At 37.1% G+C, this 144,179-nt stretch overlaps 5 protein-coding genes across 8 annotated transcripts; 3 read left to right on the top strand and 2 right to left on the bottom strand.

Moving 5' to 3' along the window:
* Nucleotides 1-9,602: 9,602 nt before the first annotated feature.
* Nucleotides 9,603-34,699, top strand: LOC129264188 (kinesin-like protein KIF26B). Of its 2 annotated transcripts, XM_064102759.1 has the most exons (11): nucleotides 9,603-9,802; nucleotides 12,785-12,878; nucleotides 14,700-14,897; nucleotides 15,464-15,628; nucleotides 16,295-16,532; nucleotides 19,607-19,769; nucleotides 21,283-25,066; nucleotides 25,642-25,835; nucleotides 27,333-27,491; nucleotides 28,150-28,270; nucleotides 30,408-34,699. In XM_064102759.1, exons 1-11 carry the CDS (start codon nucleotides 9,608-9,610, stop codon nucleotides 30,581-30,583), a joined length of 5,487 nt encoding a protein of 1,828 aa, XP_063958829.1. In that variant the 5' UTR covers nucleotides 9,603-9,607; the 3' UTR covers nucleotides 30,584-34,699. The 2 variants fall into 2 exon arrangements, with proteins under 2 accessions (XP_063958829.1, XP_054758021.2); XM_054902046.2 differs by lacking the exons at nucleotides 27,333-27,491; nucleotides 28,150-28,270.
* A 7,675-nt stretch (nucleotides 34,700-42,374) lies between these two features.
* On the bottom strand, nucleotides 42,375-53,926 carry LOC129264376 (cilia- and flagella-associated protein 61-like). The gene is made up of 10 exons (XM_064101517.1): nucleotides 53,907-53,926; nucleotides 52,531-52,612; nucleotides 52,111-52,285; nucleotides 50,966-51,316; nucleotides 50,273-50,402; nucleotides 49,137-49,377; nucleotides 48,238-48,336; nucleotides 47,684-47,878; nucleotides 46,653-46,712; nucleotides 42,375-44,319 (listed from the first exon to the last, which is right to left on the bottom strand). The coding sequence occupies exons 1-10, from the start codon at nucleotides 53,924-53,926 to the stop codon at nucleotides 44,179-44,181; spliced, it is 1,494 nt and encodes a 497-aa protein (XP_063957587.1). The 3' UTR covers nucleotides 42,375-44,178.
* Nucleotides 53,927-58,949: 5,023 nt separating this feature from the next.
* On the top strand, nucleotides 58,950-63,451 carry LOC129264189 (insulin-like growth factor-binding protein complex acid labile subunit). The gene has a single exon (XM_054902047.2). The coding sequence runs from the start codon at nucleotides 60,629-60,631 to the stop codon at nucleotides 63,449-63,451; it is 2,823 nt and encodes a 940-aa protein (XP_054758022.2). The 5' UTR covers nucleotides 58,950-60,628.
* Nucleotides 63,452-70,450: 6,999 nt separating this feature from the next.
* Nucleotides 70,451-93,504, bottom strand: LOC129264377 (cilia- and flagella-associated protein 61-like). Of its 2 annotated transcripts, none has more exons than XM_064102756.1 (18): nucleotides 93,408-93,504; nucleotides 92,214-92,379; nucleotides 91,331-91,481; nucleotides 90,637-90,713; nucleotides 88,875-89,069; nucleotides 88,133-88,265; nucleotides 85,880-86,027; nucleotides 84,790-84,885; nucleotides 84,167-84,373; nucleotides 83,452-83,512; nucleotides 82,711-82,771; nucleotides 81,584-81,756; nucleotides 80,883-80,991; nucleotides 79,839-80,036; nucleotides 78,577-78,852; nucleotides 76,294-76,422; nucleotides 74,142-74,269; nucleotides 70,451-73,419 (listed from the first exon to the last, which is right to left on the bottom strand). In XM_064102756.1, exons 2-18 carry the CDS (start codon nucleotides 92,357-92,359, stop codon nucleotides 73,191-73,193), a joined length of 2,517 nt encoding a protein of 838 aa, XP_063958826.1. In that variant the 5' UTR covers nucleotides 92,360-92,379; nucleotides 93,408-93,504; the 3' UTR covers nucleotides 70,451-73,190. The 2 variants fall into 2 exon arrangements, with proteins under 2 accessions (XP_063958826.1, XP_063958827.1); XM_064102757.1 differs by having other exon boundaries at nucleotides 92,214-92,371.
* A 170-nt stretch (nucleotides 93,505-93,674) lies between these two features.
* On the top strand, nucleotides 93,675-125,464 carry LOC129264378 (crooked neck-like protein 1). Of its 2 annotated transcripts, XR_010294232.1 has the most exons (15): nucleotides 93,688-93,852; nucleotides 102,310-102,399; nucleotides 103,540-103,694; nucleotides 104,463-104,546; nucleotides 105,193-105,434; nucleotides 106,311-106,486; nucleotides 106,797-106,958; nucleotides 108,544-108,744; nucleotides 109,432-109,572; nucleotides 110,923-111,069; nucleotides 112,468-112,662; nucleotides 113,137-113,292; nucleotides 114,964-115,056; nucleotides 116,326-118,844; nucleotides 124,963-125,464. XR_010294232.1 is itself a non-coding variant. In XM_064102758.1 (14 exons), the coding sequence occupies exons 1-14, from the start codon at nucleotides 93,811-93,813 to the stop codon at nucleotides 116,455-116,457; spliced, it is 2,016 nt and encodes a 671-aa protein (XP_063958828.1). In that variant the 5' UTR covers nucleotides 93,675-93,810; the 3' UTR covers nucleotides 116,458-120,048. The 2 variants fall into 2 exon arrangements, 1 of the variants encoding a protein (XP_063958828.1); XM_064102758.1 differs by lacking the exon at nucleotides 124,963-125,464 and having other exon boundaries at nucleotides 93,675-93,852; nucleotides 116,326-120,048.
* Nucleotides 125,465-144,179: the final 18,715 nt, after the last annotated feature.

The following is a 144,179-nucleotide window of genomic DNA, read 5'->3' as shown; positions in this document are numbered from 1 at the left end:
CACATCTGATTGGCTGAGAACAAACTTGTCGGTGAGAACTACTGACAAAACTTTCATGAAAACGTTCCCCTTTCCCCATCTCAATATGGTTCATGTAAGAAACTTTGAATACATTCCCAACTGGGTTCCTTTCTTCTGCAGGAGAGATGGCATTGACCTTATGATTCAAATCATCTGAGAGGGTTTTCTACTATCCAACCTGAAACATAAGAATATTTCAAGAGTGCTTTTGCATGTCCCACTATAACCCAAGCACAAGCGAGCTCTCTATCTTTTCTCTCTCTCTACACACGATGAAATCACAGATGGTTTTCACTGGCTACAGAACGGTGTGGTAATTCACACCGGGATACAAGCACCTCTGAAAATTCAATATTGATCACTTGGTGCTACCAGAATTATCCACTCCCGTTCTTGATTTGCTTTGTAGTAATATAAGAGATCCATGCCTTGAGAAACCTTGGAGTAACTGATTATCAGGAAATTTACTGCTGTGGTCCAATTGGCCTACATGTTAATTCATATATCTATATCTTTATAGATATATGATATGTATTAGATATATGTAGTGTGTGATATATTTATTTATTCATTCATGTGGGGCCTATGTATTTATTTCATTTTTATATCAAGTCATTGATGAGAGATAAAGAATGAATTGTTCAGTTGGTTAGTCGAACAACATGTGTCAAGATTATCAAGATGTCAACACATATACCTTTATGTTACCTATAAGATACCTATACCTATCTTCGGGGCTGTACTTTCCAGTTTATGAACTTTGATAGCATTGATAGAAGCTACCCTCTCAAGTTGCAAAGACTGCTTTTCAGATTTAAAATCCTATATTAAAAAAATAGGGTTGCCTTGAATAGAATCCAGAAGAATGAAGCAGAAAAAGTCCCGAAATGGTCAGAATGCATCAATTGGTTCATGTCCTTAGTCATCTGCAGTTCATGAAATCAATTTTAAGCTGTTCTTTCTGTCATTATTTGCTCAAATCATCAATGGCAATTCAATTTTGTTAGGTAGGAGAGCATGAAGCAAACTGCCTTCCAGTATTGCGTTGCCTTGGGCCATCCCCGCTGACAATGGCCGGGAGAAGAAAAGGACGGATCCATTTTCAAAGTGTGTTTTGGGATTCATTCTTAGATCCCCCCATCCCATCGCCATCCCTAGATTCACCCTCTTTCTCCTTACTTCACCTTCATCCATTTTTCTTATCTTTGCCAATCTTCCTCTTCCTTCTTGATTTGCTCTTGAAGCCCACCTTACTGCTCTCTCACCTGTCTTAATGGAATTAGTCTTGAAAGTGCAGACTTCTTTTAATCTATAACTGGAGCAAACTCTCACCAAGAATTAGCATGAATCGCAACACAATCATTAATGACATGAAAATTTATATCGAGAGGCGTCGAGTCCTTTGCCTTTTGAAATGTCTATTCATTAAATCAAGTTTCATTATTTTTATTTACTTTTAAGTTCACACAGGGTTTTGTTGAAGGAGACTATTGAACTTGTTCACAAATGGTTCTCTTCTTACCTGAGCAAGCAAGCGTATCACCTTCTCGTCTTTCGCGCAACTCACGTATCGTCTTTCAAATCCCTGGTCACGACACGAGGAGATGAAATATGATTTCTTCACTCTGTCCCCTAAACTAGGCCATTTATAATCAATGATGAAATTGCCCTGGAATCTTCTTCTCTTAAATGTCTCCTTGTCCTGTCAGGTCTAGAAAGGGAACTGTTGGGCAATTGTGAGTCACCACCCTCAGCCCTGGCCCAGTCAGATGGTTTAGAGGTTGTGCTATTATGCCATAGGACCTGCTGAAAATTGGGCCATAGTTCTGGGTCATGACAAACCTAACATATTAGGACTCCATTGTTGAGGGTGTAAGAGAAAAGGAAACATTTCCCACCTAAGTTGTTGAAAAGTGAACAACTAGATTTTGTGATAAAATCTGCTCACCAAGAATGAGAGAACTTGATTTTATTTCTCCTTTCAGTACCCGTCACCTTCATTGTGGCATTTAACCCACATGGGTGCTGGTTTGACACAATCCTTAGAAGGCTCTGTATTCATAAACAAATAATGGACATTTTGTATGGCTCTGGGGGTGTTTCCTTTACTCGTAACATTTATTCTGTAAAAACATAATCAATTGTCCTGCTAATCTGTAGCCTTTCACATACAGATTTATTGATTGAACGCCCTACATTTCACAATACAAATTAGGTCATAAAATTCTTGTTATGTCCTATGCGAGAAAGCCAAAGGCTAGTGAAGAGCAATCACACTCTTGGATTCGATAAATAAATAACAAAATTGTAGATAAATACCCAAATTATGTCTGTTTATGAAAAGAAAGATTATATACCGTTATAGTCCATGCAAATTGCACATAACTCATTTTGTAAATTTTAATGATTGTAGATCATCCATCATACCTAATAATTTATGTTCATGAACGCCGCATGTCTTATGATATAATATAGTATGTGAATGGAATTCACTTGTGGATATTCTATTTTGATGAGGAGTGCATTTGCATCAAGGTCAGCAGCAATTTCCTTTGGTGTAGACCCTGACACCTTGCCACAATGGTGCGTTCTTCGACAAGTAAGATTTTGAATGAATACATTTCCTCTGAACCACTTCTTCGCTTCTGTTTGATTGGTCGGATGAAGAAGGCAAATACACTAATGGAGCCTTATCTGAAGGCAAACCAGGCCGACAGAACATAATGTACTCGTTCGGAAAAATGCGATTGATTGTGAATAAGAAGGTAAACTCTTGGAAGGATATCTGTTGACATTTAAGCATGAAGATCATGCTTAAAACATGATTCAATTGCTTTTTTTTCAAAGCAATCATTCAAAATTGAGGGATTATATTCCTTTCATATATATCAAGAGGGGAAAGATTGTTTAATAATGTTATTTCCTCTGTTCAATTTTTGGAGAATGATGTATGATATGGCATGGCGCAAGAGACATCCTCTAGCATATAGTTTGTATATACGACCACAGCCAATGCTAATGAAATGGTAGATTCAGAGCAGCAAGTAAAATTGCTTGGCGGATCGTGTCAAATGCGCTCCCTGGACCTGAAGATCAGAGGCTCGGTGCGTCCAATTTGAGGGATTAGTGCTGCTGAAATCGCTTAACATCTGCTACAAGCGATATACGCTCAAATACCGGGCTACTCTGATGGGCCTATTGTGCGTTTCAAACCCAGCATGAGGGATTCGATTTAAAAATATAATGTTTGTAATTGCCATGTCGGGCCATCTTTGTATTTATAATTCATCTTTGTATTCATAATTCAAGGAAATGGGGGGGGGGGGGCTTGGTGACAGGAGGGCTAGCCATTAAGCAAATACCAAAACCACTTGTTTGACGCAAATTGAATTAGATGATTAGCTAAAGACATTTCACCATGCCATCTTTCCTGGGAATTCCTAATGCTCATATACAAATTATGAGTCAGTCAAAGCCGGATAGGAATATTTTAGGGTATTTTTTTCTGGTGTATGAGCACACCATGATCATAGTCAAAACAATACTGTACATTTCACTCTCTGAGAACCTCTTTTTTTTTCCTTCTAAATTTCCTCTTCAATCAACAAATGGTGGTATTCCTCACAATTATCACTGCGTCATTTGAGCTCTCTCCCATTTGCTCTAATTGGTGAACTTGAGCTTGAAACGGGCAATTCTTTTGTCTTTAATTGGCTAGATTAGAGGAGTACGGTAAAGCTACTGATATATCAACTATCGGTGATTAAGCGTTTGCTTTCATTTCTATTCCTTTAGAGTTAACACCTTTTTTTTGCATCTTACCAGATTAATTAGCCATTCCTTTTGGTAGATGTCTGATTTTAAATATATCGAATACAATCATTAGATTATTCCTGTTGGTAGATATCTAAGATTGAATATATTCATTAAAAAAAGGTATAGAAAGATGTGTATGTCCAATCGTTCTCAGAAGAATAACACAATCCCATCAAGCCATGGAAGAAAACCTTGAATAAAGGAGGAACCGGGGCTGGCAAAGGGAAGGAAGGGGGTTGTGTTCGATCTCACTGTCTGGGAAGCAAAATCAAAGATGCGTGAAGAATTTGGTGGTAGGTTCGTTGTACTTTCACCCCCATGACGAGGATTTTCGTGCGATCTCCCCGGTCTACAGGGGCCTGAAACAGCAGAAGGAGGGGTGTGATTCAGAATATAGCAGGGAATTATGTGGTGATCATTTGAGCATGCATTATCGTAAAGTGCTAGGGGCAATTAAAAGGGCCACCCCATGTTCCCTCATATACCCCGAAAGCTTATTGTCTTCCAGTCCGAGTTTACCTTCACGGCATAACCTGTGCAATCTCTATTTATCAATGCTCTAGTTGTTTCAGATTGTTGGAATATGTAGGCATATTCAGTGTCTTTCCAAGTGTACTTCAAGAACACGTCATGAAAACTCCTTTGTGTATTTATTTTTCAGCCTTCCAACATTGTCAGATAAATAGTGTTATGATTTTGTCGTTTGTTCAGAGAAATTCAACTTCTAAGGAAGCACAAAGCCCGTTTTCATAAAACTTATGATGACAAAATTATTATAGCTGATATAAGCTACTGAAATCATAATTTTTGATTGGCTGATAGCAAATTTGTCTTAGAAATATTTCTTTTGTTCTTGATATATTTGATGAAATGTGCCCTGGTGATCAGATGAAGATATGAATATAGTCATTTTCAAATAAACCTCAATATTTTATTGTTTATCTTGTCTTGGTTTCTCTATTTGACTACAGTGTGGATATATTTTACCTTCTTGAATTCTTTTGTCAAAATTTGAAAAAAATTAACTTCCCTTTTTTTTGGGGGGAGGGGGTGTTGGTGCATTTATCGAATTTTGTTAACAAAGCATTGGTTCTAATGTGTCATACTTACGCAACTCATCGGTAAGGCTGAAAGTGGCTGACATAATAGTCTCTTTGTTTCATCTTTTATATGACATCATAGCTAGGATTGATAATTAACAAGTTTGTTTGATTGAGTCTTTCTAATTCCTCTTGACACTATGACCTGTCCTGACAGGCGGGGTAAAGTGCCCCAGTGGATTGAAACCACTTGTAATCATAGGGTGCTCCAGTGTGTGAGCTGCTGCTATAAAGCAGCTTGATGGTCATGTAAGAGGGCTAGTTTATTGATACCTCAAGGGAAGATTTTAGATTTGTGTCTCTCCTGAGGTCATGTATATCCACCATCACTGGGGAAACGAGAAGAGAGAGATAAGAGAGAAAAGGAAGAGGAGGAAGGGGAAGGTTACGAGAAATAGAGAATCATAAACATTTATGCTCGTGGGCAATTCCGTCCAACTCGATTAACAAGTGGAAATTGCATTAACACTTTGAAAACCGAGTTACTCCGAGTGAATTACATTGATCCGTCTAGCTTGTTTCTCATACCAGCGAGGGTTACCCCCAACGATTGAGTGATATGACTCATATCGTACCGAGCGCTGCCCCCACTGTCTCTCATTTTCTCTCTTTTTCCTTGGGAATCCGTTCTTGGTGTGCATTATCGCACGCGCTCCTCCAGCCCCGCACGCGGCTCGCGGCAGCATCGCGACGAAACGATTGCCGTGATTCACGCCTAGTCGACATTGATGACACAAGGTAGCTTGCTTTGAAACGATTGATGTGGCGTGGGTTGTGCCGATAGCCCATCTCTGAACTGGTGGCAACTGCCCTCGACGTGTCTAATCTTATCATCTTCATCATCCTGTCTCCATCCTCTCCTATGAACTTGGGGGAAACACTTGTCTTATTTATGTGCATAAACATTGCATCATAAAGCGCCTTCAGCGTTTAGAGAAGGCGGGCAGGTACTCTTGCCTGAATACTAATGTTATCATTTTGCCTTCCCCTTTTTTCCATCCAGTGTTATCCTGAGGCTAGCTGCAGTTTGCGGGTGTGTAATAAAAACACATTTTGATGCAATTCGTTTTTTAACATTGAATATCTGCAAGAACCAACTTCAGTGAATCTCCTCTCCAACATAATATTGAAATAAAAATTTCATCAAAGAAACCTCAGAATCTGTCACCAACTAAAAATACTGATGTACAGCAAAACAACTTCACCCAGGATGCAAAGTACTGGGGAAAAAATCTGATTCAGTCAAGCATGCTTTTTTTTATTGCTGAAACTGGAAAATGTCAGTAATTTGATAGGGCCACCAAACATTGTCCGCAGACATCGGAAAAGAAAAGAACTTTAGCACATATGGCGACACATTATGGGAAATTTAATGGGGCAAAAACCATGAGCCCATTTTCCCCAATGAAAACATGATGAAGCAATGTGATACTAGGAAAAGAACATTGCTAATGGCTATATCATAAAGCTGACCACACATTGAAATGGTGGTATGTAAATGAGCCACTTAAATATGCATTTCCTTGCTACTCTTTCATTCTAGTCATCATTGGCCATAAAATCTTTACAGCTTAGCAAATTACATACCATTACTTGATGTGTTTTTCAGTTTAATGTGAAGAAGGAATTCACTGGATACATGTAGGTCACTAGATTACTTGTATATTCCACTTTTTCTGGACTTTGTATGATGATTGCATTACCCTTAGTCAAATATTTTCTTGTGATATCAGCTAGGAGCGGGCCAGAGCTATAAGAGAATACCTTCTCCCATTAGTTCGTATACCAATTCTAACATTTTCAGGGGGAAACATCCTTTATCCTCTCTGGATTACTTCCCCCTGTGTTACCCTTTTTTATGTTTCTTTAATTTTATGAGTCCTAATTATGCCAATTTTAAGTGAACAGCTGTGGAAAAATATGACACTAGTTGGTTCTTTACATTGAAATGAATTAGAGCTAGATACCAGTCTTATTCGGTACTTTTCAATTGTGATCTGATTTTGTAAAGACGCTCTCGGCTAGACTGAAAATACGCAATTTCAACAAAGTGGGTATCTCAAGGAACTCCCAATTACAGCCTACAATACCTGTATTGCATGAATAGTGTAAACTGTATTCAAGACATACTTTAAAGAAGCCTTAATGGCATTGATAACCCAGCCCAAACACAATCAGACTAGATTTGAACAATAAAGTGAATTGTTGAAATGATTTCATCCTGTTCTATACAGAGGAGAAAGTTGTGGGAGGCCAAAACTGATAAATTGACAATGTACCTTCTCCCAAGCTCTTGATCCCATAATCAGGTACTTCAAAAAGAGCGACAAATAGCGAAATCTGCCAACATGTTCTTGAAACCTGTCTTGTATTATACTTTATAGGGGTGACATGTGAATGCATAGTATGTCGGTAGCGTGGTTGGGGAGGTCATGGAATGGTGTTAATGGTTTTCGATGCCTCTTTCAACCTTTGTACGTTATTTTGTGAAGGAGGGAAATTTGACAAGCTTAATATGAATGATTGGAGTGGTAGTTATGTTGTTAGCGAGGGATTACAATTTTGCGTCTTTTATCAATTTACTGACTTTTGAGAGAGGATCAGAGGGAGAAAGAGGGGTTAGCTTTGTTGTGAATAGAATAACACGCATCATGGGGATAAAATTGGATGAGGAATAGCCTTCAATATTCAGCGTGGGCTTATTCGCAGGTGTTAGGCTGGGCAATCATAATTTTCACGATCTTGTGATATTTTTCTCGAAATCAACCATGTCTTGTGAATAACAATAAACCAGCAATTTGGTGGCTATGCCATATGTGTGATGCATTGATTATTTGGTGGATAGAGTTCAAATTTGGACCAAAACGCATCTTATTTCACGCAAGACGAACTCCCGGTGCCGGCATCTGTGCTTTGATCTTGTCAAACCCTTAATGATTAATGAGGTACCTTCATCTATAGTCCTGGGTCACGGCTCGCACCACCAACTCCCCACAATGGGATATACTCTGTGATCCTACCACGGAAGAGGGGCTCGAAATGGGATGGGGATATTTCAATAAAGTTTCGAGAGAATCGAGAGGATGCGCCCGATGGACCTCGAACAAAGCCGGATAGAAATGGAAGAAAAATGTGAAATAAATGGCCCTTTGTGGAAACAATTGCATGCCGAATTGTTTGGCATGAATATAATTCTATACCTCCTCTGATCTAGGCCAGAGTTTGTTTTGTTGTGTTGCTCTCTCTCTCGGTCCCCCCTCTTGATGAATGGTGTTCGAAATTGAAACCGAGTTCATTTTATGTTGCATTACCAGTATTTAGCTAACCATATAGGGTAAACTTGCCTAGCACTTCGAGAGAGGGGTTGGTTCAAAGACCTCAGAAATCTGTCCCCATTCACCAGTATACAACATCCACACAATAGAAGTGATGATAACACCAACGGACTGAGCAATACAATCTCTTGTCGCCGTCGTCTGTCAGGAGATGGGTTCATGAAAAGCTAAAGCCCCACGTCCATTGCCTTACCATCATGCACAATTGGAAGGCACCGCCAGGCTGGCGACAGGCTAGCCGATGCTATCAAATCCCCAGCTAAAATGAAACATGGGCTAAAAAAAAGAGAGCGCACAATTGATCAATTCTGCTCAAGAATTTAAGCAGTGGATATGTAATTGAGCCGCAGAATGTACTCACTTTACTCGTTTCTGTGATCAATTGATGGTAGAGAAAAGACTGATAGTCTATGTCATTTCTATCCATACAACCATTGTGGATAGAAGCTTGTAACAGATCAAGCTTGATTAAGTATTTTAAAAGGAAAACATTGCCAGAGATGTTATCACAAAGCATGATTGATTCCCCGAGGGTAGTTCAAAGAATCTTGCCTAAAATCAATCAACTGCAATCATTTGCCAGATATACTACGGTTAATTCTAGTTTAATTTCTGTTCATGTCAGCTTGGCTGTGACAAAGAAAACATGTAATGCATTTAACAATGAGAGCTATCTATTACCAGACAGAAAGAATAGACAGCGCGAAGAAGAGCCTACCCATGAACAGATCATATCGCTTATGACAACATTTACTTGAGCATTGTGAGAGTTACAAAAGAAACTGTAATCTCACTCACAAATCATATTTTGGCACTACAACTAACTATTTTAAACTTGATACAAAGAGCATATAACAGAGATTAAAATCATAAGGAATGTGTGTCAGACTGTCTGGACTTGGTTAAAAGCCAAAATATGAAAATTACTGAAGAACTATGAGTTGAAATAAAACAACACAATGGGTCACCAATACCTCAAAGAAGTGAAAGATTTTAGTATTTGATAATGAATGAGACTTTCATATTGTGCATTTTAGAAGTTAAATCCCCTTTTATCGTATTTATGTGTGCCTTTTGGGGAAAGAGGAAAGATTTGCTTTCGAAAAGATAGTTTTTTCCTCAATCTTTGATGAGACTTCAATATTTGTGCAGTTTTCTAAATCTTTGATGAGATTTTAATATTCATGCGCACCTATAAGGTAAAGGTGAAATAATTGCACAAGTTAGATACAATTTTCCTCAACATTTGATTCAAATTTCATGTTAATAGAGCTTAGAAGTTAAAGTTTCCCCTTTTATCTTCTTTTTTTCATGTGCACCTTTTAGGTAAAGGTGATGCTCCGAGTGATACCATCCAGCACCCCCAGTGATACGGCTACCTTTGTCACAGTGGACACCAAGAAGAAGCAAGTCACACTCTTCGACCCATCCTTCCTGACCGGTCATGTATCTACAGCGGGTCGAAGGGCCGGTGTGGCTGCCCCCAAGATGTTTGCCTTTGATGCCGTCTTTCCCCAGGATGCATCACAGGTATGTTGTCCTTTGGAATGGGTAGCGTAATGGGGCCCCAACATGGCGGATGGGGCAAAATTTATAAATAGCTGCGAGCGAAGCAAGAGTGAAAATTTTGAACTTTTTAGATTGAAAATCTAATACAGTGATAGATTTTGTCATATTCAGAAAATGATATGATTTTGCACCCTTTATCCTTTTGTTTCCTTTCCTTATCTCTCTTTTCTTTGGGATGGGGGGGGGAGGTTGTGAAACTTCTTGGAGATCCAGTGTCCTCTCGTGCCCCCCCCCCCTCCCATTTATACACCGGTGATTAGAATCTTGGTGATTATAGCTTGGTATGATCCAATTATTTTCCAAAAAGGAAATCACAAACCTAACAGCAGTGCTACTCAAGGAAAACTTCACCTTTTTTAGAATATGATGCATTTTGTTAAAAGTTGAAACAGTTGGAGTGATAGATGAACAATGTTTGGTGAAAAATTAGAAAATTAAAGTTTTTTCATCTAAAATCAGATGAATAAAAAAAAACCCTGAATATAATAAATTATTTGATTTTAAATTTGTGGTATTTTGCTGCTATTTTGTGTGTATGCTAGGCTAGTGTATGTGTTGTTAAGTTAATGTTTATTTTTTCCTCCAAGTTGATTCGCTAAACAGTTGCCTGTTTCATAAAACTTGTTAAAATAACAAATTGACTGATTGGCTAATTGTCAAATTGTTGTAGAATTAGTGCATTTGTTTATAATAACAAGTCTTCATGAAATAGAACACAGAATAGAATTTTGATTTAACACATCAAAAGCTCAATAAAATTCAATCATATTTAATTCTACAATTATCATGCGGATGAGCTCTTTGTTTAGTTAACCACAATGTCAAACATAGGTTTTCTGGCTAGCGAACATTCCTCTTTTAATTGTGTGTATAAATAAACAAAGCAAACTGTGAATAATTGTTGAGAATTTTGAATAGAAAGTGGGAAGTTATTTTAATTACATGACCTTTTGATATGTATGCTTTTTCTTCCATTTGACCTCCTATTAAACCTTTGATAAGTGTATGATAATTGAAAAATGTTTTCAAGGCTACAAAGCCGTCTCTAGTGACGTAAATGCAGAAACCAAAGGAATTTAATGCACCCTTGCTATACTTAACCCGATTTGTAATTGCAGCAAGTTAATATGGGTGTCTATATTTGCATGGAATTAGAGTGAAGGAGGATTTTTTTTAAAGTATTGTATAATAAGCTTGATTTTAAAGTTAATAATTCAAATCAAATTTAATTTCATTCATTTTAAGACATTTCACAGGGATGAATAAAAGAGCAAGTTTTTACTTTTATATTTGATAGGCAATTTACAGTGTCTTGTTAGTTTTATTGTGATGTAATCGACAAGTATTTCTACTTTTTAAAATGGCAAGTACCAGTAGTTTCCTTCACATCTGCATTCAAAGATTATGAAGAGGTTTATGAAAACAGGAGGGTTGGTAGTTAATTGGCAAAAATATTGATGTATGAGGGTTTACCCTGAGAATAATATGCATTTATGGTGTTGGGTTTTAGCACAATGAGCGATGAAATACAGCCCAGCAATACACTAAGCAATCATGCATCTCACTGTTTAACCACTAACAAAGTCACATCTATTGTTTTTTTAGAGTTCCTGGAATGTTTCTGAATGGGCCAGAAATAGAGAATTAGCGATGCAGCAGTTATTAATTTACTTTTGACAAGAATGGTCCTCTTTTCTCTTATGTCTGCTTTGGGGCTTTTTAAGGGGGATTCCCCACAAAGCAATAGACTGCTGCGAAATTTTGAAGAAAATTATGCCGGTAAATGGACATTGTCGATTAATGATAGTAATAAGAATAATCAGTTCAGGGCCGATATGAAACAGCGGATGAAGGCAGGTTATCTGACGTTGAAAAGTTTGGAACTTTGAAAGTGTCTGGTTTTCTTTTGACTACATGATCATAATGTAATACACTAGCATTTTGTAGAGTCGGTCTTCCTTATGCCTCAGTCATATCAGCAACACTGATCCAAACCGACCAATGATATCTCATTGAAAATAACGTATTAATTTTGGTCGGTCTGGAGTCGGTTTCGTGGGTATGACTGGCATCACTGAATACTCTAGACAGGAAGACAGGTGTCCTGATCATTTGCTTGACTCTGTCTGGAATGTCTTTCATATCCCAAGTGTTCCTTGAAGGACTCGTCATGGTGGTTAAGAAGTCCTCATCTGTAGAACAATCATAAATTGGTCGTTAGCAATCCTTATTGTTTTCCACTCGAGTAGTGAACAAAAGATTGATCAGGAAGGGCAGTGGCATGTAAAAATGGAGAATGTATAACATTGATTTCGTGACTGCTAAGGAATTTGCCAACTAATCGTTGTTTAGACAATGGAATAGCGCGTCTGAGATCATGCATTGCCAACAGTTTTTATATAGGGAAATTGTATCGAGTTGGGGAAATAACCCAGAAAATCTGGAAATTTATGAAATAACAGTACAGCTATAAACACCATTGCATGTTTTAACTTGAGTTTGATATTGTATATCAGATAAAATTGTAACAAAAAGATTTTCTCCATATGTTTTTACAGCATTTTTCATTCCTTGTATGATTTCAAAATGAAATTTAAAAAGGTAATCAACAAATTCAGTTTTAGAGCAAAAATTAGTTTCATTGGATGAACTGATAAGATAAAATTAGCCATAGAATTATCAAGTTCATTTAAGATCTGCAATCAAATCTGAAAATCTCTAAAATTGTTATTGCAGAATGGATGAAGTGATTTCTATGACTCTTCGATTCGAGGTGTTTTCCAAATGTCATTTTTCAACGCTTGTATATGATTACGAGGTGTTTTCCTTGGCATTTATCCACTCCTTTGACTCATTCTATTGTGTACTCTGATACAATCATTCCGTCTTGTGTTCTAATTGGATTGGGTTTTTTTTTCTTTCTCTTTTGCTTTGTCTACCTAGGCTGAGGTGTGTGCAGGCAGTGTGGCCGATACTGTTCAGGCTGTAGTCAATGGAGCGGATGGTTGTCTCTTTTGCTATGGTCATGCCCATTTGGGTGAGTATATAACCCCCCTTCAAGACCCCCAGGTATCTCCCCCGTCAGCCTTTTATCCCCTTAAAATAGCTCTTTTATCATCCAACCTACGTCTGTATACCCGCCGGCATCCTTTGGGATGCCATGCACGACCGCCAGCTCCATAGCTGATCGGTCACCTAGAGCCATACTCTTAATCCTCAATCGATCTTCAAAAAATTCCAGCTCGGGAATTACTCCAACCTGTGCCCAGCCCAAGCAACAAGTTTCTTTTTTCCCCTCGAAACATGACATAAATCAATTTAGCCAGAATTTATTTTATTCATGCAAATGAATCATCAAAATTGAGTAATATCAAAATATCCACCGGCATATTAATCCTTCCCGATAGTAGGGCAATTCCTGTGCACTGTATACTAGGTGGTTTCAGATATTGTCAATTTAAATCAGAACTACTTCTAACAAGGCAAGTTCTCTGTCCTTTTCACCAATATATTACACTTTACAAAGCAAAAACAAATATTTCACCTTAAATACTTTATTGTCGTATAGAAATGTACATATCCAGTAAAAAGAACTGGAATTTGAAATTTCATTAATTTCATTACAGTGTTCGAATAGCATTCTGGGGTAAGAGGAATTTATTTGGCCTTGTACGAAACAGGATATGTTGACAAGGGAGTATTGACCATGTATGTCCTTATTTTGACCGCCAGACATGACGTACCAATTACATATTGATTTTCTTTCTGTTGTAGGGGTATCTTATTTGCTTAACCACATTCGTAGCCCAGCCAAGCGCGACCCCGCCCACAAAAGCCCAAATTGCGGCAGTGACACAAACCGTGTCATCCCCTTGTCTCACGGAAGGTTGCATTTCTTGCTCCAAATGTCACGCTGAATCAGGCCTAATCTCTAAGAATGATCAGACCTCAACATTTAATGCCTAATTAATGTATTCTTGGCTTTGTGTGCCAACCCCGCTTGAAGAGAAAGGAGATTGATTCAGTTGGTATATCTTGTCAACATGATTCGTGAAGGGAATACCAGAGAATTTGTTCACCAGACGAATATCAGACCGTGACCAATCGATGATCTGGCACGGTGCGAAATCTGTCAAAATAGACGGTTAATTCTCAGTAGGATCTTTTGCTGTTGGTTTGAATAATAGAACAATTGTGTTTGTCATATATATGAATAGAACTTATAACAGATATTGTCTGGTGGAATAATATTTATTTTAAGTATGTGAAAAGTTTAGCTTAGAAGCACACTATACAATCAATAAACTTCCATTTCTCTCCCGGAAGTTCAATATACGATTGATGCGATGATAGTTGAAACTGTTCTTGCCCTCATGGAGGGGAACTACTGTAAAATTAATATCTCTTACTTGATTTTATGACCCTATTACATATTTTTTTAAGTTTAAAAATAGCAAGTTGTCTATCTCTAATCATCACCATATCATCATCATCACTATCATCATCATCATCATCATCACTTTCATCATCATCACTATCATCATCATCACTATCATCATTATCATCATCATCACCATCATCATCATCACCAATCAGAATCATCATCATCATCATTATCATCATCATCATCATCATCATCTTCATCATCACCATCATCATTATCTCTTCATCATTATCATCATCATCATCATCATCATCATCATCACTATCATCATCTTCATCATCTTCCTCCCTACCACCATCATGACTCTCAGCATATGTAAAATCATTCTAATCCCAAATTTTTAGTCTATGTTACACTGGGACCATTTTCTTTGACACCACTTAGGTTTTATCTCTTTTTTTATCCCCCAATCAGGCAAGACATATACCATGATTGGTTCGGATGAATCTGTCCAAGGAATAGGTGTGATTCCATGTGCCATAGCATGGCTCTTCAAACTAATCAACGAAAAGAAAGAAAAGACAAGCACAAGGTTCTCAGTTCGTGTCTCCGCTGTGGAGGTTTATGGGAAGCAAGAGAATCTCAGAGATCTTCTGATCGAACAAGCAAATGGTGAGTTAGCAATCATCATCGTTGTCGTTGTCGCTCTTATTTCCATTAAGCAAATGAAGAATGTATTTCTATTCAAGCAAATGAAGAATGGTTATGATTGTTGTTAAGAGTTAATTCATAATTTACCCGACTCTATGAAAATATTAATACTTGTTAACTAAGCAACCAGAAGATTGGCTGCTTAAGGTCCTCTACGAGGGAATATTTATACTAATAAATGTTGAGTTATCATCATCATCATCATCAATATCATTGTTGTCATTTTCATATAAAGCAAATGAAGAATTGTTAAGATTTTAGATTTATTAAATACTGGAAACAAGATATCACCATATTATTCAGCTTGGGAAATGATTATCAGATCATACTGTATGAGAGATTAGTGGTCTAATGATTATTTCCCAAACTGTATGTGCGATTCCCATCCGGATTCACCCACATATCACAAGCCTCACGGCGAATGCAGAATGCATGAGGATTTTTGTGATTTATTATTGAGAAATCTAATTGATATCTGTAAAGAATCACGTCACTCATTCATTATCATCCTGTTTGCTTTGTTGTAGGGAGTAATAATGGGTGCGGCACATCACCGGCCCTCTATCTCCAGGAGGATCCCATCTGTGGGGTGCAGCTTCTGAATCAGAACGAGCTCAGGGCACCCACCGCAGAGAAGGCAGCGTTCTACCTTGATGCTGCTATTGCTACTAGACTCACTAAAGGAAAGAATGGTGAGTTCTCAAAGACTATCTGGTCTTGCTTCTTTACTTAAGAGCTTTTTGTTTTGTCAGATTATATGAAAACTTTCCAAGCTGATTTCATAGCAAATTTGTATTGTTGGAGAGAGATGGTCAAGAAAACAAGATTGCTTTAGTCTTTGCATTCTGGAACGTGGTGAGTGTTTCATAAAGTTGTTCATGACTTACGAGCTGCTCTACGAAGCACTGGTGATTCTTCCTTAGGAGCTTAATCAATAGGAACATCAGTTGTTCATAAATTCACTTATAACTTACGAACAGTTTTCATAAGAAAAATGCACCTAGTGACCCTTGTACAAAGTCTGCTAAGACCAGGGTCCCGTAACACAAAGGTTAGCGATTGATCGTACGCTTAATTTTCACGATTGATTGTACATTGTAGTCAATGGAATCAATCGTAGAAAAAATGTTCTACGATCATTGCTAAGTTTTGTGTTACGGGCCCCAGGTGATACTTGCACAAAACCTATTGGAATCACAGAGTTCATGGGTAAATCTTTTTAGATAATCCAGTCTTGTCATGAATTATCCTATTGAAAGTGAGACTTTTCATATTTATCGCTTGAAGTGAATTAGAATTGACAATATCGAAAAAAAAATTCTTAAATGTTATTAATAATGAAATCCTTCCTTTTCCAGAGGAGGCACATGACGGAAGATACTCTCATATGCTCTTCACGCTTCACGTCTACCAGTATCGCATTGACAAGTCAGGCAAGGGTGGAGTGATCGGTGGGCGGAGTCGTCTTCATCTTATAGACCTTGGGAGTGGTGATCGGGGAGGGGGTAGAGCGGCTAACGGCGCTGCACTGTCATTCTCGGCCCTCGGTAACGTCATACTAGCAGTCTTGAACGGGCAGAAGCACATACCCAATAGGTAAGCATGTCCAAGGAATTATTCTAAATCTTGATATGGGAACTATGAAGTAGGCTATTTCAGTTCAGACAATGGAATTTCTGATTCTACATGCAGTCAAACCTGTTCTTTATACACAGGTCCTTTAGTACATAACCCAACCGTCAAGGGAAACAAGAATGGTCCTTCTATGAAGTTAATTTCTAAAGCAGGTTTGACTGGTGTATATGGAGTGCGCTTACTTATGCATTTCTTTGACTTTTCTTTGCTAGTTCTCTCTTTTTTCTATTTTTCTTTCAATAAATTTCCAAAATCTTGAAGCAGGATGGAGATTAATGTTCTCTTTTCTTATATAGGTCAAGACCTATTTGTATAAATCAAAATCTGAATCTCCTCAGACCAGGCCCAATTGGATTTCACATGGTTCCGTGGGATAGTAGGAGGAAGACTTTTATTAGCAATTAAGAAATACTTGAATGTAATAAATGTTAATCCTCGCCTCCAGACACGCACTGTAAACCAATTGGCTTTTTTGAAGAATATAAGATCTCTGGCCTACTTTTATGATATCAAAGCTGTCTATGTTCTGTCTCTACATGACCCACATCCATGTATTTGTTTGAAATCCACTGAATCACATGATACACAGTTTATTAATAGAAAAAATCCGTTGTTGAAATTAGTTAGGTTTGAAATTGTGTGGTTTTTTTTGTACAGAATTGTGCTGAATCTAAGTTTTTTTAAATTCATGAAATTAATGTATTCCGTAAAATTGTACTTGCAATATCCCACTTTATATTTGTTGCTGCTAAGGAACATTCATTGTGTGTCTTAAAAAAAATGAAATTGCTGTTGAAATTTAACTTAACATTGTGTCTTGTCTTCTTTGTATGAAATTTAATTGGACAGATTCTAAGATTTTTTAAATTCATGAAAATAAAAATGGATTGCATTCTGCAAAATTGTACTTTAAATTTCTCACTTTATATTTGGTGCTGCTAGGGAACATTTGTTGAGTGTCTATATGCATAATGATTGCCCATTTGCTGAATGTAACTTTTAGAGCACTATTAATCACAAAACCACATTGATTTCTCTTTGATGCCTGCCGCCCCTTATTCTTAAATCACATGTGATGATCTTATTAGTTCTAAGCTCCTTTACTTACAATGAATGATATATGTGGTTATTTCAGTCTATATGACTTAAATTTGAAGTCATTTGAAATGTGTGAAGTGTAATGACATATCAATGGCCTGCTATTGAATAGAATTCATAATGGGGTGTGGTGGGTTCCCCCGACGACGTGCTTGTTGTAATCTGCTATGTCAACTATATGAAAGAATGTTGTGAGAGTCATTAATTTTTTGCTGTTGAGTACTCTAGGTTAGCAACCTCCTGTAAAATGTTTAGTTCAAGAATAAAAAGGATTTTGTTTGATTGTTCTTGACATTTACATGTACACTTATTATAGAGCTAAGGTTTTAAAAAAGGAGCAGAATTGACAAGGAATTACTCTTCCACCTTGACATTTCTATGTTTAGAACATTCTAGATACATAATTGTATGATTCGAGGAATACATGTATATTAATCAAACAATTGTTTGTCTTTGGTCTAATGTTTTATTACGAAAGGAAGACCATGTTTCACAAAATTCTAATGTTCATTTTACCATCAACGGTACTACCATGATTACATAACTCAACATGCCATTCAAAATTGGTTTTCTTGGACATTTTGCATAGATCATTTACATTATATACATCCATTCATTTAAAAAATGATGATGACTTGTAAAACATGAATCATTGATTTTGAAATATGCTTGAAAGAAACCAATCCGAGTTAGGAAAAAAAAGGTTGTTGTTTTATATATAATCATCCGGAAGGATCATCTCCACCTGAAACTGAGAATACTTTTTAAAGGTATATATAAACATGGGGAGCATTTCATGAAACAAAATGTCAGTAATTTTCACTGATTATTGTTATAAGCTACTGAAATCCTTTCATTTGATTGGCTGAGAGCAACTTAGATAGTGAATGTCGCAGATAAAACTCTTCATGAAATGCCCCCATGTCATAAAAACTTCTTGTTTCAATCGTGATTGAGAGTGTGATAACGAAGAGTAGGGGAAGGCGGGGTAAGTTGAGCATAGGGGCAAGTTGAGCCACCGCCCCCAGGCCAATAATGAATTAGTTAGACATTATGGTGGTGTCATGTATTGATGACCCATTACATAACCTTTAACCCCACCACATTGTTTTCAACTTTGAAACAAAAAGTACTTTTTTAGAGGGAAAAATACAAATTTCAGCCAAAAAAGTAAAAAAGGGTGTGAAATAGATAAGTGTTTTTTTACACACACACTTCTTTACATATAATAAAGCATATGAACAACATTGTCAGTCCAGGTATGGATCTTCATTCTTGTCACAGTTTTTTACATGATGGATACATAAGAAATGTGTGGATGCGAAATTATCGCATTAAGTTCGGACTGGGGTAAGTTGAGCCAGCAAACATGGGGCAAGTTGAGCCATGGTAATTCTTATGGTAATGTAAATGAAAACACAATCAAACCTTAAAAAGCCATCGATATGCAGGCAGAAAAGAGCAAATTCACATGACAGTTCTTTTACTTTTAGAGAATGTTAGTATTTTTAGAGAATTAGCAAGTAAAAAGACTTTAAATAAAAAATTGACATGCTGGTTCTTCCCGCATACATTTTGTACATAGTTTTTGTGGCTCAACTTACCCTCGAAGGTGGCACAACTTACCCCACAGATGGGGCAAGTTGTGCCACTTGACATCGTTTTTTTCAAAGGTCACAACGACTTTCAGTGTGGGGGTAGAAAGTTGAATAGGCCTATAGGTGAAAAAGATTTCCCAATAATCATATTTAAAGGCAAAGTACTAATTTCTACAATATTATTAGTCATATCAATTCTATCATGCAAAATGCAAAAAGTGTCACAACTTACCCCGCCTTCCCCTACTGATTCGAACACAATGCCTTTAAAATGCACTCCAAGTCTGAGAGAGTGGTCTTTAACCGTCAAGTTGTTTGTGTTTGATTTGTTCTGTACAGGGATAGCATGCTAACGAGGCTGTTGCGAGAGGCCATGGGAAGTCTGTCGTGTAGGACGGTGATGATCGCACACGCTTCCGCCGCTATTAACAACTATGCAGAGACGCTAGGTACCATTCAAAATGCATCCAGGATACACCGTATGAGGAAGAAGAAATCAAAGGTGAGCTGTGGAAATATATTGAAAATAAATTAGAATAAACCTTTCTAATGTTCTCTATGTGTCATGTTGTTTCCTACGTAATGTATCTCACTGAGACATGTTTCGAAGCTATTGCATCTCCGGGGATGCTAGACAGGTGACACGACATTATCTCCTGCGACAGTTGCTCCTGGCTTTATTTTTTCTAAGATGTAGGGTTAGGGTTGCATTAGGGTTTTATGTTAGGTTTATGGTTAGGTTTGGGGTAGGGTTTAGTGTTAAATCCAGCGTTGAAGTCATTTAATAGATTAGTGTGTGGAATTCATAGCAGAGTAAATGTGGCAGGAGCAAATGTCATGGAACTTAAATATAGACAAGTGGTAGTCTTAGATGCTTGTGATCATCGTCTTGATTAATTCATTTTGTTTGCAAGTAGAAACGCAGCTTACGAAACTGAGAGATAAGTGTATTTTAATTCATTTATTACTAATCACCTCCTCTGTTTTGTCTGCAAAGTCATGTGATGTCTGTGAAGGTGCTTAAGACATATACATGTAAGTGTTCACAGCTGTGACAAAAAAAATCAATGCAAAAATCTGCATTATCTGAAATATTTTCGGTTTCTTTCCGTCCTACCGAATCCTCTCTGTCGATGCATTTAGTAAAGCGTGTGACACTGTGTTTAAATGGGTGTTAGGATGACTGAGAATGAGCCCTTGGGGCGTCGGGATTAGTAACCGTCTCCCCTGACACCTAGTCTATTCATTAGCATGCGTGTAAAGCTACAAGACAAAGCATGCTTGTTTTGCCAATGATGGATATGACCAGACACTATCGCATCCTCCCCTACACTCTGCGACCAAAGCCTCACGGCCCGGGGGGGTTTTACCCAATGCATCTGGTGGAGTCATCACCCGCGTGCCTGAGTACCCTTCATAAACAACACGTGGGGGCTTCGTTTCATGGCCATATTTATGAATCTTCATTATTTATCTTCGGTAGGATAACTATGATTCCATTATGATGAGAGGCTTTTGATTGATTGTTGCCCCCGAGGTTCCGTAAACTTCCTCTTTTTTTATTTCCTCGTCCATATTTTTCACCAATCTCTTCCATTTTCTGTATGTTGGAGCTTATCTGACTTGTCAAACCTATGAATCACATGGTATACGCAGGTCAATGACTTCCCAACGGTTCATTCTGATTCATCATTTATTATCTCTACCAAATAAAAAACTTAATTATTTACATATCATAGTTATCATACTGGAATCAGTGTTTCATATGTACAATTATTTATTAAGCAGTATGCAATTATAGAGTCTTAATATATAATTATACAGTTTTGGAAGATTAGACATTGTTGTGATAAGCTTTAATTTGTCTTCTTTACACACATAAATATCTTTGTTTACACAATGTAAACTGTTTAAGGCTAGGACGGATTCTACAATGATGTTGGAGTGAGCTTCTTGTTCGTAAAACCTATTTTCTCTCTTGTTCCTAAAACCTGTTTTCCCCTTTTATTTTGCAGTACTCTGGAACTAGTTCAAGTGGTGGTGAGAGCTCCTGCGATGAGGGTAGGATAAGAAGACGTCGGTACGCACCTCCAGCGAACAACGGGGTCTGTGTAACAGATGCAGTCAACCAGAGTGACCCTGAGTACATCTCCAGCAGTGAACAATCCTGCGATACTGTCATCTATGTAGGACCGGATGGATGTCCTTTAAGTGATAGAGAATTAACAGACAATGAAGGACCACCGTCATCACTTCCAATCCTCAAGGGATTGAGTTCAAGTGAGGATGATAGTAAATGTGGGTCATCGAGCGATAGAGACATTGATGAGTTCCGATGGGCCAATGCCGATTCTACAAATGAGATGTCAGGAAGAGACACAGATACTGGCGGCAGTGATGCCGAAGCAAGGACTACAAAATCTCTATTTGACAAAGGTGCTAGATCTTCCAAATTGACATCAAAGAGCTTGATCCCAAAGCTGTCCTCGTCTCCCAAGAGAACATTTTCAGATGAATCCAAAAGAGCGCCTCCAGTTCCACCCAAGAGGTCGGATAGCACAAAGGAATCAAGTTCGTTAAACAGGAAGAAATCAGCCAAAGATGGCTTCTCAAGTGGGAAAACTAAGGTGAATGGACACTCTTCAGAAAAGAAACTGAAACATGACCCAAAGGTCAATGGAATCTCTGGGCCTGACAGGCCGCAGAATTTCCCAAGCAATCTAAAACCTCCCGCTGCCATACACAAACCCAAACCTCTTCCAAAACCAAAGCCAATCACAGTACCAAGACCAAAAGCTTTCATCTCATGCTCTGACACAGAGGCTGAAAACTACATGTCTCAAGAAAGGCGAAATGTTGGAAGGTCGTTTCTGTTAGTGGAAGATGATGATGATGATATGGCACAGGAGCTGAATTGCAGGCCAACTGGAAAGTCTGCCTCGGATGGGGAGTTGAAGGACAATAGTACAAGTGAAGATGAGCCTGATGAGGAAGCACTAGCAGCATTAGCTGGTTTGCCCCTGGTACCGAATGGGCGTGGCAATTTATCTCCTGTCTTGGAAATAGACGATGCAGCTTCAGAGAAAGGTGAGGAATGTCGGACCAAAGCAAATGGAGATATGGAGGATGATGGTGATGAACTGACAGCAGCTTTGAGAAATGCAGATGCTGACTTTACCACCCAGGCTGCCAATCTTGCAGAGAACCCAGTTGTTGAGACACCTTCAGCAGTAGATGTTTTGCCCCCTGCACTGTCTCCAAGAGTAGAGAGGCTCCTGTCACCTACTGCTCTTAAGAAGGCTGGTATTGATGCAGAATGTTTGATGAGGACCATTCATTCTTTAGAGGGTCTGTCTGAACTTTTGGACAAACCAATCTCAGAGATTTCAGAAGATGACATATCATCATTAGCATGCTCTGAGCAGGACACCTTGAGCTATGTATCAAGGGACACAGAAGATGTCACTTCAGTTACTGACATGTCAATTGATGACCTTCCTATGGGGTCAGAAGCAATGTGCTGCATAAAAGAACTTGGAAGAAGGTCTCTGGATTCTTACTCTGAGAACTTTTCTATTAGTTTCAACGGAGCTAGTGTGGATGCATGCCTTAATGAACCTCTCCTGTTGTTAGGTCATGACGACAGACACAAACTAGGACTTGGTAACTATGTCTACTCAGATGATGAGTCAGAGATCGCTGATGGGTCAAATCGTACACGGCGGTCAGAGCGTCAATCAGAAAAGGACACCTTTGAATCTATGTCAATGGTTTCACGAGATATCGAGGCCATTAAGCAACTCTACGTCATATCGAATATGAGCAATGAAAATCTATCAATTGATGATGATATGTCAGAAGATCAAGTGCCCAATCTGTCATTTGGTGACTCCTTCTTGCAGGACGAGCCGTCTGTAGTCACTTACATGACGATCAATAATGATGAACAGGTAGTAATGAGGGAAAAGCATTTGACTCTTGATGATCTTGATCATCCGTTGAGGAGACTAAGCTGCATTAGTGATGCCACAGATGCCACCTTCAGTACAGCCTCCCGTCCAGCCAGCTTTGCAGATCAGGATGATATTACCCTTATTGGTGACTGCAATGATGAGGACTCTAAACATGAACCTACCTCACCCAATACTATCAATCTCATTAACAGCTTACAGAATCTCCACATGGATGGCATGAAGCACGGTAATGGTTTCATCAGACCACAGTGGTATCAGAATAATCATAATGGAAACACGGCACAAGAGACAGGAAGATCGGGATACACTCCTTCATCTTCCGAGACCTCGCCTGTGTGGCTTAGAATGAACATTCCAGTCTCTTCATCGGCAGAGCAGAAAGGCAAACAAGGTCAGTCCTTCAGTGGAGTACCAAAGGGTGGCTGCTCAAACAGAGTGGTCTCCCATCTAGACACCAATGTCATTCTTCCAAACGGAATACGACAAGCCCTTCCGACTCGTTTGCTGACTGAAGTCTTGAGTAATTCAAGCCCAGCGTCTTTCTATAATAGTCCTCAGCATCAGGCTACTGTTAATTCAGTCCAAGCCCGGAGTGTCTCACTCTCCCAGCAACCTTCTCCTCATGTTCTAAGTGCTGCAATCCAAAGTGCTAAACATCATATGGCTGTGAAACAGGACATGCCCAAGATCCACTGTCTAGCTGATCTGGAGAAGTTGTATGGCATCGATATCCGCAAGCCCGACGGTGCGGCTACGGAAGATGTGAAGAGCGAGCCTATCCCTTTGGATCACCATGTATTTGATGGAGGCAAAGGATGTGACATTTCAAGCATGGAGCGTCCTCCTGCAATTGGTGCCTGCTCTGCACCTCCCTTTGAGGTAGAAATGAATCCATGTTTCTCACAAGAGTATGATGATGCACTGCTGTCCGGTGAGGTTAGGGAGACAATTGCCATGGTGCATCAGCCTCCAAAAGTAACTGTAAGCGAGGCTAGGACTAGGAAACTTGCAACAAGGAAAGAGAGTTTACAATCAGAGGCCAGCAGTGTATCAAAGAGTAGTGATTTAACTGTTCAAAGCTGTCCAGTGAGTAGATTACCACAACCAAGTCATCATGGGACACCCTCCAAAGGCTTCGCAGTCTCCAAAACGTCTTCCCGCACTGGCAAGCCTCCAAACAAATCCAGGGAAGAGAACCATTCAGGAAAGAGTGCACCTACGTCTTCCAAAAAGACTGCACAAACAAGTAGGATACCCCAGAAACCTCAGGCAAACACTCGCAGTCAAACCCCCAAATCAAGTGCCCTCCCTGTCCGGAAATCCCTTAGCAAGTCAGCACCATCACTTTCCAGGACAAACCAAACCCCGGCAAAGATTCCGGTCACGACCGTCACATCGGTCGATGGCACTTCTGATCCACCCCCTAACATGCGCAATGCGAACAACAACATAGCCCAGCTTCAACCTGGTAGTCGGCTAACAAACTCCTCTGACAGCAGCAACGATAGCGGCATAGCTTCCAGTGAGAATGTCACCAACTCCAAACCTGCTATTCTCTCGCCATACTCCACTGTCACAAAGCCAAGGACGACTAAGAGTTCCAGCAGCGGACACGGTAGCGACAACAGCAGCACCTTCAGTGACAGTGTCCCTGCTACCAAAGGCATCCGGAGGGTGCACGGTGCTAGTGGAACCAGTAGTGGTTATGAGAGTATGCTGAGGGATAGTGAGAATACAGCTAGCTGTTCTTCTGCTCATGACTCGCTGAGTGAAGGATCCTGTGGAAGGGTGAAAGGCAGCAAACTACCAAGAAAAAAGTTTGGAGGTAAGATACATTTCCTATTTAATTTCTCCAAAATAATGATTTCACAATTGCAGAAAGGCCAGTCTCCAGGCTTCTGTCTGATTATCGAGCCCAGACAACTACCCACTTCTGGCTTGCTTGGGCTTCATACAGCACATATGGGGCTTAAGCATGTTCTAGCTTTCTTTTAGGCCCAGTGAGTACAACTGACTGGCAACTCTGCCCTTGGACATTTGTAGGAAATGAAGATCTTATCTCATTCTTTGATATTCAAATTCAACTTCCTTTCCAATTTGAACAAAATAAACATTAAAATAAAAGACATCAAACATGATTATAGCAGAGCAATAGACAAATGATTGTAATTTAAACTAGACAGCATAAAAATTGGAATATGGTGAGCAAGATAGGAGCCAATGATGCGACTTGTAGATCGTGTACAGATACAGTTGAAAACAGTATGTAAAAATTTATTTTTCTCTAGAGTTGTTAAAAAATGTTTGGCTTGTACAAACATCTGTGAGATTTCATTAATGCACACAAGTAGTTCATAATCTCTTCAAAATCTCTGAATATCATCCGTTGTTAATTTGCAGGTGCGAGGAGAAGTCGTAGCGTTCCCCGATCCTCGGCTTCTGATTGTGGCCCATCTACGGGAAGCAGCAAGTCAAGTCGCCGGAAGGACCTTCCCCCTCGACCCATCTTGCCCAGCGAAGAAGGTGTGGAACTCAAGGTCTATGAGGTCGATGACCCTCATCGTATCCAGCAACAAAGACCAGAGACGATCAAGGTAAGAGGAGTCCTCGCCCTCTGGGGTGAATGAACTGTTCAGTGATGTCATCAGGGTGAACAAAGGTTTTGGTGATGGGACTGTTTATCTCGACTTTCTTCAACATTATACTTCATTCAGTAGAGCAGATAGATACGGTTCATTTTCTATGGATATAAAATACAGTTGCGAATTTGTTGCTGTAAATGCACACTTTTGGAGTTGGGTGACTAATCTGTCCAGCACTTTATCTCTTCTTAGTCATACTTCAGAAGTCTGTGAGAAATGGTTACTAATGAATTCTATTCATTGACTATCCCTTTCAGAAGTTGGTCATTACTTCTAGAATACAGATTCCTTGTAGTTCACCCAGTTTGACGCCAAATAGCCAAAATACTCACTTAACTCTACCTACTCTCTATCAATTACTCGTCCCCATTCCACCCACCGTTAGTGTAGGAAATAAGATTTGGCATGTGTGATAGAAAACTACTCTGGTTGTATCAACCAATTTGTAGAGTCTCTCTCCTTCTGTAATGTCTTTCTCCTTCCGTCTGGTGTGGTTGTGTGAATCCATCTATCTTTATTTCTTCATCTCTCTCTCTCTCTCTTTCTTTAGATTGATGTTCCCACTTCCCTAGTGGGTAGTCAGCCTGTCAAGGCCTTAGAGTGGAACTCTTTCCCAAGGTCATTCAAACAACTCCCCTCCGAATATGGGTGGAATATTCCTAAATCTTTGAACACTATTGCAAGCATTAGCCAAATTAGTTGGGAACCAAATTGGTAGCCAGTCAGTAGGCATAGGTCGAGTATAAACAGAGTATATTCTGATTCGGTAGACATGGATTGACTACACAAAGCATACTCCAAATTCTCATGGTCAGTTAACCAGAGCATATAGACATAAAAGGCACTTGTGTATGACATTACATTTTAAAGTCAACCATGCTTGACTCATTCAATGGTGTTGTCTCCTGGCCAACCAATATTTCTGAAGAGGAAAGGGTCATGACTGCTTGAGAAACTGCATAGTGATTTAATGTTGTCTGATGCTTGCAAAGTGTTTCAACAACTGTTTGAAATGCTGTTGACCTAAGTATTTGCAGCCCCCTTTCTTATATACACCAGGCATGGGTGATCAGTATACACTCTATTATTGGTCTCGTCTGTGCTAAACCCTGAATGAAAGTGACGTGGGTGTGTACAAGTGCCATACTCCATCTGTCCTTGTGATAGCTAGGATGTTGTGAACACGCCACATGGAATGGAAAATATATTCCCATTATCCCACCAGTATAGGGGGCAATGTGTAATTGTTCAGTGCTTTGGATAAGTTCATTGTAATGTGGGTGTGTGAATTTGTTGAAAAGTAATATTCTGAAAGTGTTATAACAACAGCTGAACATGCAGCCTTCTAAACTACACTTCATTTCATGTTGTTTCTTCTTTTTCTAACCACGCATCCTTGGATCAATCAACCCGATCATCTTTCATCTACTAACACTTAACCATCATCAGGATACTGGTGTTATTAACACTAAATCACCGAGTAAATCAGCCAGTAAATCACCTAGTAAATCACCTAAAAAGGCTTGTGACACTAACACCTTGGCTAGCACTGGGTCTAATGGTGCTCCACCCAAACCAGAGAGATATGAGAGAGCTGGCAGGCCAGAGGTATAAACAGCATTTGAATAATACCCCCCCTTAAAGATGACTATAATCAAATCAATTCTCTCATTCTTTTTTTTATTATGTATTCTCTCTGTTCTCTCCAGCCCCTTTCTGTCTCTCTTCTCTTGTGTCTCTGACTTTGTATGGAAAATAGCATTTGAACATAATGAGTGATATGAATAATACCATTGGTATATCCTGGGTTTAAGATTTGCCAGTTTTATGAATTAGAATTATGGAATGCACATGCTGAGAAAATGACTCATAGTTGTTAATCGAAGTGCTAAATACAGATGATACGTTTGTTTGGTCTTGTTTTATGTTGCAAAGTGATATACAGTGTTTATAAAAACAAATAAGCAGCAAAATGAGTTATATTGCTAAAAGCTATGTGGATGCAGAGAAAAAAAGGTGAACTATTAGTAATTCATATTGCATATTGATATTTATTTTAAATGAGAGGGAGAATAGTGACCAAAACAAAGGAAGAAAGAAAATCTTATTTGAACTAGATGAGTGAAGAAGTGATCACTATCCTGAAATAGATTTATTTTTATTAATCATCCCCTCGGTTGTCCCCATTCATCTAAAGTTAGACATAAATTGTAAGGCGTTATCTCTTTTCTCTAAATCGCTTCATGGCATTCTTTGCATGGGCCAGACTTGTGAGGAAGCAAGCGGCTCCTCCTCGTCGTCCCTGAGCCGTCACCACGAGTTGCGGGCTCAACTGGCCTTGGCCGAGGCCCAGCTCCAGGAGGGCCAGAGCCAGTGCCCCTTTGAGCGTAAGCACCAACCGATCAGTGTTGCCTGTTGTGAGATGGTCTGCACTAGCTAGCTAGTATTACCTTCTATGTCCACTCACAACACACCACAACTCCATGGTATATATAAAACATATTTATACACTGTCGACGTGTGCTGTGATGCTTCTCATAGTCTCACAGAAAGCCTTCCCAAATGTTGTTGGTCTGTGGTAGAAGTTAAGTTGAGTGTACTAGATAGAGAAAGCCTCCTTTTCATTATTATTTTCAATCATTCGAAAAGACAAGATCTATTTCCCTCGTTGGATCGATGCAGTTATATTTACCTGTTTTGGAACCTCCCGTTTTGTTCATTTCATTTCATTCTAACCTGTGTTATTCTTTATATTCAATCATGACCAGTATATCAACCAGTCTGGCCCTGTATCACGAAACCTAGCAATTGATCGTAAGGATGATTTTTACGACTGATTATACACAATAGTCAATGCAATCTATCATAAAAATCAACCCTACTATCTATCACAAAGTTTCATGTTACGGGGCCCTGTACATATACTTCTCCGCCATACTCCTCTATATTCATTCATAGTCTTTGGTCTGTTAATCTGACTTAGTTCTGCTGCCTTATTTTTATAATTGGATTAGATTGCCATGACTGATTGCTAAGTATTCTAAGTACTCAAAGTGTTTGTGTCTGTATCTTTTTTTATTTTTCCATTCCTCTTTTTAGTCAATCTATAGATTGATTGCTTATTTAGAGAATTTGTATTTTTATTTGTACATTCCAGGAATGCCTGTTTAAGTTTGTTTATCATTCATTTTCCATTTAGAACACTTTTTAGAACCTTATATCTTTTTTCTTTTTTTACTCATTGAAGGGTCACTTCCGTTTGCATTTATCTGTATTTTAACTCTTCCTGTTTATCCTTTTCTCTTCACTGTTTATCATTATCTCCTCTCATTTGAACCTTAATTCTCTACTTCCCATCTTTATAATTTCTAACACCTTTAATCACAATTTCCCTCCGATGTTGAGCATGAAGTTGTTTGTCACTATGTGGCATATCTGTTTATCAAATAATTTGATGTGCCTATCATTAATTTACAAACACCACAAGTTCACCCAGTAAAGACGGTCATTCATTCTTTAATTTTTGTTTTGTTTCTGACCCTGTACAGTTCCTTGGTTACTTATTTAAAAGTCAAGTCATACCCCCCCCCCCCCCAAATATTGAAATATCTTCAAAATTTAACACAGAAAATGAAAATGGGATGTAAGTTACAAAAGATATATCATCTGTGACTACTTACATACTACTGATATGCAAACCATGGGTGGCATGCTGGTGTGAGAATGGTTGTCATCACACACTCACTTCTTTTGTATTTTATTATATCCTCTCCTCCAATAATATAAAACTTGGTTCAAGTCCTCATGAAAATCAAATCCAGGTATGAAAATGGAATATTTGCTATTTCCGATGATAAATTGATAAAAAAGTGAGCGTATGTACACATCAATTAGCATATTGATCTGGATGTGCATTTTCACTGCCATGTTTTTCTAATACTACATCCGATTTTGATGAATGTTCAGTCCTAGCTTGCCTGATTATTATTTGTTTTGTATTCATTTATATCAACCTGTTGTCGGGGTTGACTTGGCCTGTTAGGGTCATTGCACTTCTGTGTCCTGTATATTGCACACATTATATATCTCACTTTTCCTCTTTACCTCTTTGGTGTTGCATGAGGTTTCTGTTGTGATCCTATAATCCTTCCTACTTTTATCTTTGAGAATATGGATCTGAATTTTGTATAAGACCAAATTCCCTGTTCATACCATTTACTCAACTATTTCGAGATTATGAGGAAAGTATTAGAGCCCCACCCCATTCCTCTCTCCAAAATTAACAATTCCAATGAAAAAATGAGCAAAGTCTTTTTTATAAATAATTTTTTTAATACCTGATTATGTTTGGTCATAATTTCTGCAATGGTAAATTTCTTTCCCCACTTTCAAAATCCCCTCCCCTTGAAAAACGGAAGTTATGTGTGTGGGGATGAATTGGTCATTTCTCCTTAAGCAGTTTTATGTCGACCATCTCGAACTGTTGATGTAACATGAGATATCTCTGTATTTTTATCTCCACAGTCCACGTTCTGGAAGAAGTGGAGTCCCAGTTCGGGGAGCTCACCCCTTCGCCCATGGAGGAAGAGACAGCCCGCCTGGAAGAGCGATTGATCAATTGTCGGGCTCATCTGGCCATGATCAAGTGCCTCAACCTCCTCTGCTGCTCACCGAAGAGACACAAACCCAGTCCAACTTAGACAGCATAGAGGCCCTTAAAGAAGAGATGTCAGATTGCCATAACGAACAATGTTCCGGTTCAGCGCAGGAGTTATGCTCACTGAAGAAACAGAAACCAAGTCCAACTTAGGCAACACAGGGGCTGTTAAAGAAGGGATGTCAGATTGCCAGAATGAACAATGTTCTAGTTCAGCGCATGAGTAATGCTCACAGAAGAGACACAAACCCAGTCCAACTTAGTTTAAAGGCTCTTAAAGAAGGTATGTCAGATTGCCAGAATGAACATCGTTCCAGCTTAACGTAGGAGTGAAGCAACGACTGACTTAGACATACTTCATTACTGCTAACTGGAGAGACACAAACCCAGTCCAACTTGGATAGCACAGAGTCTCTTAAAGAAGGGATGTCCGATTGCCGGAACGAAAATCATTCCAGCTCAACGTAGTAGTGAAGTCATGACTGACTTTCTTAGACATACTTCATTACTGCTTACTGAGAGACACAAACCCAGTCCAACTTGGATAGCACAGAGTCTCTTAAAGGAGGCATGTCAGATTGCCAGAACGAACAACGTTCTAGTTTAGCGCAGGACTAATGCTCACAGAAGAGACCAAATCCCAGTCCAACTTAGACAGCACAGACTCTCTTAAAGGAGGGATGTCAGATTGCCAGAACGAACAACGTTCCCGTTCTGTGCTGGAGTGATGCTCACTGCAGATACACAAACCCAGTCCAACTTAGATAGCACAGAGGCTCTTAAAGAAGAGTTGCCAGATTGGCATGTCAGATTGCCATAACGAACAATGTTCCAGTTCTGCGCAGGAGTGATGCCACGACTGTCCTTCAAAGAAATCCTTCGTTGAATAATGATTGGATGATGCACACTAAATGTTTCAATAATTTATTTCTGAAGCAACCAAATTTAATAAAATTTGCTGCTTTGACATGGAGCTCATATTTGCTGAAGGCTTTTTAAGATGAATTTTCATATTAATCCGTTGTCTTTGGTTTGCTACCAGAAATTAAGAGAAATTGGGCCAACCTGATAAGTTGAAGAAAGGTTAAAAGAAAGAAAGGGAATAGATGATTCTGGTTAATGAGTAATCCAGTTCTTGAGTGAGGGAGGAAAATGTTATGTTCGTTTGATGCCTCTTTTCCTAGAACTCATATTTAAGCTAAGCCAGATATAAGAATTAAAATGAATCCATAGAAACGTAGGGTACCTTAATGACTGTGGCTTCTACTGCTTTCTCGCATGGGGTATTTCACGGCCACTTAGCAGGTATCCCATTGTTTCGTCTGTGTGGGTATTGAAGGATGGCAAGGGAAAAGATGATGATTTGGATTCTCACCAGAAGCTGCAGCTTGACATGGCTGAGACTGGTGCTAACTGTCCACATGCTGCTATTGCCAATTTGCACAAAATAATACACATGAATTGCATTGAGCTGCAATTCATCTGGCATGCCGAGGGATAAGGTATTAAATATCTTAAATCAAATCCACAAATAGGTAAAGAGCATTGAAGAAAATCCCAAAAGAACCTTTAACTTTCGTGATCTATCTAATACCAACCTCATCTTCTGATTTAGAACGTCTGGGTATTAGAAAAGTTGAGAATGTTAAGTATTTGTTCGGGTAAACCCCCCTTGGTTTAGGATTTTCAAAAAATGGCAAATGGATAAAAGGTTGTCTATCTCCAATGTATTTGTCTTACCAGCCTGGCCATCTGTTTCATCGAGTCTCCAAAAACTAAGTTGTAGAATATCACATTACAAGAGGGTTTTAGAATAATGTGTATTAGTTTGCTGAAAAAAGCATAATCCTTTGGCTTTGGATTTTCAAAGAAATTACAAAAGGATTAAAGGTTGTTTATCTGCAATATATTTGTGTTATTTCTCACATTAAAAGTGCAGGTGTCGTTGTATCAATCCAACTAAATATGCCACTGTCACAAAAGGTTATTTTTGTTGACTACTACATTTCATTTCAATAATGGAAATATGGTGCTGTCTTTTTATACAATCTTTGCAAGTTTTCTAACATTGTTAGTATAAACTAATTACAAGTGGGTTGTTGTGTTTTTTTCAAATGAATGGCAATTCTACATCATGTTGCATATATAGCTAGATAGTACTTTTCTCATTATAGACAAAAAAAAAATCATTCAGCCCTTCGTCTCCCCCCCCCCCCTTCCCCCTGTGTTGTAGCAACCATAGGCATCTCTGCTTTTATTGTAAGCCATATGAAACAAAGCTGGTCAAAATTGATGTGTCCCTCACCCTGTTTTTGTACAGTCCAGAAATGCCATTGGTTCTTTTCATACAAATTATATTTGTATTTATAAAATGTACATAGTTATACATATTTCATCTATTTATCATTACCATGACAATATCACCGTAAAATGAGTCATTTTCAAGGAATGAATTGATATTATTTCCTGTTGATTTCTTTAGCAACAAATTTTCTGTCTATGAATGCATTCTTAATAATTTATGACACGTTATATCGACTTTGTAAGCAATGGGATGTAATAGTATTCTAGTGTTTCACTATTTTTTTTCAAGACTGTCCCATGAATTTTAGTTTGAGAATTAGAGACCAGTATTGAATGCACATGACTTGCCTTCTATATCTCTCGCAAGTGCAGTGAGAGAAATTATTTTGTAGATAGAAATATTCTCTTGTATATAACTAAGAAGAAAAAAGATATTCAGGCAACTTGGACTAGATTTTTCTATTCTCTTTTGGCACATTCTATGCATTTATACACAAGGATATAATTTCTATCGTTGAATCAGCAAATACAAGATGAAATGATCTTTATATATATATATCTATACACAATTTAATGTCTTTTGGAATCCCAAATGCGAGACATTTAGGCTTGTTGATTGATGAAAAAGCTACTTTGATGAAATCTGATATGCATTACGAACATTATTTCAGATCAAATTGACTGATTATTTGGTTTTATGTGTAGTGAACATCAATTATGAGATAATTGCGGATACTTTCTAGATGATTAGGTTTGGAGAGGTTTATAGAAATATAGAATATACATTTAGAAATGTCTCACAGATGTATTTAAAGAATTCTGTACAGCAAGTCTTTCATGCTTTCACATCTAACGTATGATAATTAAGGAGATGATGGGAAAAAAGTTGAAACTTTTTTCATCTTGGCATTTAAAGGATTTTTGTACACACCAAATTTTGAGTTCCCTGTTTAATCAGTCTGTAATTGATAAAAGAAGAAAAAAAAAATATATGATGTCGAACAGTTTACTAGGTTTAAGTACTATTCCACTGAAAGACAGAAGTTTGTGTGTGTATGTTTGTGTGTGTGGTTTATGTGTGTCTTTAAGGTTTAGAGTGACATGTTTTGCTGCTCGTTATGGTACCTACATCTCACGAGGCTGGCTGAAAGTTTGATTTGAATTACAGCAGTTAAAAAAAAAACAGCCAGTGTCTTGGAAAGACAGCCACTTGCTGCATGATTTGTACACCTGGGGGCCGTTTCACAAAACGTTAAGTGTGACATAAAGTCACACTTGAATTCCCAGTTGGGTGTGGTTTAACAAGGCATTACCGCGTTACATATTGTTATGTGCGCGTCACCATTTTTAAGTACGATTCTAAGTCACACTTTACTCTTTGTGAACCCCTCCTGGTTTTTATTTTAAATTTGTTTACATATTGAATGTATGTATGTCTGAATGTCACAGTCTACCCCTTTATTTATTACCAGTGAAAAAGAAAATGCAAGATATTTTAGCACATAAGAATGTAAATACCGATGATGTAGAAATAAGAAATCAGAGAAATCCTAAATCTTGTATAGTTATAAATCATGCAGACAGAAGAGAATTTTATGTGCAGTAATCGTCTTTTGAAAGGCAGAATTTAATTCATGTTTTACTATGACAAAAGTTCAAGAAGAGGCGAGAAGAATGATTATTATATGAGGTAGGATTGATAATGTTTTGATTAGATTATATTTGCAATATGATTTATTAGAATGTGTATCACGTTCGTTTTGCAAATGCAAAAAGGCGGAAAGATGGAACTTTTGTGTGTACAAACTTGTGTGACAGTGGTCGGTTATTAAATTCCACCTTGAATAAGAGAAAAGGGTATCAGATCTTGTCTTTATTAATTTACATCAATAACTGGGATATACTCATTTGATTTGCTAGTTCATTACGATTAACTTGCACGCCGAATAAAAGTACACAATTTTTCCTGCGCGCGCGCAGCATCTCCCTACGCACGCACTATCCCAAGATCATCACGCAAAAAGGCGTCCATTTCCTCTTTTACTTTCGCCTGCCGCCGTGAGCAGACGTTAGCTAAGTACACTCCCACTTTTCTATAAAAAGTGTCCGTTGTTTACATATTTATCTATGTATTTACAGCCTATTTCAATCCTTTGCCTTTCGGCTATAGATTGATTTCATTTATATCATAGTGCATGGAGCATTCGTGTTATTATTCACGTTTTTCTTTAAATAAACTTGTGAGTTCCGAACGTCAGTTTCGTTTTCTCACAGACGGGTTGCTTCCGCTTCCCTTACCCGTAGCTCCGCGCACTATTCCTGCGTGCCGCAGGCCTTGATACGACGCCAAATCTTTTTAATTCTTTATTATTCTTGACTTGCACCTTTGCCTCGTCTTGAATTGAATTGATTTTATTTCCTCCCCACAGCTTAGGCTATGGGACAGATAGGAGCGTCGTCCTTGTTTGTTCTCAAACTTGTTTCAACTTGTTCCTTTGTGAGTTGGTTGATTGTCTCAATCAATCTTTTGTTTTTGTTTGATTAATTGATTGATTGATTAATTAATGAATTAATTAATTGTTAATTAACCAATTGGTTAATTGTTTAATTATTAATTAATTTTAATAATTATTTTTGTATTGAAAATTTTTCTTTTAGACTTATTTTCTCTTAAAATTTTTTGGGAAGCCCTCCTGTTTTCTATTAGCGTCCTTTAAAAAAGTTTTCGCTAATGAGTTTTCGGCTTTCCAGTTTAAGGGAAGTAAGTTTTTACTTCTTCCTTTCAGATCAGCTCCTTTACTTATTTCTTTTGACCCTTGTCAAAAAAAAAAAAAAAAAAAAAAACTTGTGTTTTTTTTTCTTAGCTGATCCTGCTCTTCGTCCTTGGACTTAGACGTTTCTGTTTTTAATTAATTAACGTCATGTTTACGTGTAATTGATTAAAAAAAAAAAAAAAAAAAAAAAAAAAAAAAAACTTAGTTTTTTTTTCTCACTTCAGCTTCTTAACTTTGTTTGATCTCATGTTTAAGAAGTCGATCCTGTTCTTCCGAAGTTATTAATTTTATTATTAATATTTCTGATAAGGATCTTGCTTGTCACCTTTCTTGTCCACCCACCCCTCCGCCCCCTCTCTGTTTTCGACCCTCCTTTTGTTCTTTCAGCTAAGAACTTACCAGGTAGATGAGCTCTTTTGACTCATCTCCTGATGACTCCAAACCTGCCGCTGGGAGAGAACCAGACATGGTATTATTGTTCCCGTGATCAGCGGCGGTGAGTATGAGGGCAAGAGAGTGAGACCCTTTGCGATGGGCTCTATAAAGGGTGGAACCGTGGAGTTGCGTCCACGTGCCTTGGAAAAAGGAGGGTGGAACCGTGGAGTTGCGTCCACGTGCCCAAGAGGGTGGAACCGCGCCCACGTACCCGAGCGTTTTAGGGTGGAACCGTGGCGCAGCGGCCACGTGCCTGAAAGGTGATAGCCAAGGCTCCCTCGACGGGACCTGAACCTATTTTGAGGAGTGTGGTACTAGTATAGAAAACTTCACTCCTCCAGGGCTGCTTTACCCACCGGCTATCGGGTCCATCAAGTCCGGGTTAAGAGCATGGGACTCTTTTCCCGGCACAGACTAGGCTCGATGCTTTGTCAGTCTCCTTCAGGGAGCATTAGCAAAGGGCTACCAGCCCCTAGTCGCTAGAGACACGTGAGCTCGACTCCGTCATTCTCACGATTATCTGATCAGGGTGGAACTGTGGAATCGCGTCCACGTGCCCTTAAAGGTGGAACCGTGGAATTAGCGTTCATGTGCCTAAACGGCTTAATCAGATTTGGGTGATTTTTCTCATGCGAGATATCACGTCCCCCCTGTCTCTTGTACCCTATTCTGCCCCCCAGCGGGGGCCGCATAGAAGAGGAAGAAGAAGAAATTCTAGGTTGCTAACCCCGCTTCGCGGGCAGACCCTTTCTTTCTAATTCTTGTGCCGATGGTCAGGCGTCGTAACTTCATGTTACAACAGAACGCCCTCGAGCATCACGGATTTTTATCCTCATGCTCTCTGTCAGCTATTAAAAACCGCCGTGTCAAACACCAGGCAGGTCAAGCAGACATTCGCCATCTCACACCTCGGAGAGTCACCGGCAATTTCATGATTCGCCGGCGCACGCACCTGCAAGGGAAATTCCCCCTAATACACAGGTGTTATCGACATACGGGCATCGCCCCCCATTATGTCACCAGACTCCCGATAATTGTTGGTCACGCGTCGCAACTCTCATGTTGCTTCACACGCCCACGAGCAGTGCGGGTAAATTCCCCCACGCTTCATGTCAGCTTCAGCCGCCGTGTCAAGCACCGGGCAGGCCAAGCAGACATTCGCCATCTCATACCTCGGAGAGTCACCGGCAATTTCATGATTCGCCGGCTCACGCACCTGCAAGGGAAATTCCCGCTAATACACAGGTGTTATCGACATACGGGCATCGTCCCCATTATGTCACCAGACTCCCGCTTCATGTCAGCTTTAGCCGCCGTGCTAAGCACCGTGCGGTTCAAGCAGTCACCTGCCCTCTCACGCCGGGCTTTTATTGAAACGCTGTTCACCTACACGGTGACCCCGTTTCCATGCAGGTGCTTCCAACATACGGCTTTCAAGCCAACATGTCGGCAAGCTCTCGATGACCGACGGCTGGACGTTGCATCCTTACAGGTTGCATCAACACGTCCCGAGCATTACGGGTTCTTACCCTCGTGTTCTCCGTCATTACAGACCGCCGCTACGCGACGGCTGGGCTTATCAACAGCCTCGCACCAGCCACCGGCCCTTTTCTTTGAAATTGCCGGCCCCTTTTCACCCGCACGGGTGTTTTCATGATATGCACAGGTGCTGCTGACGTATGGGTCTCACCCAGCAAGTCGGCAAGCCCCCGTATGTCGCTGGTTGGTCGCTGCAGCCGCTTGACTGTTTTCTGTCGGTCTTATTGCCGGTGACGGGCATTGAGCGGATTGAGTTCCTCCCGCCAGCCCGCACTCCGGGGAGCCGTCGGCGAGTTCACCTGCATGGGTATCCCCCATTAATATGCAGGTACTCCCGAATTCGCCCTCTACGTCAAGCCTCACAGTTTGACCGGGCATCGCTTTCGACAACGGCTCTTTCAGCGGTAACTCTCTCCATTCTACCCCCTAGGCGGGCCTGTAGATTGGAGGTAAGATTTTCTAACATACCGCATGCCTTCCTTCTCTCATGAGAATGTTTGGCTGTTTTTGAGAGGGCAACCTATCACGCCCGCGGACCGTCCGCCCAGGCGACGGGACCGTCAGCTTTTGGCCTGAACCTCACTTTCTATACGAAAGTAAGGGTGCCCTGTCTTTACTTTTAACTCCTTCTCTTCCTTGCAAGGTTAGAGTCAGGGCTAGTACAGACACCCGTCCTCCAGCGATCGCCGCTGTAGTGAGGGCGACTCCGATATTAGCACCATCACCGCTCAGCGGTATGTCTCACTATCTCGTAGCTCTGCCGAGCTTATGAGCATAAATATCGGATCTGAATGTCACGGCGATTAATAGTTCTCCTATACTTAATAATCGCTATGCCTTCACCACCCGGTGCATTATGGTTATTTTGTAACCTATTTGTCTCGTATTCGGGCGACTCGTGCGAGCCCTGCCCGAGCTGCCATCATCGGTCGTCCCCCCGGACCCCGCCGGCAGCACCCGCACCGAACGCCCGGAGGGAATCGGCTATTTATACGCCAGATACCCCTCCTGTTGACATTCACAACTTGTTCCCCGAGTCTTTCCCGGTCGGGTAAGCATCATCTCGGTGGAAAGAAACAGCCATATATCTCTTTAGATTGTCGGCTGTGTGCGTGCGTTCAGGCTTGTTTCAAGCCCCAGGTTTTTTCTGTCGGCATTTCTATGCCTACTTCCTGGACGCACCCACCGTGCCGGGTCGGCGAGTTCACACCAAACTGTCCGCCACCAGGCCATCGGTCGAGCTCGAACAGTCTATCCGATAGACTGCCCTCTATGTGGGTCAAGCTTGCGGGCGTCTCCGCCGCTTCCTCGTGTGGAGTGGGCTACGGTCGATGCATTTACCGTGCCCGTGTGTCGAGTTGTCTTCTTTTTAGAAGCTTTTTCAATCGGCACACTTGAGATGCCTCGCAGGCTGCTTTCATCCTCCTTCCATGCTATGTATGTGACCATGGTCACTGCGTGACCGAGGATGATGTAATCGTGGTGGATATACATTTATGTATAAAATGTATACGTGTGTGTATGCATACTTATGCCTGTCTAACCACGATCACCACGACCCGCTTTCTCTCGGGCCGACTGTGGATGAGTCTCTCCATGAAAGTGATTTACTTCACTGGAGTTCTTCTTTTTAGAAGCATAGATTCTCATCCCCCGCTGCTTAGGGCGTCGTTTTTGCCGCCCCCCGCAGTTTCTCGGAACTCCTTATCTTACCGATATCGGACTGTTCCATGCTGTTGCAACCGGCGCCGGCGGTGCTTGCCCTTGCGATCACCAGAGAAACCAGGCCTTGTGGCTGTTTTCGTAAACAACTGGTTCTCATCGCAGACGAGGGAAATATTGGTGATTATTTTCCTCAAGTCGCCTTTCTCCTCCGCTTGTTTCGTCAAGCGAGGACTTAGACACTCTTAGCCAGTTTCCGTCCCTAACCTTGATAGGACAGGGCCGTTGTTACCTCACTCGATTCCGTCGGGAACGTAACTGTTGAGGTATCATGTCTGGCGTTGTCTGTTGGTTCAGAACATCTTGACCGACATCTCTTGATCATCGTTTACACGTAAGATCATGACAGAGACATTGTTCGCCAGCTCATCTCTGGCGTACGCTTGCTGCGACTAGGGATTACTCCGCTCAGCGGACATCCATCGTAGCCTAGTCTTACGGACCCTTTCGGCGATGGTGGCTTCAGCCAAACCACCGCCCACCTCTCCCGCCGCGGGCACTGCACCCTCGGGCGGGTGTTTTATTTAGTACGGGACAAAAGGGATCCGCTGTCTATCACACTTATTATGTCGTGATGCGTGCCGCGTTTTTCTCCGACACGCCCGTTTGAGCTGCTTTGACCAGACTGTTCTATTCTACATAGACAGCAGGTCCGTGGCATTTTCTTTTAACAGAATGGCACTCAGTCGCCTTTCTCGACACATTGACTGCCTTACGAGTGGTTTACTTCAACCCTACTCTCTGTCGTTCCATGTCCTTTTCGGACCGCTGGAAACGTCCTGCCACAGCTCTCTATCAGAATTCTGCAGATGTTCTGCCCTCACGCATTTGAGACAGATATCGAATTCTGGGCGCCTTCTCCCACGCGGGGGCTTCTGAGTTATCTCGCATTCCTTACGTTTGCATGGTTGCGGCTTGGCTTAAATTATTAAGCCGGTGACTTGACCGTGGCTTTTATTAGCCCCGCTGTCGCCTTCTCAGATTGATTGATGGATCACTTACTGAACCGTACAAGTTTCAGTCTTCCGATCACGATTCTTGTCGAAATTTTCAACAAAATCGGATCGTTTTTTGATCATCGGCAATTATCATCCCTCCGGTTACGGATGATTAATACCTTCAATCCGAATCTTACAACCTCTTAAGTTTTTCTCAAACGTTGAGCTTGTATGGCTTAGTCGTCATGGCACCTGTCGGTCGTTCTTGACGCTTGACTAACTCCCTCTTGGGTCGGTTTTCAGGGTATCTTTTGTCTGTCTATCAGTCGAGATCCCTCCTGTATCTGTTTATATATAACCATTTACAGTACAAAGCTTTGCATACTTATGCATTGCTCCCGGACCGTTGCCGGGATAGGCTTAGATTAGGTGTTACTTCTAACCCTCGTCTTTGTTTGCCATTCTTCAGACAATTCCCAACTCTGTGCAGTTGGTTGTTTTGTCGCGCGAGCCGTTTGCGGCAGCTTCTCGAGACATCTTCTCACGCTGGATTGTTGAAACGATCAAGTCAGTTGGTGATGATGTTCTCCTTCTGACACTAGGCCGAGGGCCCATGATATTATAGTATCATTCTTCTTGGGCTCTTTCTATGGAATCGTCGTATACGACATCTTGAGGACCGCCTTTTTGGCGCTCTTCTAATTCCTTGTCCTTAAGGACCTTTCTTCACATGAGGCCTTATTTTCCTCCTCTGTCCTTAAGGCAGCGGCCTTTCGTGTCTTCATCTCCCTATTTTTGTACGCACTTTCTTAGTCTAGACATGCCTCCCTTCACGTTGAATCCGTGTTGGTCTAGCAAATCAAATGAGTATATCCCAGTTATTGATGTAAATTATGAAAATACTTACCATGATTTTCTTATTTACGAGATAACTGGATATACTCATTTGAACCCTCCCACCGACCCCTCGCCTTACGTGGCAACATGTCTTGCGTTCAGGCTCATGAGAGGAAATGGACGCCTTTTTGCGTGATGATCTTGGGATAGTGCGTGCGTAGGGAGATGCTGCGCGCGCGCAGGAAAAATTGTGTACTTTTATTCGGCGTGCAAGTTAATCGTAATGAACTAGCAAATCAAATGAGTATATCCAGTTATCTCGTAAATAAGAAAATCATGGTAAGTATTTTCATATTTTATTATCATTTTGTTTTGGCGTCACCTGTGCCTGGGAGGCGAAAAGCGAACTATATCACTATGACCCGCAGGTCTCTCTCCCGATATAACTGATTGGGGGGAATGCAGTTTATTGTGTTTCTAAGCTTGATAACTGGATTGTGAAGGAATTGAAGATGATTGTAGTGATAGCGATTGTAGTGGTGGGGAAAATGGAAGTGATCGTGATGAATGTATGAAGATTGACCTACTGCTGCAAGTGATACCGATAGTGGCAGAGATGGGGATGATTTGCTTTCATGCATATCCCCGTTAGGAAATGCAAAAATGGTAAATTTCCAGCCCATTTCATGTTTGATAATGCGTTACATATTAACGAAACAAAAATATGCAGCTTTCCTATTTTGATCGGGCTCCTGGGCCCCATTTCACAAAAAGTTGCAACTCGTGCTGGAATGTCAACAACCATGAGAACATTGAAAATTCTGCTTTCGATTGGCTCTTCCAATGAAAGGTGATATTCTAGCAAGAGTTGCTAATCACAGAAACTTTTTATGAAATGGGGCCTCGGTCAAATTAAATCTGATGTAATATTGGTAAATTTTTCCAATAAAACATATCCTTCATGCCACAACCCTTTTCGGGGCAAATGCAGTAATCTAGTCATGAAATGGAATGTACTTTTTCAGGGGGGGGGGGGGGTGTCACCAAACTAAATTCTCATTATCTATGGAGCATTTCATGAAACAAATTGTGTTTTTCCACTGCATACTGTTATAAGCTACTAAAATAATTGAATCTGATTGGCTGAAAGATAATTTTGTAAATGAAAATCACTATTTGATTCCTGAAACACTCCCTTGTAAGTAAAAACATATTTTAAGTTCTAAAATCTACCCTTGATATAATGTTGAAATACATATAAAAAAAAAACATGGACATTCAGAAATTTGTTTATACTTGCTTTATTTATACATATTTATATACTTTATATAGTACATTTCACTATGAACAAGCGCCACATAGCAAGGATGGAATGAAATTTAGTCACACTCAGTGTATTAATTAACGATACAAATAATTGCAAACAATATCCAATTAAAGTATAATATATCATTTCATATTCTTCAATACAAATACCTTAACTTTATCAAGTATAAATATATACATCTTTTCAATATACAATGGAAATTATACAACATATACAGTATTTGCTTTAACCAAAATAGGGCATTCTACTAGTACATTGACATACAACGTACATTTTTAACTTTCCTGTGTAAAGCCCATATTCCACATCTTTCAGCGATACAGGTGAGTTTCCTAGAACACCATACCTAACGTTAACCCTAAAAGAGCTTCTGTAATTCACGTTATAACATCTTCTATAATTTACACTCATATTGTGACATAACACTGCTATCATTGTTTATTTATTCATGTTTTACAGTTACGTCCAGTTCTGGTTTGTAATGATTTAAATCAGGGTTATGAAGACATAACCTGAATACAAGACCAAATAAAAAGTGATATGGCAAAAAGCACTCTTTCACTTGAAAATGCTGTATTTTATTCACGATTACAATACCCCTAATGATTTGGTAATAAATTTGGCAGCACCCCCATTTCAAATGTATGGTAAGAATTATAACTTTTTTCTTTTTTACCCCACTGCTCAAAGCACTGTAAAAGTGAGAAATAATTTTTTTTGTTACCCACTGCCCAATGTATGATAATTGGAACTTTGTTTTTCTACCCCACTGCCAACCTTACAAAGCTGTATATTCAGGAGAGGGGGGGGGGGGGGGGGGGTGGCAGCTAAAAACGCTGAATCAAATGAGATACCGGTAGTCAAATTATTGCTTTGATATATTAAGAGGAGCTCCAGACTTGGGAGGCATCTGATTCTTCACCATTCCCAAGATACAAGAAAATGTAAATTAGCACTCCAAGAGTCACAGAACCTTTTTATAGAAAAGTAAGCAGTATTAATTTCAATCCTCCGTTAACACAATTCTTTAAAATGAAACATGGAAATGAGATCATGTTTCATGTCCACAAAAATGAATCTTTTCCACGAGAGGGGGGAAATAAATACTTCTATTGACTTCAGTCCATTTTGCATAAGTAGAAGTAAATTTTTTTTTTAATCCGTCATTTCGAATTTTTTTTCACTGATGAATACAAACACAACCTATGGAAAAAAAATCTTCCAAGACATCCAGTCGATCTAAAGTTTCACAATGTAAAATTTATTAACTCTTTGAAAGCCCAAACTTCATTGGACAATGAGGACACAGCTTAATCTGAAACTTTCTCTCAGTGGACCTATTGGTAGTAGAGAGTTAAGTGTAAATAATGCTTGAATATAATCAGCTGGACCAGAATACAGTATTATATTATGAACCAAGACGAATTCTAAATCATTTGATATGTAGGTACATTGTGGTATGGATTCATGAAGGTCGATCTTGCATTTCCAAGTAATTAAAAATGTGGGGTTTTTTCTGTTAAAGAACATAACGTTTCTGGATCATGAGCATTTATTTTGCATGGCAAACATTTGCTACAATTTATAGATTTCAGGACAATGCAGGGTACGCAGATTAGCAAAACTTGATTTTCACCAAGATATCAGATTGTTGGCTGGCTTAACTTCTTGTCACGATCAACTGGATGTGCAATGTATTCAGTTAGCATTCCCATGTTCGCTTCACCGTTTCCCTTCACTTCGTATGTATCTTGTGTCTTACTTAGACCATGCCTGGTTTTGCGTACATAGGAAGGTGGTAGTAGTTATAGCTCAAGAAGCTTAGTAGTCTCGTCTCCACAGACCTCTTGTTACCTTGTCTTTCAAACTCCTCGACCAGATATTTGCGGTCATGGCTTTCCAACTGTACATGAAAAGAAATACAAGAAAATTCAATAATTCAAATATACTATCACAAGCAATTCTTTTATTTTGTCCCTCAAGCAAAACCTAGAATTTGTTTTTTTTACATAGAAAAGTGTTAACAGAGAAACTATGATAAATGGTGTAATTTTGAGTGTTTTTGTATAATTGATTAAAAGGGGGGAAAAAAGAGAGAAAAAAAATGTTAAATTACTCTATGTTTGACTTGTAATGGCAGTATTGCAAATTGTAATTCAAAATGCCTATGTATTTAGTTACTTGAATAAGACGGTTCGTAGTTCTGCTCTGAGTATGATCAGAAGATTCTGCGCATGATCAGAGGAAAGTCATTGGTTAGTACCAATGACCTTCCTCTGATCATGGTGGTTTCAAATTTAATGAGATAAGCACCAACTTTGATGTCTTAATTATTCATGTATTCTTTTGAATTGTGTTTTTCATTTACATCCACAAAACCAACAATGATTCCACAAACGACTGGTATTTCACAAATTGGCAAGTACATTGTACAACATGCTATAATATGCATTCAAAGTAGAAATGCAACAAATGCCTTCATAGAGTGTCATTGATATGCTATTCTAATCACATGGTCTATTAAATTTCTTCATCCTGCTATGTAAGGCATGCTTACGTAACATCTTGCTTTGAAATCTGCCTATCACAATGAAAGAAATGAAAGGTCATTTGACCGAAATTGTCCATGAAGTAACTACGAACTGGTCTATTAGGAATGGCTATAATGTATTTAGTTCTTTTAGGTCCTTTTGATGTAGGTCCCAGATACTAGTAACAGGTGGAATAAACACTTAAAATTCCAAGACCAGCACAAGGTCTATTGGTTGTGTAGTGCACCTAATAGACCAGTTCGGAGCTACCTCGTGGGCAAATTTGGTCAAATGATCTTTCATTTCTTTCATTATTATAGGAAAATTCTAAAGCAAGATATTATGTAAGCATGCCTTACATAGCAGGATGAAGAAATTGCATAGACCAGGTGACTAGAATAGCACATCAATGAACATTCTATGAAGGTATTTGTTGCATTTCTACTTTGAATGCATTAGCATGTTATTATAACAAAGTACTTGGCCAACTGTGAAATACCAATCGCTAGTAGACGCATTGTGGTTTTTTGTGGGTCTAATGAAAAACACAATTTAAAGGAATATCAAGGCATCAAAGTTGGTGCTTATCTCCTTAATTATTAAACCACCATGTCACTTTAGTAAAGATGACCATCTTCTGATCATGCGCAGAAAGGAACTCCGAACTGGCTTATTGCTGTGCACAGAGTGGACTCACTTTCATTTTATTACTCTTTGCGTGAGGTTGTGTTCTGAGGAGCCAGCAAGAAATGACCCTCAGTTTTAGTCAACTTTGGAGGAGTTTTCCTATCCACAATGGTGGTGAGTTTATTCTTTTGAAAATCAGATTTCTCAATCTAAAAGGCTATTTTGATAAGGATTTTTAATCTAGATTTTGTCTTTATAATTTTGAACAAAAATTGCATGTTTTGTCAATAACTAGGCATGATATTTATGCTGTGAGTTTTCACATGTATTTACAGTGATGAAATGATTGTTGTATTTCAATATTTTCAGAAGTGACTTTGTATTGACTTTTTAGAAACGATATTGACCTTGGTATTGCATGTGTTGACTTGTAAGGATCAATACAATTTTTTTTCTGACAAATTGATACTGTTTAGATATTTTGTCCATGCTTAATAAAGGGTACCCGTTAGGATGTGGAGGTCAGTGTAGCTTCAACTTGTCCAGCATTGTGTTCACCTAATTGGTGACTGGCTGGAATACTACCCAGGGAGGGGAGAATGTGCAGGAATGAATTGTGCGACTAGTGTAAAAAGTGATGATTAATTTCTTTGATAAAAGAGCTCCTTTCAGAGATGAAATCGATTTGAATTTATGCAAATGCTACTTGAATGAGCTACTACGTTGACACAACTGAATTTTCTAAAAAGATGAAAATTAATTATTGGCTATTTTGTTTAGGCCAAGAAATGAAAAAGAGATGAAATGTATGCTTTCAATTGAAAAAAAAAAAATTTCATGTTGAGCAATATTTTCACTATATTCTTTTCTGTAAAGGGGCATTGATCCTCTGAAAGTATCGAAGAGGCATAAGTATAATGTGCGTGGATATAGTCAAGGCCGGTACTTCCGAGTCAGGAACCCCCTCCCATAGACTTTGTATTTGTGATGCTGCCCGAGGCCCACTGCTAGGAAAATGTGGCCAAGAGGCTTGATTATTTGTACTTTGGATATGAATGTGATAAAATAAGTAACTCACCAACAGATCTTGTGAGATAAGCTCTCTGACTTTTTCTTCCAGTGAATTCACATCAACGGCCTGAGGAGAAAAAAAAGCAAACCAAAAAAAACTTCTTTACTTTGGAATCTGGCATATTCAGAGATTCAATGTCAAGACTTGGTATAATTTGGCGGGTAGCAAACTTTGAGATGTAGGCTACCTAGGAAAATACTAGGTCATTTGTGCGAGAAAAAGCTGATTACTATGGCTCATCATAAAGGATGGCACAAACATACTTTTGACATAATGTGATGCAGCATTGCAAAGCATGGTGGGGGGGGGGTATTAAAGAAAATGTTGTACTTCACATGTAGCTTAACTTAAACCCGAATCAAAGATGTGTGCGTCTGATGCCACAGGAAATTGTATAAATCTGAGTTAGCATAGTGCTGAATGGTTTTAGGTCTAGGTCCTAACAGAAACCTGTGGCTGGGGGGGTAACGGTGCAGTTTCTGTGAAGCCCCAGGGGTATTTTGTTTCTGGAATACAAACAAAAGGGCTTTTCAAAGAATGTACAATATGCTCTTAGAGATCTTCAGCAGTCGCGGGTCCAAGCTTTCTGAACAAATGGGGCACAAAGAGCAAAGTTGGTAATAGAGGGGGCACAGATGACCACCTCCTTAGATTACAGTATACTTGATAATTGATATACTATATAATTGATGTTCAATGGATGGTTCTCAAAATGCAAAGGGGACGCATCCCTTGCGCCCCTGCCGAGATCAGCCACTGTTCGGACTGATCCTTTCCTGCTGTAACCAATTTCTTTTCCTGGTGGGTGTTTCATAAAGCTGTTTGTAAAGTTACGCACAACTTTACGCACGGCTGGAACATGTTCTTAGGTCATCATAGCACAAGAAAGAATCACCAGTCATGCTTAAAGTCATTCGTATCTTACGAACAGCTTTATGAAACACCCACCTAAAGCTATTTTGTTCTTTGATGGAAAATAAACAATTACAAAATATAATCATCTTGAGAAGTGCAATCTCTGATTGTGATGTACTGACCGGTCTCTGGACAAGGAGCTCTCTGACCTCCTGTCTGAAGTCTGTGAATCTATCATGGAAGATGGCTAGACTCCACGTCTCTCGGAAGTAAGAGTAGAGATCTTTGACGAGTCCTTCATCGAACCTTGATACCAGGTTGTTCAAGAATCTCTCGTGGACGTTGTACAGGCACAACAGGTTGGACACGTCGATCGGCTGGAATTTAAAGGAATGAGACAAATGAAATAAACTCAATAACGATAGTAATATTCTGCAGTTATATATATAAATTATTACCTCAGTCATTGAATCCGAAATACCTATAGACACATTGACAACTTTTCCTTAGGTGTATATGTTTTCTTGACTAGCAATAATCCTGACTACTGGTCCTTTCGTGTAAGAGTAGGGGGGAAAAAATCCAGCGTTATGAAACCCACGAAATCGAGTGGTCCACCTTCACACCCCCCAACTAGTCATAATGGGAGGACAGACCTGCAGGTCATAGTGATTCAGTTCACTTTTCACCTCCCAGGCACAGGTGATGCCAAACAAATAAGACATTTGTAATTTACCTGATGGGAGAGGCATGTGACCGTCTGGATGTTAGAGTAGTGGTTAAGATGAAGCCGGAAGTAATTCTGCTGAGAATCCACTGTTATGATCTCACGACCCTAGGATTATACAAACAAGGAATCATATAGACTTTGAGACAAAGGTAGAATGTCAACCACATAACCCAAATACCATTTGAAGCAAATCTGTATCTATGATGTACTTGACGACAGTCAACTTTACAGGATCTTAGATCGATGGGTCTTATTTTAAGGATAAGCATTAATAATCAACTGTATTGTAATCATGAAGAGTGGGTGCAAAGTTGAATGATTTTCACATATATCATAATCTAAATGTAATTTGAAGACTTGATTGATGAGCAGTTCAATATACTTGTATAATCATTTTGTACATCTTTTGTACATCCGACACAAATTTTTCTCTATTCTTACTTCAGTTCAAGAACTGCTTGAGCCATGATGAAATGAGAGCATTACAAACTTTCATATTCTGAAGGCCCCAAATATAGGGGATTGGATAAGCATACTCTATGGAAATACCTTGAAACTAACTGAAATCAAATTACTGTTAACCTTTCTTTACCAATCACTGATCAGTGATTCCAAAGTATGAGACTGAAGTTTGAAGTGTATTTGCTCTAATAAATCCCTTTTGGAGAATGAGCAAATTATACAGAACAGTTCTTGAGGATGATAAAACTACAAGCACCTACTACAACAGAAAACAAATATTACCCCCCCCCCTTCCTTTAAACAGAGTTGCTACAATGATATACCAATGATATTACTACATAATTTAATTTACTAGTTAATATGTAACTCCACTGCGTATGTCGTTAGCCCAGCTGTAGCTGAGTGAACATACAGGCGCTACAGCATTCAAGGATGGTACTTACATAGTCCGCCTGTGCCATCTGGACCTCTAGAGGCATGTCAAGACCGGGTTTGCCGTAATGGAGGTAATGGAGCTCCCCTGGCATGACCCCGCCCTGTACCTTGGCCCCCTGGTAGAGGGGTATGAGACAATGAGGCTCTTGGGGTGGGGCGAGGTCATTCTCAATGGTAGGGTCAAACAGACGGAGCATGGTAGAGGCCAGGGATCGGCCAACCTCCTTGGAGTTGAAGTTGGCATGAGTCCTGAGGGAAGAAGATCGGGAGATGGAATATCAGACGAGAGAAGACGATGAAGATACAACATTCTTGATTACAATGACCAATCTACCAATATGATTAAAATACCAATGTATCCCGCAACACTGATAGCCTTACATTTACTGGGATGGTGTTTCATTTTGTTGGTCATTTGGAACACCATTCTTCATGGAAGTAACCTTGTCATTAGATGACTTTTAAAAGTCACAAAAACCTCACAAAATTTAAGAGCTTAGGCCCTCAAGAGTTCTCCCGTCTTGTAAAAAGAAATTATGAAAATATCTAAATGTTAAACACATAATAATAATAATAATAATAATAATAATAATGATAATAACAATGACAATAACAATAATAATAATAATAATAATACAATTAATAATAATAATCATAATGATAATAATAAGATTGATAATAATAATAATGATAATTATATTAATAATAACGATGATTAAGAGTAAAATGTTACCGATTTGATTGAAATTATTTTGTATTATGTATTTTTCTTCAAATATGTGTGATTGTATATATATTCTGTAGAATTTATCTTTACGCTTTGTTTTTGTATATTTCTGTGTATATGTAAATGCCAACAAGAATATTTTCCTAAATGGACAGAATAAAATCAATTCTCAATTCTCAATTCTCAATTCTCAATAAGGTATCTAGTCACACTCTTGTTACTTAATAGAAAATATCTTTGATATCGACAAAGGCTTTAAATCAATTTACTCCTTTGCAAGGCCTGTGAACATATTGTTTGGATTCATGAGGTCAAAAGTTAAAGGTCAAATTTTATATACTTCTTTTTCAACATTGTTGTTTGCTGATCAAGAAAGAGGTTGAATATCAAGATGATCTTTGATAAAGCATTACTGACCATTGCTCTGCTTGGTACTTCCTCTGGAACTTGGTGAGTGGTCCTGCAGCCCTAATGGAGAGGTCATTAGTATGGAAGAGGGCATCGATGACCAACCGGCCATCATAAACCAGGCAGCTGTCATTGATTGCTATTGGATGTCAAATAGATGATTTATCAACTTATCATAAACTATAAAATCTACATATCCTGTGTTTAAGTGACCTCATAAGCTTGAATCACGAACATAAATCATGATTCAGAACACATAGGCAAATCATGGTAACTGCAGAATCAGGGTTTAATCGACCTTCTTTCCAACACCCTTTCTCCCTCACTTCCAGCATTGCTAGCGCACAATATAGTATGTAGTGTGTATCTCAAGATATTAATAATAATATAGGATTTGTATAGCGCACGTATCCACCTTGCTAGGTGCTCAAGGCGCTCCTATATTACCCCGGCTAAGCTAGTCTACCGATTCTGGTGCACACAGCTTTTTGAGGAATTACTTCCTGCTGGTACCCATTTACCTCACCTGGGTCGAGTGCAGCACAGTGTGGATTAATTTCTTGCTGAAGGAAAACACGCCATGGCTAGGATTATATCTCTATGGCCTGTTTGACATTTTGGTTTTAGCAGTTCAAATAATTAATTCCATGATTTAATTCAAAATCATCAATGAATGAAGAAAACAAAAATCACAAGGCAAACCTTTGAAAGCTTCATAGTCGACCGCCTTGCGGCTGTAGCAGAAGAACATCGAACACTCCAGTTTGAGAGGCTTGGTCTCGGAGGTGAACGAGGCGCAGTACACCTCGCCGTCCGCCGACACACCCTTCCCATCATTCCACTGGGCCAGGAAGTGGCCTTGATAGAGCTCTACTCCGGCCTGTGCCATGGTGCTGTGCACCGCTTCTTGGACGGTGGGGTTGTTGAAGCAGGTCACGGTGAAGCGTTGAGGGGGTTGTACCATCGCGATGCGGTGACCGGGTATACCCAGGGATAGGAGGGTGTTGATGGCAGTATAGGCATCCAAGCTGCTACCGTATATGATGGCCTTGCCTAGATGATACATCACAAAAAGGGTTACTTGTAATATGGTGTCAAGATATATTAAATAGCTTCACTTATACAAGACATTGACAGCAATAATGATGATTATACTTGCTTATATAGCACTTAACACCTACTTTATCACAAGTCTCTAAAGCGCTCTACGAATATGCAGCAAAATTAACCTGGCTCCAGTTTATCACTTGATGAGAAATTGTTATTGATCAGACTGTAATATATCACTGGGTTTGTACAAAATAATATTTTTGGCATGCAACAGATTTAGACTATTTTCAAAAAGTCATAGCAGTACTGGAATGCTAAAACTATGGATCTCAAAATCATTTTTTTTTAGCACAGTTCCGATAAAGCTGTTTTTTTTTTAAAGAAACATTGGAACAGTGGTAACCTCTTATTGTCTGAGAACAGTCCTTTCAATTCCTGCTGATCCTCATTCTAGGCAAAAGAGTTGCCACTAATGTAAAATCAAGGTTTTTCTGAGCTGTCTTCAATGAAATGTCACATAGAAAATGGGTAGTGCGGTCTAGTTGTTAGAGCATTAGACTCATAATCGTAAGGTTGCGAGTTTGAATCCCTGCTCTGCTATTGTCTCTACTTTGATAAAAAGACCCGAGAGTAATTTCTGTTGTCTATAAGGTCAGCCACTGTGCCTGATTAACTTAGACGTAAAATGATTCCTATGTAATTGGTTATACCAGCTTGGTATTATACCAGCAGAAAGCTGTTGTGCCGAGTTCCTACGGGAGTTACCATAACAGAAAGAGTAAAGAAACTATGTTTACCTTCAGCGTTTATGAACCTCTTGTTGAGCCACTTGATGACATTTCCAGCATTGCTCTCATCGTTGATGGTGAAGACGTTCTTGGGTTTGGGACCAACGTATCTGCGATCAGGATTGTTGGGTACCTCCTTGTTAGTGACCAGTTTGCCAACGTCGGCTCCTGTAGGACAGCTCACCTATAGAACAAGTAATGGTACAATGTCATGGGGGGTGTTATAAACATTTGTAATTGATCGTAAACATCAGTTACAAATATACAAGCAATAGATCATTATCAAGTGACGCAAACCAAATTTATAGCTGCTGATGCAAGACTTGATTGATTTGGACACCAACAAGTTACTTGCGATTGATGTCAAGTTTGCCAGAAAGGGTTCTTAGAAATGGAGGAATAGAGAAAGAACGTGAGGGATATTCTTACCTGGTATTGTTGACCTGTTGTGATGATTAGATGATCATAAGGTACCTTGGATCCATTGGCTATCTTCACATACTTGCTTAATCTGAGTAGGTAGAAAAGAGATTTTTTACGTTATATTTTATATGCTCAACATTATACCTGAAAATTAATAGTAAGCAATGGCCCAGGATTTCCTGTTCACTGGTATTGATATCTCTCTCTCATCGTCCATGGAGAGTTGTTGTACCCATTCTTATGTTTTTCCATTTGTCCTTTTTAAATTAATATAGAAAAACTGCCCTCTGGAAAAGTGGTCTTGCCCTAAAAATGTTTACAGCTAAGCCCTGAATTTACAAATAAAACATTATTTCATGACACACGCTTAACCAATGGTGGTTGCATGTTAAAATATGGCTGAAAGAATGCATAGTTGTGTCCGTTAATTCATTATTTTATCGAAAGTAAAATGAGATGTCTCAAACAGAGCTAATCACAAGCTTGTTGAATTACATAGGCCTATGCATTTTGGAGTAAATCCTTAATTAAACAAGTCTCGACTGATTTTGCGATCAATAAAATTTGCAAAATGATCTTTTGACCCCTAGATGACCTTGAACCCCTTCTCCTCATGAACACACTTGTTTTTTTTGTAATTCATGTTTTATTGATCCTTTTCATCAAAATATACATAACAAAACATACATGATATAATGGATCACATATAAAAGTTCAGATGACGTTGGCATATAAAATAACATGTCTAACATACAGAATAGTATATAATAAAAAAAAACATATGTTTGTATACAACAACACAAAAAAAATCAGGCACTTGGCCTATATAAAAAAATAAATAAACATAACAAAAACAGCCTTCTGCTTTATCGCCTCTTTAAAGTATTCAGAATGATAGCCCACTTGCCATCATGTTTTTCTAATTTGCATTTCCTTTGTGCTATGGTATGTTCAACAGTTTCAAATGATAAAAGAAAGTTACAAAAATGGGGGAGAGTAGGTTTTGTTTCGTCACATCGACATCTAAAAATATATTGTTTACCTGACAGGAGCAGAAAGTTCAATATAAATATATATCTGGGAATTTGGGGCTTACAGATACCAAAAAGAACATATCTTTCTGAGAGGAAATCAGGAAGATCTAGTGAAGCAAAAAGTGTACCAACATTATTCCAAAATTGGTTAACAACATGGCAAGAATAAAAAAGATGCACTAGAGTTTCTGGTGATACTTTACAAAATGTACAAAGTGTATCAGTTACCTTGTTAATACGGAATAACCAAACCTTAGTAGGAATCAAATTATTAATAATCTTGAAATGTAAAGCTCGAAGTCTCGTATCTATAGTAGTACGTAGAGGTAGTTTTAAGAGTTCTCTTACTTCTTCTTGTTGAAACCCATAAGTGTCTTTTAAACGTGTAAATATATTCGAAATTGATGGGTTATTTTCATTCATAAAAAATGTGTAAAAAATATACTTTGGTACACCCGTTACTTCTCTAGTGATGCCATCAATAGTTAAAGTTGGAATCAATGAAATGTTGTCGACAATGGGATGAAAGTTTTGAGATAGAAAAAATACTTTCCATTTTGATGGCATAAACTTGTAACAATCAAGAAGCAAAAAGTATTCAACAAATGTTAAGCCTTTATTTTTGGCATCTTTCCATCTTAATGGTCTGCCATACTCATCCAACATATGTGACACTTTAACAAAACCTTTGTTTTTTATCTCTGGCTTATAAAAAGATTTTCCATTTTGTAATATGCATCTATTATTCCATAGCATTTGGTTACATATTTTTATGTTTTTTTGAAATACTGTGCTCCAACTAAGCATGACATCTTTATACCATTCAGGAATTGTCAGGTTTAAAATATTAAGATCATAATTACAATGGAATATAAAGTCACCACCTACATTTTGAAGCAGTGTTAACAGGATAATCTTCCATCCCTTTGAATTGGATGTAAAAACTCTTTGTATCCACTTGACTTTTTGCACTTGTAGAAGAGATTTTAAGCATATCATTTTGAGCCCCCCATCTTCATACTGCTTAACAAGTATCTCCCTTTTGATCCTGTCAGGGCCGTTCCAAATGAACCCAAAAACTAACTTATTAACTTCTTTTATATAATAATCTGGGATTTTTGACAAACTTGCAAGGTAAAGTAATTGCGAAAAGGCAAAGGTTTTGACAATTTGTATTTTGCCTATTAAAGATAAATGACGAGATTTCCATAAATTCAACTGTACTCTAATTTTATCAAGTGTTCTTTGCAATTGTAAAGAAAAAACATTGGGTGAATAAGCTATATCTACCCCAAGAATTGTCAAAGACTTATCAAACTGGATATTCTCTAGTGAATGTTGATTATCTTTACAGGCTCCTATCCACATTGCCTTTGTTTTGAAAATATTGATAGAGAGTGATGATTCCTTTCGGAAATTCTGAAGTGTATTCAAAAGGTGTCTAAATGAAATATTGTCTGAAAGGAAAACTGTTATGTCGTCTGCATACAGCGACAATTTCAATTCTAAATTGTCCGATATTTTTAAACCATGTATTGTCTTGTTTTCACGAATATTTATGGCAAATGTCTCTATAGCTAAAACAAATAAATAAGGACTCAATGGGTCTCCCTGCCTAACACCTCTTTCAACGGGAAAATAACCCGATGACAGACCCCGATTCATTACCGCGCTTTCTAAATTGGTATATAAAACTTTAATAAAGTTACAAAATCCTTCTCCAAAATTGAATGATCGGAGGACGTTCAACAAAAAAGAATGGTCTAGTGAATCGAATGCCTTTTGGAAATCCAAACTTAATAATATTCCGGGAATATTTTTCAAGTCGGAAAAGAAAAGAGCATCTTTAACTGTCCTGACAGCTTCTCCAATAAATCTGTCCTTTATAAATGCTACCTGATCGGGGTGAATCAAATCAGGCAGAACTTTCTTTAATCTTTCTGCAAGAGCTTTAGAACCAATTTTCAAATCAACATTCACTAGAGTGATGGGTCGGTAATTTTCGATTAACATTTTGTCTTTCCCTTTCTTTGATATGAGTGTAATTAAACCTTGTCTTTGTGAACTAGAAAGTTGACCTTGTTGAAAACTGTAGTTAAGATTATCTACCAAAAGCTGTCCAATTTTACCCCAGAACTTGCGATAGAACTCAACCGTTAGACCGTCGTTTCCCGGTGACTTATTTTTTGACATAAGTAATAGGGATGATGTACATTCCTCTAACGTTAACGGCAAGTCACATTTACTCTTGGAGCCCGAGGATAACTTTGGAATATTTTCTTGTCCTAAGAATAAGGAGTTTTGCCTCGAGTCGACATTAGGCTTTTTATATAATTGTGTATAGAATGATTTTATTTCTGAATTAATATTTTTCATATCTGTAAGTATACAATCGCCTTGCTTAAGTTTAAAAATTGACGATTTATTTTTGTGGCCTTTTTCTAAATTAAGAAAAAATTTAGTATTTTTCTCCCCAAATTCCATCCAATTTGCTTTAGACCTTAATATGATGCCTTGTGTTATATAATCTAAATAAGACTCATATTCTCTTTCAATCTTTTTATATTCCTCAGCATGCCTTTCACCCTCGGAATCCAACAGAAATTGCAACCTTTTTAGCCTGTTTTCCAGTTCTCTTCGCCTTTCTTTCCTTTTCCGTGCCTTTTCAATACTGTATTTACGTGAAAATAGGCGAATATTATACTTGAGAAATTCCCAACCTATTCTCATATCATCAAATTGTGAAATATCTTTAATCCACAGATCTAAATTTTTCGTCATTTCAGAACAAAACACTTCATCCTCGCATAGGGTGTTATTAAATTTCCAATTCATAGCATTACATCTTGTTTCTTCTTGTACTTTAAATTCTAAAATAATAGCCAAATGATCAGAACCCACTCCGGGTATCATATCTACCTTGCTGATATAATCCTGCAGGGTCTCGGAGACAAACCAAATATCTAATCTACTTTGGATTAAAGGCCGCAATTGTTTCCAAGTATATTTACGCGTGATGGGGTTACGTACACGCCATATATCAATGACATCTAAATCACTCTGTAATTTTTTAAGTTGACTGATTACTGCCTGCGAGGTTGTTGGATGACCACCTTGTCTGTCAACATTCATGTTTAAAATCACATTAAAATCGCCCCCAATTAATAGAGGAGTAGTCCCAATATCATCAAAAGAATTTAAGGTACATAATAAATGGTCAAAAAATATTTTTTGTTCACGCTTCTTATCAGCTGTTGGTGCATAAACGTTACAAATTATAAATTCATTGCCGTCTATAATAATTCTTAAAACCAAATATCTACCATTACCTGAAACATGTTTAGAAATGATTTTATAATCTAGTTTTGAATTGATAAGTATCATGACCCCACTACTATGAGGAGATCCGTGACAAAAGAGTACATCACTGCCCCATTCCGAAGACCAACTACTTTCTACGTCTTCTGAACTATATGTTTCTTGTAGGAGAGCAATGTCGATTTCTTTTTCTCGTAACCAACCAAATACCTTTTGCCTCCGAAACCCTGATCTTAGACCTCTCACATTCAAAGACAAAACTTCATGCTCGTTTCTTTAAAACCCATAGCAAGGTATCATATCTGTAACTTTGATATACATGTACCAATCCACAAACACATACATGTAACCGTGCATCCCACATGTACATGTACTTATGACAGGTGTCAGATGTATTGCTTTGGCTTGCACCTGTAACATATAGAAGCCTAAATATAACTTTCCACTGTTGCAAACACCATTCCTAAGTACCGTTACTATAAAGACTAATGTAAATTTCAAAATTGTACATTGAGCAACTGCCCTAACAGTAGTTTTTTTCCAACACTTGGAATTTGTTTTGCTTTCAGCTGACGCAAGAGAACTATAAAAAGAACATCTTTGGCAAAGGCAAACTATGTACATAGAAACAATATACAAAGAAAATTTAAATGTGTAACACTTGTACACGAACAAATACATTAATAAATGTGAAAAAATTAAGACACGTCTGACTGATCGAATGCTAGACATGAGGAACATGTCAAAGACATGAAACCTTAAAGGAGCTAACAAACCCACCCTTTAACATGTTTACAAAATTCACGAATATTACTGGAGGGAGAAACCACAATGGTCAATGTGGCAGAAAAAAAAATAAAAAATTCTATTCAATGCAGTATATAGGGCAAATAAATATCAGTATCAAAACAACTGATCAAAAGTTGTGTGTTCATTTCCAATGTCAATAGCACTTTGTGTTCAATAAAATAAATGAACTTGAATTTTGTTCTCTGTAATTGTAAACGAAATGAAGATCGAGAATGCAAGACCGCTATTCTTTATGTATTTCCCATTTCTGGGTTCCTTTTTCTCTGTAGAAGAGGACCACTTTCGCTCTAACAACCGTTATTTTAGTAGACAGCTTCTTTTCTTTTCTCAACTTGTATGCAACTTTGGCCAACTCACTGCGTGTTGCCTTCAGTGCTGGAGGCAAGTCTGTTCTCACTGTAAGCCTAGATGTTTCTTGTGTAACAGGTGGGTATCTCCATTCGACTCCTGTGGTGTTTCCAGTCGAAGCATCTGTGGCGACTCTCTTCTTGTAAGCTCGCTCTTCGAACGCAGCTAAGACTCGATTACGTTGTGACATATAGACAAACTTGGCTATGATAGGATGGGGGACACCTTCTTGTGAGTGGCGTTGGGGTAGCCTATGCACATTGATAAGGCAAACGGCCTCCGCTTCCTCTTTGCTCAAACCAAGTAGAGTAAAAACATGGCGAATCACGACATAGACATTTTCTCCTTGCTCCATTTTGACCCCGTAGAATAAGAGATTATTCTTCCTCTGGTATATCTCTGATTCGATGAGCTTTGTACGAAGTTGATCAACCTCCTTCCTTAGGTCGCTTTCAATCTGAGGAAGCTTCTCTTTCTCGATAATATCGACCTTCGATGCATTAAAATCAACTGCTGCTTCTAAGTCATCCACTTTCGTCTTGATCTGATCCAAATTGTGTTGTAAACCATCTAATTTTGCACAGACTCTAACTTCAGATTCCCGTATAGAGCGCATAACATCTGCGAGCGTGAATGCACTCTCCGGTTCACCCGTGCCCTCCGGCGTTGGTGTACTGGTTTGTGCCGTTGACGTTGACGGTGTAGATTGTTTGGTGCGTTGGCCCTCGGACGACATGGTTGCACTCCTTAAGAAATAAGACTTTTCCATTAGAAGTGGTACTGAATGCTGAAAAAATGTGTTCAGTTATTCACTAATAGCAAAATAATTCAATGTTTGAGCTCACCAAAACAAAAGAGTCCCTCCAAAAAAGTAAAAAAAAGCAGCGGGGTCGAGAGCTCCCAAAATTACACGTCCTCCATGTTTAAAGCCGTGACGTCACTTGTGGTATTACCCAAGGATCATACGTACCAAAAGTAAACATAATAAGCCAGTTCACGGTTAGCTCATCAACTTTTCTCAAATGACCTTTGTGATTTTTCATTAGGATAAGCACTATCATTTTCAAATGTAGATGTTGCGTAAGCTTTACCGGTAGAGTATTCAAATTCTAAGAACAAAAGGCATTGTATAAACCAGGTGACTAGAATAGTACATCAGGGATAAAGTTTGGAAATCTGTTTTATTGTCTGCCTTTGGCACATTTGACTATCGTTTAGGCTACTGTCAAATACCAGTGATTATGAAGGCTCTATTTATTACTCTTCAGCTTGGATGTGATAAATATTTTGAAAGGAATACATGAATAATCATCAAATCACAAATGCCTATGTCAGTGAATTTGAAAGCCACCTTCATGGTTGTCTCCAATGACCTTTTTCTGCTCGTGCGCAGTTTACAACCGTGAACAGGCTTATTGAAGCAGAAATAAAGAAGTGAGAGCAGTTTGAACAAAAACTTGACCTTTTGTCCCCTAGATTACTTTTGACCCATCATCCTCAACAACAAACATGTGGTATTACTCAAGGATCCTTCGGACCAAGTGTGATCAAAATTGATGCAGATATAAAGAAATGAGAGGAAGTTGAACAAAAAAAAAATTCCAACAGACCAACAGCTGAGGAAACGTGATTACGAGGTCTCTACTGAACTTTGTTCAGGCGAGACAAAAATATCAAGTCCCTAATGAGTGGCTATAATCAATTTGCTTTTGATAAAAATATCTAGAACTTGGGAATTAAATATTTATCTATGAGTTCAATTGTATCAAAATATAGATAAAATTGAATGCATCTATCAGAAGAGAACTCTCAAGCTGTGTATAGAGTTTAGTGTCATATCTTAATAATTGACGACACTTGTAAAGCTATAAAAGATCATGAATCAGATTTAGTAATGACAAAAATAAATGTCATTCACCATAAACTCTCACTCTAATGACATATGTGCAGTTTCAATACCAATTTAAAAGACAATTAATTCTTGTTGATCAAATCATTAGTACTTCTGTGCAGAGTCATACGATCATAAATGTAGAAATATATTCATAAGTGGATAGTTTCAGTTCTATTCCGGTCATTTATATTAGGTGTGGAAGAGAGTTTATCAAAAATAACTGGTTGAGATTCCAAGACATGATTTGATTAGTTTTCTTGACGACTGTTCTGACAGCGCATCTCTGCCCAAGACCGTATCAACCGGGCAGAACTGAATTTCATTCATCGGACATTTCTTACACCTCCTTCTCTGGTAGCTACACAAGCCTGTTCATTGAAGGGCACAAGATCTGCTTTGGGTGTTAAAGAGTCTCCAGATCTTCTGCAGTGCACTCCTCTGGTAGGAGGGGCAGTACAAAAGGTGTCGTGTCATCCGATCCTCTCTGCAGTTGCAGGTAGTGTCTCCATCCCTACTGTAGCCCCATTTCTGCAAGAGGACTTTGCGTTGCCCTGTTCCGGTCCTTAGGCGATATTACATTTTACATCTCAAGATGGTGCTTTGCTGCTGCCATTCTTGACTCTACGGCAAATGATTGATTTGACTGAGTGTGTTATTGCTTTTCAACAATCAAATGCAGCTTTAGACACCACAGAACAGAATGGCACCATTTCATATGGCACACTTCTATGCAGCATCATGCAGCATGTGTATCTTTTTATTTATCTTCACATCAGCAAGCGCTTTTCTGGAACTTGCGCTCACAGAAAGCTTGGTTGGATCTACAGACCTGTCCACTAGCAGCTGTAAACTGCAGAACAAGACTAAAGGAATCAAAGCCACATGTTCCCATCTAGGATTGACATCAATACCACCTCAGCTACCATCGAACACAATCACACTGGATGTCTCATATAACCGAATCAGAGCTCTACAAAATGACTCCTTTGAAGGTCTCCAGGAGCTGAACTCACTCAGTCTGAAAGCAAACCATATTTCTGATCTAGAAGTTGGAACATTTTTGCCTCTAAAGAAGCTGCGCTCGCTGGACATGACAGGCAACTTGCTCACCCACCTGCAACCCAATTTATTCAACTCTAATCAAATATTGTCAAACCTGATGCTTTTCAGCAATAACTTTTCATCTGTCCCTACCACGTCACTCTCTAGACTACCTCTACTCAGAAAAATCTTTCTTGGGAATAATTCCATCCGTGTGGCGGATTTTACAGCATTCTCCCATTCCAGAACAATATCTCAGATCAATTTTGCAAATAATCAGATTTCCACAATCAAAGCTTCCGACTTTAAACCACTGCAAAACCGCTCACTGCAATCAATTTCCTTAGAAGACAATGACTTGCACAACTTACCAGCCAGAGTTTTCTCACATCTCAATAACATAAGGGTACTTGTTCTGGATAGGAATGCATTACATGATTTTTACTCAAGTTCTTTTCTTGGCAGTATGAATATTGATTCAATGTCAGTGTGTGGCTGCAGAATACATAACATTGTTAAACTTGATAACTCTAGTCACAACAATGCCAGTTTCCCAGTCATAAGGTCAATTGACATGAGTGGAAATATCATCCACTATATTCCCCCGTATGCCTTCCGGGGCTTTAATCAAACTCGCACACTAAAGATCCAGAGGAACAAAATAAAAAAAATGTTTGTAGATTCATTCTGCGGTCTTGATTCTTTGATAAACTTGGATCTATCCGACAACCATATCAATTCCATAATACCTGGCATGTTTTCTTGTAATGCTAAACTACAAGAATTAATTTTCACACGTAATGAAATCGCCAGGTTGAATATTGACTCATTCCGAGGTCTCTATGCCCTTCACACACTTAACCTATCCCATAATATTCTGAAACGCATAGATGATCGTCAACAGTGGGATAATCCGGCGCTTCGAAATCTAAACCTTTCAAATAATCAATTCCCCACCCTCCATCCACGTTTCTTTAGCGGTAACTTACCCAACATAAGTGTCGTTGATGTATCCTTCAATATAATAAGCGTTTATTCACCAGATACTTTCAATAATATTCCATCCGTCAAAGAGCTCTACCTTATCGCGGAGCAAAATCAATATCTAGACCGAGTCTTCAGTCAAATGAAAAACCTAAATACGCTGGATATATCACATTCAAAAACAGAGTGGACATCGTTGGACCAATTCACCAAGACTTCATCTCTGCAAGATTTAAGAATGTGCTACAATAATCTACACCATTATGACCTTTTTAAGGAAAACGTAACCCAGTCATCGCTCTTTGAGGGGCTGGTCTCTCTGAAAAAGCTAAACCTAAGAGGAAATGACCTGAATGGCTTGGATCCTGGCATATTCACTCCTCTTATTAAGCTCTATACATTGGATCTGTCTGTATGTAAAATCGCTCATCTCAAACCGGGAGTATTTCAAGGTTTGACATCCTTAAAGAATCTGTATCTCAGTGAGAATGTTATCATCACCACCTCTGCTGGGATATTCAAAGGATTAGATCATCTGACAACCCTCTTCTTTCGGAACAGCCGACTACAAGTCATTGACAAAGGCCTCTTTGCAACAACTCCATATCTGAAACATCTTTATCTTTCCGGCAACCATATAAGTGAGGTACAAAAGGAAACTTTCTTCCCAACAAATAACACGTTAAGAATTGATATGTCAAATAATTGGTTCTCTTGCAATTGCGAATTAAGCTGGTTTATCCATTTTCTCGGAGATGAAGACGTTGTCCTTATAAGACCTGATCAAACTAAATGTTACAACACATCCTTCAAAGCGATGATTGGTAAGCCCATCACATCATTCACACCGGCTGATTTCTGCGGCGTTGATGCCTTACTCATAAGCGGACTGTCTTTGCTGGCTTTAACATTGATCGTATCTCTGGTAACAGCATACGACAAACGGTGGTGGCTCAATCACAAATTCTTCCTGCTTAAGCTAGCCATCTTCGGCTACGAAGAAATGGAGGAGGATTTCATTGCAAACCGACATGAATTTCACCTCAACATCATGTACCAGGAGGCTGAAGAGAGGTGGGTCCTACAGGTTATGAAGCCTGCACTGGAGGAGAGGTTGCCACGTCTGCAGCGCGTCGTCTACGGGGACGGCGACTTACCCTTGGGAATGTTTTACATCGACGCCATCAACGATGTCATTGACAACAGCTTCAAGACTATCTTGCTCGTAAGCAACCAGTCTATAGCTGATCCCTGGTTTATGACCAAGCTTCGTTTAGCATTTGAGCATGTCAATGACACACAGCTAGACAAGGTCATCCTTATCTTCGTTGAGGACATCGAGGATGAGAACCTGCCGTACCTTGTCAGGTTGTTCTTGAGTAGGAACAAACCTTACATGTTGTGGACGGATGATGAGGACGGGCAGGAGCTGTTCTGGGCTCAGTTTGATAAGAGCATGAGAGCCAATAAGGCCATTAACAATAACATTCCTCTCTAAATACACAAGGGCAGGGCATGTATCTGACAATGTCTGAACCTGTAAAAGGAGCCGTGGTGTAGTGGTTCTGAATCTCGCCTTGCAAACAGAGGGCCGTGTGTTCGAATCCCACCGTGGTCTGGCGTCCTTTGGCAAGGGATTAATCCACACTTTGCCACTCTCGACCCAGGTGCTAAATGGGTACCCGGTAGGATATGAAAGTCAATGTAGCTTGTCCATTAAAGTGTGCGCCTCACCGGCGACTGAAATACTCCCCAGGAAGTGGAGGATGTGCATACATTGTGTGCGGGTATGACTGATTGAATCCGATGACCGGGGTAATAATATATCTGTAAAGTGCTTAGACAAGTTGTTCTGATGTATTAAGGGCTATATAAAAGTGGAATATTATCATTATTGTTAAAATTGGTATTCTCACAGCAATGTTTTAATGTTTTATGGAGTGCCAGTAGCATTCTCCTTTATCCAGTACATCCCACACTCTCTTAATAAGTTATCCACAAAATTAGGTTTGTTCTGAAATTGAAGACAACGGATAACATGAATAAACAATTAATTTAAATGAGTTACTTGACACATTATCTACGTCATGACTATTGTAGAAGCTGAAACCAAGCAGTCAAAAGAGGTGATTACTGAATGCTTGTTATTTATGTATTGGTGAAACAGAATCCCAATATAACAAATTGATACTTCATAGATATCTCACACTCCACCCCACCCAAAACTTCATTTCTGCAAGAATTTAAAATATTTCATTATAATATGCTTGACTTAAATCATATCCCTCTCTTTGAGGTAGAGTCCTTCATCAAAATTTCTAATGAGTATTGAAAACAAATTATATTTATTGAGTTTGAAAGATGGAAATAAAGAAGACAGAAAGGCTCTATAAACCTTCCTCACTAAATTTACCAAAGATGTCAGGAGCTTTTACGGTTTGACAAGCATATTTAATCCTATTAAAATATCAGCCTTATCTAACTTTCTTCATTCGTGATAAGTTGAAACTCATTAAATTGGATTCATGTCCAATACTGAAAATACATTATGTTTATGGTCATATTGCCATTGATTTTCGTTAACTCTTGCATTCAGTAGGTCTTTGCATACTCTATGCACACTGATGTACATTTGCTGTATTTGTGGCATATTTGTAAGAGGGGTCATAATCATGATATAACTTCAGCTGTAATATCCTTTTTCATTTATGTTTATTGTCATTCTTGTTACTGTTTATTTTCTGGTATCACATTTCTATCATAAAAATAAGTGTTTGTTCTTAATTCCTACTTTATAACATTTCATTTAGGAAAATTCTTTATTTCAAAGAACATTTTGCATAATACAATTTTTTAAAAGAAAGATCTATAAATCCATGCTCTTGATTCTAAAAACCTAGCATATTTATTTTGTCAAGAATGCATCTTCCTTAGAAATTCAGTTGTACATCAAACACAAGATTTTACAAAAACATTTAATACCTAAACTTGGTGACTGAATAATGAGATGCAGTCACTCAAATGACCTCGTCATTAATTTCTCTTATTAACGATACTGAAAGTGAAGCATAAGCTGCATGATAAAATTAATATCTTCAAGTTGGCCTAATTGGCAATTAGTCATTAGTCAATGACAATTGTCATTAATAACCCTAAATAGACTGGGCTATTTCTACGCCTAAGAAGACCGGGGGGGGGGGGCAGCCCCCCCTTATGATCTCGGCCATTCATTGCGCGATTGCGACAAAAAATTGGCACGCGAGTTACCCATGGCATAATCTACAAATCTATAAGATTAAATTCTGCGAAAAATCTCATTGCTAATCAATTATGCTAATTTATGCATAAAATCAAAAGTTTGCTCTAATTAACTAAATAATGCCCCTAAAATGCTAATTTTGGGTTTACAGACTCTTTACAGGAATCTGATCTAATAGACTTTTAACAAATTTCATCATCAAATTTATTTTCTTCTGTAATTTATTGTTTTTAAATTTATGTATTTCTTTGTTTTCTGACTTTCGTTTTTAATTGTTTTTTCAATGGAAATTGTCGGGGATTTTATTTTGACCATGAACAAGATGATATTAATTGATTTTAATCTGTAAAAAGAAAAATAATGAAACATTTATGAATTTTGGCTAAAAACACTTTTCAGCAATTTTAGTTCTAAGAAATGTTGCGTAATTTCGGAACTGCGTACCATGGGGTTGCAATTTTATTCTCAAACGTTGTGCGAGACTTGAAAGTAAAAAGTCAGCGAGCAACTCGATCAAAAAAAATTTGCGCAGCTGATTTATCGCGAAAAATGTCTAGGGGGGCTGAAACACCCCCCAAGTCTCTTTAGGGTTAAAACACGAAAAGTAGAGTAAATTGTCCATTTATGAATTTCTAATTGACTGTAAAATTTTGTCATTTAGATTTAGTTACCACAATGACTCATGATCTGTGTGAGATCTGAGTATCTATTAAAAGGGGAAGTTCACCCTGGCATGACGTCCATTTTAATAAAAGCAGAAAAACTAAAGAAACATATTGGTGCAGATTTGAAAAAAAATCCATCAAAGATAAACAGAATTACGGATGTTGGTTACGTGTGATATAAATTCCAAAAAGGAAAATTTATGGAATTCATATTAGATGACATAAAGGGCGCTCATAAATGATATCAGAAATTAAAATATTAAAATGTTCATAACTCTCCTATTTTTTATTGGTATTTATCAAACCTTCACCAATACTTTTCTTCATATTTCTTTTTGCTCTTATTAAAACACTTTTTAATCGTCAGGGTGAACTTTAACAGTGACATACACTGAGTATTGAGTGAAATGTATCAACCTGCAGATACCAGTCATTTTTCTATTTTTTTTTGGGGGGGGGGTTGGGGATTAGTGAGCGACGCCAACCTATTGATACCAGTCATCTTGGATGATACCACAATGACCCATGACCTGAGTGACATCTAAGGAACATTCTCAATGACTGATGGATAGAGATTGCAAATGAGTATTGTATTCCTTACATCCAGCAGCCCTTTTTCTTTTTTTTAATTAACTGTTGTGGGAAAGGGAGGCATTAGTGAGAGATACCAACCTATTGATACCAGTCATCTTAACCCATGAACTGAGATATGAGAGATAACTCGTGACTGGTGGACAGAACCTATGAATTAGAGTTTCCTATCTATTCCATTTAGCATTCTTTAGTCCATACACGTGTTTTGTTTGTTGGTGTTGATGTGGTTGGGATTAGTGAGAAATACCAACCTACTGATACCGGGGGGGGGGGGGGGGGGTGGGGGGGTACTTGAATTATAACATGATACTTATGTGCCGCACCAAATTCAAATATAGGGGAACTGGAACTAATAATTTGACTTAAAACAGGGGTCTCCGGAACGGCTCTTAGATCGACGATTGCTAAAACTGCAATGCTCTGGAACTGACCACATAAAAAACGGGGGTCTCCGGAGCTCATTAGATTGTAGGCGTAATTGGTAGCGGCTATGTAAAAAAACGTGTTCGTGTCTTGCTAGATTCATATTGGGCTAGCGTATGCTAGCTACGAGCGCTGGAGCTTCAGCGGCCTGGCGCTATGGCTATGTGCTGATCGAGCTCGCCGCTCCCACCGGCTGAGGGAGTTCACGATGGACGTGCACTAAAATGAGAAATCACAAATTTGAGGGTTTTCGGAATGGGAAAAAAAATAAGAATTTCTATGGCTTTCTGACTTGGTGATGCTCTGGAACAGAAATTTAGGCTGAAAATGGGGGTCCAACCGCGGCACATACGTATCATACATTTATACTAAGTAAGATACCAGTCATTTTGGATGATACCGTATTGACCCATGACCTGAGAGAAATCTGAGAGATACTAACAATGACTGGTGGACAGAACCTTGGCCTATGATTCAGTCTCCTATCCACTTTATTTAGCATTCTTTGGGCTTGATGTATTTCGTTTGTTGTTGTGGTTGGGGATTAGTGAGAAATACCAACCGATTGATACAAGTCATCTCAGAAAGAGATACCACATTGACCCATGACCTGAGTGAGATCTGACAGATAACACACGACGACTGGACAGAATCTATGACTTTGTCCTTTGTCTATTCTACTGAGCAATCTTTAGTCTGAATGGCCCGTACTTTGAACTAGTGTTATGTAGTATGTATTTAACTTCCTGTTTATCCTTTCAGTCATTCACCCTCACTTGTTTACAAACTCCCCCAATGTCATCTAAGAATTCCCAAACCCCCAATACCATTTAACTCCTAAACCTTGACCATTATAGGACCAACCCTCAGTGACGTCAGCTAACTTCAAGGAAGAAGTATGACTCACTCTTCCAGCCCTAGTCACTTGCACAAAGCATCACCACACCCCTTATACCAGAGAAAGTTTGATAGACAGTTACCAATCAGATCGAGTTTAGAGATCACTCCCACCTTAAATTGTTACACCCCCAAAACTAATGATATATACAAGAGAGAATATACTGTAGAATACTAGACGAACACTCATCCAGATAGACTGACTGACTTCAAGACTTAGATGTCCATCCAGTATTAATTTAAGTTCACTTTGAATCTCAACCTGATACTTCTAAATTATTTTATATTCATCGTCTCCTGATATACTCTGAATCTTCATGTACTTTGAACTGTAGCTGAATATTGATGATTAAATACTCATGTGATTTTGAACGTATAACTTTCTCCAAAGTTTCCTTATTACGCTTCCCTTCAATAATCACCGATCCGATCCCAACACGACATGGCGGAGAACCCGGGTCTCTAATTGAGAAACACTTAATTTTTATCATGGATATGTGCTTCGAGAAAAGACTGAGAATTGCTCTCATGAAAAGAAAGTTAAGTTAAGATATTATCTATCCTACGAGTGTCAGCACTGGCCCTGTTAGAACCTGAGCTACATTGGATGACAAAAATCAACGACTACAATTACCGCACTACAGAAACACACAGACGGATGAACAGACGGAAGAGCAGACGGACGATATAGACGGAGGGACAATAGGACAAGGACATCGATGACAACACAGATGACAATGACACTAACTGGAAACATGACAAGACGCCATCGTCAACATCAACGACGCAGACCACCACTGCGACAACAAATTCCCAACTATAGATAATGAATGACTTAGACTCTTCCCTGAATATACATGTATAAGAACACTGGAGATTACTTTAATTGTGCTATTCATTATACTCTATCTTAATCATTTTTAATATCTTCTTCATCTCTGATCGGTAAGTGAAACCATTTTCTTTATTGTTCCACTGGCATGAGAGAGTGCGAGAGGCTACATTTAATTTAGTGTCCGTAACATGTACATGTGTATATGTATTTTCAGTGTACACAGTTTCATTAATTTGTTATAATACCACCATCTTTAACCTTTTGATTTGACCTTTGTATTAACAACATTCCAAAATTTTACAAACACTGTCTCTAGCCAGATTATTAAAATTTACCATGATGAAAATTAAACCACCTTTTTGACTTGAGACGAAGTCATTGACATTGACAATTCCAAAGAATACCGAGCTAGATAAGGATTAACCAAGTTAATGTAATATGTGATATTTCATTATTTCTCAAACAACATTTGGATGTGATGTAATCAAGGGAGATGATATTACGAAGCGAGAATGTTTTATGTTTCAATCAAAATCATGATGGTGTTGTAGTTGGTTAACATTAACATGTAAAGCAAAGAATTTTCCAGTGATGAATGATACTGGACTACACATAGGCCAGATGTGTCAAGAAATACGATTTTATTTTGGTTTTTATTATTTTCTTTTAGTATTTCGCCGCTTTGTGTATAGCATGAGTTCAAATCAAGTTTGAATGTACTTGAAAATAACCATTAAATATTATCGGAGCAAATTAGGAGTGAAACTCATATAGAAGATTTGGTGCGTAATCCTATGACATAAATATACTTCGGAAATAGAAGTGAAAATAGAAGCACATTTCCCTATGATGAGGACGCCCACCGCTCACAAATTTATTGATTAATTTAATTTTGTTGTGGAGTGTATAGAAACTACTTTGGTAACATCACCATTGTCTGAAATCTTTCAAGTGTGAACAGACCCTAAGAAAAACTAATCCTCAACACAAGGCAAGCTGTACCCCAATCCACCTGTTTTATTACAATATCCATACTAGTTGACAGGTACAATAACATTAATGACATAAATGACCATTACAGAGAATTGCCCTGAAACCTCCAAATCCCATCGAGACCATTAAAGTTTACTGTGACATACTGACCAACTTATCAGACAGAGATTTTTCAGACGATTGTATTTGATGTAAAAAAGTGATTGATTAATGTTTTGCTAAATGTGTGATATGTATGTGATTGAATTAGAACTTAGTAGTAATTGTTGACAATGTGTTTAATTATTAAAGTTTAGGATAATATACATTTTATTGAACAAATATTTATCATCGCAAGGTTGATTACCAAGATAAGTTTGAATTTATACTTGTCATAATGATGATATCTAACAAGTTTGAAAGTACTTGTTTATTTTGTTCTTTTATAACATGAATAAGGAAAGATATTCTCCAACAGCATACCTGCCAACCTTTGATAATAAAAAATCAGTATCAAAGCCACGAGGGCCCCGAACGGGTCGCGCGCGAGATGGTTTCCCCCTCCCATGGTAGGGACTCTGCATTTTCTGCATGTAAAATTAGCATTTCTCTACCCCTTTTAAAGCAAATTTACCCTATTTACCATACCACAGGATGACCTACATGTAACGTTAGTCTACTTATATGTAATATAATATCATTTGTCAATTAAACATTAAAACAAAGGTCTTGAAGATATCACGTTTGTGACAAAAAAATACACCCAGTTTCATTCAGGTGTGATTTGTTTTCATTGAAATCTATATAGACTTAGGAATAATTTAATTTTTTAATAAATTGTGATGCCCTCTATTGTTGGAAAGTTTCTGGAAAGATTCTCTTTTTAATCAGAAAAAAAATAATTTCAAGAATACAATTGAGTTTTGGGCCAAGGGATATTTTGTATCATTAATTCAGATTCAAGTTGGCCTACTGTATTAAAAACTGAGTGCAAAAAAATCTAACATTTATTTATCATTTATATCAAGTCTATCATATGCATCAAAATAAGCCAAACATTGTCATCTTATTCATGTTTATATTTCACCACACAGGAGTAGTGACTGAGGACAAGGTTATATCATAAATTTTATTAGATAAGTGCTTGTTGGCATAAGAAAGCAGATTTTCAGCCATGACAAAAACGGAGCCGAAGCTTACGGCGGCATACGCCCGACCCGCAACCACCACTGCACTTGCGGTGCGCCGGTGAGACTGGGAGGCTGAGGCGCAGCAACTCGGGCGCCGGGAGTTTAGGCAAGCGAAGCAAGTAGATTTGGCGTTCAGCTCCGATGGCTCAACTTGACTCGAAAGTTGATAATTTCCTTTCTTTCTCACAAATTTGACAATTATTCGAAAAAATAAAGTACAGATCAATTTCAACATTGCGTAGGGATAGATCTAACTTGAGTAACTGCAGCAGAGCCTCCCCATGTGCACGGTGCGGCCGGCCGAGCGGCCGGGTAATTTAAGCAGCCGGTCAGCAGACTCATCAATGATATTACCAACACACTCTAGACACCAAAACACGACTCATTCACTAACTCATTCCACAATACAAAATCATCCGGCGAAAAGGGCAAAACCTCGAATAAAAAGTGAAATTTTCTTACTAAATCACCATATTTCGCGTCAAAAATATCACCATCGTTAATTCTATACATCGTAGTTAGGAAACAAGGGGTCTAAAAAAGTGAATTTTTCACGGTTTTTCCGATGTTCGTGGATTTTGAAAACGTGTCCTCACTGAAAACTGGCACTTTCGCGAGCCGATGTCAGCCGCCATTTTGTTCCGGAAGTCAACGCTAATATCGGCCGCGCGCTGCTCGTAATTTTCACATGCAATTGCAATGGAACTGTGCACTTAGCACTTAGCCGTGCGCTCCAGTTGTTTATGCGTTAGTCGTATGTTACAGCCGCTTATGCGTTAGTCGCATCATACAGCCGTTTCAATAATTTCAACACTATATTGATTGACCCAAAAATCAGAATTTCGGTTTAAAAATTCGGAATTCGGAATGGAGGCTAAAAAATCGGTATAATTCCGCCAAAATCGGAATGGTTGGCAGGTATGCAACAGGATAGGAGTGATAGTAATAATTGAGTTCTATGTTGATTGCTTCATTTGAAGTACATATTAGGCCTTCCTAACATAGAGAAACTGTCATTTCTAGAGCGCACCTGTTTAACTTTCCGCTAATTATCATGTTGATCAGATGCTAAGATTTATATAGCATACATAATTTTCTTGTTATTACTGTTATTAATTAAACTAGTTTAGCTTTTCAGTGATTTCAAAGTGCATGAGTCTGCACGAGTTAATGTATATACTGTAGTATCATTATTGGTTGATTAGTTGATTAATTTGCTTGTGTGTTACTTTATTTCAATATATTAAGTGAATGTGTTCGATGTGTTAGTTATATCTTTTAGTTGAAATTAGTTAAGATGTAGAATAACTTTAATCCTTTTAAGGTAAATAATGAGTATGAGAGCGAGAGTGAAAGTACAGTGGACAATTGAGATACACTATTCTGGTTTCACTCACTTTTCAAAATAACTTTTGTAATCTAATTGTATACATTTTTTCCCTAATGAGGAGAGGAGCCTCATTTTTCAAAGAAAGGGGATGTTATGTAGTATGTATTTAACTTCCTGTTTATCCTTTCAGTCATTCACCCTCACTTGTTTACAAACTCCCCCAATGTCATCTAAGAATTCCCAAACCCCCAATACCATTTAACTCCTAAACCTTGACCATTATAGGACCAACCCTCAGTGACGTCAGCTAACTTCAAGGAAGAAGTATGACTCACTCTTCCAGCCCTAGTCACTTGCACAGAGCATCACCACACCCCTTATACCAGAGAAAGTTTGATAGACAGTTACCTGTAGACCAATCAGATCGAGTTTAGAGATCACTCCCACCTTAAATTGTTACACCCCCAAAACTAATGATATATACAAGAGAGAATATACTGTAGAATACTAGACGAACACTCATCCAGATAGACTGACTGACTTCAAGACTTAGATGTCCATCCAGTATTAATTTAAGTTCACTTTGAATCTCAACCTGATACTTCTAAATTATTTTATATTCATCGTCTCCTGATATACTCTGAATCTTCATGTACTTTGAACTGTAGCTGAATATTGATGATTAAATACTCATGTGATTTTGAACGTATAACTTTCTCCAAAGTTTCCTTATTACGCTTCCCTTCAATAATCACAGATCCGATCCCAACACAACACTAGGGTTTAATTCAAAATCTGGTTTAAAGTTGTGGTTTAACTATGGTTAGCCAATGGTGACATAAATCTTTAACAGTAGAGGTTCAATGTATCAGCTCATTTGACTCTCAAGTCATTCTTAGATAGATGTCTTCATCATCAAAGGTTTGGAAAGGTCACACTAAACATAAGAAGTATACCATGTCAATAAAATTGTGACATTTTTAGCCTCCCTTAATTTTAGCACAGAGTTGGACCATGGTCTAAGTTAAACCAGAATTCAGAATATGGGCCCATGTTTTTTTTTTTCTTTAATTCATTGGTGTTGAGAAAGGGGGGCATTAGTGAGAAATACCAACCTATTGATGCCGGTCATCTTGGACGAGACCACATTGACCCATGACCTGAGAGAGATCTGAGAGAGCTCATCATGCGTGTAGCAGTGACTGGTAGAAAGGAACCGAGATCTGTTCTCATCGTATGACATGTGACCCGGCAGACCGTTGGGGGAGACGAGACACAGATTGTTGAACCTCAAGTGGGGGCTGGGAGAAAAAAGACAGCATGGCAACACATATATTATAAAACATTTACAGAATGATTCACACATGATAAATTCCAAAAGAGGATAATCATTTATCTAAATATGACATTCATCGAAAATACAAGAACATTTAAGAATATACAAATTAATGCCAAAAATATTAAAACCAGAGGCCTGCATTCTGAAGTCAGGTTTAACTTAGACTCCGGTCTAAGTCTGTGCTAAAATTATGGGAGCCAAAAACTTTTTAAAAATCTGTTTACATTGTATATTCCTTATGTTTACTATTGCTTGCATAATGAAGAAAAATACTTCACTTATCATTCCCAGCAGTTATGAATGAATTGAGTGTCATGTGAGTTATTAAATTGAATGTGTACTAATAGATTTGTGCCCCGACTGGCTCTTCATAGTTAAACCACAACTTTAAACCAGGGTTTATTTTCAACCTGAGTTCAGAGAACGGGCCAGAGAATTTATTCATTTTCCATCACTGTGATGTACCTATACTTATGCTTTCATAATAATTCGATTAAAAAAGAAAAAGATGATTCGATACCGTATTTAGATTTTCTTTATTTAGTTCACATGTTTGCTAATCTCAAAAATAGATTAATTTCCCTCCATTAATAAAACAGGAAGGGTATAACAACATTGCTTTCTACCTTTCTTTCATTATCAGTAGACATGCAGAGGTCAGAGATACACAATAAATATATTTACCAGAATGCGAGTGTTTCAAGGAAAGCGATGCCTGTATCCGATGCTCCAACCACAACGATGCGGGCATTGATCGTGACCTTTGGTTCTAAGGTCAACTTCCTGTTGATGTGACTCAACGCATACATCTCCTATGATTAAAAAAATATAAATAATCAATGGAAAGTAGATGTTTTACATTATGATATCATCAAAAAGTATTGTTTTGAAAATTATATGGATACTAGTACATGAAAGACCATATTTTTAACATGTTCGCCAATATTTAGTCATAAACTCACATTACTCCAGAATCTTTTCATTAAGCACACTAAAGAAGAAGAGGTTAAAAATCCTAAGTCATGATAGCTATAGAGAGCATAAATTATTCAAGTCTTCAAGTAAACACTTGTCACAAGTCCTTCCAAAAATACCTTCTCTATCACCCGCCCCCCCCCCCAAAAAAAAATATGTCTTATCCTAGCACTCTGTGAAACTCAAATATTGTGATAGACAAGCTACAGATTAACCCTATCTTAACTGGGCTATTTTGGACCAGTATATACTGGGGGGGGGGGGTCAATTTGACCCCCCCCTCAGATCTCGGCCGCTGATTGCGCAATCGCCACGACAAATTTGCAAGCGCGTAGAGCCGGATTTAAACTACAGGAGTGTATAGTAAAATTTTCAAAAAAAAAAAAAATAAAATAAATCCATTGAAACCAACAAAACTAAAAATTTATGATTTTTGGTTGAGAAAAACACAATTTGCATTGACTTTTTACACGGAATCACGTTTTTGAGCAATTTCTGGTCTGACATGCACTTACAAAACGTTGCGTAATTTTGGAGCCGCTTACCCCAGCGTTGCAAATTTTGTCTCAAAAGATGCGCAAGACTTGAAAGTAAAAAGTCAGTGAGCGGCGCAGTCAAAAAAATTCGTGCGACGGCGTAGTGACAAATTTGTTGAGGGGGGGGGTCAAATTGACCCCCCCAGTTTAATAAGGGTTAATGAACATCAGGTAAGGGCATTACAATATTCATCATCAAATAATTGTAAAACACTATCATTGATTATGGAAACAGGAAAATAACCTTGAAGGCCCTGTCAAATCGTTCCATGCAAGTCTTGCAGGTGAGTTGCAGGCAATCACCAGCAACTCATCCGCAGCAATCACCACCAACTCACCCACAACAAAGGTTTTAACATGTTCAAAACTTTTCAAATCAGACTTGCGTGGGCTTTCATGGACAACAGCGTGTGAGATGCATGCGAGATACTGTCAATGCGGGCGACCTGCGGGTGACCAGAAGGTCGCAGAAATAGTTACGTGCAAGGCTTGCACGGAACAATGTGACAGGCACTAAAGAAGAATGCAGTCTACGATCAATTCTCGCTACCCCAAATAGGAACAAAAATCTCATAATGCGCGAGACGAGATAATTTTCACCCCGTCGGGTCGTCATCACCACTTCCGGTTTAGAGTCATGCTCGCGCGAGGTTCGCGATACTGAGTTTTCCACCACGCTGAAATCGATGCCAATCGTAATATGTACAGAGTATAATACTTTTTATTACATTTGGTCAGTTTTTATTCCATTTGAATTATAAATAAAAAAAAATATATATTTCACGTGAGAATAATTTTTATTCATGCTTTTATTTGGTTATAAAAAAATCAAACAAATAATATCTTAAAATTTTGCATTTAGCGACCGGCCTGACATCACGATCGTATTCAACTAGACACTAAATACCGTATATTCAGCATTCATTTCGTTCAATTTTTCGTCGACCACAAAATGGATAAAAATCAGTTTCGGAACTTAAAAAAATCTTAACTGACAGATGAATACCATGCAATGGAAAGCGTCAGGCAGAATTAGTGACTTTAGCAGAAAAGGCTGTAAAACTGTTAGTGAAAGAGAGGGTTGTGATCACGAACTTTCCGAGCGAAAGCTACGTTGTGTTGTTGAGCATGACGGCACTGTTGATCTAAATGGCAAATGCAGTGCGTTGGACTTCCGAAAAGGAAGTTGTAATACCGAAAAAGCTATCCCATAATGCAATGCACGTTACAGGGATTTTCCCGGATCTCGGCGAAATCGCTATTTGGGGTAGCGAGAATTCCCATATTTTTCTGCAAATTTTGAAGAAAGTTGAATTCTGACTGACCTGTTCTTTGATAACTCGTTTTGAAGGAGCGTTCTGACCTAGCTCCTTAAGTGGGTACATGATCTGTCTTCTAGCTCGGACTGGTACCATGAAGTTGAGACATGTGACCAGAGAGTGCTTCATGTCATCCTGATAAGAAAGGATAACCATTCAAATATCAAATGTGCTTTAGAAAACCAATGACACAACAAAAATGATCCTCTATCCATTCTGATAAAACAGCAAAAATAAAATAAAAATGTATAAAGACAATTAACGTTCCACAATTAACTAAAAGAAACAATCAGAAATCATATACTTTTCCCCAAATTCATACTTTCGGTATAAAGAGTAATGAAAATGATAAGAAAAGTGTCGCTAAGGCAAGCACATAATACGCCCGCCTGTAACGCAGAAAATTGAGTTATTGGTCAAGCAAGAAAAATGGAAGGTGGCAACTTCACCTTTGACCTTCTGACCTCAAAATCAATAGAATTCCTAGGATCCATGCTAGTATCATACACACCAAATTATATGAGCCTAGGTTAAGTTCAACTGAAGTTATCGCGTTTAAAAGGACTGCAGAAGGGTAAGATCTAATTATCTCCAGCTGAATAATAGCAAAACTGAATTCAAAGCTCTCTGTTCTTCTGCCCGCCATCTGCAATCAATATCACATATTCAGCTTAATGTGAATGGTCAATGCATCCCCTTCTCCACTAAAACTACTGTTCTTGGAGTATGCATTGATAACATTTTCACACTGTCTGCTCAAGTAAATCATGTTGTCCGTAATTGTAATTATTATCTCAGCAATTTGTGGAGGATTCGTAGATTCATTGATCTTAAGACATGTCACCATGCTGTGCGAGCACTTATTCTTTCTCGGTTAGATTACTGTAATAGTTTATATACTGTTTTGTCAGCTAGAGAAAGACGAAAACTTGAGGTTATTCAGAATCGTGCCGCTCGATTAATTTTTGGCTTTGGATCCCGAACTCACACTACACCCCTACTTAAGGAACTCCACTGGCTACCTCTTTTCCAACGTATTCAGTTTAAAGTCTGTTTATATGTATACAAAACTCTAAATCATCTAGCACCTGAATATCTTAATGATACCATCAAATTATACACACCCTCTCGTGATCTTTGTTCAATCACTGACACATTCAGACTTTGCATTCCCTTGTCAAAACTCTCCTCTGCCGAAAAACGGTTTGCTGTAGCAGCTGCCAAGACTTGCGAATACTATCCCTCTTTCAATAAGAAATGCTTCCAGTGTTCTTGGCTTCAAATCTTCCCTTAAGACATACCTTTTTCCTCAATAATTAATTTCCCTTTTTATCTTGAATATTGTAGTAATTATTGCAAATGTTAAATTGTTATTCCTACATTGTACGCGCTATGGTACTTTTTGTTTTTAGCGCCTCTAAATACCCATTATTATTATTATTATTAAGATGAAAACATGTCACTGTGACCTTGACCTTTGGACCTCAAAATCAATAGGCTTCCTGGGATTCGTGCTAGAATCATGACACCAAATTATATGAGCCTAGGTTAAGTTAAACTGAAGTTATCGCATTTACAAGGACTTCAGAAGGGTAAGATGAAACCCTGTCACTGTGACCTTAACCTTTCACCTTTTGACCTCAAAATCGAAAGGCTTCCTGGGATCCATGCTAGTATCATACACATCAAATTATATGAGCCTAGGTTAAGTTAAACTGAAGTTATCGTGTTTAGAAGGACTGCAGAAGGGTAAGATGAAAACATGCCACGGTGACCTTGACCTTTTGACCTCTGCTCCTAGTCAATACAAAATGTATGCATGGACAGTTTGGAATATTTGGTGGATTTGCATAATAAAACAAATTGGTCCATATTCTGAGTCCAGTTTAACTAAGGTTACGGTCTACATGTAAGTCTAAGCTAAGAATATGGGATACTGCAAGTGTCAAACATTTGTTTACCATATGCTTCTTGTGAGTTTATTGAGACCTTTCCCATGTTTTAATGCTAAATACAACTATAGCATTTATCATTTCAAGTTGGTTTGTAATGCTTTAAGTGACAAATATGGTGATTTACTGATCATCCAAGTTATGGAGATTTGCATCACACCTGGCTATCCAAAGTTAATCCTCAAATTTAAACCATGGTTTAAGTTAAACCTAATTTCAGAATACTAGCCATAAGGGTTGAGAATCTGATAAAACATTCATCATTTCAACATTTAAACAAGCGTTATAACATTTACACAAGTGTTATAACATTTAAACGAGCATTATAGATACATACTGAATAGGCAGGAAAGACGGGATAGTAGAGACACGTATGGTGACTCTGTCGTAGGATCTCTTTCATGAAATGCTTGGAGCGATGCTGAAAGATGGGGTTCATGGCGAAGTGATGGAGGTGACCGTGCTCATCTCGTCGATGGTGGTTGAAGTAGATGAAGTCCTCTATGTTGTAATGGGAGCGGATGAACTCGATGTCTTCCTCCGCTCGCGTCAAGGCCACCCCCACCACCTGGTTGTGACAGGTGGCCACGAAGGCCTTGATTGGGGTGCCATCCTGGATAAAAATGAACAAGATGGGGCAAGGTGCATTATCTGCCGCATGCATTTACAGATCAATCATTTCTTGTATTATATTCAACATGCTAAAAATCTTGCTACAGGATGAACTCGATGTCTTCTTCCGCTCGTGTCAAGGCCACACCCACCACCTGGTTGTGACAGGTGGCCACGAAGGCCTTGATTGGGGTGCCATCCTAGAAGTAAAGAAGAAGAGAATTGTCTTTATATCACTACTTTTTGATTTCATAGCCCTTCATAACCAGGTGCCAAAACATATCAAAGATAGCCTTGCTTCCCATAGAGCATCTCGCATCTCTGTTCGTCCAGACCAATTTTTGCTTGCCATTCCAAAGACCCATACAAAAACAGGTGATTGTACATTTGCTGTTACCTCATCTAAAGAATGGAACAATATCCCCACTTTCGTTAAATCATCAAACTCTACAGATCAATTTCAGACATTTTTGAAAAAAACATACCTCTTTTTTTTCGAATTAGTCATTTCCTTTTTATCTCTTTTGTGTATGTATTGTGATTATGTATTTTGATGCTTATCGTTCGTAAATGATAGAAGATATTGAGCATGGGGAAAAAAGGCCTTGAATTATCTTGAGGGTATTAAAGCAGATACGAACCAAAAGTGCCATCTCAAGCCCTTAACTACTCATACTTGGCCAGTTTCCTGACCCATAATGCTAGTGTAGTCTAGTAATATAGACCCACTTGAATGATAACATGCTTATTAACTACTCAATGCATTTATACTGCAATAATTATGTTACCAAGTATCAATTACTTTTCCTCTCAAAACATTTTAGTTTCTCTATACAAATACAATTATAGGTCAATCTATTCTCTGTTGTATTAGTAGATATCTGAAAACATACATTTTTAGACTATGTATTTATAACATACAGTCAATGAGAAACCACACGCAGTTCACTCCCCCTTTAATCAACAAGTTCTTAATCGGCTACTTACTTCATCCCTCCTGGCTTTGTTAAAGCGATCAAGATCAGAGAGCAGGATCTCCTGATTGAAGATTCCATCCACCAGGGTGGTGACGGCCGGTACGTCAGAGGTACAAGCAGGGCGCACCGCAAAGGACTGGAGCAGCCCCGCCCGATGGAAGAGGTACAGCTCCTGGGATAGAACACTGGGGCATTTGGGGGTTACACGCTGTGTGAAAACAAAACAACATATAATAATAATAATAATAATAGCCAATTTTTATATAGCGGTTTTCCCAGAATGGCTCAAAGCACTTTACAGCATATTATTACCCCGGTCATTGGATTCATTTCAATCCCGCACGAAAAGTGCACAATCTCCACTCCCTGGGGAGTATTCCTTGCATTCATCGCAGCCTCATTATGGCGCTGGCAAAATCAAACATACAATATCTTTCGCATCCTACCAGGTACCCATTTAGCACCTGGGTCAAGAGTGGCAAAGTGTGGATTAACGTCTTGCCAAAGGACGCTAGACCGCGGTGGGATTCGAACACATGACCCTCTGTTTACAAGGCGAGAGTCAGAACCACTACACCACGGCTCTTCCACATATCAAGCTTCTTAATAATGATCTGGGAAGGAAGATCTTCAGGTTATAGTTATTTTTTTTTATCGTTTTCCTTTCTCAGCATCTATATGACTCTCCTATCCCATCGCTAGTATTTATTATTTTGTATGTTTGCTGATTATGCCAAACAAAAGAACAGTAATATTCAATATTTAATGCTCACAACAAAAGAAACAGATTAAATATTGACAGAACCATCTGCAAATTTCTTGACATGCAATCAGACAATTATAAACAAATGTCTTCCTAAGGGGGGGGGGGTGTTGAGGGATAAAATGAAAAAAAATGTAGACAAGTTTATTGATCAATTTTAGCGATCTGAAGTCAGATGGTCTACATGTTGGCTTATAAGGTATTTAATAAAACAGGCAACTTTGGTTTGTTCAACCAAAAGGGGAAAAAAAATGGTGGAATAGGGATGGGTATCATAATCTTAACACTCACCACAAAGTTTTGAAGTAGAGGGAATTCTGGGACCAGGTGAGGCACGGTGAGAACACAGAAGTCTTTATCAGGAAACAGGGAGAATGCCATGGGAAGGAAGTCTTGAGACCTGAAAAAAAAATTGAACGAAAAGATTATTTCATATAAATTTGAAGTTAAAAAAATAAAAATAAACTAAAGACTCAACATATTCCTAGTACAAATGTAATTATTTTAGTTCTGTGCTATTTTCACAGATATTTGTATCACCTGCAACATCACATGCATATGCACTACTGATATACTACACCCATCTACCACCACAATTATCTGTATCATAGCAACCTAAATGTCTATTTAACAACAGAAACTAAATGTAGTAGTTTTACAGGTATATCTTCTTTATTATTGATTTATATATTTCATGTCATTTTATTTCAATTTTTACATTTTCAATGCATTTCTCTTGAAACGTTTGATATTACTCTCTTTGACAATCAAGACTTGAAAATTACAACTTTTTAATTTAGTAAATCATTAATGCAAACTATTTCAGGATTATTTGCCATAATTTGAGTGATACATCTTGTATGTTTTAGACATTTCCGATGAAGACTTATACAGACAAAACCTCCAGGACTAAACCAGTTTCTTGTATCAGTCTTTTTTTTAAATCCATCACATATTTATTCTCTACAAATTGAAAGCGTATGTTTAATCACCTCATTTCATATCGTTCATCAACGCAAAAGAGCTGAATCGAGAAAGCATTCGCTGGTCCACAGTAGGTCGGCTCAAAGCGAGGCTCAGGAAGCGAGGGTTCAGGGGTCACGCTCAGCTCAGACGGAAATGCTTCTTCAGCGATGTCATGATTAGATACTATGGATCCTGACCTCTGAGTTAGAAGACAGTAGTTGGTTAAAGAGATCAATTCAGATAGTAGATAAATTCTGTGCTGAGCAATAACAGACACAGTAGCACAGCCCACATGCACACATACACTCATCAATTTCCAGAATGCTTTTTTTTACACTTCTAGGAAAATTAATAATAATAATAATATGTCCATTTATATAGCGCAGTTACTATGTGCATATACTCAGCTGCGCTTTGATACTTGGTATCATATTATGACCCCGGCTGTAGCTGAGCCGCCATGTTAATAAGCGCTAAAGCGTTCAAGGAATAAATCCTACCGGGTACCCATTCACCTCACCTGGGTCGAGTGCGGCACAATGTGGATAAATTTCCTGCCGAAGGAAATTACGCCATGGCTGGGATTCGAACCAACGACCCTCTGTTTCAAAGTCCGAAGACTAATCCACTGGGCCACAACGCTCCACGAATGAAACTGATGTCTAATCATTTTAATAGCAGAAGCACGTAGTGTCACCATGTCTTTGCCCTGGGTTCTGCATCCTGTCACACTTATGTGAAAAGAGACCATGGACAGAAAATTGTACTGTATTTTGACAATTCAAACCACATAACCTGTGAATTTTAGCTTTGTTTTTTTGTTATCCAATAGCAAGAGGGATTTTTTCTGTATTTTCAGTTCATTTATATGGTCTAGTACCAAAATGTGATGAAAATGAGTGCTCTTGTAGGAAAAAAGTACACAACTCTCCTTAAAAAAAGGGGAAAAATACAGAACCTATCATTAATCCAGTTATTGAAAGAATGACGGAATGAAAAGGAAAACATGCATGTGCTCCCATGGGTTGAGAGAATCCACAGTAGTGTACAAAAGCAAGCCTGCAAAACTCCAGTTTGATAGTTCAAGTTCAAATATTTCAGCATTAAAACAAAATCAATCACTTTGTTTACTATTTCCGGAGCAATTACCTACCTTTGACACTCCTGATTTGACAGATTCCCTTTCATCTCTGTCACTCATCACTGATGCAGAACTGTTGACAAAAATAAATTTTACAAGTTAGTCATTTCTTTAATACTTGACTACAAACAAAATAAACTTGTAAAGAAATCTGGCAAAATATATCTTTAAGAAATGAGGTGTATATTCCCCCTAAATAGACATTCATTCATTCATTTTTTTTTTATTCTGGCCGAAAATGTTTAGCTGTAACAGCTTTTAAGACTGGGAATGCTATTGCTCTTATTTTTTTTTGGTTAATTTATCTACTGTTTGTATGTTCTTATATTTTGTAAACATGTATATTCAGCGACTGGCTGCCAATCATGCATTGCAAATAAACCATTACTATTCTATTCTTTTTTCCTTCAGCAAGAATTTTTTCCTCTATAATCTATTTCTCTATATTTCTTTGAACCACTGATCGTTAATGTACTCATGTAATGTACGGTACTTTTTGAAATATGGTGCTTATAAATATTCATTGCTATTAGCGGTACATTCGAATTCAAGCAACAAAAATTAGGGTTAACATGAAACAAGGGGGCAATAATTGCTGCTAAAAGATTGTTTCAGTTCAAATATTTAATTGACTACATGTAAAAAAATATTGAAAAGAACAGTATGCTACCGAACAGTATGCTATCTATCTATGAATCCTATCCATTAGAAATGAATCCGGACTCGTACATATATTTCAAATCTGAAACTTACCTTTTCATATGGGAATCACTCAGTTTCCTCTCAATATGTAGCTCTGATTCTGTGATACTCCCTGTGAAAACCAAAACATCCCCATAAATATTTCTTACTATCATCCTCTATAAGAACTATTATATTAGTCTTTCACAGTAGATTATCTAAAATAATAATAATATAGGGTATTTATATTGCGCACATATCCACCTTGTTAGGTGCTCAAGGCGCTCCTATATTACCCGGCTAAGCTAGGCGTTCATAGCGCACACAGCTTTTTAAGGAATTACTTCCTACCGGTACCCATTTACCTCACCTGGGTTGAGTGCAGCACATTGTGGATCAGTTTCTTGCCGAAGGAAATTACGCCATGGCTTGGATTCGAACCCACGACCCTCTGTTTCAAAGTCCGAAGACTAATCCTCTGGGCCACAACGCTCCACATATGAATATATGAAAATATGAATGATCGATCAATCTTTAATTGAACCGGCAGCCCAGGACTATTTACACATTAAAAGGCATTCATAAATCTACAGGATTCAAAACATGAATATACATAAATATATACTCTTGATATTCAATTTATGGTATGTATTTCAAAAATGTCTATTTTTTCCCCCATTAGCATATGCACTCTCATGATCAATTAAAGCCAAATAAAAGAATGACTAATTTTCATGCTCTGTAATGTCTACAAACAAAAGTGAGATGATGATGAAGAAAAACTAACCAGTAGCTGTTGGGGGTTTGTTGAGGGGCGTGGCAGCTGGCTTAGGGGTACCCTTCGCTGGTAGAGGGGTGCTCTTGGCTGTCACGGGTGTGGCTGTCTTAGCTGGTACGGGAGTAGCTTTTGCCTGCTGGGGGGTCTGAGTAGGGGGTTGGGTTGAGGGAGTGGGCTTGGAACCACTAGAAGGTCTATCTGCTGTTCCAGTATCTCCTGTGTGAATGATTCAAAGTTAAACATGATCTTATGATATTTTTAAATATCTTCAATCTTCAGCTTAAAGTTAAAACATAGTCCAATCATTAATGTGAAAAAAAAATGTGTTACCAAAAGTGACATACACTGTTATAAATGACAGCACGACAGTACAGTCATAGGTATACAGACAAGTTGGGGTAAATTAAATCGAGAAAGGGCAAAAACTTGCATAGGAATATAATTTCTAAATCATGAAATTTAGTTTACAAATAAACACAATCTGAAGAAGAAAATCAGGGTAATGAAACTCATGTTACTCATACAAAAGAGCATATATTTCAGGTGAAAACTAATCAGTGCCCATCAAGACTTTTTTTGGGGGGGGGCCCAAACTAAGGGCAAATTTGTCAAAATCTCAATTTCATAATTACCTTTTTTGATTGACGAAACTGAGCTTGTTCTCGAAAGAGGTTTTTCACTCCCTGCTTGGCTGCCAGAAACCATCTCATCGTCAACAGCTGTCTCTTCTGAAGAAATGAGAAAAGAGGAAGGATTGAATTTTTAGCAAAGAAGATATACCTGTCTGTTTTTTTTGTTTTTTTTTCAAAAGAAATGTCCTATTATTTTATGAATTTCTATTCATCTGATCTACTATGAAATAAAAAACTTACATCAGACATGCCAAGTCTCATGCATTAAGACTCTTGCTCATCCCCTCAAATCTCTTTCTCACGCATGCATCAGAGCCTATCCCCATATACTTACATTATACACATTGCCTGTGATCCCATGCCACTTCATGGAAAATCTCATGCATAGCTGATTTATGGATTTTGCATCTTTTTAAACATACCATTTTCAATATAAGCCAACTTTCATCATCATTCATTCATTACTTAATATATCTTTCTAACTATTCCTCTACATATCTACTCATCTTGTCAACTATCTATCCTATCTATCTATCTATCTGTCTGTCTGTCTGTCTGTCTGTCTATCTCATCTATCCTATCTATCTACAGTTGAGTCCAAAAGTTTACATACACCCATTGAAAATTTTAATATATCTTCAGAAATATAAATACTACCATGACGAATTTGGTATCAAATGAAAGAGCGTATTAAGCTCTTTCACATGATTGGGATGCCGTTGGGATTAAGGTATATTTCAGGTGGAATTTTCTTTGAAGGAAAAAGGTAATATTCATGCCAAATGTATTCTATTGTTTGTTATTATATTTTCAAACATTGTTTCATAGAAATACATAAATGTCAAATCTATGATTTATATTACATTTTCTATCATGATATGTCACCACTGAACAAAAAAGTGTAATCTAAAATGTTTGTGTTGAGAAGTATCTAGCACAAATATGAAATGTTTTTGTAAAGTTTTTATTTTTAATTTGTTTAATCTTATCTGTCTGTCTGTCTGTCTGTCTATTTATCTATCTATCCTATCTATCTATCTTATCTATCTTATCTATCCTATCTATCTATCCATCTATCATTGGTACCTACCTGGTGGGGGAGGTGTTGGGGCCTTGAGGATATCGTCTGGATGTGGTTTCTTCAGACCATGGAATGGACCCAACTCAAAACATGTATTTAGGAGATCAACATCAACATCCGTTGACAGACTCATGAATCCAACAGCAGTTCCTTCATTCTAAACAAGTCAAGGTATCAAACATAACTGGAATTAAACAAGTGTATCATTTGAAAACGTGTGCTAAAATGGTCAATGAAGACATTATAAACATAGGTAAGTTCTATATGCTATAGTTTCTGGAATTAAAAAACAAATGATAATAAGAATAGGGGCTATTCCACGGTTACTCACGTTACATTTGGAGACACCTTGACTCATACTTGGAGCTGTAACTCCATTATTATTGATAGGAACTAAACATCTCCTTATCACAACAAAGTACACAGTCTGACTATCCTTTGTATAAAAACAAAACTTGGGAAATTTTATTATGCTCCTGGCAAATCTTTGGAATGTGTCGGTTACTCACGTTACATGATTTGGACATGCATAAAATGAAAAGTCGACATAAGTGAAAAGTCTCCTCATACAAGGCTTTTATGAAAGTTGATTATATCCATTTCTAAGAAGTATATTAGGGAGACAAACTTTGTACATAATTAAAAAAATAAAGAACACATGGTTTTTACTTGGGGTGCAGATAATATGGTTACTCACGTTACAGTTACTCACGTTACATTTTGTCCATGTATGGTTAACAACACAAATGTCATTAGAAATTCAATAATGTGTGTAAAATTCATTGCTAGGAACATCAAAAAGAGATTTTATACAAAAAATTGGAACAATTGGAGCTTTATTAGGGAGTACATGTAAGAGGGAAAAGTATGATTTTGCTTACTAATTATGCATAAATTAGCATAATTGCTTAATACCAATTTGCATAAATTACTGTATAGTATTGTAGATTATGTCCAAGACAACCTGCGTGCAAATTTTCGGCGTGATCGTGTGGCCAATGGCCGAGATCTCAAGGGGGGCCTGGGAGGCCCCACCCCCCCCCCCCCCCGGGCCATATTAACTCCCAAAATACCCCAGCCTACATGTAGATAGGGTTACAGGTAAGGACATTCAATGTGTTGTTCGAACACTCTTTAAAGTTTGGTTAATTGAAACCAAGTCTTACTAATGCACTCTCACATTGTGAATACTTCTACTAATATTCAATTTTTTGTGTGATTGTATGACCACTGATATTTTGATGAACAAAGAGTAACATCAAAGAGGTGTACCCTCATTTTGCTTTTAATTAATCAAAAATAACTTCACAACTCACCATGAGACTTAAAACTTGACATCCCACAGAAAATGTTACCTAACTGCATAATTTTTACTGGTTACTCACGTTACAAAGTTACTCACGTTACAGTTTTTCTTCATCATTTTTATAAAAAATTGTACTTTTTAATGATTTTGATAGTCATCAGTGTCAAAGATTGTTTGAAGGAAGAGAATTTAAAATCCCACCAATTAACTGTGAAGAATTTTTCTCTCAGCAAACAAAGTCAGTTTTTTCGGTTACTCACGTTACATCACCTGAGCAGGTTGCAATATTCATTTTTTGAATGAGTACTACAAATTTACTTGAAAAGCTGTTGTGTATTTTAGGTAATTTGACTCTTCTAAACTTCAGAAATATATAAAGTGGTATGTTGTTGCAATAACAAAATGGTAATAAGGCATATTTCATTTTTCACTATTTTTCTTGTATTTTGGTACAGAATGGAAGACACAAATTTTGACCATTTTTTTCCAAAGTATACATATGAAAATAAACTTTTTATTTCTTGTTCCTGAAACTATCATGCATGAAGGACTTAAAGTATTAAAGAATTCAAGAAAATATTGAATTTGAATTTTTAAGCTCATGTCCACCAACCTGTGGAATTGCCCATAGGCATTTGTATAGTACCATCTATCTAGATATAATCTTTTAACTTTATAAACTTTTATTGTTACCCTGCTCCAGCTGCCGTACCAGCGCTTAGTGCATTCAAGGAATTTAATCCTGTCTGGTACTCATTCATCTCACCTGGGTTGAGCGCTGCACGATGGGGGTAAATTTCTTGCTGGAGGAAAGTATGCAATGGCTAGGATTCGAACCCACAACCCTCTAATTGAAAGACAAGATTCAAAACCACTAGACCATGACCGCAGGAACGTATAAGTAATAGAGCCATTCAAATATTTTTGGGGAATATGCAAATGGGATAAATGCATACCTCTACAATTATTGCTTGGTTATTCTCATCTTGAGATTCTATTAATTCAGCCAAGAAGTAGCTTCCATAGGTTGTATTCAGCATATCACTCTGACGGTTGAAGATTGGCGTCAAGTCATCATGGTCTTCAACTCTGAAATAATAGGAAAAAGAGATAGACAGCTTTGTCACAATGCTAGTTTTGCTTGCATCAAGATATGCAAAGTATGTAAAAACATGACGTAAAAGGGATTTAAATACAATGATGCTAAAATAAAAGAGATTGATGTAATTACAGACAGAGATGCAACTTGTAATTTGTTGACAAAGGGTGTGAGAAATATTTGAACATACAATTTAACATTCAGATGCTCAAATGAGACTGATTATAATCTATTCATCTTTAATAGAACAATCAAAATGAACTTCTGAAGTCTCAATCAGTCTTGACATGGCTATAAGGTGAAGTCCACCCTGGCCCCTTTTTCCTGCCACGTTCACTTCAGTTTCTTTACTTTGAAAATCTGAAAGAGGTATTCAAAAACAGGGGCAATATCACGACTGTACTGACTAAAGTTTTTGATTAAAATATGGGTGGAAGCTTGCTACTCATGTAGCAGAGTTTCCAGTTGAGGTCATATTGAATGCAACTTCTTAAATGTAAAACTTAACCGATTCTCATTTTTAACTTTTCCTCTCAAATTTTGGGAACGCATTAGATGTGTAAATGAAATATACTTTTTAATGAAAAGTGATATATTACCTTGCTTTTCTCACAAAGAGCTCCGGACAGTGATCATGTCGATGGCAAACATAGACAGTGTATCCCTCGAGGGGTTTGTTCTCATCCTTGAGGACCATAGGACTGAAGTTATCTCCTAAAGCAGACTCCGGAGCTACACCAGTAGGTAACACTACATACAGGAAGTGGATGTCTGGCACGGCATTGAATACAGTCCTGGAGCAATACAAAGGCATATATAGTCAACGAAGTGATGAAACTTAAAGGACAAGTCCATCCCAACAAAAAGTTGATTTGAATAAAAAGAGAAAAATCCAGCAAGCATAACACTGAAAATTTCATCGAAATTGGATGTAATGTAAGTTATGACTTTTTAAAGTTTCGCTTAATTTCACATAACAGTTATATGCACATCCTGGCTGGTATGCAAATGAGGAGACTATGATTTCAATCACTCACTATTTCTTTGGTATTTCATTATATGAAATATTCTAATTTTCTCCTTATTGTCAAGTGAAAAAAAGACTAATTCCTCCCTAAACATGTGGAATTAGCATTGTTTAATACTATAGATATGGTTCAATCTTTGTTAAAGTGAGAGCAGACTGAAATACCGCTGTAAATGTGGCCCCTCATTGAGTTTGTGTCTCAAAATTTACCTTTTCAAAAACCTAGAAATAATAGAGATTAAATCAGCCTGGAATTTCACTTGTAAAGAGAAACAAAATGTTTTGACGGAAATGTATTTATTTGGCTACTTGGTAACAATGCAACAGTGTCTTGTTGCATAAAAAGTTACTATTATGGTACCATTCAATGGGAACTTTGCTGAAATCCTTGATTTTGATTGGCTGTTGATCAGCGTCATCATGGTAATTACCATTGGATGGTAACTTTCATGCAACGGGACCCAGGTAGTGAATGTAATAGTGCGTTATTATTCAAGTGAGACGATATCAGAAGACTAAGCTTCTCAGAATGTTGCAGTGTGGGTAAACTTTAAAGCATTGATTTGAGTAGTTGAGGACTTGATGTGGCGCTATACAAGCATGCTGGTTTGAACTGGCTTTAATATAATAATATAATTTTGCATTGCTAAGAATGGAATATACTGTATATATGTATTTTTTTCTTTTGAAAAGATAGGTAGTAAACCTATGGCAGCTGTGTTTAATGGCTTTGCTGAAAAAAATGAAACTTTACGAATAACAGGGTTTCATTATACATCTATCCTCAATAATAATGATGATAATAATAATAATAGGCATTTAAATAGCGCCAGCTATCTACAAATAATCTGTTCCGGGGTGCATTATGTATAATTATTATTACCCCCAGCTTTAGCTTGAGCTGCCTTTCAGCGCTCAGTACATTCAAGGTATTGATTCTACTGGGTGCCCAGTCACCTCACCTGGGTTGAGTGCAGCACAATGAGGGCAAATTTCTTGCTGAAAGAAAACACACCTTGATTGGGATTCGAACCCACGTCCCTCAGATTGAAAGACGAGATTCGTAACCACTAGAGTACCACGCCCCCACATCTTCCATTCTTTCACTACAGCTCCTTGATTTACATGCATTCTTCATTAAATGATAGAAGGATGTATTAGGTAATGTATCAGAAAAAAATCAAAGTGAAAAGAATACTGATATATATCACAACTCTTTAAAGGTGAAACATATGTCCACATAATTTGGAAAATGCTAGGTTAAACAAGTTAAAGTATCCTCAATAACAGGTATTTTACAAGAGAGGCTAAATGCTTTAAAATGATGAACTTACCTAATGATCTCTTTAGCACTCCCATGGGCAAATGCAGGTTTGGCCACAAAGTAATGTAGAAACAGTGTGTTCAAGGGCTGTGAACAAAATAACACACACACTTCCCTAATGAAGTATCATCATGTCTTGCAGATAACTGGACATATTTCACATTTAACTTTATTATAAAAAAAAAGGATTATTGGCAAATGACTCGAAACATAATGCTTCTGTTAACCACTGGCACTTGGACATTTCACGAATATGATCATCAATTCAAAGCACATACACATTTCAGACACATTCCCAATATATATATCTAATATATAAATGGTTTCATTTCTTTGAGAAAGATCTGGATATCCATCATTCACATCATCATCAATACATGTATATAACTGTAAGCACACATAAACCAAATAGTGAAGAATTTTTTTTGTGAGATAAATTTGCTTGAAGTAGGCACTGGTATAATGAGATAAAACAGATGCTTAATGAACCATTCTACATCAGGCAATTTTGTTTTATTTTGGGGGCTACTTTTTTTAATGAATTTCTAATTCTGCAACCTTGGATTAGCTTTATTATTGCAATGAATGGAGATTTCCAAGGCTCTTTTCTGAGTTTCTAGGCCTCTTTTGAGCTTTTTGGTGGCAAAATCGCCTCAAGCCCCCGTGTAATTTTCTCCATTTTACACCACGTATGATGAACTTACTGTGCATGCTTCTGTATCATAGTATGTATTGAGCCATTGTTGCCATTCCCCGTGATCTACAGAATCCACGTTAGGATAGTCAAAGAACGCAGCATGGGCAAGGATGTCTTCTCTTTCATTGTTGAGGGTCACTGCCAGGACTGCTTTTTCACTGTATGTGAAGCAAAAATGTAATGTGAAACAAGAATGTAAGTAAATAAAGTATAATTCCTGTCTGACATCTTCACAAAATAATGAAATATGTGAATGCAAGTTGTGTTCAGAAATTCAAATGTATACAAGATTTCATTCATTTTGTTCCATTTTCTCTCAGATTATTCCCATTCTTTTCAAGGCCATGAAATTTTACACCATATTTTATAATTTCTTTTATTTTAATGGACTTCAGGTACTGGTACATGTACAAGATAACACATTCAAAGCTTGGTCTGTTGAAGACTATTATGGAGCAATAGATCAATGAGCTCAATGATCGGATATTTTACTGTACATATAATAGGTAGTAGTAAACAGATAATTGTCTTTCTGTAGAATTCTTTATCAACATTGACATTCTCAGACTTTCCCCATCAAGGCTATCAGTTTCAATATTGATATTGATTCCCAAGAAAAGCCATGACTGATGATATTTCTTAGTTATTGTGTGTGGCTTCTAATAAAACCCAATGCATTGTAATAAAGCTTTATTCCTTGTAGCACTTTGAGTGTCAGCACCTTGGAAGAAAGTAAACAAACATGTAAACCTACCGATCGAAACTGAATGAACAAAATAAAAAAATCACTGAATTTATTTAACATGATACAATGTGATAGCACTATACAAAAACATACATCATCATTGTTATTATTTTTATTATTACATTCATAAATGTGAAATGCTTACATGATATTCACAACATCCACCAATCCGAACTGTGGCTGAGTTGATTTGGTAACCAGCTTCAGGATATTTGGAGCATCAAGTGATTCTGTTCGTCTAGCATTGATCACTTCGGTCGGTCCATCTGCTGACTGGACAACAGTAGCCATTTTTACTTTTTCCTGCAAGACTAAAGAGATTCAGATTGATTACCAGGTGATAGCTGTGTAGGCCTATTCTATGTGTCACTGAGAAAGGAACATAAGTCTTAGAAATAATTCTAGTCTATTATGAGAATGAGGAAACCCATCGTTATTTTTAGTGAACACACGTTGTCCACAGCTTCAAGAATTTACTAACAAAAAAAGTTAAATATTAGAGATACGAACGAGTGAAATTAAACTTCGATGCTGACCCACCGAAACAGGGCATGATCACGCCAACCAAGTCAAAGAACATAATTTGGATCTGAATAAATATAACATCGACTCCGACATGAGCTGCTTACGTACTGGATCATGATGGATGCTACTTCAGGCGATAGTTCGTATATAGGCTCCACTACGCTTCACTAGCTACTGCTACCCTCCGCTATATTACCTGAAGGTTCAGGTACATGTAACTGTTAGGTGTAGCGGAGGGTAGCGGTAGTGAAGACTGAAGTGCAACTTAGTGGAGCCTACACGAACCATCGCCCGAGGTAGATCTAGACAGTTGACGGTTGACGGCTGACGGATGCCAATGTTTTTTGCCAATATTGGCCAAATTGGGGGATTTTTTTTTTTTGAAAAGAACTTTCTCAACATTAAAGTTTAACTGATGATAATTTCATGATTTTGAACCTCCCCTCCCGGCTCCCCTGCCCCGCCCCCAGTCGCTCTTCTTGACCGGTTTAAGGGATCTTAACTTGGTTGAGCTCTGCGGCCTTCTCAAGTTAGGTCCTTGGCCTGGGTGGGAGTCGCACGATCACGACACTCCAATGGCATAGACAGTCCAGACACCAGCAGCGGCGGGAAGCAAGCACACGCGCGGTCACGGGCCCCGACTGGCACTCTCTGAGACTGTCGACGCGACGTCCACGGTCGGTTAATTCAAACATTCCATTCTTTCACAAGGTTTTTATTCACATTTATTAATATTCAAAATCACGCATACACAAACAGAAATCAATACACAAGGACATTATATTGAATTCATTATATGAAATAACATACACACCCTTATTCTTAACTTCTACAAAATTGTGTTCGATCCGTGAAAAAAAATTAAAGGGTGAGATCTAGCATATTTTTAGCGGCGGTAGCTCTATGGCAACAAAACTCTTAATTATGTGACTAAAAAAATACAACTACATATTTAAAAAATAATAAAATCTTGTACAAAAAATTAAATTTATCTTTTTTAATATTTTTATGGCTACGATTTAGAGGTTATGAATGCATGTAAGAGTTATGAATATTTTAATACCTTTTTAGTTTTTTATTTACTCGAACAAGCCATATTTCAAAGCGCCATCTCCGTCTAACTGCTTTTTGTAGATTCGCTTCCGAGGAAAAAAAACTGAAAAAACTTGAAACTAATCGACGATTTTCATGGTCTTGACGCTCATACTATCATAAACATGGCTTCTTCTAGCAAAAGTAAAGTTCCCAAAGTTGCGAAGGTAAGTTTCCTTTAAATTGCTTCATTCAATAATAACTAAATAATTGATTGCAATTTCTCCAAAAAATATAACACGCTATGAATGTGAACAAAGATCAGTTGTTATTCCGGTCAGGATAAAGTTAGGGTAAACTCGTATCGTCATTGATGTTTTTCTTTAATTTACATGTAACGTTAGAGTAAAGTGGCCAACAACAAAAAATAATTGAATCAAATAAAAATCGTGTTTATTTCCTTAGTATAAATGTTGAATATTTCCATTAAAAAATAAAAATGCAAATTGAAAAAATGATGATGGTTAACAGAATTGCATAATTATTTAGGATGGGGTAGCCAGGCGGCTTCAAAGTTAGAGAGTAAAAATCATTTACTAACGTAAGGTCACTCTCGTACGAAGCCAGGCCTTCTATCCCATAGACCCACACAATGGAAGCCAAAACCTGAAACTTTCACCCCCGAGATTTCTACTTTCCTTCTAAAAGATCTAGCCTTCTAGGCCTAGCTCTAATTCTAAATCATGTATGATGGGGGGACCTAAAAGCTACGCACTTTGTTTTCAAACAATAAAAACTATCCCAATTTTAATATTTCAACAAATATCTTTCACTAATTTGTGGCAAACATTCTAAAGATCATTAACCAAGAAGAAAATATCGCAAAACTCACTAATACGAAAATCCCGCCGTGTTTTCCGAACCGGTATTTTATAGATGGCAAATATAGCGATCTTCAACGCTTATATATAAGCGTCGAAATTTGTAGCCATCTCCTTGTATTAGTCTATATTATACGACGTGTCAAATTGTAGCGAACTAGTTCGCTATTTCCAGATCTCCTCTATATATATATACACGACGGGAAATTGTAGCGTGTAGCGAACTAGTTCGCTATTTTCCAGATCTCCTGTATATACATACGATGGGAAATTGTAGCGAACTAGTTCGCTATTTTCCAGATCTCCTCTATATATATATACACGACGGGAAATTGTAGCGAACTAGTTCGCTATTTTCCAGATCTCCTATATATACATACGATGGGAAATTGTAGCGAACTAGTTCGCTATTTTCCAGATCTCCTCTTAACGACGGGAAATTGTAGCGAACTAGTTCGCTATTTTCCAGATCTCCTCTATATACATACGATGGGAAATTGTAGCGAACTAGTTCGCTATTTTCCAATTCTCCTCTATGTATACGATGGGAAATTGTAGCGAACTAGTTCGCTATTTTCCAGATCTCCTCTATATATATATACACGACGGGAAATTGTAGCGAACTAGTTCGCTATTTTCCAGATCTCCTGTATATACATACGATGGGAAATTGTAGCGAACTAGTTCGCTATTTTCCAGATCTCCTCTTAACGACGGGAAATTGTAGCGAACTAGTTCGCTATTTTCCAGATCTCCTCTATATACATACGATGGGAAATTGTAGCGAACTAGTTCGCTATTTTCCAGATCTCCTCTATATACATACGACGGGAAATTGTAGCGAACTAGTTCGCTACAATTTCCCGTCGTGTATATATATATAGAGGAGATCTGGAAAATAGCGAACTAGTTCGCTACAATTTCCCATCGTATACATAGAGGAGAATTGGAAAATAGCGAACTAGTTCGCTACAATTTCCCATCGTATGTATATAGAGGAGATCTGGAAAATAGCGAACTAGTTCGCTACAATTTCCCGTCGTTAAGAGGAGATCTGGAAAATAGCGAACTAGTTCGCTACAATTTCCCATCGTATGTATATATAGGAGATCTGGAAAATAGCGAACTAGTTCGCTACAATTTCCCGTCGTGTATATATATATACAGGAGATCTGGAAAATAGCGAACTAGTTCGCTACAATTTCCCATCGTATGTATATACAGGAGATCTGGAAAATAGCGAACTAGTTCGCTACAATTTCCCGTCGTGTATATATATATATAGAGGAGATCTGGAAATAGCGAACTAGTTCGCTACAATTTCCCGTCGTATGTATATAGAGGAGATCTGGAAAATAGCGAACTAGTTCGCTACAATTTCCCGTCGTGTATATATATATAGAGGAGATCTGGAAATAGCGAACTAGTTCGCTACAATTTGACACGTCGTATAATATAGACTAATACAAGGAGATGGCTACAAATTTCGACGCTTATATATAAGCGTTTAAGATCGCTATATTTGCCATCTTATAATTTCCCTTTCCGAACACCTTGATTTCGCCACCCGATGTAGAAGGGGTCCTAAAGCTACGCACTCGATTTATCATGCAAAAAAATAGTATTTCCTGTGCCTCAATTTCTAGAATATATTCATAATATTTTAGGATAAAATGAAATTTAAGTGAATATAACTCTAAAATTCCAAAAAGTTTTTGGTTTTCTCTGCATTTAGAGATTTACTGCAGCCTCTGTAGAAGAAAATGAATAGGAATCGTTCGTCACACTGCAGTCACAGTTCCACACACAGAGTGCGCATTTGCCATTAAAAACTGCATGCGCGATTAGTGGTGCATAGCTTTAGGACCCGCGTAGCTTTAGGACCCCCTACCATACATTGGATAAAACTTCATTTCCGACATTTCTACACTCTCGTTGTTATTTTTAAAACAAGAATTCATCAAAAAAATGAAAAAATATTGTGAAAAGACGGAAGAGACTTGCCCGATGTTTACGCCGCCATCTTGTTTCTTATTGTACTTCCCCAACGTTACGCGACGCTCGCGTCCGTAACGTTGGGGAAGTACAAATTTTACTGCACACAGCAAAATTTTTTGCCCTTTTCACCGCATTCACAACACCCAAAAATGGTCATGGTTTTGAGAGAAAAATCAAAGTTCAACGCATTTCTGACATATGATCCCGTTATCCAAATTAGATGATTTTGGTAGGGTGTCTGAAGCCATACTGAAAAGTGTCAGCATAAAACAGGCTGATTTCATGGATTTAGGGGAAAATATGGCACATTTTTTCGGGAAGTTCAGGCTGCTAGAAAAATGTTATCTGAATTGATTATTAACTTGTGTTTGGCATGTATGGAAAGAGAAAATTCAGGGGCTTCTTTTGATAGTAAGCAGGGTTGTAATAAAAAACGTTTTTTATTAAAAAAAACAAATAAAACGTTTTTTATTGTTTTAAAACGTTTTGAATCGTTTTAAAACGTTTTTTTTTCAACGAATGATGCAATTTTCTGTAAATCAATTAAACTATACACTTAATACAGTATGATTTAAGCTCTTGATGTTTTAAATAAGAGATGACCACAATTTTTTTAATGAATTTCCAACAGAAAAGTTCATATTTCCCCAAAAATTACTAACTCATGGAAATTGAATGCCTACAAAAAAAAGTTAGTTGATATTTTATTTCTAATACATGTACATATACATGTAGTCCCGACTCCCGATATATATTGAGTCTTGTCAAGGGGGGGGCAAGAAGAGTTTGCACAATGGAAGAAATTGACGTACATGGGGTTCAAGCTTAATTTCATTACAGTTATGCTTTATTTCATTTGAATCAATTATACCAATTTTAGTGCATGAAATACAAATTCTATTCAAATCTATAAATAAAATTATAAAGCCCTTGAACTATTTATTTTTTAATTCAGGAATTCTGATCATATAAAAAAAAAATCAGTATAGGCCTACTATAGAATGTTTTTTTAACCCTAAAAAGACTGGGAGGGGCTGATTCAGCCCCCCTTGTCATTTTTCGCGATAAATTTGCACAATGGAAGAAATTGACGTACATGGGGTTTCAAAGCTTAATTTCATAACCGGTAAATCAATATGCTTTATTTCATTTTCGCGATAAATCTGCTGCGCATTTTTTTACCGCCTCACTCAGATTTTCCTTTTTTGAGTCTCACGCAACTTTTGCAACCCCCTGGTATGCGGTTCCGAAATTACACAACATTTTGTAAGTGCATGCAGACCAAAAATTGCTCAAAAACGTGAATTCTTGTACAAATCCAATGCAAATAATGTTTTTAGCCAAAATTCATAAATGTGTCATTAGTTTCCTTTTACCAATGAAAATCAATTAATTTCACCTTGTTTACGGTCAAAATATAGCCCCTTACTATTTCCATTGAAAAAATAAAATACATAAGAAAATAAATGTGATGTTGAATTTTTTTTAAAGAACATTTGATCAGATTCCTATAAAGAGTCTGTGAACCAAAAATGAGCATTTCACTTTTTCAGGGGCATTATTTAGTTAATTAGAGCAAACTTTTGATTTTACACATAAATTAGCAATGAGATTTATGCACAATTTGATTTATAGTTTTTTAGATTATGCCATGGGTAATGCATGTGCCAATTTTCATTGTGATCCCGCGATTGACGGCCCAGGTCATAAGGCCCCCGTCAGTCTTCTAGGAAACTAAATAGCCCAGTCTATCTAGGTTAATACCGGTAATGTTTTTTTTTTACTTTTTAACTTATGTGCAGATTTTTAAAACTTTTTTTATTACAAATATAAATTTTTGGCAATAATTTTCCAATCATTAACAATAAGTAAAAATAATGATACAGATTCAAATATTGGCAAGAACTCACATTGGGTGTATACATGAAATCTTGTTTTTGAGCAATTCGGGATCTGATAATATGCAATTGTGGTGTATATCATAACTGCATACCCATGCATGCATCCCCAAATTTTTTAGGGGCCATTAATGTCCCCTGGAATTGTTAGGGTTAAGGTTTGCTAGCTGATTATCTTATATTGTTTAAAGTACCTTTCTTCATCTTTACGAAGCACAAAGTTTTACCTGCTTTTGTGTGTACGGTGTGTCTCAAGAGTATGTCAGGTTTACAGTCTATCTGTAAAATATTATTGTGCTTGTGCAACACTTCCATTTCATTTAAGTACTTCTATTACATGTACATGTATTTGAGCTCATTTTAAAGTGTTTCTTTCCCTGTCCAAAAAGTGAGCACAACACTCAGATATGTTTGTTAAAATGAGAATAATCTTAATATGGATTGATGTGCACAATTGAACAGGGAGAAGAGGAACATGACAAAGCAATGGAGAAAGAAAGAATGAAGGGGGAAAGAGAAAGAGGAGAAAAGGAGTGGTGTTGAAAAAGAGTTTTAGTTAGAAGAAAATAATACACCACTTCAGAAATAACAGTATAAAAAAAAAACATTCATCTAAAATTACATCCATGCAAATTTATAACACACAAGTCTATGCGGTGTTTTAAAACACGTTTTTTTTGTAAAAAAAAACGGGTGTTTTAAAACGCGTTTTAAAACATGTTTTAAAACACACCGTTTAAAACGAACCAGATCACAATGAAAAATTGCGACAAAGCGAAAAAAAATCGTTAGAAAACGCATGGGGAAATGGCAATCTCAACACACACACAAATAAGGGTTTGCAATTAATCTCTAAATCCTTATTCAAAATGATCATATATATGATCATTTTGAATAAGGATTTAGAGATTAATTGCAAACCCTTATTTGTGTGTGTGTTGAGATTGCCATTTCCCCATGCGTTTTCTAACGATTTTTTTTCGCTTTGTCGCAATTTTTCATTGTGATCTGGTTTCCAAATCTTTATAAAAATCATACCATCAGAAAGAGCATAAAAAATTATATTGGACTCTTTATGGACAAGTTTTTGGCATTAATGATAAATTTATAACAGCTCTCGGAAGCTAAAAATTTGGAATTGTGTGTGTCCATTTCTTAACTACACAGTCTATGGCAGAGAAATGCTGAAAATTGTCCTAATTTCATTCTTCTTTTTTGCAGCCAATAATTGGATTTTTTTTTCAAAAATGTTACATTTCTGTCAGTCTGAATGTCATTTCTCCTCAAATTCACAAAGACACCCTAATTTTGGTATCAAATTAAAGAAAATAAAATGCTCCAAATAACCTACTTTACATTTGCAACCATCCTGCCTGTGGAGAATCTACAGGTAGGACTATGGTATGCCAATGCTGTACATAGCACACACTTTAAAATATCACTTTTGTGATCAAAATTATTAATTTCCATAGTTACAATTTATTTTTCATTAGTAATTTTTGTATTCACCAGAGCACTCAAAAACTTGTATTTTTGGCATATTTTTGTGTACGCCCTCTATTGGTGGAAAGTAATATGGCAAGAAAATTTTCATTTTTCAATCTCTATTTTTAATTAAGAAAAAATAATTCAAAGAATCAAATTTACACAAGAGCCAAGTTTTATGATGAATAGCTTTATTGAAAACTGACAGTATAAGAAAATCAAGCATTTGTCCCTTAGAAAAAGAGAAAATAAGCCAAAATTGCCACCCTTATTTTGCCACACATGGAGATGTAACTGAGAACAAGGTTATATCATAACCTTGTTCATTGAATGAGTGGTTACTACCTAACCCAGGGAGCTCCGGCCCGCATCTTGGCAGAATGGCACTCACCGACCCGCAAAGCGGGCCGGAGCCCAGGACTCGTCCGTGTAATACTAGGCAGACAAATGCTCTCCAAAATGGGGTAGAATGGGGTCGCAATAGCACACCAAATAAAAGGGGGAAAATAAATTATGCACTTACCTCAATTATATGGATGAACGTCTATTGTGACACAGAATCCTGACATCAAGGCACAAACTGGACCCTCAAAAGAAAGGAAAAGTTCTGTCTCGTTCGTTCTCTTCCTGTCAATATTGAAAACAAAATGGCCGATCGATACCAAGAACGAACGCGACAGAGGTCTAACTTTTCCTTTCCTTCCCCCACTACTCCAGAAAGCCCAATGCAAAACTGCACACAAAATATCTGCACTCTGTGTGTAGTTGTGTGTTTCAGCTGTGTGTGTGTTGTTGTGACAGATTATTCTACAGAGCCTATTGGGAGCATTTGGCTGAATTTCATTCGAAATTCATTTGATTATTAATATTACCCAAAAACCGATTCATGGATTACTACGAAATTTGGTAAATTTCTATTTTGCACTATTTTCATCAAGATCTGAAAAAATCAAACAGTTTAATGAAGTGGTTGATGAGATAGAAACATCTTGCGGTCTCCCTATTTTATCTGTGCAAATGCCGATTTTAATTATTAGCTATCAATAATTTTGATATAGAAATCTGTAAATAATGATAATTTACTTACCAAACGGACCTCTTTCGGCTCTGAGCATCAGACGTCTTCAATCTGCCGATATGTCAGATTTTTGGGATCGAGCCATATTGGAAGGGTGTCAAATTTCCCGCCGTTGCGATAGATAGAACATGTGCGATCTCGGCGGCAATATTTCTGGTGGAACACTGCATGGTCAATTAAGAATTATACTAAAACTATTTACAACTGTGATATCACATGGTTTTAGCTTATTTGCTTTATTTTTTTCAAGTTCAAAATATAAAAAGGTGTGTATTCTGATTTGTTAAAATTTGTTTTCTATTGTACAGCCACTCACGCAAGCCAACTGTGTAGTAGAAATCCGCGTATTTGTGTGTGTTTGATTTTACATGCAATTAAGTGTATCAGCAGTTTCATGTACTTCTGCATCAAATTTACATGACAATTGTTTAATAATTGTTTATATTTTAAATTAATTATGCAAATAAGCATATGAAATTTGCCCTAAATTGACCATGAAAAACACAATTTGCATTGACCTTGTACATGTATGGAATCACTTTTTTGAGCAATTTTGGTTCCGACATGCACATACAAAACCGCGCACCCGGGCATCGCTAATTTGGTCTTGAATGATGCGCAAGACTTGAAAGTAAAAAGTCAGCGAGCGGTGCGGTCAAAAAATTTCGCGCGACAGCATAGTGACAAAATTTGTCGAGGGGCGGGGGCTCAAATTGACCCCCCCCCCAGTTTGATAAGGGTTGATATTGAATTAGGGGCTTATAATAGGCCTTAAATGCACACTCAGACCTAACTGAGAAACATAAGCATGGCTTACAAGACATGTTCAAAAGAGTGTGAAATACTGTATACATTTTTTTCTCATATCCAATGTTTTTATTCATAATTATGTTTGGGGTAAGTTGGAACATGTTCCAAAAAGCCCCTTTAATTTTGTTCCAACTAACCCCAGAGGCCCATTTGACATTTACAAACTTACAGCACAAATAAGGGACTTCACCATGGCATAATAATAACCTTGTTTTGTAGCTTGGTACAAGTGTCCATTATACCCCAAAACTGGCCAACTTGATCTATAAACTTCTCTGAGATAATAAAACATTTCTGAAAGAGAAAAAAATTACTCAGAAGGTGAGAAAAAAAAACTTCCTTTAACTTCACCAATATGGTGGATTGCTGTTGATAATGGCAATAAATTGAGGGCAGTATTGCATAAATTTATTTAAAGGCGTTAAAGATAATTACAATGTTTCAACTTACCCTGCATTCCAACTAACCCCAATCTCCCCTACATTAATGTAAAAATACTTACTGTATGTTTTTTTTTTATTCATTTTCCAACAGGTTAAAAACAAAATGCCTGCAGAGGTGCAGATTACTGCAGAACAGATCCTCAGAGAGGCCAAGGAAAGAGAACTTGAGTTGGTTCCTCCTGTAAGTATATCAAAGACTATATATCTTTTCATTCATTCATTCATCCATTCATTCATTTTCTTGCTCTGTCCCATCTTTTCTTACAACCCTTGATCTTTTCTCATATGAATCAGTCATTAAAAGAATTCTTTATGATCTCTCTCTAGACTTATCATGCATTTTCATGTATGTGGAAGCGCCGTGGTGTAGCGGTTCTGACTCTCGCCTTGTAATCAGAGGGCTGTGTGTTCGAATCCCACCATGGCCAGCATCCTTTGGCAAGGCGTCAATCCACACTTTGCCACTCTCACCCAGGTGCTAATTGGGTACCGGTAGGAAACAACCGTCATTGTGGTTGGTTTAGCAAGTGTGCGCCTAACAGGCTGCTTAAAATGCTATGAATCCAGTGACCGGGTAATAATAGTTGTGAAGCGCTTTGAGCAGTCGTAAATTGATAAAGCGCTATATAAATGACAATCAGTATTATTATGTTATTATCATTATGTATTATCATGTTTTACTGTGTAAATCATCATTTCTCGGAAAATGTAGACCCATTTCATGTCCTCATCCCATGAACTAACCTTTTTTGGCGAATCAACTCATTGACAGTAGATGCCCAATTCCTTAATTTGTTAACATTAATGACCCAACAGACCCGAATTCTCTAGAATTCTTGATGACTACCACATTGTTATGGAAATATTCAGAATGTAATCCATATAGTTCTCTTTCAATACTTTTGTATCTTATAGAATGGGCATTGACATATCAGAATCAGAAAAAAATATGACAGTTTCCGTTGATATCAGATCCATTCAGAATTTATTGTGACAATCCAAATCCATACAAACTGACGTTCTGGGGAATAGTTGAAGAAGTGTTTTGTCAGTGATTTTCAGCTACAGCCAGATGTTTTAAGCTACTTGAAATTCATTTGAATGGCTTGAGAGCAAAATTAGCCAATGTTTCATTATGAGTTTTGCCATTGGTTTTCACCAATAGTTAGATGTTATAAGCTACTGGAAATCCTTGCATTTGATTGGCTAAGAGCAAGTTAGCCAGTGAAAAATCACTGACAAAACTCTTCATGAAACACTCCCATGAATAATAAAATGGAATTACATGAATAATCTATCTATCCCTTCCAACAAATTACAGCCTCCAAAGCAAAAGATTACAGACCCAGATGAACTGCAAGAATACAGACTGAGAAAGAGGAAAGAATTTGAGGATAACATCCGCAAAAACCGTTCTATGGTGGGAAACTGGATCAAGTATGCCAAGTGGGAAGAGAGTCAAAATGAAATTGCTCGGTAAGGATTATAAGCATAGAGAATGTATGTATGTAGAATTGCTTTTACCGAATTTATGGCTTTTCCTATTTTTTTTTTAGTCTCTATCTGTTTAAATATTTCTTGTTGGTATACAAAATGATCATTCTTTACCATCTCCAAATTGTCATCTTATCTACAATTTGATATATAACTGTTTATTTGAATTTTTTTTTTCATTTTAAAGGGTCCAGAGATGTTTAATATATTTTCCACAAAAAAATGTTAGCATAATAAAAACTCGATATATGGATGATTTGATAAACAGTGTTTCCGATGTTACAAGGAAAAAATATTTTTTTATATATACTAATATTATTCAAGCCATGTATATATTTTTACTGTATATGTATCATTTTTATATATACTTAGAAAAGAAAAAAAACACCTTAATTGATTTAGAAAACAAAAATAAATCTCAACTTGATATTGATGGCAAATCAATACTGGAGAAATAGGAATAGGGGTTGATCTGACTTAACTCTTAATATTTGAATAAATCTTTTATATTACATGGATGTGAGAGTTCATTTTTTAAAGCTTTTTTGTTTGTGATTATCCCATTATTTTCCTATTCTTTTTGCATAATTTCCTCTGTGAAAAAGCTTTTCATTTTATTCAGTTCTTTGTATTTGTGTTCACAGCACTGATATTAAGATCCCTTCAAAATCAAATGTTATGTTTATGATCGCATAGAATTCAATATATAAAGTTTCCACTTGTTTGTTTATACATTTTCTTTTTCCACAGAGCAAGATCAATTTGGGAAAGAGCTTTGGATGTGGAGCACAGAAATGTCACAATCTGGTTGAAATATGCAGAGATGGAAATGAAGTAAGTCTATACATGTAGGTGCCATTAAAGTGATTAAATCTGTGTAGTAAAATTTTCCCCATAATCTAATGAATAATTGTTTATGCTGATTTATGCATGAAATTAACAGTATACTCTAATTATCTTTTTACAGCCCTAATACTGCATTTATTGCTATTTCTTTGTTACAGACTTAAGAATTGTGATCAAATGCACTTTGGGCAAAAAAACGTTTTACTTTAATTTTCTTTTTTTGAATACTTTTTTTGTGCTTTTTTTCAGTGGAAATTATCTTTATTCTGATAGTAAACAATATGAAATTAGTTAAGTTTAATGACTAAAAGTAGAAATAATCATACATTTTATGAAGTTTGGCTAAAAACATGATTTTTATTGTAGAGGAAATCATATTTTTAACCAATTATGGTTTATCAGGCACTTATTTGGTGTTTGGCGTTCAACGATTAAAGGGATAGAGCCTCGTCGATCTGGCGCTGCACAGCGGCTGCCGAGCCCACGATCAATTGGGCAAAGCAAATTTTCGGAGTATTTCATTTCATGTCTATTTCGAACAATAAATTATGGATTTATCATTATCATTTATCATTTTTATATATTTCATCATTTCTGTGTTAATAATAGTTTTGGGTGTTCTTAATTCTTGTAGACACAAACAGATCAACCATTCTCGTAACATCTGGGATCGAGCCATCACGATCCTACCTCGCGTCAATCAGTTCTGGTACAAGTACACCTACATGGAGGAGCTGGTGGGTAATGTGGGCGGAGCCAGACAGGTGTTTGAACGATGGATGCAGTGGGAACCCGAAGAACAAGCCTGGTTCTCATACATCAAGATGGAGCTGAGATACAAGGAGACGGAACGTGCTAGAGCAATCTACGAAAGATATATCCTTTACATATCAGCACTTTCCCTTGAAATGTTACCAACTCTTGCACGTCGATGACATTCCCTCCTACTTCTTTCTGTCTGTGCGCAGTCTGGAATTTGTCGTAGTTGTAGTTCATTACCTGTTGGTGAAGGCATATTGCTTTTCTATACCAAGAGCTTTAATTTTCACACAGCATACCATATTAAGGTATTGCTGTTTGATTTAATTCTGTTTTTTGTTTTGTTTTAAGTTGTTTTCATTTAGAAATGAACATATAATTGATATTTTGAATCAACTTTAATAATTGATGATTGTGAAAACTTTAAAGGGTGGGATTAAATATTGAATGTAGTGTGATGCAATTTGGTAATATGAGAAGCTTGAATTGGCAAATTATTGAATGTGATGTCTATACAGAAAAGTAACTACACTTAGGCCTATCCATTTTGGTTAGGGGGTGTAGCCTTTCTTTTCACTTCTTTATTTGTACTTTGCCCTTGAACCTTGAAGAGTAATCCCTTTCAGCAACTTCAAAGATATCCGAGAATGAAAACATTCTGTTAATCAGTGGGAAGTGCCATGGTGAAGTAATTTGAAATTTAATTTATATACACTAAAAGTGAGTGCCCTTGGCATATAGTATGATTTTTTTTTTCCAAGGCCTTAATTCACACATTACGTTATGAATTTATAGCATGCAGGGCCATGCAGCTCAAATGTAAATGTTATTAATTCTTCTGTATTTAATAGGGCCAGCACATTAATATCTCTATATTCATCTTCAAATGAACAATATTTGCATTTAAATGTGCAAAGGCAGCATTCTGCACACTTAATATTTTCCATTATAAATATTTTGCATACCATATTTATTTCCTTGACTGAGAACCACTTGTCTATGTGCATCCCGAGGTGAAGAACTGGATCAAATTTGCTGGATTTGAAGAATCCCACAACTACGTCAGCCTGTCTAGGGGCGTCTATGAGAGGGCCGTAGCGTTCTATGAAGATCACATGGACGAGAAACTCTACATAGCATTTGCAAAGTTTGAAGAGAGACAGAAAGAAGTAAGTCAACTTTGGTCACATGGTTCATTTAGAAATTGAACGCTTGCAGAAATCTTTATCAGTTCTTGGCTCTATGACAAACAAAATAAAGATATAGTTAAGAAGTATAATTTATATATTTTCAGTGGCATAATAAAGATACATGTATTATGATAATTCCTATAATATTGTCAAGTGATTCAGTTTTGAATTTGCTATTTCAATGTTAAAATTTCAAAGACATAACAAAACTTGATATATTTTACTTTTTTGTTCTTTAAAGTTAATGAATTTTGACAGATTTTGTTATATGCTTGTTTGTTGAACACAGCATGAAAGAGCGAAGGTGATCTATAAGTATGCACTGGACAACTTGGATAAGGAGCATGCTCAAGAACTGTTTAAGAACTACACCATTCATGAGAAGAGATACGGAGACAGGGCTGGTATAGAGGACGTCATTATCAGCAAGAGAAGGTTTCAATATGAAGAAGTAAGTCACTTTTTGTTACAAGCTACTGAGGTCCTTGCATCTGATTGGCTCAGAGCATAAACTATCAGTGAAAATTAATGATTATTTGTTCTATGAAATGCTCCCCTCGGGTTGATACTCTTCGGGAAGTACATTTTTTGGCAACTCTGTTTTAAGGTACACACATTCAACCCCAATTTGTGGGACCTTCAAGAAGCAATTTGTCTGTTTTCTAGTTCATGTGAACTCTCAAATTATCATGGCTTTTAATGATAAATAATGATAATACATAGGATTTATACAGCGTCTTTTCCATTTTGATTAAATGCTTAAGGCGCTTCGAAAACAGCAAAAACAAAAGTGAAGATAAGTACAAGAAAAGATACATTAAAAAAAAAGGTGTCTGTCTTCAAATCTAGTACCTGCTAATGGACAAATGCAATTTTAGGTGGCCCTTAAAGGATGTTGCAGAGTATGAGTTCTTTGAGCAAAGGCTCGATTGCCCTAGGATTTTTTTTTTAATAAGTTAAAGGCCTTATTGGGTCATTTCCATGAGGCACCTTCATTCAAACCCCTAGATGTGAAAGGTAAAAGAAAGTAGTTACAGCAAAAAAATATTTTTAAGAGAAAGTCTATAAAATCAATGTTAAATGCCACCATATAATGATAGATCTAGATCTGGTACATTGAAATAAATAAGAAATAGAAGTTAAAAGACACATGGATATATGGTTATTAAGCACTTCTGTTAAGAAGAAATGATAAAAAAGTATTGATTAAGATGATTTAGGATTATTTTGACAATTTTGACAATTTTGCAAATGAATTTTATTTGTCTTCCAACCAACTAACACATGTCCTTCAATCTAATAATAATACATAACATTTATAAGGCGCTTACTACTGACGTTTCTAAGCGCACTGTGTTCTGTTTATGGTTTGTACTTGGGATTAAAAGGAAAAAAAATGTAGCAGGGGAAAATGACACAAAAAATAATGCAACTATAGGCCTACTAATAATAAAAAATCAAAACTGGTGTGCACCTCCGATTGACCGACCCACAACTGTGAATCATCTATTAAACAGGTAGGTTTTGAGTAGGGTTTCGAACTGATTCACAGACTTGGCATTACGAATGTAAGATGGTAGCCTATTCCAAAGGGTAGGGGCAATCGAAGAAAAAGTGCAGTCACCATACTTTGTAGAGGTTCGAGGTCCAGGAGTTAACTGCATTGTAGACGATGAACGGAGCGGTCTTGAGGAGGTACTAGAGCGTAAAGAAATGAGATCTGTAAGATATTCTGGGGATTAGCCATTGAGAATTTTGAAGGTGAGAAGGAGAACTTTGAAAAGAGATACAGTGATGTATGGGGAGCCAATGAAGAGAACGCAGAATTGGAGTTATGTGCTCGGATTTCCTTCTGAGAGAGGACTAATCTAGCAGCAGAGTTTTGAACTCGTAAACAAATGTGAACACTCTTGCTTCGATTCCTCAGAGTTCTTTATTTTGTGTTTTGTAGAACGTAATAGCCGACACTCGGGACTATGCTGTATGCTCCCCCTTCTGGGTCTTCACTGTTTGTTTTTTTGTTGTTTTTTTTGTAGGAGGTGAAAGCCAACCCTCACAACTACGATGCATGGTTTGACTACCTGCGTCTGATGGAGACTGGTGGTGACATTGAGACAGTGAGAGATCTGTATGAGAGAGCTATCGCTAACATTCCACCTGCTCAGGAGAAGAGATTATGGAGGAGATATATCTATCTATGGATCAACTACGCCGTCTACGAAGAATTAGAAGTCAGGGTAAGTTGTTGCTTATGATATTAACCGGCTGTGTACATGTACTTCTGAAACCTGATGACCAGTAACTTGTCATTTTTGTCTCGCCTGCATAGCAGAGCAAGACTATAGGCGCCGCTGTTCTGCCGGCGACGGCGGCGTCGTCAACATTGAAATGTCATCACAACTTAGAAAGTGTAAGGATGTAGTCAATGAAACTTGGACATAAGGTTAATCAAGTATTACTGAACATCCTGCCTGAGTTTCAGGTCACATGACCAAGGTCAAAGGTCACTTAGGGTCATTTGTCTGCATGTCCATAAGAAACCTGATCACCATAATTTGTGACTTGTTCACAGAATTAAATGTGTCAATAAAGGGCATTAACATTGATATTACCCCTGCCCAAAAAAACGATGAACACGTCCCACTGAAGACAGCACGGGATGGGCGAGACAATGCCTTGGTTTGGTCCTGTCCCCCCCCCCCCCCCTTTTGATTCAGTGTTGGAAAGTTCTATATTCCAATTCATGATTATTATGAATGAAAGTGAACATAGAACACGTATTGATAACACTGATTTCAGGGTTAAATAAATATTATTTGAAATATATCAAGCAACAATCTTAGCTAGACTAGTTTATGTCTTGCCTACATTTGTTGGTGGACACATTTGACCAGCTCCATTTCATTGCTATCTTGTTTTTGAAGGATTCGGAAAAGACGCGTGAAGTTTACAAGGCGTGCCTGGACCTGATCCCTCATAAGAAGTTTACATTTGCTAAGATGTGGGTGCTGATGGCTCAGTTTGAAGTCAGACAGAAAGAACTTCAGAAAGCAAGGAGAGTCATGGTAAGTATTATTAAGCATCGTTCTCGAGCAACATGTACAGGTATATCGCAGGAAACATGCTTTTTATTCAATTCACTTTAATCACATCCATTTAAACAGGGTAATAATACATACAATATATAAACAATAAAAAAGAACAATCATTATAATGACAAAAAGAAAGGGTTAATTTAAGCCAACATGCAGTGGATGTAGGAGATTGGCAAAGGCCTATCGAGGCCAATCCCCTTAGTTCTGCGCATTGGTTAAAAACAAAAGAAAGCAAAATGATTGATTAAACAGTTACATTTACAGCACAAACATTAACATAAACTGGGATTGTTGAACTTCATACTTTGGCAACCAAACTGAATGTTCTTTAGAAAAGATGCATAATATCAATTTCTGAGAGTTGAAAATAATCATGGTGGTCAATGTAAGTCCATATCAGTTATGACAGGAAATGATTTAGAGGTGTATTTTTGGAGTATGCTTTAAAGTCTATGTGAATATGAAAGACTTAAGAAAATCACATGATTATCAATCCGGAAAATAATCACACCATATCTGAAAGAATTTCTATCTCCTACTACAAAATTCAAAATGTTTAAAAAAAATATATTTTGAAGATTATCTGCCGACCTTGCTGAAATTGTTTGCCTCTTTTTTCTATTTCATTGAAAAGTTACAATACTATCATATTACCATGGTCATTCATGTTATGTAAGTGAAGCAAACATTGAGAAAAATAAGGGTCAAGTGTACTTTTACAAAAATTAATTATTTTCTGTAAGTGTCCTATCAATACAAGATTTTTACGAGTTGTACAAGTCTTTTACTGTTTAGATTTCATATCAAGTGATGTTTTCAAATCCTAATACCAGACCTGTTAACCTCTGGGAATGAAAATTGTATTCTGTGATAAAAAAAAAATGTATTCTGTGAAAAAAAAAACTGTATTTTTCCCCAAAAAATGTATTTCATAATCAAATGCGTGGCGCGCGCGCGCTCATCGCGGCGCTCAAGCTGCATGCAAGCTAAAATGCAGACTACTCTTGCAGATTAAAAAAAAAACATTGAAACATATGTATATCTCACCCTGGTTTTAACAAAATGATTGAAAAAAAAACAAGTTACCTGAAATTACATTGATCCAATGACCATATTTGTGTAAGTTTTATGAAAAAAAAACATATAGAGATGATTTTTCTCAATAAATTACGATTTTGTAAAACTGTCGTATTTTGGTTGCAAAAACGTACTAAATACGCTAAAAACGTGCTGGTTGGCAGCTCTGTAATGACATATACTTCTTCAAGAAGTATACATCAAAATGTAAAAAAAACATTTTTTGTTGATTGATTCCTTCAGGGTACAGCAATTGGAAAGTGTCCAAAAGACAAGTTGTTCAAGTCATACATAGAGATGGAGCTTCAGCTTAGAGAGTTTGATCGGTGTAGGGTTCTATATGAGAAGTTCTTGGAATTCAACCCTGCTAACTGTACTACATGGATGAAGGTAAGGACATGATTGATTCCACCCCCCCCCCCTTCAACTTGGATGCATGTTGGAAGCTTTGTTTCATAGAAATAGTGAAAAAATACTTGAAAATATGAAGAAGAATGTTATTTTATTCTTTTAATTTCACAGGTATGGTTATTTACAAGTATTTATGCATAATATTGTGGTAAATGGATGAGAATGATTAGATAATGAGAAACATATTACACTTTCAAAGAATTTCTCACATTTATTTTATAACTGAATCATATTTTGCTTCCAATATATTTTAAGCTTTTCTTTAGGATGTTGGTGACAAAGGCACAGCTTTATTAAACGCCCCATTTCACTGATAGATAGATAGATAGATAGATAGATGGTTTATTAATAAAAATCAAGACATCATCGCGGCTAAGGCCAAATCGCGATGTATTTACAAGGTAAAAATGACAAAAAATTGTTCACACAATAAAACAGATAATTACAAAATAAATAATACAGATAAAGTATGTTATTGAAATTACTTGTGTTGTGGAATTTTGGAATGGAATATTAACTGGGAAGTAAATTGAGTGTCTGGGAAAGGACTAGTGGGTATGCCATTGTAGTATTCTTAATGGTCTTAACGGTCAGGCCCCAAGTTTTATCTCAGATCTCTTGAAATTAAAATCCCGATCTCATGACCATCACCTACGTAGCTCACAAGATACACTCACACTGCAAGTACCTCCACTCAAGACTAAAGCAACGCTAGGAGAAAGGTCATTTCTTATATCAGCCCCACAACTATGGAACAAACTTCCCCTCGACATTAGGAATTCAACAACTTTACATAATATCAAATTAAAATTAAAAACCTATCTATTCCAATAGTATGTACAGCATCTGGGAAGCTCTTGCAGCGCAATAGAATATATAGAAATATTTTTTGCGCTATATAAATGCATATTATTATTATTATTCTACTGTATGATAAAAACGGGAATATTCAACAGTTTGGCAGTAACATAAAACAATTTGGCAAAAGGTATTTTTATATGAAAAAAAGATAAAGGATATAAAATATATATGATTCATGCATGTGCATAGATATGACTTTAAGAAAACCTTAAGAAAATTTGGATATGATGATTATACTATTACATATCTGATATTCTTTTAATTATAGATTGTTCGCCGTAACTCTTCTTAATCTTTATACATGTGAGATCATGTGGGTTTATTATTTTAGGGTGTCTTCATGAAAATTTTGCTGTTTGTAGGACAAAAAAAATACCACGACACCATTTGTAACTGTAATTAGTTATTTTTATTCATTTATTAAAAGTTTGTAATTGTCTTTGAATATAAGGAACAAAGCAAAGTTCACTCTATTGATATCAATCTCACCTTGCAATATCATTCATTTAATTTTAGTATGCAGAGTTGGAGACTATTCTTGGAGATATCGAGAGATCAAGAGCCATCTACGAACTTGCCATTTGTCAACCTAGACTTGACATGCCAGAGGTTTTGTGGAAGTCTTTCATTGACTTCGAAGTGGAGCAAGAGGAGTGGGATAACGCAAGGAGTCTGTACAGAAGACTACTAGAAAGGACACAACATGTCAAGGTAACTCAAACACACACACACACACACATCAACTTAATTGAAAGAGAAGCGTCCACAGTTATTCAGGGATTTGGTATTTTAGTTTGGTAAAAGGCCCTAGGGAGGGGGGATGTGTGGAAGTTTTCTAAATAACCTGACTCTGTTAGGATTAACAAAAGTATGGTCTTATGTATTTTAGCAGCTTCGCTGCATCCAGGTTCCCATAATGGCTTTTCCGATTCCTTATTGCTATAGCTTATGTAAAAATATGAGGATTGATAGGGATAGGGGAAAGAAATTTAGAGGAATTTCCTTCTCAAGGTCTCAATTGCTATACCTGCAGGATCTTTCTGCTGAGCTCCGAAGCAAGCGGGGGAAGAAGAACAAGAAGAAGATTAAGGTTCTTACAGCTGGTAGAAACCCTATTTGTGCAGGGCAAGTTGATTTAAAATCATTTTATCAGTAATTGATATATGTGTTTTTGATACATCGCAGGTCTGGATAAGCTTTGCCAAGTGTGAGCTGTCGGTCGGATCGGGTGATTGTGTGTTGGGATCGAGACAGATCTATGAAGAAGCAACCAAGGCATTGAAACATGTAGAGGAGAAAGAGGAGAGGCTGATGTTACTGGAGGCTTGGCAGGAATTTGAGGTAAGATGGGTTTTGGAAATCGGGTAAATGGTATGATGGCGATGACTGGCAACCTTGCTTCTCCTGTGAAAGTCTCAAGTGTTTTTGAATAAGATTGCAGATCATTGCCATTTCCTTCTGTTGAATTTGAGCAATATCCATGTAAGTAGTTATCCTTAGTAAATAATGTCTTATTTGTTGATATGATCATCTTGACAAATGGTTAATATTAAATGAACTTAGACCATGTTTGGTGATAATGGAATGCTTGTATTAGTTGCTGCTACAGGTAAACAAACTTGCATAAGTAGAATATTTGTCTCGGTGGAGGCAGTTTCCATTACGCCAGGGTCCCGTAACACAAAGGCTAGTGATTGATTGTACGCTTGATTTTCACTGTTGATTATACATTATAATCAATGCAATTGATCATAGAAAAATGCTCTACAATCATTGCCAAGCTTTGTGATACAGGCTCCAGATTATGCAAAACATGTGTAATTTACATCTTCTTCATAAGTCAAATTTGTCCGAGGCTGAACAGATGTTGCCCAAAAGGATTTGACTTTAACCCTAAAAGGCCGGGGGGGCGGATTCCCCCTCTACATTTTTCACGATAGATCCGCCGCGAGAAATTTTTCAACTGCGCCGCTCGCTGACTTTTTACTACCGCGCCGCTCGCTGACTTTTTACTTTCAGATCTCACGCAACTTGTGTGACCAAATTTGCGATGCCCGGGTACGCGGTTACGAAATTACGCAACATTATATGAGTGCATGTCAGACCCAAAATTGCTCAAAAACGTGAATTCACGTACAAATCCAATGCAAATTGTGTATTTAGCCAAAATTCATAAATGTATCATTATTTCTACTTTTACTGATTAAACTCAATTAATTTTGTCTTGTTTATGATCAGAATTAAGTCTGCAACAATTTCCATTGAAAAAACAATAATAAAAGAAATCCATAAGAAATTTATAAAAAAAAAAATACATGAGAAAAAACTTGCGATACCAATTTTTTTTTTAAAGTACATTTGATTGGGATCCTACAAGAGTCTGTGAATAAAAATTAGCAGTTTTGGGGCCGTATGATAGTTGATTAGAGAAAATGTTTTATTTCATGAATAAATTGGCATATTTAATTCATTAAATGAAAAATCTTATTCTTTCAAAAAAAAATTAACCATACAGCCTTGTAGATTATTTTCGCACACTACCACTGTGCAAATTTTCGCGGCGCTTGTGTGATCAAAGGCGAGATCTCAGAGGGGAGGGGGCGGAGATGGGTCCAAATAACCCGGCTCTTTTAGGGTTAAGTTACCTGTATGTATCTCTTTAGCAAGCCCTTGTGTTTCCCTTACTTTTACCCTACTAAAGCAGGGAAGATATTGATATATTCTGTAATTTTTAAATGGTTACTCATTTCAAAATACCTTTTTTACTCCATAAGGGGGCCATATTGTATAGTTTGGGAACTAAATGCCCTGAGCCATTGTGTATTTTTCCCCTTGTGTTGCGATTCAATTTCAATTTACCAATTTTCAGTTTCATAAACATTTTCCAGCATTCATGTTGTGAAATGTTAGTTTGACCCCCAAAGTATATTTTGTGCTATCCTTCCACCAGACCCTTCCAAGGCCAGACCTTAAATGATTATTTTTTATCAATACCATTTTTTTTCTTTCCAGAATGAATTTGGAGATGATGAGAGCGTAGCAAAGGTTCAAGAGCAGATGCCAAACAAGGTCAAGAAGAGGAGAAAGGTCCAAACAGAAGATGGGGTAAGTAGAAAACTATCCATTGCAGTCGTGCCTTTGTAAGGTCATGTCAAAACTCCTTGAGGGACTGACCCCACCTACAGGAAAACATTATATTTAGGTGGAAGCCCATTGGGCGTTATCTAACGATTTTTGAGACTTAAAAGAAATTTGAGGAAATTATATGATAAATTCTTCACTGTATCAATGAACTGCCTAAGGCTCATTTGCTATTGATTACGGGTAGTAAAAACTATTTGGCCATTTGATCGATTCAGGAAAATTCCCCATGAAATTCTGGCGTTAACAATAATATATGGTATGGGCTTAATTGGGTTTTGTTTCAAAGGGGAATCTATCCCAAATAAAAAGTTGTTTTTTGAGGGAAACAAATTTAGACAAGTTGATAAGTGAGAGTTTGAACAATATCGGATAAATGATAATTTTTAAAAGTTTTAAAAAATGGTAATCACTATATCAATGGAGACTTCAAATTGGCTGCATTTGTGATGTCATAGTGATGTAAGGCAAGGACTACTCTTCCATGTATTCCTATACAAATAATTGCTAAAATCTCATTTTTTCAAAAATGTTACTTCAAATTATATTTTCTTTCATGAGGACATACAGTAATATGCTACCTGGGTTATATTTTTGATTACTGTCCCGGGTGAATATGTACTTTGGAGGAAACCACAAGTCCATGATAATTAATTACATGGCCTATGGAAAAGTTGTCCTTGCCCCTTGTCATGATTTACTTACACAGTTGCCAATTTGAAATATTCATAGTCTAAGGGATCTCAATTTTAAAGCAGCCATAACTTTGTTATTGCTTGTCCGATTTATTTCAAACTTTCACCATTCTCTTTACTTTTTTTTCCCTCCTATCCCACATTACATTTTATGACCAAGGTTGAATTCCCTTTGAACTCCTTTGAACATATTTCCTTCTATGGATTCAACATTAGTTTTTAAAAAAGAATAATGATGATGATAATAATTCATTGTAAAAAGAATATAAATCAATAAATGAACTCAGATCTGTACACGGCCAATATTATGCGCACCCTATATATTACACATGTTTACAATTTGATCAAACATTTGAAGTTGTCAAAATTTTCATTCCCATTTACATCTTTACATCATATTTGGCTGAAATTTTCATGGTTTTGCATAATTTTACCCTATTCTGTAAACTGAGCACATATTTTGGATGGACTTTTACTTTAAAAAAAAAATGATTGAAGTTGACTTATCAACTGATTTATGTATTCTCTTCTCTTACAGTCGGATGCAGGATGGGAGGAGTACTACGACTACATCTTCCCCTCAGACGAAACGAACCAGTCCAACCTCAAGCTGCTTGCTATGGCTAAGATGTGGAAACAGAAGATGGCTGAAACCAATGACAACTCATGAGGAACCCAAGTTGATGACCATTGACCCTCAAGGTCACTCAGGAGGTCGCTCTCAAGGTTGCTTACAAGGTTATTCACGAAGTTGCTTCCATACCTTTGCAATAGTTCCCGTGCAACATGAAAGTACGGGTGAAAACCCATCCTGGTGACCATTGACTCTCAAGGTCGCTCAGAAGGTCACTCTCAAGGTCGCTTACAAGGTCATATCCATTCCATTGCAGTTCTTGTACAACATGACAGTACAGGTGAAAACCCATCCTGGTGACGATTGACCCTGATGGTCACTCACAAGGTAAAATCCATACCATTGCACAGTTCCTGTGAAACATGAAAGTATAGGGGAAAGTGCCGAAGTCAAACCTCTTGGAACGACACAAATCTGTTTGACTTAGTCAAATTCTGACTTAGAAGATGTAGAAACACGCTTTCCATATCCTGGTCTGAAATGATGCTTTGAGTGGGGCAGTTGCTAGACTTGTGGAAGGTCGAGCTATGCAGAGGCTACTGGACGCGATGGAATTTCATTCATGCGGGATATTCGTGAAGCCTGTCTACAGGGGAGATGAAGAGATGTGCATTCAGTTGGAACCACTCTGCTTTAATCATATTTGGACTAGAGAAACTTTGTATAGAGTGTAGGGACAACTCAGCAACAAAGTGTTTGAAAGGAACTCACCCCATGTAGGCTTATGACTTGTAGTCGAGCCAAATATAATTTTACAGTGCGTATAAAAAAACGGGACAGATTTGAAAAGTCTATTAAGTTTTTTTTTCAAATTTTGATGACTATATTTTGGTGTTAATAGGTGCTCTGAAGTCTTTCAAATGCCATTCGATAAATTTAGTTTCGTTCATGCTTGAGCGAACATGGAATGTTTTTTTGTGTGGGGTTAAAAAGGAGGCTTGCGCCAAAATGGCATAAAATGATCAATACGAATGATCGTACTTCTTGCTAATCTGCAGACTTCCTTTTGACCTTTTCATTATCTTTGCCTTAATTTTTGTCTCATAGGTGCCGCTTTTCCGACGGCGGCGGCGGGGTCAACACCAAAATTTAACCAAAGGTTAAATTTTTTTAATGACAGCATAACTTAGAAAGTATATGGACCTAGTTCATGAAACTTGAAATAAGGTTAATCAAGTATTACTGAACATCCTGCCTGAGTTTCAAGTCACATGACCAAGGTCAAAGGTCATTTAGGGTCAATGAACTTAGACCATGTTGGGGGAATCAACATCAAAATCTTAACCTAAGGTAACGTTTTTGAAATGTCATCATAACTTAAAAAATATATGGACCTAGTTCATGAAACTTGTTGAAAATAAGGTTAATCAAGTATTACTGAACATCCCGCCTGAACTTCAAGTCAGATGACCAAGGTCAAAGGTCATTTAGGGTCAATGAACTTTGGCAAGTTGGGGGTATCTGTTGAATTACCATCATAACTTTGAAAGTTTATGGATCTGATTCATGAAACTTGGACATAAAAGTAATCAAGTATCACTGAACATCCTTTGCGAGATTCAGGTCACATGACCCAGATCAAAGGTCAATGAACTTTGGCCATGTGGGGGTATCTGTTGAATTACCATCATAACTTTGAAAGTTTATGGATCTGATTCATGAAACTTGGACATAATCAAGTATCTTTGAACATTTTGTCCGAGTTTCAGTTCACATGACCAAAGTCAAAGGTCATTTAAGGTCATTGAACTTTGGCCATTTTAGAGGTAATTATTAGATTGCTGTCATAACTTTAAAAGTTTATGGGTATAGTGTATAAAATGTGGATATTTGGGTAATCAATTTTCACTGACAAGTTTTAGGTCACATGATCAAGGTCAAATGTCAATGAACGTAGTATTGTATCATTATATGAATGGTGTTTTTTGTGAATAATTATTTTATAGTAGTTTTCAAAGTCAGTACTGCTGCTATATTGAATCGCGTAATGCAGGTGAGACTCCAGAGGCATTCCACTTGTTAGACAATATTAGCACCCCAAAGTGTTCAATTTTGTGAATTTTCCAACACTGTCATGAACCCATTTTTAGGTATTTTATGATGACTTTTGTGCATCTCAAAGAAGCAGGTCCAAGCTATTATCTCTGAACAGTGATTTTCAGTTTAAATTTAAAAAAAAATCCTTTTCTCTTTCTTGAAACCTTTTATTCTGTTTCAAACTTGATTGAGAATGAAATTCTGTTTTTGAGAGAAAACGTACACATAAAAACCATGAATTCCATTTTGCAATGAGTCTTCTCCTTAAAAGTATAGAACCAAAACAGATTTTTCGTTTTGATTTACCGGTAAACAGAAAATCACTGTCCCTTATTATTTGCTGACTTTCCAAATTATCTGAAGTATCTGTTGTTTCATTAATGGATGTATACTATTAGTCTAGGAGATGGGGGGCTTTATTCAGAATTTTTGGTGGGGAAGGTTTGACAGGCTTATCTGGGGTAAAATTGTGTGCTGATTCCAAAAATGTCAGTCTTATTGACCGTACTCACAACATTTTAGCCATTTTGGCCAATTATTGACCAAAAATGACCAATTTGACCACGCTTTGGAAAATGGTCCCTTAACAGAATGCTTATGTGCCCACATCCAATTAAAAGGGTCTATCCTAAGTAAAAATTCACCCAGATTCCAGATAAAGTGGTTTCATTTGCCAAATCACAATAGAAGTGGTCATTTTGGCCATGTTTTGACCAAAATTGACAATTTTCATGAATTTTTTGTCCGAAATGTGTTACAAATATTGATCAGAACTACCGTAACGATTGGATGTCTTTAGAAATCCACATTTATTTTCAAAATGTGCGCTAGATCATAACAATCAACCTCATGTAATTTATTCCGTCAGTTTTGACCTATGAGGGTCATTTTGGGTACTTTAGACATAACTGACCATTCGCTCAGTTTTGCATAATAAACTGCAAATCGGAAGGAATTTGAGGTCTTCAGCTTGTTTTATATTCTTCCCTTATAAAATGAGAATGCATTTAAGGTCTATCTTGTGTAAAATTTTATGCTGATTCCAAATATGTCAATCCTAATTACCCTATTCAACAGCTTATGGTCATTTTGGCCACTTATGGCCCTCAAAATGACATTTGAGGGTCATTTTGGGTACTTTAGACATTACTGACCATTCGTTCAGTTTTGCGTAATAAACTGTTCAAATAGGCAAAGATTTGAAGTCTTCAGCGTGTATTATTTTCTTCCTTTATAAGATGGGAATGCATTTAAGGTCTATCTTGTGTAAAATTTTATGCTGATTCCAAATATGTCAATCCTAATTACCCTATTCAACAGCTTATGGTCATTTTGGCCACTTATGGCCCTCAAAATGACCAATAACAGTTCAAGTTATCTAAAAATGTTTCAGTATTACCAGGATCGTTACAAAGGTGTGCCGTGACACCAAATATTGGTGTATTAATTCTTTAAATTGAACATCTCAAAAGTATTTTGATCTCATGTAACTAATTCCATCAGTTTTGACATTTGAGGGTCATTTTGGGTACTTTAGACATTACTGACCATTCGTTCAGTTTTGCGTAATAAACTGTTCAAATAGGCAAAGATTTGAAGTCTTCAGCGTGTATTATTTTCTTCCTTTATAAGATGGGAATGCATTTAAGGTCTATCTTGTGTAAAATTTTATGCTGATTCCAAATATGTCAATCCTAATTACCCTATTCAACAGCTTATGGTCATTTTGGCCACTTATGGCCCTCAAAATGACCAATAACATAAGTTCAATTAATCAAAAAATACTTTGAATGTTACCAGAATCGTTACAAGGGTGTGCTGTGACACCAAATATTGGTGTATTAATTCTTTAAATTGAACATCTCAAAAATATTTTGACCTCATGTAAATTATTCCATCAGTTTTGACATATGGGTTCATTTTGGGTACTTTAGACATTACTGACCATTCGCGCAGTTTTGCGTAATAAACTGTTCAAATAGGCAAGAATTTGAGGTCTTCAGCGTGTATTATATTCTTCTCTTATAAGATGGGAATGCATTTAAGGTTCTAACCTTTGTAAAATTTTATGCTGATTCCAAATATGTCAATCCTAATTACCCTATTCAACAGCTTATGGTCATTTTGGCCACTTATTGCCCTCAAAATGACCAATGACATCAGTTCATTTTATCAAAAAATACTTCGGATGTTACCAGAATCGTAACAAGGGTGTGCTGTAGGATCTAACATTTGTGTAAGAAACCTTGAAATTGAACATCCCCAAAGTATTTTGACTACCTTGGTCATTTTGGCCACCTTGACCCCTGGGCTTGACCCCTGTCCAATGTGAATGTTAATTCAGCCTGTAGCGAACATGGTGAGGAGACAATCAGGACTGCGTTAATATTAGCTTCAATTATTGTTAAATGGGGAAAGTTTGAAAGCTTTTAGGTGAAAATCAGTACAATCATTCCACATAATCCAGTGTTATTGGCCTAACTATTGGACCCTGTGGTCATTTTGACCACTTTATCCTCACCAGAGACCATTCATGCTTTGATGATTAAAAAAGGGCTCAAATGTTGGTTAGTATCATTATCAGCAAGAACTACCAATAATCAGTGAAGAGTGTTGATAAATGTGATAAAATCCTTTACATCGAGCATATAAGGTGTTTGACTATGCACTGTGGTCATTTTCATGATTTTAGCCACCTTGACCATATAGTAAATGTAAATAGAAACTTCACATATATGGGACAGCAAATTCAGGAATGAGACATTTTAGCATCATTCAGTGTTAGGACATAACCCTAAACTTTCTGAAGTAGATTAATTTAATGATTCCATATATATATATCAGTCTTAATGACCATTTATGAGCTAGTGGTCATTTTGGTCCCGACAATGACCAATGACATCTAAATGTATCAAAAAAGATTCAAATGTTGTTGTTGCTCTGTGTTGTTAATAAGATGTTTTATATCAATTATAATAAGTGACGAATTACTTATTGATTTCAATATAATATTACTAACAGTACGTAATCAAAATGTTGTGACCATTTTGGTCATTTGGGCCACTTTGACCATTTTATATAATGTACACTGCAAAAACTCCGGTGTTGATTTAACACCAGCCCGGAATTTATATATGTCCACACCAGAGAAGTGTTAAACAGCACCAGTTACGTTTTGGTCTAACACCAGAAAGGTGTTTATACAACAGCATATTAAAACAGCATCGGCTTGATTCAAAACTGGTGTTGTTTCAATACTTATCTGGTGTGGACATATATAAATTCCGGGCTAATGATAAATCAACACCATGCAGAGTTTTTGCAGTGTATAACTTTAGCAGTAAATAAACATGACTGTGGAGCAATTATGCAAATGCGTTCAATCCCTTTCGATTAGAAATATTACAAGCTCACATTGAGTAACTTTTTTTCCAAATACCTATCTACGGTCTATTGTGGCCCAATTGGTCACTGCCTGGTCCTTCAACAGCCAGAACATCATTCCATATGTTCTGGATGAAGGCACTAATCCTCAATTCAAAGGTGCGTCATTACAAAGCAATTGGTCAAAGTGAATTTCATGAATAGATTTAACTATCATGCATTCTACCACCTTTGCCATATGTATAATGTTTCACAAACCTCACATTGGCATGATTGGTGAAGTTGAAAGTGGAAAACTTGCCCTAAATTGTTAGAGTGGCCAAAAATCGGCACAGAGAATAATTTCATATAGAATGTGTTTTATTACCAAGCATTTCTTCAAAAGAATTCAGGGTAAATATGAGGTTTTTGAAGCGTTGTACAAAAAACTCCAAGATGGTCAAAATGAATGATGGTCAAAACTCTTAATGAAGTCCACTGTGACCAATATTGCTTTGTAAAGATTCTCAGTATAATTTGACTTTAAAGAAGGTAAATATTGCTGGCTTTTTAGGACCATACAGTGACCAAAGGGGCCACGGTAAACAGTCGCAAGATATTTGGTACAATTCTTACTCAAGGTGAGCCTTTAAATATTTTCAATAAAAGGGATTGAACACACTTTCATAGACCTACAATTGCTGCTCAATCATGTTTATTTCAAAATTCACACATTGGATAAATGGTCAAAGTAGCCAAAATGACCAAAATTGTCAAATTTTGATTATGTACCATTGATCATACCATATTGAATTAAACGATTTGTCACTGATTCAAAAATACACAACAAAATTTGATTTTTTTTATTCATGCAATTGTAATTGGTAATTGCAGGGACCAAAAGCGACCAAAATGACCACTAGTTTGTAAATAGTCATTAAGACTGATATATTTGGAATCATTGTATTAATCTACTTCAGAAAGTTTGGTTATATGTCCTATCTAGCATTAAATTATGTAAAAATATCTAATTCCTGAATTTGCTACCCGCTATAATTGAAGTTTCCATTAATATTTACGAAGAGGTCAGTGAGCCTAAAATCATGAAAATGACCAAAGTGCATGGTCAAACAACCTTATGTATAGGTACTCGATTTGAAGGTTTTATCATATTTTTCAACACTTTTGATTATTGTTGTCGTAGCTCACGCTGATAATGATATTAAGCAACATTTGAGCCCTTTTCAAACCAAAGAATGTGTGGTTACTAGTCATATTGAGGAAAAAATGATCAAAATGACCACAGGGTCCAATAGTAATAGGCCAATAACACTGGCTTATATGGAATCATTGCATTGATTTACACCCCGTAACTTTCAAACTATTCACATTTAACAATAATTGATGCTAATTTTAACGCAATCCTGAATGTCTCCTCGCCATGTTCGATATAGGCTTAATTAGTATACACATTGGGTAGTGGTCAATGTGGCCAAAATGACCAAGGTGTTCAAAATACTTTTTGGATGCTCAATTTAAAGGATTCATAAACACCAGTGATAGGTGTCACGGCACTTCCTTGTAACGATTGTAGTAACATTCAATTTTTTTGGGGGATAAATTTCAGTATTGAACTGATGGAATTGGTCATTTTGAGGGACAAAAAGTGGCCAAAATGACCATAAGCTATTTAATAGGCTTGTTAAGACTGATATATTTGGAGTCAGCATAACATTCTACACAAGATTGACCTTTAAATGCATTTCCATAGAAGAAAAGATACGCTGAAGGCCTTAAAATCCCCACCTATTTGCACAGTTTATTATGCAAAACTGCGCGAATGGTCAGATACATATATGTCTATAGTATCCAAAATGACCCTAGGTCACTTACATGAGGTCAAAATACTTTTGAGATGTTCAATTCAAAGGATTAATACACCAATGTTAGGTGCCACAGCACACACTTTGTTACGATTCTGGTAACATTTAAAGTATTTTTGGATAAACTGAACTGATGTCATTGGTCATTTTGAGGGCAAGAAGTGGTCAAAATGACCACACGCTGTTGAATAGGGTCATAAGACTGATATATTTGGAATCAGCATAAAATTCTACACAAGAAGGACTTTTTAATGCATTTAATTTTATAAGGGAAGAAGAAAAACATGCTAAAGACCTAAATTTCCTGCCTATTTGAACAGTTTATATTGCAAAACTGAGCGAATGGTCAGTAATGTCTAAAATACCCAAAATGACCCTCACAATTATGTCAAACCTGATGGAATAAGTTACATGAGATCAAAATACTTTTTGAGATGTTCAATTTAAAGAATTAACACATCAATATTTGGTGTCACATCACAGGCTTGTTACGATTCTGGTAACATTGAAAATATTTTTAAATAAATTGAACTGATGTCATTGGTCATTTTGAGGGCCATAAGTGGCCAAAATGACATAAGCTCTTGGATAAGGTCATTAAGACTGATATATTTGGAATCAACATAGAATTCTACACAAGACAGATCTTTAAGTGCATTCCCATTTTACAAGGGAAGAATATAAAACAAGCTGAAGACCTCAAATTCCTTCCGATTTGCACAGTTTATTATGCAAAACTGAGCGAATGGTCAGTTATGTCTAAAGTACCCAAAATGACCCTCATATGTCAAAACTGACGGAATAAATTACATGAGGTTGATTGTTATGATCTAGCGCACATTTTAAAAATAAATGTGGATTTCTAAAGACATCCAATCGTAATTCTGATTAATATGTGTAACACATTTCGGACAAAAAATTCAGGAAAATTGTCATTTTTGGTCAAAACGTGGCCAAAATGACCACTTCTATTGTGATTTGGCAAATGAAACCACTTTATCTCAAATCTGGGTGAATTTTTACTTAGGATAGACCCTTTTAATTGGATGTGGGCACATAAGCATTCTGTTAAGGGACCATTTTCCAAAGCATGGTCAAATTGGTCATTTTTGGTCAATAAAATTGGCCAAAATGGCTAAAATGTCGTGAGTACGGTCAATAAGACTGACATTTTTGGAATCAGCACACAATTTTACCCCGGATAAGCCTGTCAAACCTTCCCCACCAAAAATTCTGAATAAAGCCCCCCATCTCCTAGACTATATGTAGGGCATGATTACTAGGAGAAAATGATATGTTCACAAGGTTACAAATGATTTTCAAGTATTGTGAGGTTTATAATTAATTATGACTTGTAGGTTTTTGTGGAGTTAACTCGGTTTACATGAAGTTAGTATTTGTGTTTACTATTCTGCAAAAGTGGACCCAAAGGTTTTCCAGAGTTTTCCCCGAATGAATATTATCTCTGTTTTTTTACCCTGGATCTACTTGTCATAGAATAATTGTTTAAAGGGGAACGTAAGTCCCGGACCATGGGGAAATTGGATCGTAAGCAATTTGCAAAAGGCTTGTTTACTTTAAGCACACAGTAATAATACTATACTGAATTAATGAAATCAAAAATTGGGAAGCGCAAATTCAACCCATCCCAGGGTCGTCATTTATTTTGAGTTGCCGAAGTTCTCTTCATTCCTTCGTCCTAGACTCTTAACTGGTCTCTTGATTGTTAATCCAAATAAACGTCATGTACTAGTATTACACTTATATGTTCAAAGTGAAAATTTACTTTGCATCTTGATGGCTCTGCGTCAATTATTATTATTATTTTTCAGATTCTATTTGCAATTGCTTTTTCATGTGACCAGCCACCCACAAAGCAACAATAAGTTGCCAGGGAAGCTTCTCTGTAAATGGCCAAAATAGTAAATTTGATCCTCAAATGAAAAAAATTAGCTTCTTCATACTGTCAAAATTTAAGATTAGAAAAGTTAAATAAAAAAAAAAGAGATACAAGAGTTTCTTTGACATTAGTTTTTTTCTGCAGGCTGCTTGAAAGTTCCACAGAGGGCTTCACCATGGTTTATGACTTGCGTTCCCCTTTAACACAAAGACCCCCACCCCCCCCCCCCCATTTGAATTTGTGCGCAATGCAGCACAATAGCATCATATACACTTATTTTCCATGAATATCATTAATGTGTTCTGTCCAGTTTCATAAATCATTATGATACAAAAAGAGTTTATGAAAAAAAAAAATTTCATATTCTAAATTAGAGATTAAGATTATTTCAAATGCAGGAATAGCAAAGTTTGTTCTAAGCTAATTCAGTCTATTTTTTATTTTAATTTTACAAAATATTTTTGTATCATCTGCATAGATGATGAAATTTGTTATTTCAAAGGATTCAATGATGTCATTAACACGAATTAAAACAACAACAACAAACACCCAGGAAAATTTCTTTGCAGGATAACACATGTTTTGGAAAGAATATCTTTTTGACAAAATATCAGATTAAAAGAAGTAACCTGAAAAAGTAAACTAAATTGGTCCAAAGATGTGCAAGATGCAAAAGGTCAAAGGTCACAGAGGTCATTTTTTACCCCAAAATATCCTTCATGAAAAAATAAATAACCGTGTGAAGATTCAACTTCAAACTTACATCTGGCGTATGGGTGTGACAAAGATCATGAATCCATCTAATTTATATCAAAGTTTCATTAGTCCCAGTAATATATCGTGCTAGACTGCTAGTGATGTATTTTTCTTTTTGTTTCATTATATCCAGAGTATATAGTCATGGTGTTTATGAATCTAGCAAAATAATTCTTGGAACCGTTACATGAATATATTAATCTGACTGAAAGTCCTGCCTAATTGTTAATGTGCATATGATATTTAATTTGCAGTCTCATTGATTCATACGCCATAGAGTGCATCTTCTGTGGGTGATCCAATCAATATGGTGATCTCCCGGGGGGGCCACTTCCATCGACAAGTGGATACCATGCGCGACCACGGGGTCTTGAAAAGCACCCTAAACACGTATTTTCCACATTCTGAAAATGCACCCCTTAACAAGTATTGGCGTGTGAAACCCTACCCTTAACAAGTATTGGAAACAAATACTATTGGCAAGTATTCCCAGAACTGAGCCCCTAAACAAGTACAGCGATGTATTTTCCATATTCTGAAAATGCACCCCTTAACAAGTATTGGAAAAAAACGATACCCTTAGCAAGTATTCCCTGAAATGACCCCTAAACAAGTACAGAGATATTTTATTGATTATGTCACGCGTCCGTCGGTTTTACCTTTAGACACCATTATTTTGGTTTAGTACAGCCCCACCTTCCACACCTCGCGCAAATCGGACTCTAAACACGTAGTGTTGGGGCAAAAAGGACATCCTTTATAAAACATTTTGATTTTGTTTTATCATCCCCGCATATTTGACCCTAAACACGTATATTTTTCCGAGCGAAATAGATACCCTTTTTTCAATATTTTTGTGTTTTTGACACCCTTATCACGTTACGTACGTAACGTGCCCTATCTTGAAAATGACATCCTTTTTACGTGTTTTTTTGGTCGCGCATGGTATCCACTCGTCAATGTAAGTGGCCCCCCCGGGGGTGATCTGTTACTTTCCACATGCAAGTAGAAATTGAGAGCGATTTTTTGGTCACTCTCAAATATTTGTGAAACACTTCTTTGATTTGTCTCTTATGTCACATAAGAGACAAATGTCTTATGTCACATATAATGCCAGATAGCTTGGACCTGCCCAATAATGTTTGCTTGTCTGTACTATGTACTTGTTTTATATTCATGATTTTATACTTATTTTTTTATAAAATTATGTAAGACCAGCAGCCTGGAAGATTTATTCAAGTTGCAGGACCGTAGCAGTTGACCTCTTTGATTGATGGTGGTAGGCCCTAAACCTTACAAACATGGCTTCCTGTCTGGTTTGAGCTGGGATCTTCCTGCCAGAATCACACAATTAGTGACGTCACTACCGAGAGATCTATTTTTCAGTATGCAGAGAAGGGCACTGGTCACTGTTGTGCATGGTATACAACTGACCACAATGTAAGTGCTTTAATAATGATTTCAATGATATTTTGTGTAGCCTAGAGTATGCAAGACAATGCAATCGGTTTTCCAGTAATTATGTACTGATGGCAAAAACATTTGTGAAAATATTGGGTGGCAATTTTCCCCATATCAGGATTTTCTCTCTTTAATTAATGACTGTAATCCCTTCTTTTGACCTTTACATTTATATCTTCCCATCCCTGTATCCTTTTGTTGGGTATGTGTCAATCCATTGATTACAGTCTTTCTTTATATACCTCCAAGTACTATCTGTTCTAGCTGTTCGGACTTTATCTTTGTTTCACATTGTTGCAACATGATATTTGCCATGACTGATTTAATAATTTGATAAAAGGATAAACAATTTTTTATAAGAAATTTATATATATATATTTCTATATACAGACTTTGATCTAGTTTTTTTTTTTAATTGCAGAGCAATGATAGAGCAATGTGAATTATGGTGCAAAATATTTATTCTCTTTTTCCCTATGTGTTATTTTTGGGGTCAGACTAATTTGAATTAATATTTTTAAACTTTATCGCGGTCATTTCACCATTTACCTTCTTGAACCTCATGTTTTGCTAGAGCCGATGGCACCACCAGAAACATAAGGTGTGCCGAGTGTGTATCCATCATGAAATCACAGAATGAGAAGAGATAATGTGGACTGCACGAATGTTAAGATATGTGATGATAAGGTAGATTCTCAATATAGGTTTGTTTGCCCAAATCTTTAACTTCGGATATGAATTTTTCACCCATTTTTATGAGGATTATGCACCTGAATGGTTTTTCTACGGTGTGTTAAAAAAAAAATCTCCTTCAATCAAAGTAATATATGTAAGTCTGGAATCTTGTTTTAGAAGTGCAATGTCAAATTTTGATTTCTAGAGCCTTGCCAGTATAGTGTTTCAAGTTGACCCATATTGATATTTGAAATATTGATGGAGCGGTTTAGCCAATATGGCTTTTAAGCTCGGTGACATTTGTCAAGATCGATCAAAACTGGATTGCACTCCAAATTGACGCAGGTAACCATTTTGTTCTGCACAAAGAGAAGAATGAGGAACAGGCAACGTATGTTTGAAGAGAGGGATACTGACTTCCAGAAGTTTGTTAAAGTTGCATGTGACATCTTTATATTTGGTGTTTGGAATCTGGTAATGTTGCGATAATCTTCAAGTACTGTCTGACCACAAGGAATGGTGCTCCTTTCAACTTGATATCCGGAGCTCTTCAAAACCTCATGAAACTCACACACTTCTTGGACTCACAAACGCTGATATCTTGTGAGAGTGATGGCCTCTTCGTAGTGGCATTAGAGGAATTCTCAATGGATCTTGTTCGAGGTGGTCATTTGTGGATATTTTCCTAGATTAATTGACTCTGATGAAATGAAAGGCAATGTGAAGTCTTGGTATTATACAGTGCATATCAAAAAAAAGTTTACACTTTGAAAAAGCCCTGGCAATTGAAAAATATACAACATGTGGGTATTTTTTTCACATATATTCTTGGGTTTGGGTCTCATCTATCTAATGAGAGTAAAAATTTTGACAGAATGTTACACTTGAATGAGCACTGTCCATTTGTGTAAAGCTCGCAGAAATCTGTTTGCGCAGAAATGCTCGTTTTCACGCTGTGTCAAGGAAAAAGGCGAAATCAAACTTACCCTGCGAAACATTTCTCTTGCACTTTGAGTCAATTGAAGTCAAATGGATACAACATGTAAGCATTTTGTAACAATTTTGCCACCAAAATTAAAATTTTAACACTTAGTAAGCACAACCTTTACGCTTTTTGTGCCAGCTGGATCTGAGGACATAACTAAATCCAAACAAAAGCTTGTATCATACATCTCCAACATCTTTTTACTAAGTTTTTATCATTTAATGTGGGTTTACATTTCATTTTTCATTTAATACTTGTTTCTCCACACTTTTCCCAAGCTTAACAATGATTAACAAAATTAAAATCAAGCCTAAGCCATTTCATGAAAATCACAGCTCAGTGTAAAGCAAATATCATCATGATGGCCTCGGTGTGTGGGGGAGTGGGGTGGGGCGCAATGGCACTCTTCGAAGTGTTTTGGGCAAGAAAACAAATTTAAAAAGGTAAAAGATATCTACAAATCAATTTCACTAGCTAAATTCCACATAACTATTTCAAAGTTCTGCGCAAATCATTTTTCACTACATTTTCAAAAGTAAGTGGTGCTCACTCAAGCGGAAATATTTTTTGACAGTTATATCGTCATCTGATTTAATGGATCTGTACCAATGTTAAAATGTCAAAAAATCTTCAAGATATTACAAATGTATGATGTTAAAGGACTTTTTCTAAGTGTAAACTTTTTTTTGATACGCACTGTAGAGTCAGAGTCAATAAAGACCATTTTTTTGCTCCTCATGCGTGCCGATATTGTCACCAAAAGGGAAGCTTCATACATCTGGTACATTTTCTGGCTTAGTCTGTAACTCTATTATTAAACCACAATGCACTTGTTTGAATCCTAATAAGGCAGGTTCTTGAGGTCTTTGTCAACATTCATTTTCTGTGTCCAGGAGGAAATGCTTTCTTTGGAAAGAATTTTGAATAGATTTCCTGTGGAGAGGAAACTTCATCACATTCAGGTGTTCAGAAATGTAATCCCTTAAAGCGAGGGGAAGTTACTGTGTTTAACCCTATATAGCCAGGGCTATTTTGAAATTGCATAGCCGGGCGTAAGGCTTTTTAGCCACCCCCCCCTCCCCCCAAATCTTGGTCGTTGATTAGGGTCGGTATTCAATTTGATGCTTGGGCCAGAATTTTAAATACTAGTATTTTACTCAGTATTTTGCATTTAAAAAAAAAAAAAAATACACTTATCCATCTTTGGTATTCAATTGTATGTGGCTTTAATATAAGTCGGCCACATATCAGACTTAAGTCTGGCTTGCGTATAGTTTACAAACGTGATATGCCCAGTCATACATTCTGTGCTCAGATGATAACATACATTGCGCGTTATTTGGCTCAAACTTTTTCATGTCAAAATGGTTGTTAGTATTTTGCTTAAATTTGGCTGTATGAAGTAAAATACTTAGATGTGATCTAAATATGAGTTTTAAAATAAAGCCCCCCCCCCCCCCCCCCGGGCTAGATAGGGTTAAGTTATGCATGTACCTGTTATCATTGCCAGTTATTTTGGGAGAAGGGCCTCCACTCAATGATTCTGAATTTCAATATCCTTTGATCTTGTGCCATCTAAAACTCTTTCATGGGAACTTGCAAGTCTTTCACTTTCTTTGCACTGATCATACAATGCATAATTTGCAGACCATCAGAATTATTTCCTTCTTGCTTATAGTTCTTCTGATCATGTCAGAGAAGTTTCTCAGCCAGGTCCTGGAGCTTGACGACATGAAGTGGTGCTAGGCTGTTCATTCATCCATCTTCTGATCTGTTGGTAGGGCAGTGACTGGTTGATTTTTCCAAGTGTCCCTTTGGCTAAATAAATGGTTTCCTATATCCAGTGTGGAACAAGTTTGGGAAATTTTATTGGGTGCTGTCTGTTAGATTTGACATTGCATGTTTTAGTAGATTGTTCCAACTCTCCATGACCCTTTGGCTAAAGAAATGGTTTCGTCCATCCAGTCTGGAACAAGTTTTGGCAATTTTATTGGGTGCTTTCTGTGAGAGTTGCCATTGGTTCTTGATGAATATGGTTCCTTATATCCATGGAAAGATTTTTTTTTGAAATTTGAAATTTCGCTTCACTACTAGGGTTCATGCATTGTATTGTAACGATTGATGGGGGATTATAAACCATTGTGGAATATGAAGTGTACTCCCTCAGGACAAGCCTATGTTGAGGTCATAACCCATTAGATCTATCTTTCATTGTCGGTGCCTCGCCTGATCTCTCAGAGTTCATGGTAGCATGATGGATACAGTAGGCAAGCAAACATTTGGTTCATGTATGATGGTGAATAAATAAATTAGCTTGACAATTGACAGGGGGAAAATTCATCAATTCTTTTCCCTATTGGTTTCTATTTTGATCAAAATGTAGTGTTCATTGAAATTCATTGAAATGCTATTGCACCTTGTACAGAAAAGGGTATATTTATTTGCAATGTATTTTTGATATATTCCATTTGCTCTTTTGAAAAAAAAGCCCCCCCCAAAAAAAAAAGATAGCCGATGAATTTTTTTTTTAATGTGATGATATAAATTGACTTGTTTAATGAAAATAATTAGTAATTGATGCTAAATATTAAATTGTAGGGTCAGTCATGGAAAGTTAATGTTGAAAGGATGTGAAATGATTGAAAATGGGCAGATACAGGGAGTTAGTGATTATCACTGATTTGCTCTAAGCCAATCAGATGCAAGGATTTGTTGGTGAAAATCACTGACAAAAATCTTCATGAAATGCTTCCCTGGATGGATAGTACAGGGAGGTATGGAAAGAGAGCACAATCAGTGGATTAAATGCTATTTGTATTGAATGGGGGAGGGGGAGATGGTTGTAAGAAAGGGTGGTGGTTTTGTTCAAGGGCAAATGAAAAGAATACAAAGGAGATTGACAGACCGATTCTTATGGCAAGGAAGGGGAGTAGTTTGGAAAGATTGAGGGGGGGGGGGTAAAAGAAATTTCTTCTTGAGGCAAATTTCAGATGAATATGAATTAAGTTCACCCCCCCCCAAAAAAAAAAAGTAACTGTTGCCCCCAGGAACACAATCACTTGGAAAGTCGATGGATTGTCTTGCATACTATTGGCTACATAAAATATCATTAAAATCATTAACAAAGCCCTTTCATTGTGGCAAGTTGTTTACCATGCACAGCATTATCCAATGTCCTTCTCTGTGCACTGAAAAATAGGTCTCTCAGTGGTGATGTCACATATTGTGTGATTTTGTCAGGAAGACCCCAGCTCAGACAAGGCTGCTGGTCATTTTGTGAGGGGGTAGGGTTTGCCCCATTGAATTCAGAGGTCAGCTGCTATGGTATCCTGTATACTTGAATGAATCTTCTTGGCTGCTGGTCATTTTTTTTTTGTTCACTCTTACTGTGAAAATAAATTAAAAATCTTAGAAATTAAAACTTATTTTAGCCTCATTTGTGTACCTATATACCGACAAATTCCCCCCTCCCTTATCAATTTGACGTGCCCGCCTTGCCCCCCCCCCCCCCAATTTCAACCTGCCCCTTTTTCATCCATTTTGACACCCCCTTTTCCCTTTTTTTTTGGGGGGGTGGGGGTGCCAAGGGCCCTGTTGCATAAAATTACTATATAGTCATTTTGCCATCTAATGTTTCCATGTTAGCTACCATTGGATGGTATGACCTTATACAATACACATCATGGAGGGCATTAGAAAGAATCATACACACAATGTAACTGGAAGTTCCAATATCCTCAAGGCAGAGCCGAGTGTTTGGAATGTTTCTAAAGTAACAAGTGTGTGCAATTATTCTAATGCCCAAGCAACATGATGTGCATTATTTGTTTTATAAGATAGTGATATGGATTTCTATTTGATAAACCATCATCTCTTCACCATGACCAGTCAAAAGGACCGGTTTTTTCCCCGAGCGCATAGAGAAATAGTCATAGTGATGTTTGATATGCGCTATATAGAAAATATGATCATAAGTAGCACCAATTTTGGTAATTTTTCCTGTTAGCTATAATGTATTACTGATCATGTGATAGATTTCAGCCAATCATTTGATTAGGGTCCATATCACCATTTTATATGATCTTTTATGCAACAGGGCCCAGGGCCTGTATTCTGAAAAATTGTGTCATTTTTACAACCCCGTTGTTAACTTATGTAGAATGTCATTATTTATCACATTTCTGTACTTTTCCTTAAAATAAAATATTAAGTAACCTGGACTTATTTTCATTGTACTTCCCCTTTTTTCATATCGAATATAGGCAATAAGCAAAAAAAAAGGATATAAAGCAGCCAGAAATACCATTTTAAAATTTGTAATGGCATTCAATATAGAAAAGGTAATGCAAAGAAACACAATTTTCAGAATACCGGCCAGCTTTTAGGTTGTACAATGTGCAGAAGGTAAACCAAAAATTAGAAGGCTTATGCTCTATTGTATTCCTTTTTTTTTTTTAAAGAAAATTTCTAAGGCCTACATTTTCCAGGTGCAATTTCCATCTTTTCCAAGATTTGAGAAGAAAGGCCGAGATGAAATTTTAAGTTATGAATTAACCGAGTGATATGTCACTGAATATTTGTAATCAGGAGTAGGCGAGTTCCTTTTTGTTTTCAATGACCCTCACAATTCAAATTACCTTCTGCACTGTATAAACCAAATATTCAAGTTAGTGGCAATTTTGCAGGTTTGCAAGATTATCTTGTAACATTAGTGAAATGCAGATCCACAACAATTTCAGAGTATAAGTTTCGAGAATCTTGTCAGTTCGACATTTAAAATTATCTTCAATTTTTATATTTTAGAAGTGAAGTGAACTTCACAAAATGAAAAAATTTATTAAATACATTTTGATTTTGAAACGATTCTAAATTTGCTTGAATATTATTTCAAGATGTGCTGTATTTTCTATTTTGTCACCTATTTGATTCATATTTTTAAATAATGGAATTTACAAAACAAAAATGAATACTATTTCAAATTGGCAATGTTCAAGGTTATTTTTAGTTAGACAAATTTGAGTTTTCCAAAGTTTGTAACATCTATCATAAGATGTTTTGCTCAAGTTTTTGATATGGTTAATTCATGTGAAGATGCATTTCACTAAGTTTACTTTATTTTCCAAAATCTTTAAGAAAATGAGGTAGGCAGAATATACATAAAGGGGATTTAAAAATTAGTCATTCGACCGTTGCGGGCATTACTATCATGTGCAAATTTTAATGTAACCAAACGGTCGCAAAACTAAGTGTGAAAGTCCCTTCAGAGGTAGATCATCTTCTTTGCTCATGAGCAAATAAGATCTGCAGGGGGGGTTGAGAAAGGGGAGGAGAGAGACAATGGAAGAAAGAGACAGAGGGGAAGAGAGGGATGGACAGAAAGAAAGAGAGGGAGAAATGGCAGAGAGGAAAAAGTTTTGTACTAGAATAAATACAAGTAGCCGAAAGGAGCTTAACCATTGGCGGCAATTTCATGGGATATTTGGTCCATATGGGGGGGGGGTGGATGAGACAACCCTCTCCAATAAACTACTGTACAAAATTTTAAAAATCAAAGAGGAAGGGAGACATGTTCCCTTTCCTTGGAATCACCGCCAATAGTAACACAATCATTTATTAATAAATCATCAAGGCAAAATAACAAATTCTTTAAAAATTTGGCCATATTTCATTTACACAGCAACTAATAGTTCGGATTTAGCAAGTGCACTTATAAAAATAGCCCTACCGTATTTTATTTTCGGGGAGATGGGAGCAATAAAAAGGATACAACGAAACATTTTTACTTGTCAAATTCTATACCTATAAAACTTATTTTTGAAGACTTTAAAGTTTGTCAGGTGATAATCACCAGTACTGACCGCAAAGAAACGTTGTTAGCGCTAACAGAGGCCATGTTACAACAGGTAATGTGGCAGCGATGCCTAATGTTACAACAATACATTATTTACACATTGAAATAAATGTTTTGACTTCACAATCCGGAAGATGTGACTGGGCTTACTGTTAACGTTCTGTTAGACTTACAACGTTTCTGTGCGGTCGGTACAGAATGGACTAATTCATCAAGAGCAGATATCAGAAATATATCGTTACTTATAGTCCCAGCACCCCAATCCCCCCCCCCCCCCCCAAAAAATAGATAGAAATGTCCATGAAATTAATTCACTTCAAAACGGTCTATTGAAATATTTGCCTTATCACCGGCAGTCTTTTTTTTTTAATCTGTAATCTGAATTTGCATCTGAGAGGGGATATGGTCTACAAATTTCCTACACTTCTGCATCTAACCTGTGCACCAAGCCCACCAAGAGTGAATGAAGTGAATAAAAAAAGTAAATATACCAGAAGCACTGAAGAAGCATCCCGAGAGAAGCATTAATCCAAGAGGAAGGAATCAATATCAAACAGCATATAAAAAATTACAATATATATATATTTAGTTGCCTGAAGATCGCACCTGAAATTAAATTTGATGAACCTCCAGTCAACCTTGCGAACTTGTGTTTATTATTCAAAGCTCTTCCTGTGAAGGACATCGAGCACTCTATACAAGGATAGAATTCCCGAAGTATATATATATATATATATATATATATAATATAATTTTTGTTCATTTGACATTCGTATATATAAATGAACGAATGAATAAACAAATGAGTGATTGGATGGATGAATTGATGGATGGATGGATGGATGGATGAATAAATAAATGAATGCATGTGGTCATACACAAATCAATGAATGGCTAAGTGAGTGAATGAATGAATGAATGAATGGATGGATGAATGAATGAATGCATGTATGCGAGCATACATGAATTAATGAATGGATATATGAATGAATAAATGGATGAATGGATGGATGGATGGATGGATGAATGGATGGATGGATAGATGAATGAATGAATGCATGTATGCGAGCATACATGAATTAAAGGTCAAGTCCACCCCAGGAAAATTATGACTTGAATAAATAGAGAAAAATCAAACTAGCATGCATAGTGCTGAAAATTTCATCAAAATCGGATGTTAAATAAGAAAGTAATGACATTTTAAAGTTTCGTTTATTTTTCACAAAACAGTTATATGCACAACTCAGTGACATGCAAATGAGAGAGTCGATGATGTCCATCACTCACTATTTCTTTTGTTTTTTATTGTTTGAATTATACGATATTTCAATTTTCACCAATTTGACATTGAGGACCAATTTAACTGAGCCGTAAGATGTTATAACAATGGTAATACCAAATGTTCAGGGAGGAATAAAACTTTGTCTCACCGGACGATGTGGAGAAAATTAGAATAATTCATATTTCATATAATAAAATACAAAAGAAATAGTGAGTGATGTCATCAGTTCCCTCATTTGCATACCGAACAGGATGTGCATATAACTGTTTTGTGAAAAATAAACGAAACTTTAAAATGTCATTACTTTCTTATTTAACATCCGATTTTGATGAAATTTTCAGTGTTTTGCTTGTTGGATTTTGCTCCTTTTTTCAAATCAACTTTTGCTGGGGTGGACTTGTCTTTTAATGAATGGATGAATGAATGGATGGATAGATGAATGAATAAATGGGTGAATGGATGGATGGATGCTCATCCATGGACTTTCAAAATTGACCCTAAAGTAAACATTCTTCATTTCAGATTCCTTCTCAAAGGGACTCATACCCTAAACAAGTATTCTTTCATGTTTTCCCTAGCCTTTATAATACCATTTTCACGTATCCAGAGTTGGAGATTACTTCTTGAGTTTGGAAATTTTTATATACCCTTTTTACTTTACGCTCCTACATCGCTTGGCCAGGAAAAGCGAGCTTTTTCACGCTTTTCTGGAAGAGCATGATGTTGTTGTCCACCTTAAATGGCAGTACCCCCCCCCCCCCTCCATTCCCCCTGAGCTCCCTTCCCAGGGTTCCTCAGGCAAGCGGAAGATCAACTTGATTTTGATCATCTCCTCACCATGATGGACTACATCGGGAGAACTTTCCACCATAGTATTTTCAGGATACTCGTCGACAGAAGTCTACCATCCACGTCCTACTCCTTCTCATAGTAAAACTGGGTCCTTTCGTGCATGGAGGAAGTCAGTCGACTTGCATGGCCATTCAACAGTGACATCATCAGACCTCATCTCACCATCAGATAGCTGCGTGCAGAAGGGCGGATGCCTTTCAAGTTCCAAGCAACTTTCTCCTATACAACTAACCCACCATACCAGCCATAATCTCCTGATGAAAACCTGCTCCATGAATTTCTTCGCTGACCAGGCCGCATGGATGGTGATGTGAAGACTTGATCTATTCCACTTTCATTTGTGGCTCAGGGTGTACTTGCAACAGATGGCAATCGATCTTATTGAAAGTCTTGGACCACTCCGGACTAATTTTTTGCTGAAGGAAAAACAAAACAGAACAGAAAACAAATAAAACAATCTGATACATGTTCCGTTTTTCTTCTATGTCATCGAACAAAATAACAAACCTAGAGCCCGATTGGTAAAGAGCTACAACTATGGTTTTGCATTTATCTGTCAACTTCCATCTGCCAATGAAAATCATGGTTTCAGTGGTAGTTAAAAAAAGTTGTCATAGTTTTAACACAGACTCTACCCTTTTTTTTCTAGTGTCTCGTTACTCTCGTATCAATCTGAAAAATCCCTGCAACCAAATTAAGTTGATTCCTGTTAACACACATAATTGCTGTTCAAGACAACTCGAATATATAAGTTTGCAATTTGCATAAAATGAGCAAAATAAACAAGCACAATGAAATTTTTATCAAAATCTAATGTAAAACAAAAAAAGATACATTTAAAAAATTGTTCATTTTTCATAAAAATAAGCTAAAGATACATTAAAATACATTGCCACGGGGCATAATAATGGATAACTCTTAATTTGAGAGAGTAGATCACTATATCTACCTTGGGCAACACGTCAGAAAGGATCACGAACAACTAGAAGAAGTTAAAAGGGGGACAAGGGCCGGATGGAACGCTTTGGGGAATTTCAATGACATTATTAAGAGCAATATGCCAATTTGCCTTAAGAGAAAAAAAAATAACCAATGTGTTCTACCGGGGTGTTCTACCGGCAGTGACCTATGGTTCCGAAACCTGGTCTGTAACAAAGTAAATGGAACAGAAACTAAAAACCACTCAACACAGTATGGAACATACAATGCTACGGATATTAAAACGTGACAGGAAAACCATATAATGGATTAGGAGCCAGACTAGAGTAATATACATAATCAAAGCAATTAAATCAAATGAAATTGAGATGGGCTGGCCACCTTGCAAGATCGATCACATGACAATAGATGGACCAAACGCATCACAGAATGGAGACCATGGATCACACAATCGGGGTAGACAAAAATTGAGATGGAGTGACGAGCTCACAAATTTCATTGGCATAAATTGGATTGCATCAGCACAAGACAAGCGCCTTTAGCACCACTTTGAGGAGGCCTTCAACTTGAAGTGAGCGGTGATATGCAATACATGAGAGAGATGGTGTCACACGAACACTATTCATTTAATATTTCATTAAATGTATTGTACAATATTTTGATTTTTGCAGCTAGGTTTGACAATAAGGAAGCTCTTCATTTAATCACAATTACAACAATGGTAAATCCACATGTCTATGGAAGGAATCAACTTATTTCATATGCTTTGTAATGAGGTATGAATTTAAACATTTTTTATTTCTTATAAAACCGAAAGTAGAATACAAAATGTATAGTGAGTGCATGACGTCATCTTTTTCGTCATTGGTCTACAAGAAGGATATGCATAACTATTTTGTGAAAATTCGAAAATTAAAAATGGCGCAACTTTCTTATTCTGCATATTGTTGCACTTTTTTCTGCTTATTCAAACCAATTTTGTTGAGGTGGGCTTCCCTTCTAGAGGCGGAGCTTAGTAACTTTGCTAATATTCTTTCAAAAATCTACGAAACATCCTATGTACAAGGCACCACTCCCCCCCCCCCCCCCCCAACAAAAAAGGGAAAAGGGAAATGGAGAGGGGGGGAAAGAAGGAGAAAGGAGAGAGAAAGAGAAGGAAATTAGGGAAAAGGAAAGGACGAAAGGGAGGGAAAGAAAACGAATGTAAGGAATAGAAGATAAGGAAAGAGTAGGAAAAGGGAGAGTGGAATCAAATGCCCTATTTTAAAAATACCCTTATTATATACTTTTGATAAATGCCCCTTTTCTTTTCTAGTTTGTTCTGTCATGGACCTATTAGGTCCATGGTTCTGTTAATGTACGTTCTGGTGGCGTTCCTTTTCTTTGAGAACAAGTGTTCCTAAATGAAGGGGGGGGGGGGGATTGTAAGAATAATCCTATAAACGTGCCTTGAAGACCCAGACCAGACCAAAAAAGAAATTGAAAAATCCATAGGCGGATCCAGGGGGCGAGGGGCCCGGCCCCCTCCCCCTATTGGCAGATCAAAAAAGGGGGAAGAATGGGGGGGGGAGAAAAAGAAGGGAAAAGAGAGGAGAACAAAAAAAGGAGAGGAAAAAAGAGGAGGAAGACGAGTGAATGAAATAAGGTGAGGGGATCAAGACCTGGGGGGCGTTTCATGAAAGGACTTGTCGGACGTTTTATCCGACAAGTCCCATTTTATCCGACAGTTACCATAGGAACAGTGCCTCTCAGCCAATCAAGTCAACATCAGAGAAAGATGTCAGATCCGACAACTTGTCGGATGAAAATATTGATGAAACGCTCCCCAGGGGAGTGTTTCATCAACATTTTCATCTGACAAGTTGTCAGATCTGATATCTTTCTCTGATGTTGATTGGCTGAGAGGTACTGTTACTATGGTAACTGTCGGATAAAATGGGACTTGTCGGATAAAACGTCCGACAAGTCCTTTCATGAAACGCCCCCCAGGAGAGTGTTTCCGACAAGTCCCATTTTATCCGACAGTTACCATAGTAACAGAGCTTCTTAGCCAATCAGATTCAAGGAAAGATGTCAGATCTGGTGAGCGTTTCATGAAAGGACTTGTCAGACGTTTTGTCCGACAAGTCCTCTTTTATCCGACAGTTACCATAGTAACAGTGCCTCTCAGCCAATCAGAATGAAGGAAAATTGTCAGATCTGACAACTTGTCAGACGAAAATGTTGATGAAACGCTCCCCTGGAAAATAATTTTTGAAAATCTTCATATCACTATATCAAAAGATAGGCCTACATATCTTGCTAAATGAATAGGCTGATATGGAGCTTAAAATGTCAAGTTTTGAAGTCAATATGCAAACAATATTTTAGCTCGGACATCGAGCTTTCATTATTTTGTTTGATTTACAAAATTATAAACAGTGATCTGTAAAATGTCCGTTTTATTTTCTGCTCGCGATTTGCGCTCGCATTAAATGTTTAAAATATATATAAAAAAACATGCTTCCTATTCCTCATTACAAAAGTGTTTTAAAATGTCCAGTTTTCAGGCATTAATATCATCAAATCTCGCGCTTTCATTGGGTTCATTACATTAATAAATAAGATAACAATATTTTCATTAAAGGTCAAGTCCACCCCAGAAAAATGCTGATTTGAATAAATAGAGAAAAATCAAACAAGCATTATGCTGAAAATTTCATCAAAATCGGATGTAAAATAAGAAAGTTATGACATTTTAAAGTTTCGCTTATTTTTCACAAAACAATGAAATGCACAACTCAGAGACATGCAAATGAGACAGTCGATGATGTCCCTCACTCACTATTTTTTTTTTTTTTTTTGAATTATACAATATTTCATTTTTTACAGATTTGACAATAAGGACCAACTTGATTGAACCATATAGTATTAAACAATGCTAATTGCACATGTTCATGGAGGTATTAATCGTTGTTTCACACGACAACAGGGAGAAAATTGGAATATTTCATATTTTCACAGAATAAAATACAAAAGAAATAGTGAGTGATGTCATCAGTTTCCTCATTTGCATACCGACAAGGATGTGAATATAAATGTTTTGTGAAATTAAGCGAAAATTTAAAATGTCATAACTTTCTTATTTTACATCCGATTTTGATGAAATTTTCAGTGTTATGCTTGTTGGATTTTTTGTTTACTAAAAATATAGTATTTGTAGGAATTTGTAAAATTGTCCAAACTGCTTTTGAGGTAGGTATATTCCTTTATTGGAATAGATATCACATTGACGATTACAAAGAGTGCTAGAAAAATTTCGTATTAAGGTCAGTACAGTATTATGCTCCACGTCTGCATATGTTTGTTCGATGAGATAGGACATATCGTATCCATGTCTACAATAATTTTTTTTTCAAGTCAATATATATCAAAGTCTTTCAACTCGCGCTTTGTTTTTGCAATATTTTAAATGAGATGTGGGCCGTTTTCAGATCTTGATATGAAAAAAAAATCAGCTCGAACTTCGCGCTCGCATTATTTGTTTAGTGATAAACTTATACATATCTTCTTAATAAATCCAAATGGCACGTGAAATGCCCGTTTTCAGGTCGGTATACAGAAGAATCTGCTCGCGCTTCAAACTTTTTAACGTGTTTTTTTTTTACTCAAGATAACTTGATCAAACTTTTTAACAAGTTGTCCATCTTATTTTAAACAACTTGCTTAAAATTTAAACAAATTGTTTTAAAAGTTTAAACAATACTTGTAACTTAGAGTGAAGGTCGTAAACAACGTCCTTGAGATATTAAAGGGGAATCCAACCCAAATAAAAACTTGTTGTTATAAGAAAAAGAAAAATCAGACAAGTTGATAGGTGAAAGTTTTAACAATATCGGACAAACAAAAAGAAAGTTATGATTATTTTAAAGTTGTAATTATTGATAATCACTATACCCATGGAGACTTCAAAATGGCCGCATATGTGATGTCATAGTGATGTAAGGCAAGGACTACTCTTGCATGTACTCCAGTACATATTATGGCTAGAATATGTCATTTTTCCCAAAAGTTTTATTTCAAATTATATTTTTTTATTTCATGAGGACATAAAACAATATACTATCTGGGTTATATTTAGATTACTGCCCCATGCAGGGGAATGTGTACTTAGGAGAAAACCACAAATCCCTGATAATAAAGTACATGGTCTATGGAAAAGTTGTCCTTGCCCCTTGTCATAATTTACTTACACAGTTGCCAATTTGAAATCTACATACTATTAGTGATCTCAATTTTAAAGCAGCTATAACTTTCTTATTGCTTGTCCGATTTCTTTCAAACTTTCACCATTCTGTTCAATTTATTTTTCTCCTTCCCAACATAACATTTTATGATCAAGGCTGGGTTCCCCTTTTAACAACATTTTTACTGCAATATACATGTACAACACAAACCAAAACATAATAATCAAGATATCATTTTTTTAAACAGACAAGTACTAAAGTTTATTCATTTATGACCTGTTTTTCTCTACACAGCAAAAACTGTGGTGTAAACCGGTGTACATAGAGGACCACACCAGTTATTTTACTCCGGTGTTAAATTGATGGTGTTAGTTTAACACCTATAGGTGTTATTACAACACTTTTGGTTGTTACATTTACACTCTTTGGTGTTACGTTCAATCCCTAGGGTGTAATTTTAACACCTCGGGGTGTGGTCCTCTATTATCACCAACTGGTGTCAGTTTTAACACCACCGTTTTTACAGTGTACAATCTTGGGGTTGTTATTTTTATGTATTAACCAAACATACCAAAGCGCTGAAAAAAATTGCATGAGCGTATTTTCGTGAGGCCCCTATGATCGATGGAATTTGTATTTTGATAAGAAAAAAAACATTTTAAACGATTCAATCTAGTTTTTGACCAAGGCATATAATGATGAATAACTGTAGTAGAAATTAAACTGACTGTGCCCCGAAGTCAAGCATTTACCCACTATTAAGCCAAACATTACCAATCTTATTTCACCACACAGTGGTTCCTACTGAGCACAATGTTATGTCATAAACTTGTACATAATAAGAGTGAATCTCGGTGATTGTAAAACACCACTTGAGCAACTTCTAAAGACATCCTTAAAACAATGTTTATGACATTGAAATAATAATGCCACTTACCTGATTATCACCAAACCTTTTAACTCTCGATCGTATACGCAGTAATAATTATCACAAGGGTGCCCATTTTTGTTTGAGAATACATGCCCGCTGTTTAAATCATTCTCTCGCTGTCGCTGTTTTATTCATGTAGGCCTATTAAAGTTTTTAGTTGTCGTACTTGTCCTGTTGGCGAAATTCATTCACTCTCTTCTGCAACGCAGCTTTTCAAAATTTCCCGCCATTGATCGCTAGATTTCGCCTCAGTGCGTAACAATAGACATATCAAGGATGGACATTCGTCGTTTTGTGAGGGGGGGGGGGGGAGTCTTCTTTTTATTTGGCAACCAGTCAATTTGACTATTTGATTATTGTGAGTAGATTCATAGAGATTGTCTCCGTCAATGTCGTTTCAATAAAATTAAATACTGCATGTTTCTTTGGTTTGATAAAATGTTAAAGGGAAGTCCATCGCCTTGGTTTGTATCAAAATTAGATTAGAAATATGAAAGTTATTACATAGTTTCGCTTAATTAATTTTAAATGAAAGTTCGGTATGCAAACGTGGGTAGCCATGACATCCCCCACTCATTATTTCTTTTGTTTTATTACGTAAGATATGAAATATTTTA

The sequence above is a fragment of the Lytechinus pictus genome, chromosome 7 (assembly GCF_037042905.1).
Source record: "Lytechinus pictus isolate F3 Inbred chromosome 7, Lp3.0, whole genome shotgun sequence".
Classification (NCBI taxonomy): domain Eukaryota; kingdom Metazoa; phylum Echinodermata; class Echinoidea; order Temnopleuroida; family Toxopneustidae; genus Lytechinus; species Lytechinus pictus.
The sequence above is the reverse complement of the archived record's forward strand: the minus strand, read 5'-3'. Positions and strand labels throughout refer to the sequence as shown.

Coding starts and splice junctions, on each gene's coding strand:
- LOC129264376 (XM_064101517.1), bottom strand. CDS start 53,926: ATGGGTTTCAACAAGAAGAA. Junction 52,613..53,906: donor ATGGGTTTCAACAAGAAGAA/GTAAGAGAACTC, acceptor CTACCTACTCAG/ATTAAGCAAGTATGTGAAGA. Junction 47,879..48,237: donor TCACATGCCTCTCCCATCAG/GTAAATTACAAA, acceptor TTTAAATTCCAG/CCGATCGACGTGTCCAACCT.
- LOC129264189 (XM_054902047.2), top strand. CDS start 60,629: ATGGCACCATTTCATATGGCACACTTCTATGCAGCATCATGCAGCATG.
- LOC129264377 (XM_064102756.1), bottom strand. CDS start 92,359: ATGGCTACTGTTGTCCAGTCAGCAGATGGACCGACCGAAGTGATCAAT. Junction 90,714..91,330: donor ATGATACAGAAGCATGCACA/GTAAGTTCATCA, acceptor TTTTGTTCACAG/CCCTTGAACACACTGTTTCT. Junction 81,757..82,710: donor TCAAATCAGGAGTGTCAAAG/GTAGGTAATTGC, acceptor CTTCTAACTCAG/AGGTCAGGATCCATAGTATC.
- LOC129264378 (XM_064102758.1), top strand. CDS start 93,811: ATGGCTTCTTCTAGCAAAAGTAAAGTTCCCAAAGTTGCGAAG. Junction 103,695..104,462: donor AGTCAAAATGAAATTGCTCG/GTAAGGATTATA, acceptor CTTTTTCCACAG/AGCAAGATCAATTTGGGAAA. Junction 113,293..114,963: donor AGGCTTGGCAGGAATTTGAG/GTAAGATGGGTT, acceptor TTTTCTTTCCAG/AATGAATTTGGAGATGATGA.
- LOC129264188 (XM_064102759.1), top strand. CDS start 9,608: ATGCTCCGAGTGATACCATCCAGCACCCCCAGTGATACGGCTACCTTT. Junction 12,879..14,699: donor CTATGGTCATGCCCATTTGG/GTGAGTATATAA, acceptor TCCCCCAATCAG/GCAAGACATATACCATGATT. Junction 25,836..27,332: donor AAAGACCAGAGACGATCAAG/GTAAGAGGAGTC, acceptor AACCATCATCAG/GATACTGGTGTTATTAACAC.